This window comes from Pseudochaenichthys georgianus, chromosome 12 (assembly GCF_902827115.2).
Source record: "Pseudochaenichthys georgianus chromosome 12, fPseGeo1.2, whole genome shotgun sequence".
Lineage (NCBI taxonomy): Eukaryota > Metazoa > Chordata > Actinopteri > Perciformes > Channichthyidae > Pseudochaenichthys > Pseudochaenichthys georgianus.
Window position 1 is genome coordinate 10,815,894 of NC_047514.1, and position 144,179 is coordinate 10,960,072.

The 144,179-nt window shown below is 41.4% G+C and overlaps 1 protein-coding gene across 3 annotated transcripts; it reads right to left on the reverse strand.

Moving 5' to 3' along the window:
* Positions 1-8,839: 8,839 nt before the first annotated feature.
* Positions 8,840-63,432, reverse strand: sfswap (splicing factor SWAP). 3 transcript variants are annotated; one of them, XM_034095591.2, is made up of 20 exons: positions 63,074-63,148; positions 61,901-62,044; positions 61,295-61,458; positions 59,314-59,445; positions 54,975-55,051; positions 52,869-53,091; positions 52,670-52,767; positions 51,914-52,076; positions 48,057-48,303; positions 47,617-47,769; positions 47,338-47,431; positions 41,161-41,221; positions 40,378-40,481; positions 40,147-40,276; positions 35,824-36,020; positions 25,117-25,496; positions 23,057-23,191; positions 22,514-22,657; positions 16,248-16,320; positions 8,840-9,503 (listed from the first exon to the last, which is right to left on the reverse strand). In XM_034095591.2, the coding sequence occupies exons 2-20, from the start codon at positions 61,927-61,929 to the stop codon at positions 9,438-9,440; spliced, it is 2,670 nt and encodes an 889-aa protein (XP_033951482.1). In that variant the 5' UTR covers positions 61,930-62,044; positions 63,074-63,148; the 3' UTR covers positions 8,840-9,437. The 3 variants fall into 3 exon arrangements, with proteins under 3 accessions (XP_033951482.1, XP_033951483.1, XP_033951481.1); XM_034095592.2 differs by having other exon boundaries at positions 61,901-61,972; positions 63,074-63,143; XM_034095590.2 differs by lacking the exon at positions 61,901-62,044 and having other exon boundaries at positions 63,074-63,432.
* Between the last annotated feature and the right edge of the window lie 80,747 nt (positions 63,433-144,179).

Consider the following 144,179-nt stretch of genomic DNA (forward strand, 5'->3'; position numbering starts at 1 on the left):
ACACACACACACACACACACACACACACACACACACACACACACACACACACACACACACACACACACACACACACACACACACACACACACACGCACACGCACACGCACGCACACACACACACACACACACCATCTCTGCCAATACGACTTAATGAAATTGCAAATGCCAGGCAGCAATTTGGTCTAGAATCAATCAGGGCAGATGTGATGAGCTTGATTTGATTACATATAAAATGTGTATTTATTGTTTGCTTGGGGCATTGTGGTTATAGAGTACTGACAGGGGGATGGACAGACAAGACAGAAATGGAGATTAACATGAGTTATTCGTTTGTGTTCCTTTTGATTGGTTATTTGCAGCAATATGTATGGTAAAAAGGAATATTAAATGTACACTATTGTCAGTCTAAAGGCTTTTGAAGGTATTTGATGGTCTTCCAAAAATACCTAAGATGGTATATCATGTTTTATCAATTGTTTCAGAACTTTTACGGTGTATTTTTTTCAAATGAACCTTATATTTCTGAATTAATTTAGTTATTTTTCTGCTTTTTTTTTCACGTGTCAGCATCAACTGGATTACAGTAATTGGTTTTGGTTCTTTTTGATGTAGACCAACAGATAAGGTGTTTTGATTGTGGACAACAGGGAGGAAAATCCCTTATTGTTAATGATCAAACACATCTTGAATGCATCATTATTGCTCAATAACTGCAAGGAATAAATGAGACCATGTACCGTTTTTTTACAATTGCTAATGGACTAAAATGGCACAGTTATTGAAACCGACTACAAATCTCTGAACAACAAAAGCCTAGACATTTTAAGGACACCTTTCACATTAAATCCTAGAGGTCAGGATTACCTTGTTTATCCATTGCCTAGATAAATTGCCCACAGTTTCTGCGGTCTATTGCCAGTTTATGACAATTAACCTTGTAGTCCATTACCCCTGATTCATCGCACCAGTTAGAATAATCAGCGGCCATTTGCCAACTGATGCTAAACATGTGAAATTAGTTGGTGAATAATGTATGCTGAGGCAAACACTGGTCTACATCAGTGCTTCTCAAAGTGTGGTCCGCGGACCACTAGTGGTCCGTGAGCGCCCCCTAGTGGTCCGTGAGTATATTGGTAACATTTCACATTTGAAATAAATTAATTAATTTAGGTTTTCCGCACTCTCGCGGGAATATCTCCGCAATGGAGCGAGCTTGGCGTTTCACTTTCGATTGCATGATGTAGCCCAGATAAACACCTTCATCACACAGGTGGCCACTTGTTTGTACCATTTTCAGGCGATTTGTAAAAAACTATGTGTTTTTAGATATTTGTGGAGTTAGGTGGTCCGCGAGTGTTTTTTTATTGGTTAAGTGGTCCTTGGTATGAAAAAGTTTGAGAAACACTGGATGTATCCACGACCTTTCCCTCATCTCCTCTTGACATTTGGGAAGAGCTAAAGGCTACACAAACTTCATACGTGCTCAGAAGGAGTAGGCCTATACGACTATCTGTGTTGCTAATAAGGCTCATCCTGCGGGATGAGCCTTATTAGCAACACTATAAATATTTCTCAATAGACTCTGCTTGACTCTCACTTATCTATTCCTCAGTGGTAGAGAACAATTAACCGTTGAAAAATGCTGCATAAAGCATCACTCGCCTGCCTTATCAAAGCCACTGCAGCTGTAGAGACAGATAAAAGGGCAAACATAATAAGAGAAGTGTCTTTTCACACATGCCGGATTGGCAAGTGCTTGCTGAATGTTTGACCCATGCGTATTAAGGCGAAACACCCACTAATAGGAATAAGGAATGCCAAGAAATGTATTTTTTTATCTGTTCATGAACTTATTTTTGAGGGTCCCTAATCTTGAAAGCAAGAAATGGATTCAGGATGTTAAACAGCTTTGGCTTCACATTTCAAAAGTTTAACTATGTGTAGAATTCAGTCAAGATGCAAATGCTTAATGCATTTGTGTCTGTCTATCTTCCTAAGGCTGTACAGTTGAGGATTGACTCATCTCCTGTAAGACTTGACTATCCTCAGCGAATAAGTAAGGCCTATACAATAATCCAGTGGTGTAAAGTGCATTTACTTAAAGGTAGGGTAGGTAAGAATGGAGAAACCAGCTCGAGTGCGCTAGAATTTGAAAGTACGCAGCCGAAAAAAATCTGCCCCTTCTTTCAGACTTTCTTACAGAGCCCCTCCTCCAACACACACGAACGCGCACATGACCAATGAGGGCAGGAGATAAGTTTGGGCACGAGATAAGTTTTTGCACGAGATGGAAGGCTGACAGGCAGGTAGGCAGATGGACCTTTATTGATCCCCGTAGGGAAATGTGGGTTTCATAGCAGCATCAGAATAATTCAGAAACACAGATAGTACACTTAAATAAGACTTTAGTTACTACTGGATCAAATTCACAATCTACCCTGCAGTATACAAAGTCATTAAAACTAACTGCACCTTTACCAGCTTTGATATCACTTTAATGATCAATAATTATAATCAAAACGCGTTCCAAGAATGCAGGGTTGTTGGTTGTTCCTAGAGTTTTTAAAAGTACAATGGGAGCCAGAGCCTTTTCTTATCAAGTTCCACATTTGTGGAATCAGCTTCCAGTTTGTGTTAGGGTGGCAGACACCCTATCCGTTTTTAAGAGTGCGCTTAAGACCTTCCTTTTTGATAAAGCTTATAGTTAGGGCTGATTAGATTCAGCCCCTAGTTTTGCTGATATAGGCTTAGTTTGTCGGGGGACATCTTTCTTCTTCCTTCTCTCTGTCTGTACCTCTGTACTCTCATGTTCCGAATAACCCAGCTTCCCCAAATTTCTTTTTGGTGTCTATCTATGCTGGGATCCTGAGTCGTGGTTGATCCTGAGTCCTGATCTAAGTCCTGGACTTCGAGTCGTGGCTGAACCTGTCACTGTGGTCCTGCCTGACTCTCATCATACTACTTCCCTGATGGCTCCCACAGGATTGTTGACATCCTTGTGGATTCATCTTCTTACTATACACACACATGCATTTCCAAACATTTGGTCTACCTATGTTGTAAATGTATTATCTTTTCGATTTACACACAGCATCTATTGCACGTCTGTCCGTCTTGGGAGAGGGTTCCCTCCTCTGTTGCTCTCCCTGAGGTTTCTCCCATTTTCCTCTTTAAACTGTGGAGTTTTTCCTTGTACGATATGAGGGTCTAAGGACAGAGGGTGTCGTATTGTCATACTGATATTTTGTACAAACTGTGAAGTCCACTGAGACAAATGTAACATTTGTGATATTGGGCTATATAAATAAACATTGATTGATTGACATCATATATATTATTCAGAAATGAACCATCTGCATAATGACTATTTTTAATCTTGGTACTTTAAGTATATTTTGATGCTAATATTTTTGCACTTTCACTTGAGTAACATTTTGAATGCAGGCATTGTTTACCTTTGTAGAGTTCTTCTCCCACCTCTGAAAGAATCCAATAAAAATGTTGTACCTGCTAGTTTTGACTTTTTTTGATATTCTTAAAGCTCTTTCTCATTAAGCAAAACATATTAAAGATTAGAATGGATGCTTTTTATCTGTTTATTGTACCAAGAACAAAAATAAACTCTGTATAATTCATTATCTTTGGTCAAGTCGGCTAAATTGATCATTTTGTGATAATGCAAGAACAATCTTAAAAAATAAAGTTAACCAAAAGATGTATCTCCTTTAAAAAACTTTCCACAGAAGCTGATGTTCAGAGAACACTTCATTAAGCCTTATAAAGAGTAGAAGAGACGCCACATTAAACCCCACACAGCAGGAAGCTGTTGCTGCATGTTATCTGCTGAAACTCTTGAAAAGGGTTTTGAGAATCTAGCTGGAACAAAATCAGCAACATGTCTTCAAGACATCTGGTGGAAAACACTGGCTTGAATTATAATGATTTAAGGAACTCCAAATCAGTCTTTGATTACAAAAAAAAATCAATGCTCAAATACAATCTCATCTCAATCACATGAAGGGTCCAATTCAAATCTCCACCAGGCATTTAGATAAATGTATTCGGTGCTGTATACTGTAAATGTAATCTCCCATATTAAAGAACATTTTAATTATCCAAAATAATGTGTAGTGTTTATATTTGACATACTATTTTTCATTTTATTTATAATTGTTAACTCTTTTCCTCTTTTTAAGCATTTGTATTTTAATGTTGGTCCTGTAACAAAATAATTTTAATGGAATTCATAAAGTAAATATCCATCTATCTATCTATCTATCTATCTATCCATACTCTTGACCCATCTGCCCAATATTATTTTGCACACATTTATGACAGTATGCTCAATGACTCCTCGCATGGTTGTGTTGACTCACAATTCAACAGAATGACAAACACCTGCACATTTTAGGCCCATCTCCTAGCTACCTTGTTCATCTAAAGCCCTGGAGCAAGTAGTCTACGCCAGCTGCAGTCTTTATTAACCATCCATGGCATCCATGAAAAGTTTCAGTCTGGCTTCAAACCCATGCACAGCACTGAAACAGCCCTTTTAAGAGTTTTTAATGATCTACTCCTAGCCGCTGACTCAGGTAGCCCAGCTGTCCTGGTGCTGTTAGACCTGACAGCTGCCTTTGACACTGTGGACCATAGCATCCTGTTGTCACGGCTTGAACAGTCCGCTGGCATCACAGGCTCTGCCCTTGCATGGTTCAGGTCCTACCTGACAGACCGTAGCTTCTCAGTGCAGCTCGGTGCCTTCTCCTCTGCCAAAGCCCCTCTTACATGTGGGGTTCCCCAAGGCTCGATTCTGGGCCCCATCCTTTTTCTACTGTACATACTGCCCCTAGGTTCAATTCTCACAAAACACAACATCCCCTTCCACTGCTACGCCGACGATGTACAGATCTATCTGCCACTCAATTCAAATGTCAACTCGTAACAGCTATTGATGGACTGCTTAGCAGAGATCACATCCTGGCTGAGCCAACATTTCCTTTGTTGGACCCCAACCTCCAGCCTCCCAGGTTGATATTCTGGGCTCCCTCAAAAATAATATCCTCCCCTCTGTTACGAACCTTGGAGTGACCTTCAATAGCGCTTTTAAATTCGATAAGCAGGTCAGCAGAGTAGTACGACTATTGGCCAAGACCAAGTCGTTTTTATCTTTTAAAGATCTGCAAAGTGTTATTAACGCCTTTCTTACCTCGAGGATGGACTACTGCAACGCTCTGTACGTGGGTATGGACCAGGCGTCAATTACAGTAAACGCCTGCAGCTAGTGCAGAACGCAGCTGCGTACTGACAGGCCACAAAAAGTGTGACCACATCACCCCAATTCTGGCCTCACTGCACTGGCTTCCAATTCGGTTCCGAATTGATTTTAAACTCCTTTTATTTGTTTTTAAAGCACTAAGGTCTGCTGACCAGCTGCTGCTGATAGTGCCCAAGACCAGGCTCAAAACCCGAGGGCACCGAGCCTTTGCAGCAGCTGGCCCTAGGCACTGGAACGCCCCTCCATGTGAGGTCGGCCCAGACCCTAGGGGTTTTTAACTCTACTCTTAAAACACACTTCTTCTCCCTGGCCTTTTAGTCAGAGTGGAGCACGACTCCTGACTTTTCCCTGTGTTTTTATATATCTGTCTTTTATTGTGATTGTAGCAATGTGTTTTTATGTGATTGTAGTATTTATTACATGTAGGCCTACAGCACTTTGGCCCGACCAAAAATCGCTTTTAAATGTGCTTTATAAATAAACTTTGATTTGATTAGATTTAAGAAGCAAATTACTTTTAAGCAAAAATGCATTTTCCAGAAAGCTGTCAGAATAAAAACAAACCTTACCTCATCTGTTGAAGGCCACATGGTGGTCTGCTGTGGCTCAGAAACGGACATCCATCAAAATGTAGTCTCATTTTTTAACAGGAACATCTGTGGATGAATGAATCATCCAATATGTAATGCTTCATTAAAGTAATGCTTGATGAATGAATCCCAGTTTATGCTATCTTTGCCTATATCTTGACTGTAAGGGAGCCCAGGAGGGACAATTCAAGTTTCATTTGTTTGGGAGGGGAGACACACCTGCTTGAGATCTGCACTGTTCTAGGTTTAAGGGTTTGTTTATAAGGTCTGTTATCCAGTGGGGTCACATTAGAAAATCAATTATCTAAATAAAACAAGACTCTTAATCGTTTTTTACTCAGCATGTTTTAGCAATTATGGGACTATCTGTGCTGAAAGGGTCAGTTCAACAATTTAATGGGCAGCTAATTAGCTCACAAGGACACACAGGTTTACAGGCAGGTGCATTATCGTGAGTTGTTTCCACCTCATATATTTTTATTTATTTTGTATTCATTCAATCTGAGACTAACCATCTCTGCATGAATGGTCTCTGACTGGCCAGTTTCAGAATGACTTGATACTTCACTAGTTTCTAGAAAAGATCTGCCATTACGTAAAAACAGCAATCAATTCAATCTTTTCACTTGGCATTAAACAACCCTTGTTCAAAGGGAAAGAGCCGGCAAATATGAAACTACGTATTATTGCTGCACCTTGTTTTGTTATACAAGATGCTCAGTAGAACACAAGAAGTGGTGGAATTTTGTGGCCGAAAGCGGTCATGGTTTACATTTCAAGGATTATGGACTGATTCTTTGCCTTTTTAAATCCTATTCAAATATTAAGAAGTACCAGCTTTTCACATTTTCATTCCACACTTCCATATTATGGCACTGGATGTCTTCAGTTTTGATGTAGGGAATAAGGAGACAATATAGAGACCATATGCAATACTGTAGAAATGGGATTTAAGTCTACCATTTTACCCAATGCAAAAGTACTAATTATTTAAAAACTAATGAATTCAGTTGACTGTTGAATGCACTTAAATAACATAACAATTAAATTCCGACTTACCAAGTAATGATACTAAAACAATTATAATAAATATAGTGGGACAATAATGTGAAGACAAAAGAAAACCAGCTACACTACAAAAACAATAGAAATATTGCAAAGTATTTCTGTCTAATATCTAGTCAGAATATATCTTATATCAGGCCAAATAACGTAATAAGTTACAATGCAGTGAGATGAAATGTATTGTTTTTAGACAATGCATCATTTTAAGACTCTTGAAAACATATATTTGTTTTCATTTTATTGGAAAATCACCAACTTACATCAGAAAACTGAAAACCTTTGAGCATTTGTGGCTTATTTTGCAACACAACATTTCCTGATTCTGGTAAAATATAATTCAAAATAAGTTTCCCCAGCTAATAACAAGATCTGATTCATCTCTATAGGCCTATATCCCATCTTATTTCAAGAATGTCCACTTGTTCTATTGGCAGATCTCTTTACTTATTTACTTGGAGCAGCATGTTTTCCAGTGTAACTGTGTTTGTTTCAGCTGTTTATGTTTGTCAGGAGAGGGTATTCAGCGTTCTCATGTCCCGGGACAGAAGGGGAGAACTGAGTATTGCTGAAGTGAAGAGAGGTTTGAAGTTTACCTTCTGTGGAGCCTAGGGTCAGTGGTGCAGTTGGGAAGCGTTTGATGTTGTTGCTTCAGTACGTGGTGTCGAGTGCAGGATCGCTTGACTTCCCAAGATGAGCAGTTGGTGCACCTTCTTTGCTATTTTTAGCGTCAGTTCGCATTTGAGGGAGAGCGACTCAAAGCTTCTGAAGCGGCGACTGTTGGGAATGAAAGCTTAGTCTCACTCACAATGTCAGTCATTGCTTGTGACAACGATGGTCTTGTCGTCAGCTAATAACATCCCAATCAGAACACAGTTGATCTGAAAGGGTCTCCCACAGTCCTCCGGTACATCTGATGAGCCTCTCGTGTGCAAGTTTAACCTCTTATTTTCTCTAAATGTCTAAAATATGTTTTTAAATACGATGCTATGCTGATGACGAAGCGCTGTACTTTACAGTTAAGCTGTTGCTGCATAAATGTTTGTTTGAATTGTCTGTTATTCAGTTCTTTAACAACTAAACAAAAGCACCTACGAAATACAGTTATCACTGTAATAAACCATATTTAATTTAATCTTACTGCACAATATTTATGTATATCATATTATTTATGTGTATATAGACTTCTTTAACCATTATTTTTATTTATTTATTTTTTGTTTTATTCTTTATGTCTTATATAACTATTGCATTGTTGGATGAGCTCGGGACATATATGCTTATGTGCACAATAAAACCTTTGAATCTAAAAATAGACGTGCCAGAATTGATGTGAGCGTTTCTACAGACCCATGCAAGTACCAACGTGGGATGATGTATTATATTAGGTCTTACTCTGGGTATTAGGCCCAGATCTAGCCTACATCAGAACTTTATCACCACCCTTCTGCTGTAAAAAACTTCAAATGGGTGTATAGTGAGGGCCGTATCTTCCGTGTTTTTCTTTTCATTGATTTTGAAATGTTATGGATTCGTTTTAAGGCTCTACATGGGCCTTTAGAGGGATATCTTTTTGAACATTTAATCCTGTATAAGCATGTACCAGCGCCGATTTAATTTATCTGTACCCTGGTTTAACTGCCGTGGCATCAGCAGACACCTGAAGGATATCAGCCCATCATCAGTGATGCTTGTCTGGGGTTATCAGCAATGCTGCTGTGACATTAAACTCAGTACAGTCAACGAGGTTTGGGGGTGCAGTAAACAATTTCTTTAATCTTATCACAGAATCCACGATGAAGGACGGTGAAGAGGAGGACTCTGGGGGGGGGGGGGGGATAAACTGTTTTTCCACATTCGACTCTGCCCCCAAAGGTCCAAATATAAAGAAAAAAAGGGTCACAGTAAATCATAATTGAAACTTTATTGACAGTTTTGATTAGAAAGTTGTTCTGCATTAGATTCCATTACAGTACAAACCAGGAACAAAAGAAGGCCACGCACTAGAGCTGAAGGACAGAGTAGAAAATGAAAAGGGCTTCTCAAGCAGACGTGTAAAGTGCTGGAGAGCAAAGACAGCTGAGGGGGGGGGCGAAGAAGAGGGAAAACAACTGCAGAGAAAAGAAGGTGATGGAGGACATAATTGAATTATCAAAATAACACAACCCTTCATAGAAGGAAAGGAATTCAGACCTCCAGCAGCTCTTTGTGTTGCTGCAAAGTCACCATGTGGGAGAAAAGAGTGATTTAAAATTGGATGCAATAAATTGAACATTTTCTTAAATCAGGTTGACATCATATATTGTCTCAATGAGTGCCCTAACGTCCATTTTACAATACTGCATAAGACATGCCAAACTGGTGCTCAAACAAAAATAAAATCATAAATCAAAATCAAGGACAGGGAGATAAAACAGATCCCGGCTTTCATGAATCTCCAGGCAATCGGAGAATGCTACTCGCTGATTGGCCGAGGTTGTAGTAGCCAGTGGATAGCCCCGCCTTCTTCAGGAAGTGGGAGGCTGGAAGGTCTTGGAGGTGGCAAGCATGGCGCGCACTTTGGCCATCAGATCCTGAATAAAGAGAGGAGGTTATTGTAATACACATCAGTCATTTGATAACTGGGGTTACATAAGAGAGGTGGGACCAGAATTTTATTATACACCTTTGGGTATAACAATAACACTAAATGGGGTGTAAGTTAACAACAATCCCCAGCTTCATCGCAGCCAAAAGTCCTCCTGAATCAGATTGTGTGCAATACTTTTCAAAAATGTTCCATAATCTGCTGTGGTTCCAATTAAACCCATTTATTGATCGCTCTCAAACTCCAACAAAGGACTGCTGAGAAAAATACAAATTGATCTATGACCATTAAAACTGGGGACTAAAAAGGTATTTGGGGAAAAACAGTAAACAAAAACTATATTACTGTAGAGTAATTAACAGAAAAAGCCATTATGATATTCATTTAAATGACTCCCTGTAGTGCTAGTAGTGCTCACTGAGAATCAAATCCCTGGTGTGCCGCTTTCCGATGCTTTTATCTTATCGCTTTGTTTTACCACCGTGAGCCAGCCACTCATATTAAAGGTTAATATACGGTTGTAAATCAGGACTTTTCTTTGGAGTGTGCTTCCTGCCCTCTGCCTCAGGAAATCCTCTTTAAACATGTGGAATGTTTTAAGCACAGTATAATTCCCCATAAGCACTAAGAAATAGGTGCATCACCTCCTCTTAAACCCTTTAATCTACAGTCAAAAAATAAAGAAAAGGGGAAAAGAGCAACGAGGGCGCTGCCAAAAAATCTAATTCATTTCCTTCCCCTTTCAGGTGGGAATGTTAATGTTGCTGACCAGGGGGCGAATGCTTCCATTGCTGATTAGGAGGTGTTCATTTGCCCCACACACACACACACACACACACACACACACACACACACACACACACACACACACACACACACACACACACACACACACACACACACACACACACACACACACACACACACACACACACACACACACACACACACACACACACACACACACACACACACACACACACACACACACACACACACACACACACACACACACACACACACACACACACACACACACACACACACACACACACACACACACACACACACACACACACACACACACACACACACACACACACACACACACACACACACACACACACACACACACACACACACACACACACACACACACACACACACACACACACACACACACAGATCCAAGTTATTCACATTGGGGTGCAAAGCCTCTCAATACAGTGCCATGTCTTACATTAATAGATCACCACAAGTAACAATACAGCTGTCACTCACAGGGGAAAGCCAATAATAATACTGAAGGATTCATAGGATGTTAACCTAAATCATCCAACACGTTACTAAATGTAAATACAAGATTACATGAGGACTTAGCTTGCCTTTTTGTTTTAAACTATCTACATACATCTTAAATAGTTTGAAAGTTACTTTGCATTATCGGAAGACATTTCACAGATGTTCTTCTAATTAGGTCTGCAAGGTAAAACTATAACACTGAAATATACAGTCAGGAATATCTCAAGGGAGCTATGAAACATATGCGTTTCCTCTTCATCTCACACCTTCCCTTTTTTGTATCTGTTATGAAACTCAAAGACAACTTAGATTATATTTCCGTTATCTTAACTTGTAGAATAATCTAAAATGAGTTCCAAAAAAGAAAAACACACCAGTCCAAGTGCACAAAGCATTCATCAAACACAACACATGTAAAGCTAAGAGAAGTAGAGGCGACAGAAGACGTAGTAACAAAGGCAAACGGGAGGAAAATGCGAGCAGGGGCTGAGGCGAATAGCAGGGAAGAGGAGACCATTAGGCAGATGAGGATGTGCTGAATTATTCAATATGTGTTTGTAAAACATCACAGATGGGCTAGAAGTAGTTCTGTGCATGTCGCAACAGCAGCGAACGGCATGTTTTCATGTGTGCTGCGATGAAGGCAGGAGAAAGGACTTGTGTTTGATTATGTGGAAGGAAGAAAAACAGGGTGTTTTTGTTGAAGAATGAGGAGATTTATAATGTGTGGTTTTGTGTGGGTGGAAAGTAAACAAAGACACTCGCTGCAGACTGTCTCTCTCACACGAACAGTGGAGGGAATGCGTTCCAAATTCTGTGCAAGTTGTACCGACGTTCACAGAAGTTTCCTCTCCATTCACACTATTGACCTCCATTAGCTCCAGTCCAAGGCGCTGCTCAACCTCTCTACATTCTACACCCGTTGTCTTGTATACAACGGTTGCTACACAGGTGTTATACTCCTAGTGCTAAATAATCAAGCGTCCTCTTGAGGCTACAGCCCACATTTTCCTCTCTAAACATCAGGCGCCATCACTCATTACTGATATTTCAGGATTTTTAATCAAAGCTGAAAATGTAAAGACGCATAAATAATTAAAGTGGTGACACGGCTCCGGGAAACGTCTTTCATCTTGGAATAGATGTATGCCTTTGACAAATTAAGCTAACTGAATAGGAATGTGGCTGAAGGGGTGTTTCTCTGTGGTCATATTTAAGTTACAACAGTACACAAAAGTATATTAATATAGCAGTTAAAGAAAAATGTAAACAACAATAAATAATGAAAGTACTGAAGAGAAAACAGTGTGCCAGTATTTGGTAACTGATTCTACTCCAGTTGGACTCAGATGTCACACTTTTCCTTGTTTCTAAGTCGGAACTACGTTTTTTTAAGTTTTTGTGTTTCTCTTATTTTCCTACAATACTGTTATGATTGGCTGTGAATAAGGAAATATGAAGGACAGACCATCCATTTCTATTTTTCCTTTTTAGAGAAAGGGGCAGGTAATATAAGTTATATTATGGTATAATATTATTTTCTTCTCCCTGCTCCTTTTCAGGTATGGTGTGTTTATTGAGACATGTTTTGTAAATAATTGTTATACATTAAGTTGTGCTTACCATGAACGGAACAAATAAAATGGTACAATTGTCTTGTATACACAGCATTTTGGAGCACATTTTAAATGAATGGTGACCTTTACATTCTTCTGTCTTTCCTGTCATCTATTCAGCTGGTAGCTTTATGCTCATCCCTCAACATACTAGTGCGTGTGCATGCATTTCATTAAGCTGCATTTCTGAAAGCAGCTTGACAAACAGGCATCAATTGGACATTGTAATTTGATCAGGGCGTATAGAATGTGTACCGAGGTCATCATTTATTAGCAGTGGCGAACCGTCAGGGCCTTCAAGGTATTCAGAGAATACCCTGGAACACTCAGAGAAAACAAACAAAAAATCGATTTAATTATATAAATAAAATGTATTTAAAATGAATAAATGAGAATCGTATCTGTGTTGTTGGTCTGTAATATTACAGTGTTACGTAGATTTGCTTGTCCTTCTCGGACCATGCTCTACGCATTTCAGTGGTTTTGTGTTAGAAAAGAAAGCAACCAATCAGATCTTGTTCTGGGTCTCTGGGTAGAATATCCTTCAACCAAGGTATTCTACATCCTTGATAGAATGCTCTGGCCGTTGCACTGAATGAGAGCGTACGTTTGGCCAGACAGTTTGATCAACCAATCATATATTGATTTGTAGCCAATGGGCGTATTCTTTCAGAGTTCCCGTCGGTTCCAGGGTACTCTAAAGGCCCGTTAGTTAACTGGCTCGAGACAGAGGATCTATTCTAGATGAATGCGACGAAGCAATTCATGCCGTTTTATTGTTTTTAACGTTGGAATGACAAGTGCAACAGGTGAAGATGAAGTTGGTGCGGAATTGTTGTGAGTACCCTTTTCAAGACGACAATTCAGTGAAAAGACGGACATTATAATGCCGCGGAGGGGGGGGTGGGTGTGTCTACAGAAGGTCCAGTTGTGATGGCCACGGTTCGCCACTGTTTATTAGTGAGGAGGGGCGGTGGTGGCGAAGTCGATAGGGACTTGGCTTGGGAACTGGAAGGTCACCAGTTCAAGTCCCCGAAAGACCAAGTGCTACCGAGGTGTCCCTGAGCAAGGCACCGTTCCCCACATTGCTCCCCGGGCGCCGTTCAAAATGGCAGCCCACTGCTCCTAACACTAGGATGGGTCAAATGCAGAGAAATAATTTCCCCATGAGGGATTAATAAAAGTTCATCTTCATCTTCAGGTGTGTGTTTGAGAGGACATTACATTGTGAGATACGTGTGTGACCACTTATCCAGACATAACATTCCTATTACCGTGTGCTCTAACACCTAAATGAGGGACGCAATGCTCCATGGGTAATGAAAACACAGACACAGCCGAGCACTGTGCTACATGCAATGTGTCATATCCAAGCAGATGGGGCACGTACAATGCCGAAAGCGCTGGCAGCGTGACATTTGGTTGAACGCCGGCTGTGAGAGAGTGGCTGCATGCAGAGCCGCAAGTGTGATTGCTGTAATTGTATGTATGGAAGTGTCTTTGCTATCTTTCACAAGCAACAGGAGTCCGTGGCTTCTGTGAGATGCTGCCAATAGCAATTTAGGTCACTCTGGGGCAGCAGACAACATCTGACCAGTTACAGAGCAGCATTGGCATTTGTTTGGAGTGTTTGAGTCCAGCATTGACTCTCTTTCAGCTCTGTTTTTGGTTTCTACCAATCTGAGAACGTTTCTGGATGTGTAGCTTCTTCAATGCTCCACTATGTTAACTAGCTAGTGGCTAACTGTCTGTTTTCTGATGCTAAGAACAAATGAAAGGTGGTGAATCAAAACAAAGTAGCAAGCCACACAGTTGAATAATACATAGCAATTCTTTGTAGGTTTGAGCAAACCTTTTCACGAGTCATATACTGTAATTTTCGGACTATAAGCCGCGCCTTTTCCCCCATTTTTCGACCCTGCGGTTTATATAACGGTGCGGCTAATCTATGGATTTTTACAGCTAACGGCCACTAGGGGACCTCCTAAATCTATGGATTTTACAGGTTACAGTCCACTACCTTTAACTCTATGGGCTCTATGGCCGGTCCGTGCCCCCCACCTTTAAGCGGCGGGCTCCAGCAGGAAAAGCTGTAGGCCGGAAAAGAGTGAGACAGGTAGCGCGCAAAAGTAAAAGACAGACAGACATTACGAGAGCGAGACAGTTTGTGCAAAGGAAGTTTTCATGCACAAACCCTTCGTTCAGTGGGAGGCGTGGATGACTAGCGGCGATAAATCATTCACGAAAACTGGTCGCATGCGAAAAGCAACTTTCGCTCAAGTTTGCGAGTGGATCCTGACAGCGTGGAGGAGTGTCAAAAGATCCACGATCACCAACGGGTTCCGAAAGGCTGGACTGCTTACATATGGTAATTAAACATTAAAACACCTGCAGCTTATAGTCCAGTGCGGCTTATATATGTACACATCATTCAATTTAGCTGCTGCGGCTTATATTCAGGTGCGCCTTATAGTCCGAAAATTACGGTAGATGTTTTTAGTTAAGTGAAAATATGGATAATAGGCACTTGAAGGCACGATTGGAACAACTGAAAACCGTTACATAGTCTACAGCAAAGAAGGCCAAATTCACATTACAAAAATACTGAACCACAAGTCTCACCGGAGATTTGGCCTCTGAGGTTGATGAATCTTTATTTTGGGAGAAACACCTTCTGGACATGACCTCCAGTGTCTCAGTGGAGTTGGTAACCCTCTCTTTGCTCTGGATTTAGAAGTGCTGAACGATGGCACATTAGCTCTGCCTGCTTCCTCATCCGAATAATTTATTTCTGAACGAGGCAGGTTTGCCAAGGTCTCTGCAATCGAAAAGCCTCTCAACTAGCATCAACCAATATTTAGCCGTGGTCCTCCTATACTTTTGGCAACACTCCCAGAAGGAGTGCAGGAGGTAGAGATCCATCTACAACCAAAACAAGAATCCAGCTGCTTGGACTGTAAGCCTTGAAAAATACTTGCTTATCAAATCAGAAGTTCATGATGAGAATGTTTTGTCAACACACACACAATAGGCTATATAAGAAGTGGACAAAGTCACCTATTGGAATTTTACACTATTGTTTTGAAGCCTCTTGTAGGAAATGTATCCCTGTTCACAAAACGCAATCGAACAAAGACATTTCTTAAGGCAAAATGTTGCAGTTAAATTAACCTACGCAACACAGGAAGCTCCGCCCTAAAGAATATGCTGCTTTTACGCTATTTAAGTCGAGCTAATGGACAAATTAACATCATGCTGTTATTAACAATGTAGACCATAAAGTTGTCAGGATAATCCTAACTGATGTTATAAATCATGTGAGAAGTAGGGTGATTTTCTCATAGACTTCTATACAACCAGAGGACTCGTGCTATTCTACCTAATAGAAAGAAATGCAGTGGCTTTTGAAGATGTATCACCAAAACGTAATATGTGCACGAGCAACTGCACAATGAGAGGGATTCCATGGAAAGCGTTCCTGATATACAGAAAATGGCTTCAGGACAAAGATAAGCTGGTCATAAAGATGCAGGTGCGGCTAGACCAAATCCTTAGTCGAGAGATCAGACAAATGAGTTCTTCAAGGGTCAAACTAATTAGGCTAAATAAAAACATAATGCTTGGATGTGTTTTACAAACATGCAGTAGATAAAGCGGAATATGCGGATAGAATAACAAAATAACTATTTCTATATTTAATAACAAGGGAGCACTTTATTATTCTTCTTCCCCGAGACATAACAGCACTCAGTTTGTGCTCGGACGCAAAGTTCAGTGGAGGACATTTCTGGGATAAAAGCAAAGAACAATACCTGAGTTATTTTGGACTGAACGGAGGATACTAAGGATGAAGTCACGGCCACTGCCTTCTCCAGAGAATCACCCCTGCAGAGAGAAGAGAGGGAGAGACAAAGAAGAGGAAACAAATGATTTTACCAGAAGAGACTATACAATATGTGCAATATGTACTATATATATATATATATATATATATATCTATATGCCGTTAATAACTGTAATATATACCTGGCTGCTAAATCCTTAGAACTCCTACAAGATGTGTATTTTGTAAGTTGTGTAACTTGCTGCTGTTAAATACCATCCAACTATGTGCAATATGTGCAATATATATATATATATATGCCGTTAAAACTGTGCTATATATACACCTGGCTGCTAAATCCTAAGAACTGTTACAAGATGTGTATTTTGAAAATTATGTAACTTTTTATTTTTATTATAGTTTTTATTACATCATAACTTAGTACTTTTTAATACATGTAACATATGTAACATTAAGCTGTCTGTGGCTCTTTTTCTGCTGTAACTACGTACATTTCCCCTCTGTGGGACTAATAAAGGTATTCTGATTCTGATATCTTCTTACAGTTTTTAAAGTTGAACAAACAACAAAAGATGTATTGGAAAGTTATAAACAAGACAACAAAATAAGGAATGGCAATAGACCTGTACAAACTAAGATAGTGACCTAGAAACAAAGCAAACATTTAGCATTATCAAACAAATGGGTACAAAATTGCAGGTGGCAGATTTAAAGGGGCCATATTATGCTAATTTTCAGGTTCAGATTTGTATTTTGGGCCTCTCATGTGACATGTTTACATGTTTTAATTTTCAAAAAAGGACTTTGCCTGGCTGGCTCTGTTGTGATTGGTCAACCACTTGTATATGTTCTGCCCCCTTAGCCTCACATACAATGTGTTCGAGCACTAGCCAATAGAAGTGCAAGTGTTACATATTGATGTGGCTTTATGAGAAAAGTATAAGGTTGGAGAAGTCGTTATTTAATTTAATCTGGCTTCGTATGATTAAAAGTAACACGATCATCGACCAGACGCAGGCCCCCCCATTGTTGTTGTTGTGGTGGTGAGCGCCGTTGGGAAGAAAATCAGCGACGTAAACGGTGACGTCATGACGCAGCAGCGGCAGCACCAGTCGGGCTCTGGGCGGTGTGAACAAAACGGGGGCTGAAAAGAAAAACCGGTTCCGAAGCAGAAGAGCGCAAGCACGGAGCTAGAACGGGAACCGCGTTGGTGTGAAAGGGGCATTTGTTACATAAGTAAACAAAGGAGTCGAATTGAGATGCTTCAATCAGCGGGGAGTGCGTGAGAGAAATTCTCTCTTGAGGAAACTTTGGGAATTAAACCTTTGCAGACCATTAACATGCACAAAAACTTATATTACACACTACAGGAAAGGGACAACCCAAAAAAGACTAATAGGGCCCTTTTAACACCATGTCCACAGTGTTTAACCTTTTCACCGTCTAAACATTTAAAAATGTATCAAGAGATTTTAAAATAGACAGAGTTGCATGCACATCAAGTTGATTGAACACAAAGGGTGACAGGAGATTGCAGAACAGACAGCTTCTGATGCCATGGAGTTTTACAGTTTCTCAGTCCAATGAGAAAGTGGGACAATGGTGGGTCCCTTTGAATAGAGCATTTTAGATTATTATGGCTTGGGGCACTAGTTCAATCTTGTGTAGGAAGTAAAATATAGTTTTCTTTTAGAACTAAAATTGAAAAACAAGCCAATCACATTCTTATGTGGCTGCTCGAATAATTGTGCGCTAAAGAAAAAGACAGAAAATGACAACAATCCAGCGACAAAAATTCAAAAGAAAAACAGAAATAATTTGAGTCTTGCCTTTTCAAAAGGCTTCACCTGGTGATGTTTTTGGACACAAACAAAGCTTCTGAAGAGCATGAAATTAGGGTTCATGAAATACCTTAGTTATAAAGTGTCACTGCACAAAAAAGGAGCCTGTGTGTTGTCCAAGCAAAACATGTTTCCATGGTGTGTCATCACTCATAAATCCTTCAGTTATCTAAAAGTTCTGGGTTCCACAAAGACTCAAACACTTCTGTTGACTACTCGCTAAACATTTGCTCAAATCAGATACGCAAATTCACTTTTAATAATGCATTGGTATTGATTTGCCAACACAATAACATGGCCTCTTCCAAATCTAACAGCTTGTATTGGAAGGCTGGAGGAGCGAATAAAACCAAAGCAGGACATCATTTATCTGCAAAATGCATTTTTCATGACATCTAAAAACCGTGATTGCAGCTTCTTTCACATTGTGTGCTTTTATTTATGATTATTTTGGACTTATAACCCTCTAACAGAGAGTGAGATTTGAAAAACTGATAAGAATGATGACACAAACTGTGGAAACTATGGCAAAGTATAACACTTTGCCAGCATTTTCCTTTTTTATATGTACAATATGGCAGGGTGTGCATTTGGCCTACAGGTGTTTCTGTTGTTGTGGTCACTCAGTGATTTAAAACATGTTTATATAATTACATGATCCGTAAAGATGTGGAGCATAAGGTCTATAGAGCTTTAAATAAGGTGCAGAAACTGATGTTTGCCTATTTATATGACTGGCATAACTAAATAAGAGATTTGCATCAAGACTGCGTACCCTGCACACAGGATTATACTTCCCCACTGACAATGAAATGTTAAAAATAAGACATTTGAAGAAATGTATGTATTTTAGGCCAGTAATAAGAGGCTTGACAGATTTAATGTTTTATTCAAAGGACAAACCTCTTTTGAAAGCACTGACAATACATTATTTACCTCTTTCTTGATGGTGTCTGTCGGGTGGTTATGGAGTGAATTACAACAAGTGGCACACAAAAGGCTGTTGATTACATTATCATATTGTTAAAGAGCAGTTGACTGAGTCTTTCTTTGATTGTTAACACAATTCTGGATTACACCACTTTATTTTAAATATTGCAAACATATTTAAGATACAAATACACGTGTATCCCCCGGTGATCACGCTGGCCTTGAGTTATCAAATCATCCTGACGTACGCCTTGCTGATTCTCCCAAGGATTTCCTGCTGTCCTCGACTGAGATTATTCCATACATGAACTTTTTAAATATTCAAGCTAATTTGTTGATGCAGTGTTGCAACCCAGGACACGGGATGTTCCTTTCCCCCTAATGTTCTATTGGAAATGGATTTATGGGCAGTCTAAAATTGCTTTACTAAAAACATGTATGATTTTCTGTCAGGCTGAGGAGGCATAACGAATCGTTTTTTACAATACTTGAATGAGACAACTGATTATTTGCATTTCACAGATTTCTGAACATCTTAACTTCTTGAATCTCATGATTTCTGACTGAAACCCACCCTACTTACCATTCCACTAAGTTGTGGCTAAAAACACTACTTTTTTCATCTGCTTACCCAGAAGTCTTTTAACTTGTTTTAGCACCTACCGTATTTACAATGTTGTTTTTAAACTAAACTATTCTGTATCTTTTATTATGCATGTTTTTTATGAATCTGTTATTCCATTATGTTTATTTATTGTGTTCCTTTCTGTTGTCCTCTTGTTAAGTGTTAATGATGACGTAAAGCACTTTGAATTGCCTCTGTGTCTGAAAATTTGCTATATAAATAAACGTACATTACTTAAAAAAAGAAGCAACGAAAACACTTTGATCATAATTATTAAAAACATCCATATTGGAGAACTTTCCTGCTATTCTTAAAATGTTGTCCTTTTTATATTTTCTACCTCTGTTTTCGAAATAGGATATTCTTTCCTCTTGCCGGCTTTTATTGGTTGGCTCACTTCTCTAAATCCACTGAATCAAAGGGGTTTGTTTATCGACAAATGAATTAATTTCTCATGACCCATGCTGGATTAATGATGAGCTTTACTTCAGCCCCAGTCCCATCACCTCCTCTCTCTGCTGACAAATTCACATTGTAGCAGAACTCTCTGCACACAGCTGCTTTCGAGCCAAAAGGGAATTTGACTCAAAGAGAATTCATAACACTAAACCTGCTTCTGTGAACTAGACCGTTTTACTTGTCATGTCCAAAAACCACCAGTAATTCAGCTACGATATCATTTTGCAGACCACGTATCCCCTAGATTTTGCCCTCTAATTATCAGAAGTTAATGTATGCAGCTTTAATTGTTTCTTTGTCAGACTATTCTTCAACGGCAGACCAACAACCCCGAGCCCTCAGAAGACACTGTGTCCGTTGCCTTGAATGCCTTTGTGCTTTACGACCTTGGAGCTGAAAAGACGTTGGATATTAGCCATCATATCACTGGCTCGTTAGATTTAATATTTCGAGTCTCTGTTCTGGATTAAGAATTCCTTTGACATCATGGACAAGGACTGGCTTTAGTTCTACCAACCAGAGCGAAGCTATTATGACAGTTGTATTCAGCTCCTCTTTTTGGATGGTACAGCTGTCTGAGGATGGCACACTCCACACGGATGAAAAGGACGCGCCACATACATAAATTGGTGTTCAGTCTGAAGCAGTGTCCCGAAGGGTAGAGCAGTGCATTAGATATCCAGGAGATACATTATTTGACTGGTTGCTAAGCTACATATCCCTTAGTTACTGTTGCAACACCTGGGAAGCTTTACATTTTGGCAAACAGCACGTCTGCAGTTTACAATGTCTGTGACATATTCACCACTCAACAGCAGGTTTTTCAATATGTGATTGATTTCAGATGGAGGAAGGTAATGGAAGGCTTCTCATCCCTAGCAGGCGGGTATCAATGCTGCTGTTGACAAACGATTTTAGCTGCAGCTACCCGTCTAATTAAAGTAATGTTGGCTCCACAAATTGGTTGAATATGCCATCTTCCTTTAAAATGGTCCCAAATACGATGGCTATACACTTATAATAAGAATGACTTAACAGATTGGGTGCTTAGCTTTTTTGTGGTGAAGCATAATAACAGAGGTTAGATTTATTCTTAATTTTTCAAATATGACAGTATGTTAAAATGTTATGCTTTTAGGATAAATAATGTGTTGGATGAATGAAACTATCGCTGGTTGAACGTTTTTCTGGAGAATCTTAAATCTGAATCTAAATCGTAGAAAAAGTGTCCACATCAATACAGTAACAGCATGTTTTTAACCAAGTATAACTGCAGTCGAAGGCCAAGAGATAGGAAATTAATCGGACATCATATTCAGTTTGTCCTTTGGCTGTATCAGCTACGTTTTGACAGGTTGCCAAATATTTAAATACTGAACTACTAGCTTCATTGTGAAAGGATGCTTCGAAGACCTGGAAGCAACAATATGTTGCTCTGAATAAAACTGAGAGGAGTTTAAATTGTATAAATCTTCTCCTCCCAAAACAACCATTTGGTTCTTTAGGGAAGCCCTTCGGTGCGTTTCATTTCTCTTATTTTTCATTTCCTCGCTCCTCGGTCTCGGTCTCACCGGAAGTTGATTTGTCTGCGCCATCTTGAGTAGCGTCCCATGGCGCTTATTTGTGCCGGAGGATCGAGGAGCGATAATGGAGGAGCGATAACCGAGGAACCACCAGACCATCCTCCGGTGAAATCCTCAGACACTCGCCCCGCCCCCTTACTGTGTATCGCTCACTGATTGGACGATGCAGCGCATGCACTGATCTGATGCTTCTTGACATGAGAGCAGTTTCTCAGCGGAGTGAAGAAAATACATGAAACTCACGAGACTCACTCCTCAGTTTATACCGTGTTTTGTTTCAATTAATGTATCATTTAGTTACAGATATGTGATATATCTGAACAACATTTTATTCATTTATTGGAAACATTTTCATGATCGCTTTTTTCGTTTATACATTTTAAGAATGGCGTTTATCTTTTTTGAGAATGAGTTCTTATTTTCTTTAATTTATTTGGGTCTACAACAGATGATACAAATGTATATGTTAGTAAATGTGTACTAACAGAGGGGGGGGGTGTTTGTGAAAACAACGGGGACATAGCTGCTGTCAGACGATCAGCTGTGCGGCGTCATCACAAACGGACGTCGCTTCACGTGACGCTCCGGAGGAAAGGACGTCCCATTGCTCTTAAAACTAATTTCCCTGCTTCCCGTGGTTTCCTTGCGTCTCTCTATGCTTCCCTGGTAGGAGGGACTAGTCGCAGGGAAACGACGCAAGTGAGGGACGCAAGGAATCCATTTATCTGAAGTGAAACGCACCCCTTGGAAAGCAATCTAAAGGATTAGCTGGTTGATTGACAGTGTGGGAGTTTACCTGGAGTGGGCCAGGCTGGAGGCGGGGCTAGCTGATGGGGACAGGACGACTCTGTTGGGGGAGGTGTACGGGGAGAGAGAGGAGCCCACCGTTTGCATCTGCCTCGAGGATGACATGGAACTCTTCCTTTTTTCAGGAGGCGACCTGAAATGAAAAAAAAGGGAGGAGCGGGAACCGAGCGTTTCAGATTCTGTCAGTAACTCTACACAATACACAATTTATCAAGGGGCGGTGAACACTGTCTGAAGGCGATTGCATTCAGCAAAGCCCTACTTTAAATTCATGCAAGTGTCTACTGTCGTTTCCATCAGAGGTCGTTTGGAAATTAAGTGTCTGTCTTGTAGGTATGTAGGCTAAATCTCCCCTTAAAGACACGATCTATAACATTGCTCAATGTATAGTAGGTATACACTTTATTGTGGGAGTGTTGGCGCACCTCTGTCTTGACAGGTTTAGTAAGCTTTGTTTTCGGGGATAGAATAAACACAGCTGTACATGTAGAGCCTTTATTCACCCCCCTCCCTCACTGCTGATAGGCTTTACCTGGATCTGGAATGCCCCCTGGGCATGCTGGAGCTGCTGCTGCTGGGATGATGGCGATCACGCTCCCTGTCCTCACGTCTCCTGTCTGATGAGGCGCCCCTCCTGTCCCTCCTCCCAGGGGAGTGTGAGCGGGATCTGGCCAGACACGAGCACAAAGAAAGCGAAAGATGTGGAGAGGCCATTCAATTACACGAGGCTGAGATTGGTAGATGAGCTGATGCATTTGAAATGAAGAACAAATATAGAGGGCGGTGATAAGGCGACGGTGGAGGTGCAAGAGCAAGACACAAAGAAAGCTATCAGGGTTGTTTTTACAGGGACAATAAGAAAAGCAAACGGTTTGCAGTGAGTCCATTTGGACTGTAGGATATTAATGTGTCACGATTCGCATTAATGCCGTGAAAGAAAGTCTAAATACAATGCAACTGGGCCTGAATCTTTACTGCGTTATATCACATGGACTCTCAGCATCCAAGTGGTGTTTTTCTAAACTAGTCTGAAAAGTAAATAGTATTAAATATTTATGGATACATTAATTCACTTCTAGGGTTTTTCTGCGTTAAAGAGCAAGGCTTTATTCACTGGCTACAAAGCCAGGGTTATTACGCCTTTGCTAAAATACTTAGCCGAGAGGAAAAGGATAGCCAATATAATGTGTGCCTTTGCTGAGGTGTCTTAACAAAGCAGTGTGGTACATATTGGTCTCTTTGACGGATAAACGGCACGAACAAAGCAGCCGGATCTCTATCTTTGATCGCTTCCTCTCCGCCCAGTTCATCTTTCTTCAAATGTTCCTTTCTCCTACATTGTTATTCCACCATTTTTCTTTAGTCGTGCTCTTTACCCCTGCGTGTGTTTCTCTAATTCATTTCACATTTACACTTTTGTTCTCTCTCCGCTTTCAATAGAAGCAGGACATGAGAAATAAAAAGGTTAATAGAAAACAGTAAGACAGAGTAATAGATAACGTTTTTTTTCTTTAATGTTTTTCCTCATATATGAGCGCAGTGTTCTGTGCACTTCAGGTTCAGCTGGAGTGAAATATTAAACAGACGGGGATTAATCATTGTGTTCTCAGCCTGTCATATTAAATGTCTCGTACGTTTAACAGCAGCACTACCAAAAACAGATTGCTTTCCCAACTGAGTATGTATCTATCCAGAGAAACTGTAAAAAAGATTATTGTTTCTTGACTCATCTCTATAATTGATTACTAATTAAAAAAAAAAACTGGGGGTGAGATTTTCATCAAACCTCACCTCAAGTCAGAACGAAACCACGGTCATAGATTTAAAAGTGTGATTTTAAATATCCTCTTTGCTTAAAAGTTGATTTAGCATCATCTAAAGCTTATAACACCGTTACACCTGAACTGTTGTAACAACATCCATAACATCCATCTGCTACTTAGTAATTATTTATCTAATATATCATTCCAATAGCTTGTATATAGACTCTTATTTCGCTACTTCACTTTTTTTAAACTATTGTTCTTTTTGTATTTACTTTTTAATATTTACTTGCACTATATTTTCCAGTTTTTCTGTATTATTGTGTTGCACTGTTGGAGAAGCCTGTGACCTAAGATGTTCATCGACATAACTAGTCTGTAGCTATGTTCGTATGACAAATAAAGAACCTTGAACCTTATTAATGCACCAAAGTCAGAAGAACAACTTTGACCTTGGTCGTGCTCTCAAAATTCCATTCTAGTTTGCACTGCACTAACAACAGTGTGTGTTGGTCTTTGATTCAGTATATTTCAGATATTTACTGTCCCGTTAAAGGAAATTATTTCTGCAGGATAAAATAACAACGACACAAAAGAAGACATTTAAAGTGGTCCTCCCAAATGGCTCTGTCTGTGGCAACTAGCCGCGGCTGCAGTGTGTTGTCCTAAAAGACTCATTTATCTTGCTGAATTTGAAACGTTAACGCGACATTGTCGTACAGTGAGAACTGTGGCCACAGCATCTTGGGATCGAGATCAAATTGAATTGTGGGATACTTAGAGATTCTCCGGCCCTTCCATTCACAGTTGTGGGGCCAAAATGTCTTACCTGTGGGACCTCCTGTAGGCGCTGGGGAGGGAGTATTTACTCTTCGACTTTGATCTCGATCTCGACCTCTTCTTGTGTTTTTTCTTCTTCCTGTCTTTCTCCTTCCCTTTGTTCCTGTCTCTTTCTCTATCTCTCTCCCTGTCTCTTTCTCTCTCTCGTTCTCTGTCCCGATCTTTGTCTCGATCTCTGTCTCGGTCTCTGTCCCGGTCCCTTGCCGATCCTCTAGAGGTGGAGTGGGAGGAAGAGGAGGATGGAGCGTCCCTGCTGTGATACGCTCCTTTGTTCTCCACGGCTGGCCTTTGATCCTGAGCGTACGCAGGGGCACTTGAGGACATCTGAGGAGGCACGGGGCCAGACAGGACAGAGAGGGCTTCCTGTATCTGAAGAGAAAACAAATGGTAGACAAAATATATCAGACACAAGAAAATATCAGCAGTAGAATTATTTTTGACAGACACATCTGGACTGTAGACCTTCTCTTTTTAAATTGGTTTGAAGACAAAACAATGTATTGATTATTTTAACATTCAGTCTCCCTCTTTGACATTAGGGACATTAATGAATTCCCAAACGCTTGATCTCTCGATCTGTGGACAAATCAATATGGGGGCTTGTCTCCTTGCTGAGATGCAGGTGATGCACACGGCTGATTTTGTACGGAGATTAGAGATGTATTTATGCAATACCCCTGTGTCCATCTTTGTCAATGTTACAGGATTATATAACTCCGATGGTAAAGGAAGAATTAGAAGAAAAAAAAGTTTGAGATTCCTCCTTATAAGTGAAAGCTGAAGAATACTTCATTGGTTTTCTTGTAGAAAACTTAACAGCGTTAACTTTTCAGGCCGAATTATACGAATTTGTATTACTTTAAATGCCATATTAACCTGTTAAGCCCGAAGCCTGTTTTTCAGGTCTCAGGCTCGAAAATGACATTCCCAGAACAAATGACCATAACTTCACTTCTAAAAAGGGGTAAATTAATTATCTTTTTTCTCAAAGCAATGATAATGTTGAAAAGTCAGAATAAATATAGATGTTTTTATTTTAAAGTAAATTCAGATTGAACACAGTAAAGAAATATAAATTAGAGTGTCCGTCCAAAAAAAACAAACATTACTTATAAAGTGAAAACCACCCTTGAATGATGGGATCGAAGACTAAAAGCTATAGGAATCCAAAGTACAACATATAATAAGTACCCTGTATCAAGATTGATGCAAAACAAGTGACATTTGACCTTTTTAGAGAGATTTAGCAAAAAAACTAAAAACTTCTGGGGTCATTTGGGTGGATTTTCCATATCAATGGCCCCCCTCGGTCGATTTTGATGATTGACATCTCTTTTGAACCGTTAGAGCCAATAGAATCGAGGGGAAGTTCCTAAATCCATCTAAACATTTCCATTGAGGAGTGAGAGTGATGCGCACACAGTTTGCCCAAAACCGGAAGCTGGGTTGTAGCTCTAATAGCAGCTAATATGAAATCTCCGTTTTTGACAGATTATCTGTAATCATTTCAAAGTGACAGACACATTGGATTAACCTTCAGCAGAGTTTTTCTCGTTTTAATGCCATTGAACACAACTTTTGATCAGAAACAGCAAAAAAGTAAGACATATTTGCCGTTTTTGCTCTGTAAAGCTACGTTGTGTGTTGTCTGGGTTTGCTTCCCCTGTCGCGAGTTCTGATTGCTCAGTGATGATTGCTCAGTGATGATACTTATATTTCTAGAATCTGTGGAATCTCAGCCTGCTAGCTGATATCTTGTTTGTGCAGATCTGATAAGTAATTTAGTATTTATACTGAGTTCTGTGCTAAGTTTTTTCACTCAGGGCTCATTTAGACGCTTGTTGTGAGACTTGTGTTTTGTTCCGGTAAAAATGGTTCATATCGTCAGTTAGCCGAGTTTCTTCCCGTTAGGTGGGTATGACACATTCATAGTTTATTAAATGTTAAGAAGAGACAACGTTTTGTGAAAAAAAAGCAGCAGAAGCTCATTAGCATTTAAAGCTACAGATACAGAATCAGCACTTTTGAAACAGGGCTGAAACAGAGGGGATTATGGGATGCTACAATGCATGATCTCTTTGGTATTTCGAGTATAATATGTATATATCTGAGACCTATATTATATAGTTGAAAAAGAGTATAATAGGGGACCTTTAAAACATCAAGCTGTATAGATGTAGGTACAGGAATTAAATAGGTTGAAAAGTTTTTTAAATAATAATAAAAAAGGTACATACATGCAATAAAAAGGACATGGGGTCGTTAACCAGCTGGCAAAGTCAAAGCCCACACTCTCTTATTACATATTCTTAACTTAAAGTAAATAAGGAAAAAGAAAATCCATACTGGGCAGATTAAAAAGTGTGGGTTACACAACACAGGGCTACACGCTGAGCTACAACTGTCAGCTGCAAAGTGCCTCTAATTGCTCAAATGTGGTTCTGTCTGCTCGTTTTAAATTGGCCTGCTGCCGGATTCATGCTGAAAAGATGGTTTCAGGCCATCGGTGGATTAAAGGAGACACTAAATCTTCGGGGGTTGGATTTTATCTTCCAGGGTTAGGTCTTATATTGCTCATGGGATCACCCCTTTTTACTTATGTATGCACTCACGGTGCTAAAAGAGCATGTAGATAAAGAAAGACATCCGATGGCACACTTTATATGCTCACATTTACATAAATGATGTGACCAGAGTGATGAGTGATGAACAGGGAAGACGGAAAGGAAATGAATGTGGGCCGTGACTTTAATCTCTCCAATTCAATCAGACCCATCTGCTCAAAATTGCACATGGGTGGAGCATGAAAAGAGTGACAGGGAGGGACATAAAGATGTAGAGAGGAAGCTGAGGAAAGAAGATGAAAGTGAGAAGCAAATGAGGTAAGTAAGGGCAGGAAAGAAAGAGAAAGTGCTCAGGACAGAAGACGATCAATAAGTATCTACAAACAGGCAGGGAAGAGAGGAATATTTATTACACCTTTCTGTTTGCACACTATCTGGTGTCTGGGCTGAGGGAGAAATAATGAAAAGATAGGAAGCAGTGTTTGGTTTGAAATTAGGACTGACGTTTGGGAAGCTTCTCCCAACACCAGGATGAGAAAATGTCTGTGCTTCACACCTGCTGGAGCAAGATACGGAAATTCAGACAGCAGGGGTAACAATGAAAAAAAAAAAGTTGCAGTCCGGGGTTATGAGGAGAGGAGAGGGAAAACTGAGGAATAGGGGAGTAACACCCAGGAGAGACATTCTCTTAATATAGAAGATAATATATTATTACATTACATTGCATTTAGCTGACGCTTTTATCCAAAGCGACTTACAATAAGTACATTCGACCAGGAAGACACAACCTTGAAGAAAACAGCATCATATAAGTACATCAGGTTTCATAGAGCCAAGTGCTACTCAACTGGCTATAGATAAGCCAGTCCTTCGTTAGCAGTTCTTTGTTAATAGTTCTATCGCTCGAGGTGGAGTCGAAAGAGATGAGTTTTCAGTCTGCGCCGGAAGGTGTGTAAGCTATCTGCTGTCCTGATGTCAATGGGGAGCTCATTCCACCATTTTGGAGCCAGGATAGCAAACCCACGTGTTTTTGCTGATGGGAACTTGGGTCCCCCTCGCAGCGAGGGTGCAGCGAGTCGTTTGGCTGATGCAGAGCGTAGAGCACGCGCTGGGGTGTAGAGTTTAACCATGTCCTGGATGTAGGAAGGGCCAGATCCATTTGCAGCATGGTACGCAAGTACCAGTGTCTTGAAGTGGATTCTAGCAGTTATATAATATATATATATATATATTGATTAAGAAAAACTACTTATAACTTCAGCCTGAGACACTTTACAGAAAAGTCAGGATAGCAATCTTAAGAGTATCCTATATATATATATATTAGTGCTGTCAAAATTATCGCGTTAACGGCGGTAATTAATTTTTTGAATTAATTGTGTTAAAATATTTAACGCATTTAACGCATGTGCAGAATGGCCCGCCCCATAGGCCCTACGTGCCACCAGTGGCAGCGCCAGGGTATGTCTGGGGTAGGCTACACCCATACCAAGAAATGGCTTAGCCCCACCATGAAAAATGATGTTAAAGTAAGCAAAATAAAGTCTGCCAACTCGCGGAGTAAATTGCACAGACAGCAGTTAGTAAGATTGATTTCAGTAGTCACAGTTTTGAAAACTTTTGTCACGTAGTGATCGTCTTCTCAATAGAACATCTTTGATAACGGCGTGGTGTTGTTGCAGGAAGTCCCGACGGAGAATACTCTTGCTGTAGTACAGGGCAGAGCCATATAATAGTAATAATATGGCTCTGGTACAGGGGTGCACATAACTGGTACGCAGGTTATGTGCGTAATCTGAAATGCGTACCGTCACTTGTGTCACAAAGTGCATTTGCGTACCGACGTACTTGTGAAGCTTTTCCAGAAGGCGGTTCGATCACCGGACGACAGAGTCGGTCTCCGTGTGCACAGACAGGGCTGGTGTTGGCGTCGGTCTGTACAACGGAACTGTGCCAAAACTACGCCAACTGGCTGCGGAGAGAGACTCCCCCCATCACTGGAGAACTGCGCTAAAACAGCTGATCACAACGTTCACACTCTGTGGTCACGAAGTACTCCACTCGCCCCCCCCCCCCCCCTCTGTCGACTTTCCTGAAGTACTCCCCCGTTGATAGAAATCAACACGTAATGAATTAAGACCCCACGGTTTGATGATTGATAGGTGTGTGGGTTGTCTTTCATTTTGACATGCAGAAAAATGTTATAATAAACATAGATACTGTATGTTAAATGGATATATCCGCCTGCTTTCATTTATCTTTCCATTCCCACAACAATATACATAAATAAATGGCATATTTTGGACATAGTTCGAATGGTGATTAATCATGATTAATTAATTTTAAGCTGTGATTAATCTGATTAAAAATTGTAATCGTTTGACAGCCCTAATATATATATATATATATATATATATATATATTGTGTTTGTAGGTCGGTATATTATCGTGTATTCTAACTTATTCTGTTTATTATATATTGTGAAATCTTTAAAAACGTTATAGATATGCATCTTTCTTCTGTTGATATTTATATAGTGACCGTTTATATTTATTTTTAACCGACGTGTAAAGCCGTGTTTAGATAAGGCTATAATGAAACAATTTCCCAATTTTGGTTTAATTAAGTTAATCTAATAAATTGGACTTTTTCCATATCACTTTTAAGACGGCACAAGAATGAATCGAAAGCTGAGAAACTGCATTGATACAGTGCAAACAATTATAAGAGAGACATTAAACGCACGCCTATTTTGATATGAGTAGAATAACAGTATGTGTATGCTTCAATTAATGATCTGCATGCTCCGAGTCAATTAGTTAATTTACTACGAATCACTGCGAATGACATCATTTTACATCGTTGAGAAGATCCTTCTCATGTTAAATACTCTGTATTTTACCGTGGCACATGATCAAATGGTAATCAAAGAAAGCAGGCAGCAGAACATAACTTAATTCATTAATAAGTCAATTGAAGAGAAAATGAAAGAGGAAATTCACTGAGGAGCAGGCCTCCCTTATGATCACAATGGTCATTAATTAAGGCCTTGCCTGCTAAATAAGTTGTGAAATCCATCACTGATGGCGGCCTGTGAGCGGGCGGAGAACATTCTAATTCCTTCATATCATTAATATCCAATTTGTTGCTGTTTTCAGAAGTGCCTCAGCTCCCCTCCTGAGTACTGGGGCTCTTTCCGTAACTGTCCTGTCATAGTGAATGAACACAGAATTGATGTGATAGTCTCCAATGACCGACTGATACAAAAATATATAATCGCTTTATTAAAAGAGATGAAGCCGCAATGTCTGACTGAACATGGTTTGAAATAGTGCTCCATCAATATACAATGGGCAGTTAAACAATTCTAAGAATTGATACAGCAGAAAGGAGGTATCGTCTTCTTTATGAAATCTTTCTTGGTCAAACCAAAGGCTTACATTTCACATAATTAAAAGAGATCAAATTATGTTATCGGCGGTTAAGTTAGCATGGAACCCCTTGCATCAAGAAGAGGTAAGGAGAGGTCTGTAGAACTCACTTAACAAAAACGCCAATGTTTTTTTCCCCTTCTTCAAACTTGTAGGCTTAAGCCCCACCTGAGGTCGAATTAAAAAACATCACTTGAGAACAATATTATTTTAGATTTCACAAAAGTCCCAACGCAAATGTTTTTCTTTACAGTTGCAGTTTTAAAAAAGGACCAATAAACAGCGTTTGATTTCTAAAATAAGTGGATTTCCCTTTAGGACTGAGCCATTGAGACACCCCATTGGTTCGATGAAAACTATCAGTGGGTACACAGTATCTGCGCCCCCTTAAAACAATATGAAAAGCCACAAGTTACCAAGACTATGTCATTGCAAAGTTACAAAATCAGAACTTATTCTCTAGGTTATAATTACCTATCAACACTGGGTAAGATAAGATAAGAGAGAGCTTTATTGTCTCCCTTAGGAGAAATTGTCTTGGGCAACGAGATAATACACATAAAACATTCAGGTCAATCAGTCATAGACACAGAACAGAGATCACATCTCACATGGCAAAGAAACAAACAAGAAACATACAGGGTACAACAAGATGAGCCTACATTTCCAGACCCAAAAGTCGGTACACGTTGATACCGCTACAAAAACATAGCATTCAAGTTGGTCCTCAAACCTACAGAATCTAAAGCCCCAACAACCTTCACTACCTCACCATCCTTTTTTCTGGCCTTAAAAAACACAGTTTTGACGACTGCCAACTAAAAGTCAAATTAATCATCTTCAAGCCTTTCCACTCAGGCATCACCTGTTCTTCAAATGGCTTCTTATTCATAACAAATCATTAGTCTTGCACTATACATTGACTCTGAACAAATTAATTATATCCAACAGAATGACAGAGTTAAAAAAGTAAAGACTACTTAAAGTAACAGCATCATTCTTTGATGTATATTCTCCATGTCCATCAACATAGCACATAACACACTGCCATCTCTGTTTGGATTGTCCAACGTTTTCTAAATACCATACTGTACTTTGTAGACTGATCAGAACACAAGTTGAAAACTGCTTCTAACTTTAACATGGCTACTGCCTGAGATCGAATGCTGTGGTTTTATTAAATGTGCCAACTGCTAGGACTGTCTTAGGGAAGACAGCTTCTAGATGCGCAGCTCCTCTGTCTTGGAATAGTCTGCAAATTAAATGGAAACTGAACAATCTGGTGCCACTAAATGTTTTTAAAGCTCGGTTGGATGCTAGTCAATCAGAAGCTATTGGTACCTGTTTATGTGGATAATTATGTAAATTATGCTGTATGATGTCCTTTTGTTGTTCTATTTATGTTTTTATGTTTCATGTGGAACTACTTGAGCAGGTCTCCCTTGAAAAAGAGATCAATGATCTCAATGGGATTTATCTGTATAAATAAAGGTTTGAAATGAAATGAAACATATCCTTTATTAATTAGTCGGCCAATGACCTGGATGTTGGTAGTTCCTTCAGGGATTGTACACTCTGATGGCCCCGGCAGGTGTCACAGAACATCTGGAGAAGAGTGACAGGAGCCCGCCCACTGCCAGCTGGCCCACCACTGAAACACCAGGTCAGCTGGGCTCATATGAAGAGCTGACATGCAACATCCATCAAATGGACAGGCCATCTACACATCAAATGATCGCACCCAGTCTTATTTACACTATAAAGGGTTCTTTTTTTGTCTTTGTTAAATATGATGGACAAAGGGCTTTTAAAATGTACATTATTGAGGCACACAAAATATAATCAACAAAAGGAACATTTAGAGCACCAAAACAGAGAACATTGAAAATGGTGGGCAGAAGAAAGGCCGCTTTATTTGATACATTTTTATCGTGAATTATTAGGTTGTTTGTAGGGGTGCAACAGAGTTTAGACAAGCAGGATTTGAGAGTCATCTTGCATTGATTTCCCTATACTGTCTGCAGGGTCTCTCTTGAAAAATAGTTTGGGATTCACCTGGTTAAATAAAGGTTTGAAATTAAATGAGGGATCAAGGGTTTAATGTTAATCAGTTAACCACAGCATTTATTTGTACTGGTTACACATGTCAGCCAATAGGATGATTTATGGTCCATTGCTCATATAACATGGAGACAAGGCAAGACGCATCGTGTGTGTGTGTGTGTGTGTGTGTGTGTGTGTGTGTGTGTGTGTGTGTGTGTGTGTGTGTGTGTGTGTGTGTGTGTGTGTGTCCAGGTGAAAAAATATAAATTCAGAGTTATGCATCATCTGATGGGCTTTTATAAAGACCAGCACCCCTATAGAGACGAACTGTTTAGAACAAACCCTTAACGCAATAGACTTATGCTGAGCCAACTGAAAATAAAATTAAAGGCATAAGATTTACAAAACAAAACATTTAAATTAAAGCATCTCTAAAATCGATAGTGTTTCAAAATGCTGTGCCAAAGCTCAACGATGCAATAGAGGGCCAGATTAAATGGTACCTTGAAATGATTTGACCAGTAAAATCTTGGTGTATGATATTTTCTTAATAATAACTGGATAGGATATTTACTGAAACCCTTTCTAATAATATGAAAGAATATTTTAATGACACTTGTTGGTTGGCACTTTGGTTGTTGGTTTAATCACCTTCAAAAACTAATAAAAGTGCAATGTACCAAGTACAATGGTCAACACGAGGAAAGATATTCTTCAACTGCCCATGACTGCATTTTTTGGGATCCTGCATCCTCTGATTTTTAACATGTATGCGTTTTGCAAATAGAAATACAGCATCATGCCATTAAGAAAACTTACATAGTCATTTCTATTCAATAAAATAATAAGAAAAAACCCATACTCGTACCCACAACAAAGACGACAAATAAAGCTATTTAGACCTTAGGAAAGATTCTACCCTCGGCCTTCAAAACAGTGTTTGTTAAAAACATTGCATTGCGGTTCAAGGAAAATATACGAGGCTCCATTATGAGTTGAGTATGGCTGTGGAGTGAAATACTCATTCAGCATACAAGACCACCTCCTTTTACAGAAATTATTGATTGGAATGTCCCAGGCCTGAAGCTGCTCATACAGGAGAACACGTACAAAGCAGAGCCTCGGCACAAATTCCACTCAACAGCAGCTCAATAACAATGTCTGACATACTTCACCCGCTGTATTCATGCGATCTTTAAATGTATTCCGCTACCCAATATTCACGACATATATGTGACTGATGTACATAAAGATATTCCCCCAGCAAGCTGACATTCATCTCTTAATATATTATTGCATGGCAGCATAAACTGGAAACTGCCATCAATATAGCCGCACACAGATGAGATCCAACAGCTGTAGGTTGCTGCGACTTCATTTCAACATAATCAATAATAAAACATCACAGGAAAGAGAACACAATATGCCATCTGGTACATGTTTGAAATTATAGTCAGACATAAAGATTGAGGCTGTTGTAATATATGGGGTTACGGAGCCATCTGTAGTTGATGTGACCTTTGACTGAACTTCTACTAGAACCAAATATTTGCAGCAATTCAACATCGAGACAAACTAAGAAGCTGTATTGAAAAAGCACAGCCAACAAATTAATGTGGCAGGATCCAAGCAATCCTTTTACCGACAGCAATTGTGATCTTTTATCCACTTTCAATGGCGGAATATTGGAAGTCAGTGGGTGGCATTAGTTGCTGTCATTCACCCCAAAAAGCTTCATTGTTAAAATGTTTTGATTGTACCTATACAAGATATGTGACGGGTGGCGCAGTGGTCTGTGCATCCGATCATCAGATCAAGGGGGAGTGCTGGGGAACTCTAGTTCGAAACCCGCTCCTGCCGCCACTGCGTCAGGCCGTTGTGTCCTTGGGCAAGACACTTCACCCGGATTTGCTCCTGTGGGTATTGTCCACAGTACATGTATAATACTAATGTATACTTGTAAAAGCTTGTAAAAGCGCCTCGATGACTTCGAGGCGTGAAGATGGACGGTGTGGCGCAGTGCGCTGTGCAATGATCATCAGATCAAGGGGTGAAACCCGCCGCTGCTGCGTCTGTAAAGCCGGTGTGTCCTTGGGCAAGACACTTCACCTGAACTTGCTCCTGTGGGTATTGTCCACAGTGACCATTGCATGTATACAAAATATGTGTAATGTGTATATGTAAAGCGCTTTGAGCATCTGGAAAAGCGCTATAATAAATATAAGGAATTATTATTATTATTATGTCGACCTTTTTGTGGTAATTAAAAAAGCACAAAATGGAAGGTTATGAGTGCAGGGAGACAAGTCTAAATTCTGTATTCATGTTTGAAAAGTTTGTTTAGACTGTTATTGCTAAAATTGTAAAATGACTTGCTTTCACATATTGTAGAAAATAGTGGGGCTGCCAACCATGTCAAAGAAACCGAAGCTAGTTGAACATCAAGTGGCGGTTTGATTATCAAAAAACAGATTAAAAAAAATGCAAACGTACAATCAACACACACACACACACACACACACACACACACACACACACACACACACACACACACACACACACACACACACACACACACACACACACACACACACACACACACACACACACACACACACACACACACACACACACCCCTTTATTAAGCGCTCGCCTACCTTAAGCTGTGCAGTAGCATCTAGCTCGGCTCTCTTGGCATCAGGCTCCCCAGCGTAGGGGCCGCGGAGGGTCTGGAGGAAGAGTGCTGCCTTCCTCTTCCTCTCCGCCTGTAGCTGTTTCTCCTTGGACTCCTTAGAAGCCTGGGCCAGCTTCTCCCTGGCTGCCGCGGCTAAACGGTCTTCCAGTTTCTGCTTAGCTGAGAGGGCAAAAACAGGAGAGAGACGGTTGGAAGGTGATGAAAACAATTGTAGTCCTTTTTTTTTGTTTCTAATCACAGCTAGAAATACCTCTGCTATAGTGCCATGAGTGAGGAGAATGATTTGAAAGACAGAGAAAAGGAGGGAAAGAGGGGTTATGCTCTGCTTCTCACTACAGGTAAACGGTATTTGGAAGCCAACAATCTAAAGGAAGGCTCAAAGACACAAATAGAGACAGAGAAGGACAATTGAGAGTGTAAGACACAACAAAAACCTCAGAAAAGTATGGACCTACAAGAAGAAACGTGCTGTTGAAGTTCCAAATGAAAAGTATAGGGCCTGACTGAATCTCCAATGGTAGACAATGTCATGCAATCCAAGGTTTACACAGAAAAAAAGTAGGCATCAAAATGTAGGAGGAGAAGAGGAGACATATCCGAGTGAAATTGGGGGTGAAACATATGCACAGTTCTGCGAGGGAAGGAGATGAAGTGACACAGACGAGTTGGGGATAGACAGGTGAGGAGCGATGAGACGGGTCACAGGAAGAGTGAGACAGCGGCAAGAGTGAAGTCTAAAGCAAACGCTGGCGGAGAACAAGTTGTTAAGTGATGCTACAGCAGGGGCTACTGTAATCTGTTCAGGGTTTAAAATAGGCCGGCAGCCGAGGCAAATCATTCTGGAGTACAGTGTGAACGGTATTCAAGTGGAGCAGCATCAATGTGTAACCCAGACAGTGACACGACACAGAGGCTGACTGCTGTATTCATAGACTCATATGACACAATGTATCACCAATACACTCACACCGTTTTACATTTGGGAAAATGTATAACAGCTTCTTTTGAAACAAAACCCTTTCATTGTCTGTGAAGTAGTTATGGATCTAGGAAGGGTGGGTTTCATCACAATTAAAATGATGAGTTAAGAATTGATACACATCTTTGTCTTATGTGCTTCAGTGAAACATTAATAAAGTTTGCTTTGTTTTTTTGGCCCAGAATTGTACAGTAAAATGTATATAATGTCATGAATACTTTCCCTCACCCAATGTTTCTGTAATGAGTGAAAATGAAATTGAATGAATTAAACAGTGATTTAAATAATGGACACTTTGATAATGAAAATATTGGTTAAACCCACAATGACAGTTATGTTAAGTCATGCTAGGGTAGCAGAACACAAGTTGTGAACATACTGTATCATAACCACCAATGGTCATTCCTATTTGTAGCTCCATTTTTGGTCTTAACCAACTCCTGAGGTAAATATCTCTCTCTTTAGCTGCTAAATGCACCAGTAAGCCCAGTAGCTAATTCTGTCCGTCTGCTTTGGTGTTGCACAGGTAGTGTACGTAGTCTATGTTTTTAAAGCTTTTTCACGAAACATAATAGCCTGAAACACATTTTAACAGTTTCCATGTTGCCATTTGATACATTGTTGTACCCCAAGAGTCTCTGCAAGCCCCTCAACAAATGAACTAGGTGTATAAAGTGTATCGACATTTACACTGAATAGCATCTCTACATTGATTTATTACGATATTCTGTTATTTTAAGTCACCACTAGAGACATCCACTGGGAAATGTCTGCAGCGACCTAAACCATTCATGTACTTATCGCTGAAACGGCATTTAGTGTGTGTGCGGCTGTTTCCCAGTCCGTCAATATAGATTAGCGTTCTGCTGTCTGCCTCTGGTTCTCCTGCTATCTGATCGAGTTAGACCTGCTGACTGACGGCCACTTTGCCACACAGCAAAGCCAATACAGCCAGCTATTTATTAGGCAGCCCTCAGAGAGGACATTACGCTCTGTCGGGTCTGGCAGTCGGGTCTGGCAGTCGGACCAAATAATCACTCTGATTGGCTGTTCAGCTAGCGAATCAGTGCATGAGAAGCGAAGCGGAAGTGAGGGACGTAAACAAACGATTTAAGAAGGCACACACAGACTGCTATTCATTTTCATCTCATCATGGCGATCTGGAATGATGCAAACGAAGACCTGCTCATCACCTTGATTCAGGAGAGGCCAGCTCTGTATGATATTACGGAGAAAAGATACTCCTCTTCTTCTCTGTCTTCCGGTTGTTGCCTCTTTTGAATGACGAATACACACTACCGCCGCCTGCTGGTAAGGAGAGTTATTGCCACTCACGCACTGAAGTCGGTGCGGTGTGTTCCCGTGCGACACATGGCCAAAACGCAGGAGAACACGGCCAGGCAACAGCCGACTTCAGCGTCGGCTAGTCCTCTGGTGACTGCTTGGTGTGTCAGCAGGGCATTTCGCTGAAATACTGACTTGAGGAAGACCACTTCAATCATGTGTATTTGCAAGTCAACCTATTTCGATCAGCAGTTTTGTATGACATTTTGTTACCTCAGGCACAAGCTAGTTACTCTATGACGAGAGAAAAACATAAATACAGTGATTTCTCAAGTAGGAAAAAATCCAAACAGTTTAAACTTTGGCGAAAAAAGAAAATTAATTAACTTTTTCAGGGTCTTTAGGTGGCATACTTACCACACAAAGCACGCTATTCAATTCACAGAGATGGTTTTGGGTCTTGTGCAATTCAACCCTAGTCAGATCCATTGACAGTACAGACAAAAAAAATCCAACAGAGGTGTCTGGCAATAACATATTTATAGTCTACGAAAAACTGTTGTAATATTGCCGTCATTTCGTTTTTTACTTTCATCTTTTATGGAGAAGCTTTGAGAGGCAGGCACACCTCGTTCTTCAAGTAGTCCTCATGTAATGGTTGAGTCATTACATCTGATCACGTCAAAAAGAAATGATGGTGATTTTTTAAGATGACAGCACTCTTTGTATTAGAAGGTGTGTGCCTCTGTTTTAAGTAAGCCCCAATGTATTATTGATAATCGAAAAAAGGTATTGGCTCTTGCCGCTCGTTTTCTTTGACAGATTGAAAAAATGTATGCTTAGAATATAAATGTATATTTAAGCTGCTCTGTGATCATTCAAAGAGGCACGCAGACGTAGGCAAAGCTGTCAAAGTTTGTTTGACGTTAAACTACGGCAATTGCATCTTTTTTTTCTTCTTAAAAGTGTAGCAAGAAGCAATGAATCAACTTCAAGTACAATAGCTTCTGGCTTCTAGTAAAAAAAAACGTATTACTTCTGAAATTAATAGCCATACATTACAATACATAAATATTTCAGAGATGGGACTGTAACCTTGAAAATAAAATTGGCAACATGCATATAAGTAAAATGTGTTTTTAGTCCTTTATGCTGGAGCTTTTTGTGAAAAGGGTTAACTGAGCAAGCGGGGGTCTTATTATATCAGCGGAGATAGATTTGTTTCTATATTTAAATGCTATATGTTCTATAAAAACCCTGATAATGGCAACAGAATGTAAACCATGTGCAGAAAAACAATGCTTTTATGCCTTCTGACATAATATGTCAAGTGTTTCTGAGTGCAAAGTCACTGATGCATTACTTTCGGTTAGTAAAGACTGCGGAAAGCCAGTGTGAGATATTCTACAAGCATACGGAACAAAAGAGAGACAAAAATAGAGCAAATGCATCTCCATTAGGGCCTTGGAGAGATATACGACTTGTTTGCTGTACCACACTGCTCGTGTCTTACTGCAGGCTACACCCTGTTGAGAGAATTCATAATTCAGACTCAATGGATTTATTCATCTCCACACTTCCCCTCTTGCTTTTCCTGCAAAATCCAACGCTCCCAGAAAGCAACAGAATGCCAGTGGGTGTAATGAAGATGTCTTGTAAGCACCTGTACTTATATGCTGACGCAGATAATTTAAATCTAGCACACACAAATTCAATAGAGGAAAAGAATGACCTGTGTCATATCCAACTGCAGATGCCTAATCAACATTCTGTCAATCAGACGGGCATAATGAGGCCGACTGAAGGCACAAACTGAGATACAGGGAAATAAGAGTGGAAATGTTGTCGGACTAAATTTGAAACATGTGTTGGCAATTCACAAAGTCAAGCAATTATTATTCATTGATGTTTTATCCTGTGTTGCCTGATAGCCGGGGAATAAACGGTACGGAGGACGAAGCAGTGCAGGATTCGTATATTTTTAACAAGGGTTTTTTATCGTTTTCGCAAACATCTTTTTACCTTGTTTGGCCTCCAGCTCCTCCAAACTGAGGGAGGGTCTCTTCTCTTCTGGTGCACTCATTGAAGCAATCACTTTTTCAAACATTTCCGTCCCACCCATGACATCTTTCAGACCCTGCTCCTCCAGTAACTGTAGGAAAAACAGATCATTTTAATTGATAATGCAGGTTCATACAAAATGTATTTTTTCAAGGTTCCATTTTCTATCCATATTGAAAAGACCAAACTGACCTTGTCCTCATCCGAGTCGTCGTCCAATCGGACTCTGTTCTTCTCCAGCGGCAGCATGTCATTCTCCTTTGCTCTGATGGCAAAACAGATTGGGGCAAAGGAGGCTGGGATGGCACAGAGAGAAACAAGCAGACATCTTAATTAGAGACCAAAGGGGGTTAGAAGAGTACATATTGTTAACAAGTAGACATGCGCACCGTGGCCTTTGACAAAGTCAGATCAAAATGCAAAATGAATTGACCAAAGCAATTAGGCTACTTGACAATGATAAATACAAACACAGGTTCAGGACATGGAAGAAAGGGAGAGTCTGGGAGAAGGATTAAGAGAGGGATGGACAGAGAATATGGAAACATAGGAAAGAGAAGAAGAGGAACCAAAGAAGAGTGTCACAAGACAAGACACACAGACGGAAACCAACCGAACAGGATGAAGGCGGACAGGCGAAATAAAAGTGAGAGTTTAAACTAAGCTAATGAGTCTGCTGTAGGAGAGATGAAAGAGAAGACAATGTGCCTCATTCCATACAGAAATAACCTTAATATAGGACTTAGATACTTATTGTGGGAGGCAGGATAGTTTACTTGTGCACTACTCTGAAGAATACTTTTCTTCGTGACCTGCTGTGTGCCTCACAGGCAGCTGTAGCGTGAACACCCACATATGAGTAAATATGTGCTCAAATGTACACGTATTTACCCCGAGGCTTTGCATCTGTTTACTGAACAAATCAGCAAAGTAAGAGGAAGTAAAAGTGGCACTGTGTTCTTTTTCGTGTTCTACCTTTTGTCAGCTTGGAGTCCTGGGTGTTGGACTTATCATCGTCCTCATCTGCTGCCTCACTCTGGATGAAGAAAGAGAGGAGAAATACAGAAAGATAAGATAATATACACCGTACACCGTATCCATTTAAAGTAAACACTTTTCACAAGTAACATTTCTTCATATCAGAAAACTTGATGGTATGTTTCAAGTTGTTCATGATGCAATAGGAGTTTGACAAGAGACAGATGGTGCTGAAAATTAGATTCCACGGCTGTCCTTCATTTTAACCGTTGGATGTACAGCAGTAAAATGTGCTAAAGAGTTGGAATGGGGAAAGTAAAACAAAAAAGAACATCCAGGATGTCCATCTGCCTGTCGTAACACAAACCCATGGAGTAAAAGATGCTTTATTTTAGAACATCACTGGCAGATGGATTTGAAAAGTTTCCAATCAAACTAAAGCTGTGGCATTCAAGCATTGTAATCACTCCTCTGCCACATTTTAAAGCTAAAGCACTTGCAGTTTACACCTCCAAAGTTGTCTCGCCGCCGCTAAAGTAAGTGTTTCTGTGGAGGAGACAACAGCAACTGTGGAGAAAACAGACATCTGGCTGTGATTAATGGAGGTTTTTCAGTGCTTTTAGCATCTCTATAGTGGAAGCTGTGCAGAATAGAAAAGGTCAGTAGACCATTAATAGCATCAGAAGACACTTTAGAGTCAATCCAAGCTTTTAATGTTACAAATGAGGTGTTACTACTGTCTGGGAAGTAAGAAAAAAAGCAGACAGGGAAATGATCAACTTTTGTTGTACAGCTTTTGTACAGGGCCCACATTTTGTCCTCTTTGAATGGTTGTTTTAGGTTGGCTGTGCAGCACCTGACTGACAATACACATCAATGTGCACTCCTCTCACACCTGACTGGAAAAAACACCCTTTACTTGAATGCCATTTCCATTTAAAGCCAATGTGAGGGAAAGAAATATATATAATTCAACACATTGCCACATTTAGGCAAGATGTGCTGCATACAGACAGGATCTTGTTTGAAAACGATGGGAACAACTAAAATAATGAGCAGTACAAGACTGTAATTTAACAAAATATTAATCTTCTAAAGCAAGTTACGTTATAGTCAGCAGCTGTAGTAACTGTATATGTTTTATTCATGTTTAAAATAAATGGTGTATTTGTACGCATTGCAACAGTACACTTCTTTATTGCAAACTGGATGAAGATTGCTGAAAGACGGAAAGATGTTTGTATGCGTAATGTGACATATGTGATTATTAATGTAAGGGAAACGTCTGTGTAGCAGCAATGCAGTGGGAGTCACCGACTCAGGAAAGAGACACGAGAAGAGCAGGAGCTTTGATGTCAAACACTGATGGTTTATATTTGGAGCTTCGGCCGGAGGATTCACATCACAAGTCCAGGGGCCAGAGGTTCTGACTTCACGGTAGAGTTGCCACGTCAAATCTGGAGCGCCTCTCTCTCGTCAGCCCATTTAACTGGTTTCGCAGAGAGTAATCAACATATTTGAGAAGATAGCCTAAACAGTTGGGAACACTGAGTTACTTGCGTCTGACACTTATGGCCTCGAAGATTTCACACCTTGGAGTCCACAAACACCGAGAAGGAAGTGTCAGTGTACCCACAACAATAAACCATCTGTGACCTAGGGTTGCCCGGTCGTAGAATGGGAACAACAACATTATGGCTGAAGCAGCCTATCTCCTTAAAGGAGATAACAGACGTCAGGGTTGGTCATGCACGTCATATCTAGGAGTCTAGGACAATTATTTCCCTAACAATTAATGTATACAATAGGGCTGCTCAATTAATCGTATTTTAATCACGATTACGATTATGGCTTGCAACGATTACGAAAACAACGTAATCGAAATAAAACGATAATTTTTTTTTCAATTATTATTACTTTTTTGTTTTGGGTTTTTCAGTTGAATTATACTTAAAGTTCAGGGTAATCAACTGTTAAAAACATACTGTTCACATTTTTTTTTATCCAATAAATGGATGTTTTCAAAGTCAATGAATAATCACATTTAATAATCGCAATTACAATTATTGACCCAAATAATCGAGATTATGATTTTTGCCATAATCGAGCAGCCCTAGTATACAAGCCTGCTTCTTTATGGTATCAAAGGTTAAATCATGTAAACATGCTTTAACAGCTACAGGTAGAGGGGTTGAGAGGGTTGCAACAAGTCATGTGACCATAAAAAGAATGCCATTATTTCAGTGAATGGTGCTGTATACATCTGTTCAGGATTCATTTATTGCAGTATTAATATGTTCTTTTTATTCGTTTTTACTCTTTGCTTTTGAATACTATTTAGACGAAGAATAAGTTAGCTTCAACCCGCTCAAATTGGCTCTCTAATATCCCACTGTAGGATCCATCCCTCTTCACAGAGCCTTTATGGAACCTATTGATATAGAAACCCTCTGGAGTAACACCTGTGCTCTCAGCATCCATCCCAAATATAAACCGCTAATGGAATAAAAAGGGAAAAAGTGGTGATGAGGACAATGCCTCATGAGGAATATGTTGCCATGTTTGAAGAACGCTTCAAAGGAAGCTTCCTACTATGCAGCGGTCATTGAAAAGAGCTTTCAACAGTCAAAGCACTTTACCGAGGTCCTGGAGAATATAAATCCTACAAAAACACTGTAAAATCAAAAGGTCACAGGGGAAGACGCAGAAAGAAACTCACTCTAAGCCAATCAGAAAAGACCTCTCCACACCTTTAACTTGGAAGTTATTTACAAAATGGATCAGGAATGAGACTTAAACCCGGAAATGAGTTAGCATTTTAACCCTTTCTGGTTCCTTGATCTCAAAGGCAATGTTTCTTTTTGAATGTATCTTTGGTTAGATGTCTGAAATAAGGTATGTTGTTAATACAAAATAACAAGATTTTATCATTTTCTTCTATATTAAATAAGTCAGTAAACTCCCACACTTAAATAAATGTGAATGTCTGAAACTTCAAGTGTCATAAAAACACAGGTGGTTACAAACAATGAGACTACTAAACGTCTTCGAGTTGTGACGTCATTTTCAGCCTAAAGCTTGCCATTTACTTCTGGTGACTGCATTTATGCTTCAACTATCATAACAAGTGGTGTTAGTGATCCTCCTGAATAAAATGTGTAAGTATCATAAACGTGTTTACGGCATTATTCCAAAATCAAATACAAAAATTTAAAGTTTAAAGTTGAAAGAGTATGTTGATGTGTCTACAATGCAGCAGTTACCCCAAATCCTGCTGAAGTTTGCTTGGACTGATTTCAGTCCTTTCTTGCTTTTCATTAACTACCAAACAATAAATAAAAGCAGTGACGGACAGCAGCGATATCTGCATCCCATTACCCACGGCACAAATCACAAACAGGAGGCAGCTTCCTTGATGGAGAAACCAGGCAGCGGCTTGTTGGAGCAGCCGGAGCTGTTAATGGGCCTCACTCCTCTGACAAGCTAATAGATTTGATCCGTCAGAAGACAAATGTGCTCCTCATAAAACTTTTTTGCTTACTTCTCACTTTCTCCTCCGACTCAACAAACCTTGAATTTAAGCCAGCATACATTGGCATAACAATAAAAGAAACAACTATTCATCTATAACCCACGCACTATTTGGCTGCTCAAATCACATTTATTCCTTATTCTGGGGGATGATGGTGGCGTGGGAGAGCCTGTATAAACTGTTGAACACTCTGAATAAGATTGTCACAAAAGCCGGAACATTCTGGTAAATAAAAGTTTTCTCTCAGTAAGTAAACTTAGAATGAATTCAAATGCATGTATCTACAACCAACAGCCAACTGTGAAGATTAGAGGTAAACCGCCATTCATCTATTCAGTTTCTTAAAAGGATCTACATTATAGGAAATTGTAAAACCCAACTATAACCCAGTTTATTTATCTGAATAAATAACCTTGAGATTGGCTTGAAACTTCAAAATGAACTCCATTTAAACAAATGATAAACAACTCAGATTTCTGGTGAATATGCTTCGATATGCATAGTCCATTCATCTTCTGAGGTGTCATGATATCAGATTCGAAAGGGCCCTTGGCGAACTGTACTGTACTCATCACTAGTATGGAGAAATATGATGTATCTCGTCCTTGCGTCTATACATAAATTAAATGAGTTGCCCTTGGGTAGAGTTGTTTTGAAGCTACCAAAGAGGCTTTGATGTTCGAAAAGTTAAGGAATACGAGGCTTCAGCAGTCACTATAAGTCAAATAAAGTTGGGATCATTCAAAGTTACTGAATTTATGTAAGAAAATAAATCTTATTTGTGTTACTATCCTTCCAATACTGTATTGAAAAACAAGAGGGATTTTTTCAGACAGTAAATTGATTTGACTAAGAGGATACAAAGATAAGAAAGCTGATCATTGTGTGCAAAATCCTCTATCACCATACGCTAAGCCTGTATGGGGCTCTGCTTTAAACATTACAAGTACAACAAGGGACCACTGATGCTGTACGCAACCTAAAAAGGGAGAGAAATACATCTGAAGATTCTGCATCATTGGATTTCAGTTGTTATGGACATTATAGACAGCATGTGTAGTACTTTTGCAGCACTGGCCTTGCTGAATAAGTACAATTGAAAAGTCTGCACATGGGCAGTCAACCGATTAATTTGTTTAAAAAATAAGGTGATGCAGCAATCTGCAATTCGATTCAATAATATTGCAGAATCAACAGAGACAAATTGAAATGGCAGAATGTTGAGCCTCAAAGGTCTTGATAGTTGCAAAGAGGGCTGGATGACAAGTTTAAACTACATTTTTGTTTTAAATACACATCCGGTTAAAATCCTTCTTGTTCTCTGTATCCCTCTCATCCGTCATTTCAATATGTTATTCCTCTAATTTTACCATGACAGGTCCTAGCTTATCAGCAACAAAAAGCAGCTAATTTCAAGGTTGAGTGTAAGTGAGGTGAACGCTGAAACCACATTTTCCCAGGTCTAAACAATGGCTGCAAATGCTGTTCAACATAATTACATACAGGGGTGGGGAAGAGTGAGGTTGATGACAGCGGGCAAATGGGAGAACATTGTTTTTACTACGTGTGAAGGTCATCTGCGAGATTCATCTGCTAATACCGAACATCCACTGAGCAATGCAATTGAGACCATATAGTCAGGGGTGCACATAACTTTCTCAGTGAGGTACTCCGATGAGTACCTGGAGTCAGTGTTTGGTACTCCAACTTCTGGCTCCACTCAAAGTTATGTGATGAAGCCCTCTGTATCGCGAACGTCAACGGGAGGGGAGGGCAGGGGTGCTAGTGGAGTAGGCTACTTCAGGAAAGTCGACCGGGGCTAGTGGAGTACTTCGTGACCACCGCCTTCTGGAAAAGCTTCACAAGTACGTCGGTACGCAAATTCGCTTTGTGACACAAGAGACGGTACGCATTTCAGATTGTTGCCGCGCATGCGTAACAGTTATGTGCACCCCTGCATATAGTAAAGAAATGAGAGTATAGAACATTGCATTAAGATAACATAAATATATGATGATTATTTCCAAAAATGTCTGTCAAATATGTTATGAATTAAGCAAATAACACTACAAATCCTTCAATTTGGTTTATATGGTTGTCAGTGGCAGTTTCTTGTTCTTTATTTCTCTTATAGAAGACTATTTAGGGATGCTAATTAAATGTTGGATGTCAATTGTTTAAATTGTTACAGCTGTTTATTTTTTGCCATTCTATTTCAAGTCTGTTTGTTATTTAATGTGAAACTCTTCATGCTGGTTTCTCTGCCAAGACTCTCATGTAACAGATATTTTGCATCTAAATATTATAATGAAAACATTTAAATATAATTACCCTGACATTTCTTACTGAACATTTACTTAGCCCACTTTTAAAAACTCCTCTTCAACAATATCCATGACACTAATGTTGTTACTAATGTGATACTTGGCAAGCTTTAACAAGCTATTAAGGGTTTAACGTAGGAGGTTTTGATCACTCATATGAGCTGTGATAAAGCATTGGCAGGATGCTCACCAAGTGTAAAACAGTTTCTACTTATGGTGTCAAGATGGGGACAGGAATAGTAAGTAAAGTTGGAGGGGGGCCACACACACACACACACACACACACACACACACACACACACACACACACAGTTATACCTCTGGAGCGCTTCTTCCTTCCCTATGCATGAAGTAATTCTTCTTAAACTCGTAATAGGGGTTGTACTGATTCCAAGGCTGCAGAAAGTCAAACCTACAGTAGACAGAGGGAAGAACACATACTTTATCAAATGATTGGTGAGCACTTACTGTATAGAAGATAAGCCAATGGACGATGAAGAGCTTTCTACAATATCTAAAGTAAAGTTACTGATAAGAGTTTCAAAAAACTGAGATGTGACCTGAGCAACAGATTTATTTCTGGTGAGAAACACTTACCGTGGATCATTCTTGGCACGGACACCGGCCTCGAACTTAACACCGTTCCTAGCCACGTATTCGGCCAGCTTGTCTATGACTGGCTGGGAGTCGGGTGGTGGGGGGATGATGGCTTGTGGCGCTGGTGTGGAAACTTGAGCTTCAGGTTTAGAACTGTTTATGGGCAAATTAAAGATGTTGAAAGAAAAAAAGTCATTTCAATGTCATTTAAGTAACTGATTAATCATACCCTATGCATAGAACAAACACTAAATAAAGCTTTTTAGTTAAAAATGTAAATTAGCTCATTAGAAATCAGTTTCTGTCTTGATCAGGAGCTCCAAATAAATTAATGTATTAATACATGATCGGGACTAATTTCAAAAGCACTAACTATTCCATTTGAATGTCACTAAAACGAAAGAAACTGGTATTCCTCAGGGATGTGTATTAGTTCCTACCTGATTTCTGGTACAACAGCAGCAGCAGAGCTGGGGACCTGAGAGGGGGCTGTAGCAGGTGGTGCCATTGCGACACTTACAGGAGGCGTGGGGGTAGTTCCCAGATTAGGCAAAGCCTCCGAAGACGTAGGGGGAGCCATGACAGCTGAGGGTATACTGTTATAGTAGGAGCTGGCATCTATCCCCGGGGGAGGCGGGGCCAGACAGAACGTTCCGTCAGGGAGCATGTAGTACCCATAGTACATTGCTGCAGTTTTGAATGTAAAGAAAAAGAGAAGTATCATGTAGAGTGACCTTTCGAAAATTGAAATTGTGCGTAATCCATGTGGACACAAACTGCATTATATAGTGCTACAGCTAGGGGTGTAACGGTATCCGTATTCGTCCCGTACCGTCGCGGTTCGGACGTCACGGTTCAGCACATGCAGTCACACGGCGAATACGCCTTTTTTTTTACGAGTGGGAAAAAAGTCTGTCACTCAGGGCAGTATTACACTATTTATAATCCAGGGGGCGGTATTGCGCCTAAAAGCCAGCCGCCCGTAAATAACAAAATGAAGAACAAGAACAAAACACAACAAAACGAACACAATACATGAAGAAGAAAAGTTAGTAGCTACGGCGAGTTCACACAACACACAGGAGCTAGAAGACCCACCTGCTTCTTTTAAATCAGGTGTGTGGGAACATTTCGGGTTCCCTGTGGACTACAACAATGATGGGGTGCGAGTTGTGGATCGGACGAGGACGGTGTATCGGCGTTGTTCGACAGCGGTGCGGTATGCTAGTGGTAACACGTCAAACATGCTCAATCACATCCGAGTCAGTCTCAGTCCCCAGCGAGAGGGTTTTCTCGACGGCAGGTGACATAGTTACCGCCAACAGATCTGCCCTCACGACTGACAACGTAGACAAACTCGTCTTTTTGAAGAAAAAGCTTGAGTAAAGCTTGAGTACCTTTATTTAGGCATAATGGCCTCACACACTCACAAGTTAATTACACATGTTAGACATTGCTTCTAAAAAGGTACAGATTTTATTTTTGTTTTATATTTATCATTGTATTTATTTTATATTTTGACATCAGGAGATGTTATACAGTTCTGTATTGCCTTTTATTGATTGTGATTGAAACACTTTCTTATTATTTATTTTAATATTTTCAAGACATTCTTTTTAGTTGTACAGCTTATTTAACCTTTTAGTTTGACATCAGCCATTATCAATAATATGGCCATCTGAGTGTGTGTGTTACTGTTTGTGGTTTGTTTTTAACTGTGTAATACAGTTAATGATTACAAATGTTAGAGTTCCTTATTTTCATACCAAAACTTGCACTACTGTTAAAAATAAATAACAGCAAAAAAAATTATGCATTTGGCACTTTTTTTTTACTTTTCCTTGTTGTACCGAACCCGTACCGAACCGTGACCCCCAAACCGAGGTATGAACCGAACCGTGACTTCTGTGAACCGTTACACCCCTAGCTACAGTCATTCAATACATACAAGATTTGAAAGGATCATATGTTTTGTTTTTGTTGAGAGTGTCACAGTTGTCTTTAAACTCTACGGTGATCTCAACACTAATAGTTTTGGTGAGGTGTAATGCTCTATTGTGTAGGATGTTTCTCTGTATGGTTGAAAACTGCAGGGCAACTGTTATTTGTGTTCACAAAGAGTAAAAGGGTGATTTACTGATTCATTTCAGAGGCTTTCCATTATTGCCATCTATTTCAACCTTGGAGAAAAACATCCACCGGTCAGGGAAAAGACATCGGCAATTGGAAATAGAAACTGTCAAAACTGTCTCGTTTAGTAAGCCCATAAATAACCAAATGCCACATTTGGGCTCAGTCATGGTGATGAAATAATATTTTCATGGCAAGAAAAGTTGGAAATAGATCATAGCCTTTTAGGAACGCGGAGACATTTCCCTTATGAGGTGGACCCCCAAACCCTTGAATGATCTCTTTGTTTTTCTCAATATACATGCACACTATTTGTAAATCTAATGTGGTTGTTGTGATCAAACATCAAGAGATTAGAGGTGTGGAAGTGTTTATTATATGGTTGTGAAGTGCCTTCAGTTGTTCTTGTGTGTGTTGTATCTGTTTTACATACGCTGTCCTGTTCGCTGTCGAAGTAGGTTTCTATGTTAAGTTGAATATGTGTGTTGCAGGAATGTATTTAAATCAGCGGAGGTGAGAGAATATAAATCAAGGTGTGACCTGTGTGTGAAAGGGTCATGTCTCATATCAGTTAGCATTACAGAGACTCTTTATTGAAAAGAGACAGGGCATGAGGAAGGGGGGCAATACAGGGACAGGGACACCATGAATCGTCAGTGTCAAAGTGGGAACAGTGTGATATTAACACATTAGTCACTGAGCTGGTTGACATTAATGACACATGCAATTTCCGCCGGTCAGGAAAAATAAAACGACAGCAGAAGCTTTCATTTACAAACTTGACGGGTGTTACAGTTGGGATGAAGACGTAAGATGTGGAAGGTTAAAAAATAAATATAGTTTAATGGTCGGTCAGATAAATAGATGGTCAGATCGATGGATGATCTGCGGATAAGACATATTTCATAGATTGACTTTAATGTGAAAGTTGGAGACGCTGTTATTGTGAGGTCTTTAGCATGCTTATATCCATCAGTGTCCGTGGGAGAGATGTAATACACTAAATGAAGGCAGGCAATCCAATACAAAAGAGGTAATGGAGCAGCTTATTATCCACGCCCTGTATTACCATCATGATAAAAAATGTTTCGAAAGGACAAGAGGAGGCTTTCTCATTGCATCAAGTGCGGCATAGCTACATGCATGGGCAGATTAGCAGCCCCCGTATTGAGCAATAATGCATATTAACGACACTAAGCAACGAGGTCATTCACAAGCAATTTGTTAACAGTCTTATTTCTTTAGCAAAGATCAGATCAAAGGAGGCCCTACACAAATATCTCAGGGGTGAATAAATGGCATTAATGGAGAAGTTAACACTTTAGAAGGGGCCGATGATCGTGGGTTTATTCAAGCAGCCGTTTCAGGGGAGGATGGAGTCATACATAAATGTGTTGAAGTGGAAGCCTGATAAATAACGTGAAGAGGGGCTGGATATGACTCATCATGGATGGGTTCACATATGGCCTTGCAAACAGAACGTAGTACATTTCGCATTTGATGGTTATGTCTTTCATTCTAGAAATGATAACGTGGCATACAGGGACTTTTCTGTGTGGGAAGAATAAAAGGCATTCCATTGGCCTGTTATTCATATTGATACGAGTTTTGCCTCATGATAATGCAATTACTAGTTCTGTGTTTAAGGGTCTTACTATTACAATTCAGTTCAGGATCTTGGGTTTATATCTTTCATGTAATATGAATACATTTAAATTAAAAAGAAAACAAAAACACTGTTGAATACTTAATTCACTATGTTTAGATCCCCTTTTAGCCGGTTATGAAACCTTTCTCATGCTGTGGCAAAATGATAATCTGGCACACACCAAAACAAGTCCTTCCCTGTTCACCTCTATGCTCGATAGAACTTCGCTGCCAGATGTTGAAAATGCCTTGGCATCGATTAAAGACTGTGGTCAGCATTTAGTAGTGGGGAGCTGTATTGATCAACCAGCAGTGGCAGAACACGAGCATCAATAAATGTTCAAATAGGGAAAGCCAAATGCCGTTTTCTGTAGTCAAAAGTACGCTCAGCCAAAATGCAGCTTTAATTTGCACAAACAAGAGCAAAACAACAAAAAAGGATCAAAGAAAGTATACCAGGCCCAACGTGATCACAATTAGATCATTTAAAGACTAAAACAAAGAAAACCTATGTACTCACGGTCAGCAGTGTACTGCGCTGGTGCGCTGGGAGCAACTGGTTCTGGCACTTCCTCTGGTTTGGTCTCAACCACCGGTACCACCGGTTCTGTGCCATTCCTTTCCAGTCGGGTTTTTCTGACAAGTTCTGCCAGAGGATGGTCTGGGTCCATTACATGTAGAGGCTGGAAGAAGAAGAGTAAGGGAAGATTCAAACAGTCTATCTCACGTTATGTTAAGAGTCACTTCACACAACATGAGATAAGATCAGTAATCATTTAAATGTCTCTAAACTCATAACATATTAACTGCAGTGCAGTATATACAGAATGTAGCAGTTAACCCAGTAATATATGAACTGTGAATCCTTAGTAGAAAATGAGAAGCTGATTTGAAAATAGAAAGCCTTCTTGATGGGAGGCAACTATCAGACAGCTTGCTATTAAAAAGGAGCTCATTATGTTTCTTTCAAAAGACATACTTCCATTCTTGCTGCTCTGGTGAAGACTAATGGCTGTGCTGGCAAGGCACATGAAAGAACTAACAAAAACACTTAACAGCATGAAGACAGGGAAACAGAATAGTTATTAGAGAATGTAGTAATGGGCATGTGAAGTACTAAAAGCATGTTCATGTAATTGAAATGGCAGGCAGGCAGTGGTGGCCTTCCAGTTAAGAAAGCCTACATTAAGAGGAGAAAAAAGATAAATATGATGATTTAAACTTTATCCAACAGGTAAAGCTCCACACTGGGTGGCCTACATTCTATTTATATTACCTTCACAAGCTCCTCCAGGCGAGAGCACCTTTTAGGGGCGAACAGGCTGGGATGGAGGTAACTGCCATCCCCATCATCATCTGAATCAGAGTTGGAATCTACAGTGAGGAATGCAAGAGAGAAAGTAATGAGCACACGGGGTGTAGGCACTTTTTCTGACACCTCCAGATGGTTTCAGTGACTGCGTTGTGTAACTCGCCCTGCGACTGCTCCTGCTTCTTGGAGGGGAAGTTGTATCGGCCTTCCTTCATGGCTCGCAGGATGTGTCTGTAATACGGGTTGAGGTAATGGTCGAAGCGGAGAAAGTCAAACTGGGAGTTACCAGACTGCTTGGCCTTCAGGACTATTTCAAACTGAGCCCCCTGCTGAGATACAAAGTTAGCAGTCCTCTCGATGATGTTATGGGTCTTGATGGTTGCAGGCTAGGAAGAAAAAGGCAGAGAATTAGCACAAGTGTTAAACTGACATCTATATATGTCAGTTTATATGATCATTTTTCATCTGTAGAAGCTCATTACCAAAAGTGAAAAATAAGCAAGCGTACCACACATAAGCGTGAGAGAACCAGACAACTGCATATAACATTAGGATGCATGGCACAGTGTATAAATGGCTTCTTTAAACCAAGGACACAAGCCATTTTGGCTCTGAGGCATTTCCATGCCAGGCACTCTTATGTTCATCGTGCCGACATTCATTCTTAAAATACATAAGAGGTGGAAATCAGCGGAACAAGAAATAGTCCATTATTCATTCATTATTGTCCCCCTTCTGTGCTTTTAATGATTAATCATTGTCATTACCTAGAGAGTGCAGAGAAGTGCCGCAATTTTAAAACAAGAACACACATATCTCATGATGAAAGTCACAATAAATACTACCTTTCAGGAAAGCAGCCAAAAAGGTGCCAGAGTTTAACAGTAACTGCACATTATTGTGTTCTATGCTGCCAAGGACTTCCTGACATACAAGGGCCTTTCGCTTTATGGACATAGCAATTAGGTAAAAAGGGGGCGTTTAATACGTGTTTTATGTTGTGATATGCCCAAGAAAAGCATCTTCTGACACGCCTGTATAACTGAGCTTGTGTTGCTGCGCTAAAGCAAGACATAACTAACGTGTAACATCATAAGATTGCCCGTATTTGCCTTGTGTTATCTCATGTAAGCACAGAATCTCATCTTGGCTTAATCTGATCTAGGACCGTTGTTGCATTCAATTTCTCTTTTGTGACAAATTGTATTTTCTGCAGTGGGCACTGCAACCTTGAGTTTAATAGAGAAAACAATCAGTATAAACAGTGTATGCAATGTGTACTGCATTCAACTTGTTTATATGAATATCCTTTTTAATTAGTTGTCCAAGATGCATCACAATGTACAGGTTAGATTTGGGCCAAAGACCTTTGACATGCAATTCCCTTGTTCTAATAACCAAAGACACATTGGATAGAAATGTATTCAGAGAAGGATGTCTCCTGACAATCTGGGGAGTAGACAGTAATAGTATATGCATATCATGTGCAGCATCTTTGTTATGCAGTGTATGAATGCATACATGTGTTATGACTATTCTGGAACCAGCTTGCTATATTCTGAAAGTGTACACATGCCATAACGTTACAGCTCGTCTCTCTCCTCATGCATAACAAAGTGGCAGCATAAGGGGGTCACTGGGGTCACTGGGGGCGGGCCTGAGGGAAGATTGTCTGATAAAAAAAAAAACACCAGAATAAAAGCAACAGCTATGAATTTAAATGTTTTGATCTTGTTAGTAACATTGTATGTTATATGATTGTAAAGCCTGTATGTGGAGGGATATATGTATACATAGAGTGAATATGTGGCGTTTTGTAGCAGAGGTGTGGTAATTCATTCAAAGTAATACACTTTAATAACATAGGCTTTTCAGTTGAAGGGGGAAAAGAACAGGTGCTATTTCACATAGCAAATGCTTGAATGGCTACTGATTGGACTGTCATCTAATGATGAGATGTATGTTGTGTTTATATACACATACTGAATGTATACATGATGTTCATAGGCTAAGTAATGTTCATGTTGTTCAGTCAAAAACATGCCTAAATCAATCCGCTCCTAAATCAGGGGAAAGCCAGGCATTTCCCATCATGCCCTTGTGAACATCCAAAAAGTTGATTTGGAAGTGTTCACGAGTTGCCTAAATGTTCTTGTTATTGTGCAAAACCACTGAACATATGCACTTTTATATGTTGAGTATTTTTACTGTGTATAAGAGCACAACAGAACCTAAACAACAATAAGCCATCTGGATATTTAAGACTCACCAGCTCTACATCGGGGGGGATAGTGAGCCCTGGGGGAGCGACGAACGGCTCCTCACTCTCCTCAGCCTCCGCCTCTTCTGAGCATGTGAAGAGATTTAAGACACAAAGAAGAGGATTAACTCTTTTGTAATAACATGTAAATATACCCTGCTGGATATATTTCCCAGTGGAGCAGTGACTTCAGATAAAGCATGCCTAAAACAGTATTTAAGAGTGGCGGAACCCCATGATCGTCAACATTTCATCCATTATACAAAATGTACCACAGATAGATATCTTCACCCTCTTTCATTTACCTTTATCTGCACAGATGGAAACTGAATTACCATTTTAAATGTTGTAGTACAGGGAGTTTGCACGTCCACGCCGCAGTGTGCGTTGAAGCTTGCCGGTGGGCGTGTCTGGCGCGCGACCAACAACCAATCACATTTATCTGCCACCCTGAACACACGATTCGATTGGCTAGCGCTTGTACTGGCATATGATTTGATTGGCTGACGCTTCCGTCGAATCTTGAAAAGTTGAACTTTTCTCAACTTTTGAAGCGAGCAACGGAGGCAAAGCGACGCGACCACAATGCAGTTCGGCAAAGCCTGACGTCACCCCATTCAAAGTGAATGGGAAGCGTCTCCGTTGAAGCAACGCACGCTGCCGTGTGGACGGGCCGTAAGGAAGGATAGGAATTAAACACATAACGTCTACAGGGGGGAAAAAAGACAGCCTTCCCACAATTCCTAAAAATGTAATTTGGCTTGTAGTGTATGGTATGCCATGGGTACAGTTTCGATACCAGATGTTTTAGACGTGGCCTAAAAGCTTCACGATACCCATGTGTTCACTAGATCTAATGTCCCCTTCTCAACTTCAATTAAGTGATTGGATAATGTACTTCCAAACTGTGCCCCAATTTCAAAAGGAGCTCTCTTTAAATAACCTCCTCACTTATATAACAGGATCATTATCATGGTCGACTAGCTTGTGTTTGGCTGCTAATTGTAAAGTGGCATATTATGTAAATCTCAATGGTGATCACACTTTAGTACATGGATGTACTCTCACTTTTAAATAAAAGCACATTTTCCATTTAACCTTTGGCTGAATCACAAACTGTTAAAAAGCTACAGTATGGCCACACATGCACTCAGAAGCTCCTTACAGGTAAACAAAACACTCAACAGTCCCACATAGGTCAAATGATGTGGAATTCAGATATTTCAGTGAAGGTGGAGTATGTAAATTAAGAATAAATTCAGCTAATTGCTTCATCTTTTTTTAAACAGGATATGAAATTATCTGTCTGTATTGTAAAATGATGGTAACGATCAGTGTTGGGTTTTACACAAAATGTTACAATAATTGTCATGAACAGAGTGACAACTGATAATAAATTCGACTGCAATTAACCTTCTGGCTTTTTTGGCTTTCACTCAGGATATAATTGGAGACAATTTGGATAAATATTGTGATCAATTGTCGTCATATCTGTCAGCCCGAACACGTTCTTTTAGGTTTGCATTGCAGTGGGGGACTGACTGTTCAGGCTTGTAAATGTGTGATCATGTCAAAGACTTAAAAGACCAAGGACAAAAATCTGCAAACAAAAGTGGTAGCAGACTCGCAAACTCTCACTGACAAATCGGCCATTCTCAACTGCTTTAATGAACATTTTATTTCATCTGGTTCTTTGTTTGAGTCCCTACATTCGGACCCTGGACAGAACGTTGATTCCTCACCACCTCCATCCCATCCCGCAGCCATTCAATTTCACTTTTATCGAGGCGATAGAGGTCCATAAAGCATTGCAGAATCTGGATCCACACAAATCGGCAGGTCCGGACAAACTTCCTTCTCATTTTCTTAAATTAGCAGCAGACTTTATAGCTGAGCCACTTACTTATCTTTTTAATTTAACTCTTTCCAACAATGAGATTCCTAACATATGGAAATCTGCATATGTTCTTCCTTTACTGAAAGGAGGGGATCCCTCATCTGTTAATAATTATAGGCCAATTTCAAAATGATGTATTGTAGCGAAGGTCCTTGAAAAGCTTCTCAGTGAACAACTTAAATTATTCTTGGACACAAATGATATTTTGTTAGAGCACCAATCCGGTTTTAGAAAACAACACAGCACAACTACTGCTGCTATTAAAGTGGTGAACAACATAATTGAGGCATTGGACGGTAAAAACTGTATTTATTGATTTAAGACGTTTGACACAGTTGATCATATCATCCTGGCGGAAAGACTTCACAGTATCAGCTTATCTAGGCATACTGTAGGTCGGTTTTTAAATTATTTATCATTGAGAACCCAATGCGTCCAATTTTCTGGGTCCTCTTCTTCCTTCCTCCTGAGAGCAAAGGGTGTGCCACAAGGTTCCATATTAGGACCGATTATTTTTACCATATATGTAAATAATCTATGTAATAATTTAGCAAATGCTTCTTACGATTTTTATGCAGATGATACTGTTATTTATTGTTCCTCCGCTTCTATAGAGCAAAGTCTAGATTTCCTCCAGTCTGCCTTTGATGTCATACAAACCCACTTATATCAACTAAAGTTGGTATTAAATGCTGAAAAATCCAAAGTGAAAAAGTTACCATCTATTCTACCCAAGATTTGTACTGCACAAGGGACTGACATTGAGAGGGTCACTACTTACAAATATAGGATTTCTTATTGAACAGAACTTGTCTTTTAAGTTACACACGGAAAATGTTGTTTCAAAGCTAAAAATAAAATTAGGTTTCTTTTACAGAATTAAATCCTGTTTCTCTTTTCAGACAAGGAAACATTTGATATCTGCAACGTTTTACCTGTATTAGATTATTGTGACCTGCCTCTGACCAGTGCCTAAAGAGCTTGGATACTGTGTACCATTGTGCCTTACGATTTATTACTGGTATCGAGTACACCATTGCACTTTATATGCTGCTGCTAATTGGCCATCTTTGTCTGCTCGCATACTTTCCCATTGGTTGGGTTTTATTTATAAATCTCTGCTTGGGTTGGTTCCCTCCTACATTTGCACATATATGTGTCAAAGAGAAAGTCTATATGGCCTGCGCTCCCAAGATTTTATTCAGATGCTGGTTCCTACAGTGAGAACAAAACTGGGTAAAACAGCTTTTAAATATGCTGCCCCCACAGCTTGGAGCAATGTACAGAAGGAGCTGAAACTCTCAGATGTAATCACTATGGGGGAATTCAGGTCCATCTTAAAAAGGACAGAGAACACGACACAATTGGTAGATGCGAGTGCTCGTATATCCTAAAATCGTTTTAAATGCTGCCAGTTTTGAATGATTTTTAATAGTTTGTTTTACTTCGCATATTGACTGGCTAATGTGCCATTTTATTTGTGTTTTACAGCTGTATTTATCTGCCTGTCGTGTCTGTGTTTTATCTGTTGTAACTTCGTACATGCTGCCCCTCTTGGAAAAGAGATTTTAATCTCAATGAGTCTTTTACCTGGTTATATAAAGGATATATAGCAGGGGCTCAACTTTAAACTTCAGCGTTAAAATGTTAATGACCAGTGTGAAACGGTATCTCTGGTATCTGGAGCTTTGGCAGGTGTATTCACACTCTGCATTCAGCTCTGCATTCTCCCCAGAGAGAGGAATCTAGTCTGCTTAGCTGTCAGGCCACAGGACAAAGTGCTTCCAGCTATTTTATATCATGTATGTGTATGTGTATGTGTATGTGTATGTGTATGTGTGTGTGTGTGTGTGTGTGTGTGTGTGTGTCAAGTCAGTAATCGATGGATGACAACCAAAACAGAAATGTGCCAAAATCCAGTGTTCACAGATCAAATCGTTGTCTGCTACCTCAGCTCGATAGATGGTTGTTACAAATAGCTATAATAAACCTTTATGGTCACTCATGTTGGGTAATATTAAATTAAACATATGTTTCACACGTTCACTGTGTGCTCTGTAGCCAGAAATTCAAAACCAGCCTCCCCCTGGAGAACGTGTATGCGCAGATGGCCGCATGGATTAGAATAGTTTAAAGAAATAAAGAAATAAAGAAATGAAAAAAAAGGATTAGACTTTCTCATATCCGGCTGAAAATTAAAAAAAGTGAAGCAGCTAGAAATGTAGACAGGGTACAGATCACACCCCAATCGTGTCAAGGATAGAATCACAGAGATGTCTGGGTTCTTAATGATTCTTTTTTATGTATACAGTGATGTGATTACTTTGTATAACCAATAACTTGGTTTAATAAAAAAAATCCCTTGATATTTGCAGTACTAGATCTACCAGTAAAAAGCAGTTTTTTGTATCCGAATGCTTAGGCCAGTTTGAGAGTGTTTTGTGTTCTCACCGGCTTCTCTGTTAGCCTCCTCCTCCTCGGTGGGCTGAGAGGGGTCGTAGTAGTCAGCGCTGTATTTGAAGGCCACTGCTGTGTAGGTGCCTTCATCTGCCAGAGCCTCACTCAGACGTTTGTACTCCTCCTCTGTGGAAAGCAAGCAACAAACAGATCTCACTACGATGTTGGTCACCCTTTTTTAATCAGATAGCAGGAACACACCGTGATTTTCTATTTAATGCAATGACGGTTAATTTAATCTTGTAAAAACATGGTGATAATAAGAGAGGACAGAGAGAGAAAAATATACATATACATGGCCCCAGAGACTACCCCTTTTCTATTAAAATTCATAGCAAACTATATCTTTATTAAAAGGAGCAAGGGCAAAATTGTCACAAAAAATATCAATATTTCCAATGCTTTTCCTGCTGTCCCTTCCATGGACAGATGGCTAATGGCCTAAGTGAATGGGGTCAGGTCTCCAAATTCAAGGGCAAACCAGCCTGGGGGATTAACCTTCTGCAGTGAGTGTGTGTGTGTGTGACAAAAATCATTAATGGAATCATTCTGTCCTGTCAGTTTGGGCACAAGACGCCATATTTCACATAAAACGTATGGCTTATAAATTCAATTACAGTCATTAAGTGTGTCTTTTAGAAGGGTGCTTTGTCATCAAAACAGCCCGTTTCATTATAATGTAAAACGTGAGATGCAAGCATCCAAGAGTTGAAAGTGATTTCCATAGAAATGGCAGCAGTGCAGCTCTGAGTCAAAGTCAGTCCTTTTTAAAGAGATGGAAAGCTGAAAGGGCCACTAAAGGGGATGTTGAAAATTCCTCCTGGAAAAGAGATTTAGTTAGGAAGCCTAGATTTAAGTATGTAGCAATTGCTTTTCTGGCTGTACAGACGAGTCGTAGGTTTATTGTGATGTGTTAGTCTGGGGGAAAAGTCCTAAATAAGGACACTGAGTTTAAATATGTTCAGCACACTTATTTGTTTGTAGCCTTTATTTAACCAGGTGAAAGCCCTTTGAGATCAAAAGATCTCTTTTTCAAGGGTGACCTGCAGGACATTAGTTACACATGTAACATAAAAACAACAGAACAACAATAAGGATGACATACAACATAATGTACAGGGTACAGTTTACAAAACTCTATTTACAGTGACAGGTACCATGAGTATCAAACAGCATGTCACCCAGCCGAGTTTTAAAATGAACACTGACTTCCCGAGAAGACACTGATAATGTGAACTTTAAAAGTAGAGCCATACATGGATGATAAAAAAAGATTTGGAGGAGGGATGTAAGACAGGAACATATTTTTGCAAAGTTTACTATCATATGGCAATCAAACAAGAGAGGGATATGTTGAAGCTCATTTCTTGTGGGCCATGTTTTAAGCAGATACAGTTCCCTCTGTATGTTTGATAGGTTCATGATTAGTATGAATACACATAGAATATAAAGTATATGTACACAGAAAATACTAACAGCAATGGTGGATTTGCAATGACCGATGATTGATGGGCACTGGGTAATTCCTTTTGTTAAGTGTCAAAAACCATGACTACTTCAGAAAGAAAAAAACTGATATAAACCTAATAACCATACAGTTTATGTTGTAAAATATTCGTAAATAAGGCAGCAGTGCCAGTGTATTGTTTGCATGCTTTATTTATTTTAATGACTATTGCAAGTTGTCTAATGCATCCTTCTTGTCTTCAAAGATTTTTCTCTTAAAAGACCCATTCAGGAACTAAATGGAAATGTGTTACTACTGAAATGAAAGACTGAAACATTTGAATGAAACAGTTGCTGTGTCATTGGAGTGGAATCCAGTTAAAAAGGTCCAGTAGATGTTTCAAGTCCCTTTTCAAGAGGGGAAACTGCACCAAACACGGAGAAGACTTGACAGTGACCTATTAAGAGAAGCTTAAGACTGAGATGTGCCATAACTGTGTGTGAAATGTCAAAACAACAGTGTGCCCACCTTGTCTGGCCTCCTCCTCCAGCAGGTCTGTGTGCAGGGCCAGGTACCTCTCCTCATCGCACAGCGCCTCGATCCTGGCCTCCTCCTCCGACAGCTGGTAGGACGTGTTCCATGACCCGCTGTCATACTCTGAAAGGTCGTGTAAATGACCACGCCCATCGTATCTGTTGGGTGATAAATGGGATTAGAGAGGGAAGTCGACAAACCCTTTTTGTACACAATATGGACCTACTTACCAAGAAAAACAGACCTATAACCCACAATTTACATCAAAAATACTCTAAATACCTCTGTAAGTCTGTAATGAGAGTATACTTAATATTTAAAGGAAAAAATTACAGACAACACAATAATGCACCAATTAAGTCCTTGGGCTTAATTGTCGATAGTGCTCTTAAGATACCTAGCAAGCTTTTTGCTGCTATTTCCTTCTTGGACAAGTCTTACAAACCAACATCCCTACTTGAAAAGGAAAAACAAAAAGAGAAACAAACAAAGCAACTCGAGTCTTACCTCACAGGGTTCAATTCCCCCCTGTAACACTCATCATTACTTCTACATCTGCAAAGAGAGTTACATTCACACAAACCCGAGGCACATAAATACCTATCCGTAAGAACCCAAATGGACGACATTTTCCAGGGTTCGTCCCTCTACGCCACTTCTCAGTTGCAGTTTCTTCATGAAGACAAAGAAATGGGGTGCTGAAGTTGGCTTTCGGGGTTTGGCAGGACCCCTTAGCTTAGCTTGCTGGGGAAAAAACTGGGTTATGTGATAAATACACACATACAAAGGCTGTACAAATGAAACACAAGTTGGGCCACTGCAGATCGAGGTGATTCAAAGAATAAATGCACTAATGTAATACTTGTGCTGCATGGAGGTGGCAATAAAACATTGGTACATTGCCTGAAGCAACACTTGGTAGGCTGTAAGCACTTTTAAACCTTGTGTTGGATAGTTAAACCCCAATGTTTCACATAGGCATTGTGATATTTTGAATCACCTTGACTGCTGCAACTTTAGTCTTGGTTAGAATTTGCTCTGGCCTTGAGGATATAAGCAATGCATAATAAAGACCCAGGTTGTGTGTTTTGTGTACAGATAGACATTTTCTGCTAAACTAAATTGTAAAAAGGACAGAACAAAAGTAACATCCTTTGTTTTATACTCCATATTGATAAATATTATGTATGCCTGAAGTTAAAGTTTCCAAAGGAAATTCTCCCAAACATGTCAAAATGCAAAGTCCTGCTAAAAGCTAACAATTGTGTCTCTTTGGGTTATGAGATTTAAATATCTCTTTTTTTTTAATCAAAAATACACACTATTGCTGGTTTAGGAGCTACACAGCCCAAACTAATGCAAGTAAATAGCTCTGCAGAAACTTTATTAAGTGTACAATGTTATCTTTATGTTCAGACTGTTTTACTGTACTGGTAGCTAAGCCTTGTTTGTATACATTTTATATTAAACTGCATTAGTTTTAGCTGGTATGACTGGTTGTGTATTATTAGTTCAGCATCACAGCTAATTTTAGCAAAGTATGGCAGGGATTTGCATCTTCACATGTTATTGTAGTAACTTCAGATATCATTTGTATCAGTACATGACATCCTATAACAAAGTAGCAAGCCGGAAGTAAAACATTAGTCGCCAGTTGCAGGTATTTCCAGCTTCTGCAAGGCAAACTCCAAGAGGTCCCTTGAATTGTGAAACAGGCTAACGGACAGCATAGATGGTTAGCATAATGTTTCGGTCTAAGTTTGTTCAACCGACCTATCAATCATGATGTTCTTGTCCCCCATCCATGGAATAAGATGTTTTCCATGTTCGTGGTAAAGAGCCCTTTCGTCGTCTGGAAACAGTTTGCAGGCATAGCCGAACACCAAGAGGTCGGCGTATTTATCACTGTCAGTCACGTCCTTCTTCTTCACTGGTTTGTTGTTGTGGTCCTTCTTTACCGCTCCGCGACGATGCATCTCCCGGTTTCTCGTGAAAACGAATTAACTAGGTGGGTAAAACAACAAGAACAGTAAAGTGCTGAATTTAAGTGAACCAAATAGCTTTCACGTAGTCCAAATGCTACTATAATCCGTGATGTTATATCCCAAAACAAATTCTACGTGCCGACATCCGCCATGTTGGAAACAAGTACATGCAGCTGCGTATCCTGTCCGCACTTACGACAATTTTACCATGATAAATAATATTACAATTTACAAAAACCTTTATCTGTTACATTTCTTTCAGTCTACAGTTTTTATTTAAAAGTAAAAATCATACATATGAGTGGACATTTAGGCCAGTACCAGTGTTTGGTTTCTGTCGAATGTGCTGATACACATGCTCCTATACACTGCTGCTTCAGGGGAACTCTACTATGAACTGAACTAATGAAGTAACTAAATTAGTGTTATGTCAAATTAAACATATTATCTGTTGTGTTACATAAATATAAAGCATCAGGTTTGATATAAATATGTCTAGCCAGTTGGTTGTGGAGGCAACTAATATAATGGATTTATATAAACCTTGACAGATAATACTTTATGGAAAAGTTGGTAAATGTTGGAACTGCAGGGCTTGTGACCCCTAAAGTTGGCACAGAGATACATCTTAAAAGATAAGATTCAAGGAATAATATATTGGATTTTTAAATATAAAAAAGGCAGTAAAGAAATGTCAGTTCTGCATTTAATACAGATTGTGGCATAGCATATGCCTGTCACCTATATTTGTGGGAAACCCAATAGGTCATACTTGTAATAGGCAAGTAGTGTTCTGGGCTCAATAAGACTCAACTTAAGTGGCGGTCTTGAACATGTTGATGCCTGTGCTTCGAAGCCATGAATTTAGGTTATTTAGGTTCGATCATAAAGGGTACCCAGGTTGTTTCAGACTTTGGGAGGTGACATATGGATGCTAGAGAGGTGACGGTGCAGTAAAGAAGAGCTAATCAGTGAGTTCAATTGACTGGTACCTTTTCTGATTATTAAAGAGCAGAGGAAAACTTGGGAAGAAATGCAAAATGTAATTATCTAGACGAGAGAAGCCGAGTGCATTGAAAATTACTTACCATAAAAGCAGATGGCAAGTAAACATTTATATATTTTTTAATTTCGTAACAGACATCTGAACAAAGTTTTGGTCTTTATGGATTGTAATTCATCTATGTCCCTACATTTGAATAAACTATTAACTTTACTTTCCAGTTGTATTTTTAGACAGGTACACTATGATCAATGGTGCAAAACATTTCAAGCCTTGCCAGTTCTATGTCCCTTTTAAGCATGCAACAGTACCAATAATCTCCAACACAAAAATCTGGCAGGACAGATGGTGGAATTGAAGCAGTCATTGTCTATTGTTATCTCTGATGAATGCAATGTAGCCAAAATATTTTTGGAATGATTAGCACTTTGGAGAAAGCTTGTCCAAACCTGTTCTCAATTTGAAAATGATTTCAAATGATAAACTTGAGTTGTTCCCTATTTCGAAAAATATAATCTGCCAATAATGCAATATTTTCATTTGAGTCTTTTTATCTGTCATTAAGAGTATGGGGAAAACGACTGTCCACATTTTCTTGAAATTGAAGAATGTATTCGCCAAGAAAGAACCTACTTGTTGGAGTATTCCCAGTCACTGGGCGAATATAATGTTGCATTCATGGTGGTGTCAGAATATTCTGATAAATTCCCAGACAGGGCAATTCCTGTTCACTGAAATACTAACTAAAAACTATACTATACCAGATATAAAGGTGTTGTTTAAATGCTCAGATAGGTAAAATACAGCACATCTTCTTTTTAGGGTAAATTTGTTTCCACATTACAAGTTGAAGCTCATAGACAGTTAGAAACATCGCTTCCAACTAGCGAAGTAGGACCATCAGAGGGAGCTTGTGAATGCACCAAATAGGGCTTGGTGCCATTTCAGTTGATTCTAAAAGCTCCTGACCTACACAGCCAAAGGAGTGGAGGGAGGAGAGGTTTGAATAAGTGCTCACATTAATAACAATCACACTTAATAGAGGTAGAGTGTAGGAAAGTACTGCATGCATATTACATACATTTCCCAAACACTCAAGAAAAATTGTCATTGAGTGAGAGTCGAGTAAATTATTATCATAATAAAAATGTAAATTCAATAATATGATTCTTAAATCCTGTCACTGCAAACACAAGCACGAAAAAAAACTTTAATTGACTATTGATTTGTCTCACTCTCCAACACACTCTTCATTCTGCTCTGTTGTCTAAGCGACTGTGAGGCTTACTTATACTCAAGGTGAACTCAAATCAGTTGTCTTGACTGAGTGGAAATTCCGCTTACCTTGTAGTCTGTTGTGAGTATGCAGCAGCATGCTAAGCACAACACATGTTAAAGTTAAGCAATGGCAGCTCCTTTGAGAGTGTAATTTGTTTTTGTTACACTTCAAAAAGCATTTCAGACACAAGGAAGATACTCGTTCTACTAGATTGTGCACTTTCCTTGTCTAGGTCATCACCCCGCATCACATTTACACAGTCGGTGTGTGTATGAACAAAGAAAACGGCGGGAGAGAGAGCAGTTTTCTGTATTTTTCTCATGTTTAGAGAACCACTTTAGTACAGAAAGTGGTGATATCAATGACAGCATCGCAACATTACCGACATTACAGCAGTTCAAAAACTATTTTAGGTGTCAGCTACTGTCGAGGTGAAATAGATAATTACACCTTCTATTTCAATAGACAGATCTCAAGAAGACCTTAGATTTGACCTGTGTGAAATTAGTTTTAATACAAGCATTAAAGACATCCAAAGCAAATGATGTTAAATTCAAGGTTCAAGGCTTTTATTAGTCATACGTACATAGCTACAGTGTAGTTATGACGATGAAAATCTTAGGTCACAGGCTCCTCGAAGAGTGCAACACAATACAATTATAAAAGGTCAAAGTTTCCAAACATTTGGTTGCCTTCATGTGGTCTCAAACCGGTGGATGAATAATGACTTCATAAAATAGAGCATTGTATGTGTGTGTGTGTGTGTGTGTGTGTGTGTGTGTGTGTGTGTGTGTGTGTGTGTGTGTGTGTGTGTGTGTGTGTGTGTGTGTGTGTGTGTGTGTGTGTGTGTGTGTGTGTGTGTGTGTGTGTGTGTGTGTGTGTGTGTGAGAGTGAGAGATTAATATACTATAATTAGTGTTTGTATGCATGCACATAAACAATAGTTCTATTTAATGTCAGAATATTCATCACATAAAAACTGACTAAGCCTAATAAAGTAGCCTGTTCAGCTGAGCTGGTACTGCACAAAGGAGATAGAGAAGATTGGCTTTGTATCCCTTGCCACACAGCTTTTATCTCTGCTCTGTATTATTTACAACACCACACAGTGTTATGTTATAATTAGTCCATGGGTTCAGAGTAACACACTCCTAAAAGCAGAGGGTGAAACAAGTAGGACAAAGAGCAAGAGTGACACAGAACAACAAAGTATTCAGAGAATGGTTTGTGCTTCAGTGGAAAGAGTTGTTTTGTATGTTGGAAGTATTCCTGTATAACTACAACATATGGCATGCAATTAAAGATGACCAACATGAGTGAATGGCTTGAGAATGGCATGAAGGAGATGAAGGGAGATTTGGACGACAGCGTGGCAACAGAGGAAGCAGAGAGAATGAGTTGGCAAGCAGGCAGGCATGTGAATAGGATTTCTGGAGCACAAATAAACTAACATGCATTACATTAGGTGATAAATATTGGAGTCACTGAAATACAGACCTGAGCATAGCTATAAGACTGGAACGATGGGGCTCCCCAGTAGATTCCTTAGTAACTGCCTGACTTCAACCTGTGGCCCTGCTTCCCAGCTCTTGCTATCTCCCACTACTGTATCTTCTGCTGTACTATCCAATAGATGCAACAATATATATATTTATTTTTAAAGGGAGAGGGAATGGTACAAAATATGGCAATGAGTGCCTTAATAAAAGCCTTAGCTGATATACTGTGCGTTGATTAGCTAATTGTAGACAGGTGTGTGGTGGTGAGCCAGGACCGGTTGTGAGCTGATTGCAAGCATGTGTGTTAGTAGGCGGCCCCAGGTTAGCGGCAAGACAGGAATAAGACACACACACACACACACACACACAGACGGGGACATGAAAATACGCAAATGTATTGGGGAACAAAGGGAAACAGGCTTTTCTAGACTCCTCTCTTTACCCATTTTTGTCTGGTGGGAGTCCTCGATAAAGGACTGATCAAAGATGAGCTGATGAAAAATCCACTTACCAGACAGATGGAGACAGGTTTTCTTCACCTAAATAAAAAAAACACAGTTGTTTGATTAAAGGACCTCTGCAGTGGATGTGGACATGTAGTTTTTAATGATTTATGACATTGTTTGCCTTCCACACCCATTAGGAACTTTTTTAATTTAGTGATCTATTTGGCAAGAACAGTGCACATTAATGCAGTAAATGCACCAGAGCCAAAAAAAACATTTGTATATCTGTAATAAAAACGTTTGTAAAAAGAAAAGACATGGGTGAAAAAAGCAGATCCATTGCTCTGACTATTAATATAATTGCTCAGATGGGTCTATACAGTATATGAACTGAGTGAAGGATTTAGAGAAAATGTCCTTACTTCTTAAAGAATATATCCAAACAATATTATTGATGTCTAATTTTACAACCTGAGAACCCAGTAATCAGCTTTTAGAATTAGGGCCTGAGACTGCAGCAACAACATGACATATCTTTATTTTTAAATGCTTTAAGTCTATGCTTTAATCTTGCTGAGTAGTGCTCCACTGGGAGGATTTAGTGTCATGTTAAATAGATTTGTGTCTGCGGAGAATAATGTAAATCTTCTTATTCTCCACAATGAAATCTATAACCGACTGTGTGACAGTGTGAATGAAAAATGCAAATCCCTCCACATTTAGACACTTTGTTTTTTCTGGTTATGCTTGGCTCATCATGTCAGAATTCACTAGGGTGATGGGAAAGACAAATCTCCAGCAAAGCGCATCCAGCGGCATATTGAACAAACCGACTGAGCATACATTGTTTAACTATGGTTCTAGCCGACTGCTTAGAAGCTCGGTCTGCTCATCTCTGTCTTTAACAACCAGATGTTAGACAAAGCTGTTAGAAATGACCCTTTGACTCCTGAAAACCTGCCTAATGCAGTATCACTTCCAGTAGACACCAAACATGCCTCTTCGATTCAGCAGTTGTGCGATCAATCCATGCGGTACCTTTCTATGAGTGACAGCTTTCACAAGACATGAGGCAACAAATACAATTGTCTTGGTGCTGCACCTGTCAGTTTTATTTAGGATCAAGACCAATTGGATTGGAAATTTGAAGCTGAAAGGCATCCCCCTTGTTAGACAAATGACCAAAATGTAAGCCCCATGGTAACCTGCCATCCCCCTCTCCACCCACTATCAGCAGGATGATTGCAGGGGCGTAAATGTTGCTAAGATTAATATGTTAGTCATGTCTGCCTGGCTCTTTGATCCTTTAACCGACTGAGATTTGTTTGACTGAGGCTCAGAAACACCAAACCAACATCAAACCAACATCAAATAACTCGGTTCAACTAAGCCCAAATCAATCAATCAATCAATCAATCAATCAATCAATCAATCAATCAATCAATCAATCAATCAATGTTTATTTATATAGCCCAATATCACAAATGTTACATTTGTCTCAGTGGTCTTCACAGTGTGTACAGAATATCAGTATGACAATACGACACCCTCTGTCCTTAGACCCTCACATCGTACAAGGAAAAACTTCCAAAGAAAACCCAGTTTAAAGGGAAAAATGGGAGAAACCTCAGGGAGAGCAACAGAGGAGGGATCCAAAGGGGTGTTTCAACTCATGTCGCTTGCTGCAGGGGACACATGTCGCTTGCTGCGGGGGACATACATCATTGTTTTCATACATATATGAAACAAAGCAGATCGCCTCTGCTTGGTCCACTTATCTTATCTTTTTGACCAACAAGGTCCAACGAGTACCAAAATTGCGTAACACTCCTCAAAAAGAGGTGCTAACCAAAAGCTGAAACTTACGGGGGTGTCATGGCTTTTACAGTGACGTGTTTTTATAAATCTAGGGCTCTTCTTGTTGTGCTAAAAAGCAGACAGATGTTTAATTGCAACCTTTTATGTGAGTCACACCCTTCAGTCAGTTTCATCTTGGATCTAGGAACAGTGGTTCTCTAGTTGTTGGTAAACAAACCGAACCATGTCTATTCTCCCTGTTCTAAAACACATTGCATAACGATTGTACGGTTCAGAAAAGTGCCTTTTTTATTGTTCAGAGGCTTAATGGGGCCCATGGGCTCTTATCAGTGTTTCACACAGAACCATCCCATCCAAGCAGGGTTAAACAAAGTATGAAATTAATTTGTGAATATGTATGTCCCTCTCAAATGAGGCTTCTGATAATCCATGAAGACCTGCCAATAGTGCAGAGAGACATGTTGGCATCTACAGTGGTGTTATCTGCTTACCTCACAATATCTGGGTGATTAATGTTGTGATTAAGTCTTGCCTAAAACAGATTTGAGCTTTTATTATCCACTGAGGTATGACATAAAGGTGTTTGTGATTTGTCTTCAAGTGATAAACGAAATTCCAGCGATGGTACGAGTGCGCAGACACAAACTCTCACATAATGAGAAGATGAAAAACGAGAAAGATGAGAAGCTTGTGGAGAGGATGAATCAATATCTAGTTCTGTGATTTAGTTTTGTGTGTTCATACATCCAATACATTCCTCGTATACACAAACCATGCTTTTCTTATACACATGTATTTAGCAAATCAGCAGAATGACATGCAGTCTGGATGCAGCAAAGGAAAATGGTACGGGATGAGTAATGGGAAGATATTCAGCATGTTCCATGTGTGATCTCTGTTGTGATTAGTTAATGTACCATGAAGGGAAAATGCTACATATTGAAGGACGGACTCACATCCAGTCAACCGAGTAATTGTCAGACAGGGAATGTGTTTATTTGAATAATGTAGCTGAGATAACATTGTGAAATTATATGTTTCTGTTGGCGTAGGTTTTTAAAAAATGTTTTTCTTATGTATGTTTTACATTCAATAAATCATTTTTCCTGTAGTTTTCTGTCTTCTAAAAGTTTGTGTATTTTATTTTAATGTGTTCAAGAGTTTGAAAAAACGGTTAATACAGTTTTATGGAAACGTCCATTTTCTAATTGGGTTCTAAGTGCTGCTCCCCCTTAGAGAGAATCTTGTAATTGTTAAAACATTAAAGGCTCAGTCATCCAGTTGTTTTAATTCTAACAACCACTATTTGCACTTTAATTAACTTATAGAAGAATGTAGCAATTGGTTGCAGCAAGCACTCTTAAGTAATGCTAAGAATGTTTGTCAAAAGACTGAAATAACCCACTGGTTTATGGTCAGGCATCATCCAGTCTCCACAGTCAAAATCTATTAGCTAACTGTTCAAAAATGTACTTCTACCGTAATCATAAAAGACGGCAGATCTTGAACTCAAACTTTAAAGTTTTGTTTTGCGACTGATTGGCATCTCAAAACGTATTATTTACAGGTAATATTTAAATAATCAATGGCAGTTTTCTTACACTAAATTGACCTTTCCCTGTGGCATTTTCTCTTGAATAATTGAAATTCTATGTGACAGCGGCTCTTGGCAGGATTAAATTAGTTTGGAGAAAAAGCCCATTTTATCCTGACCACTGTCTCAGAATACATAGAGGCCTCCATGAAGCCCAGGCTTGGCATTTCACTCGCTAAGCTGAAAGTCCAAATAAATGTAATCACAGGATGTGGCTGTTCAAGTCATTTTATCCAAGATGACAGTGTCAGTCAATAGATTGGTTGGTGTGTCAATCTACTACTTTGGTCTAGATTGACATTTCTCAACAACTATTGGATGGATTATCATGACATTTTGTGCAATAATTCATAGTCTCCACAGAGTAAAGCCTACAGACTTTGATTATGCAGCAGGCTTAAGATTCCACTTATCCTTTATAACATCTCAACATCTACCGGATGGATTTGGCACCATCTTCTACAGATATGCATTATTCCCTAAGAATTAAGCGTTATTATTTCGGGGATTATCTGACATTTCAATTTATTTTTCCAATGTATTGGTTTTGCCAGAATACTAGCAAAACTAATGTTATTCCATCAGCCTCAGCTGTACTTAGTACTCCGTTAGCGTTTAAGGAGCTATGCTTGTCACTTTATTTTAGTTTTTCATCAAACTGATTTGTTGGACATTTGGATATTATAGGATGATTATGCTTTTTTAGAGATTTGGCTGGAGTCTATCTTTAGCTATTTGATATTATGTCAATTATGTTGCTGCATCTAAGACTTCACATTTTAAAGTAAAATACATAAATCCCAAGTAAGCTGTTTAACAGCATCGTATCTCTTGGCAGTCAGCTCTTGAGTAATCTTTCCTAATATAATTAATCATGGGAAAATATTAGTTTCCATCCGGAAACATAGATTTATTATAAATGAATGATAGCAAGAATTTAAATGAAACGTTCTGCCTCTGCTGATTCTGCTAAAAAAAAAAAAATAATAATAATAATAGCTTTGATTTATATAGCGCCTTTCAAGGGACCCAAGGTCGCTTTACAAGTAGTATGGCAAAAAAACAAACATAACAAAACAAAAGTCAGACAGACAAAACAACATATTTTGTAAATAGAAAATGGATGAGAAAGAAATAAGGAGACAGACAGAGAACTCAAAGGTGATCACCAGACTGGGACAGCCAGTAGACAGATATTGGCAGAAACTGTGAGTTCGCTGGGCAAATGACAAATAGGACAATTTGGTAGCTCTGACTGTGCTGTGGTCAGTGCACTGCAGAGAGCTCATTCTTCATCGGCCTGGGTGGAGTCTAATGGCAGCCTCACAGTCTCCAACAGAGAGAGCACTGGAGGGCAGAGTGGTGGCATATTTCAAATACTGGACATGATTCAATCATTCAGTTCATATCTCAATCAACATATGTAAGTAGTGGTGATGCTAGAAATTACAGCCTGATGACGTACTTGCGGTGTTCTTGCTGGTAGACACAAAGTGGGAACCTTAATGCTGAGTAGAAAAGCAAGGGCCTTACCAGCTTAGAATGTAGATCCTTTATTATTTCTGACATAATATACATTATTGAATGGTGGAAATGAGCTTGATCTGTTGAGCAGTTATGTGCTTTATTTTTATAGTAACATATGTACAGGACATATGGATTATCAAAATGTAGTTTCTCTTACATTATAAGACACTGTATTGGTAATATATAATGTAATAAAACAGAATAAGAGTTGACTTTTTCCGAGTAATACAGTCCTACAAGAGCCATCATCTGCCAAAGTTAGGACAAAACAGATGTTTTGAATTCATTTCTGTATTTCTGTATTTTATATTTTGTTTGTTCTCTTATGAATGGTTTAAAATTAGTGAGACCCATTGTGGAAGAAGGTAATGTTATGCATTTGTACCAATTGTTTCTCGATTTAACATTAGGTACAGTTCTTACTCTCTTATGATAAAGATAATTATTACACTGAACTGCCATTTGTTTTACTTCACTCATAAAGCTTTAATTTGTGTTCATTTTAGGTGAGCTCTTTTTTTTATTTTGCCATGGATAATTAGTCTGGAGTGATACATCCATTGTGACAACATTTTCAGTTGACACAAAGCACTGGTATGTCATGTTTGGAAGAGCTAATGTTAAGTGTTTTTTCAAAAGCAACTTTTTTGCAGTAAACACAAAAAAGTCCCATCCCTCATGAATGCTAGAAGATTTTGAGTACGGCCACACACGGTAAAGGCAGATGGACCCTATTTAAAAGAGCACTCCACATCCACTGAGAGCACAGAGAGAGTGGAGCAGCGTCCTCAACTCTAGATACCTGTTCAAAGTGCCATGGAAAATGATGAATTGTCTTACACTGTTTGTATAGAGCAGTCAGTGGATGGAGTCTCTGTAGCTGTGGCTGTAGGGAATATTTTGGGGAAGAAATAATTCACCACTTTGGTTTGATTTCCTGTGACAGGCTTGAGAGCTTGTATTACACCTGAGTGTGGAATGAAACTGGTGAATGGCTTCATTGTATCTTTGAAAATCATGAATAAGATGTAATGAGGTCCCTGTTCAGAGACGATCAATTGGAAGCCAATTGTTCTGTGTCCAGTGTGTTTTTCATTTCCCTCCACTTCTATTGTTCTCATAATACAAAGGGTTAACCCAAATACAAGCTTGGTGTCTTGATAATTTATGATACAATACATCTTATTCAAGCCCGTCTGTTTGGCAGACATACTTTTTTTACATGATCCTGTCTTAAATTGATCGATGCCATTTGTTTTCCCCCAGATGCATCTAGAATGGGAATATGGATTGATCATTCTTCATTCATTCTTTATTCAGTTGTCCATTAATCACATGCATTAAAAAGATATCACAGATTATACTTTGATGAATTTAATCGATTTGGCTAGCCCTTTCATCATTACACTGATTGACCAAGGACTGATGAGTACTTAAAAAACCTGAAAAAGTTCAATGTACACTTAAAAAGACACATCGAATGCATTTCCTTATCCATTTGCTGAATAACTTGCTAACCCTTTTCTGCACCTTTTGTTGGTGCATTGCTGCATTTGTTAACACCTGCCAAATGTACATCAGTGGAATATTGTGATACCTTTGGCAGGAATGTGTTTTGTTTCACCCATATGCCTTTGCAAAGATCTTCTTATCTAAAGATCTACTGCTGGATGTCAAAACTTCAGAGGGTATTTTTGAATGTACCAAGTGGATATTATGAAAACTTCAGCTCACTGCATTGCACATAATGGCTGTCAACTCAACAGTAATGACTCGTGAAATATTTTTATCTGCCAATAAAAGGAGACAAATACAACTGCAAGCTGATGTAAACAAGGCCTGGTTGAAGAAAACAACAAAACAAGCCATTACAAGTGTTTTATGAGGTAAGTCATGCATTAAACATCATCAAGCCTCAATGATACACACTGGGTTTTGGTATGAACTGTTGACTGATAACAAAGCTGCAATCAAAATTCTACACCTTTAAAAGTGCCTAAGAAGTAAATCCTTGAACATTTGTTAAATAATAACATGCACTACTCTTGGACCACGTTTGACGGTTGCATGTTTGTTTGTTTTGCTGCTCTGTGAAAGTAGTTTGCATAATAATGTTATGCTGCTGTTCTACCAGCTCTGATGGGCATGATGTTACATTCACTCAATTCTCCTTGCCTTTTTTCCTGTCTTTCTTTTCCTAGCAGTTTAATGAGAAATTATCAGTTGTTTGGATTGGTGAAGAATGCTACAAGGCGTTGATTAGACAATGAGGATATGACTTGACCACAGTACGCTATACTGGGTTGGAGGGAGGATACGAGAGGAGAACAAAAAACATTGCTTGTGGGATTTTTCTTCCCCCAGTCCCTCAGGCACCGTCTGGACCCACAGGCAACCAAAGCAGTATCTTCTTGGTCTACTAGACGAAGGGTGCAGACTGTGGAGGAAACTTCTGTGTAGCAATGCAGTGGGAGTCAGCGACTCATGAAGGAGACACGGGACGAGCGGGAGTTCTGATGTCAAACACTGATATTTAATACAAGCATCGGCCGGAGAAATTCACATCACAAGTCACACAGTCAAAGGTTCTGACTGCATGGGTGGTTTGCCATGTCAAATCTGATCAGCCTCGCATCTTGGTAGACCTTTTAACTAGTTTACAGAGAGTAAAATCCACATATTGGGGATGGGCGTAAAAACATCTGCAGACACAGGAGATGTCTCTCACATCTGTGGAGCTTAGAAGCTAGCGTTCTCACACTCGCAAAACCTCCCTATGCCCTGCAAGTCAGGCCATAAAACCTAGTATCAACATACGACTGCATTAACACATTCCTTACGGGAGATTAGAAGCAGGGATGGTCGTAAATGTCAACACACAGAATAAGGTTAAATGTCTAGGAGTAAAAACAAAATTAATCCCTAACACAGACATATCTCCCTACACCGTCTAGTCTATTTCCTACAGTAGGTATTATGAGATGTACACATACCATTTTCTGGAAGGGAAAAAAGTACCTCACCAAGCACTGAATTGGCCTTTTGGAAAGTCCAATGACGGAGGAAATATCAAAAGTATCTTCGTCTACACGCACTTATACCTTTGATTAAGTGTCCCAACCTGTATTAAGGTAAGGTATGCACATGTGAGCAAGCAGTGTTAATACTGTAATCACAGCTTCCTACAGGGCGTCAATCATTCAGCAAAAGCTGAGCCGAGCATGAGCAGCTATGGCGAAATTAATCACCTGGAATAAAGTAAGGTCTGCATTTTCCGTTTTTTCATTTGTCAAGACAACACAGAGAAAACAAGACCTGCGAAGACGATCAAGCACACAGTAGTCGACACATAATACATTTGAGATCGAATAGATGGTACGGGCAGAACGGGAAAAAGTCACCTGCTGATATAAGATATGAAGTTTTCCAGAAAGCAGAATGTTGTATGTAGATTAAGTTTAAGACTAGAGTTACTCTGTCTCAAACTCTGGACGGCTGTGAAGATATTTTAATACTGTTTTCCTGATGAGTATCACTCTCAATTGTCTGGCATCATGATATACTGCTAGTTAATAGATATGAAAACATGGGTCTCTTTCTTTCTTTTCCTGCCCCCATAGCTGTTGTGTTTTTATCTATAGCCCGCAGCTTGACATGGCAGCATCCCCAACAGAAGCTGATTTATGAGCTAATTTGCTCCTTTTCTTGTCAATAAAGCATATTTGTAAGGCACACCTCCAATTACTTATGGAGAGCAGAATTTTTTTATTTGTTTTGATCGTGTAATTAAGACTTGTAAACAGCTCAATCACATCATGCAATATGTAAATGTGATATACAGCTACCTTGTTCTTTTTTCGAAGAGGGAGGACATTCAAAAGATACAACACAGTTTAACGATGAGTTTAATGACTTTCTCTCTTCTCAATAAGAGTAGGAGTTTTCATTACCTTTTATCTACGAACTTTGTTGTAATCATGAAACATTTATGAACCAAGCATAAGCCCACACAAACAAACTCCTCATTACCAAGTTTTCCATCTGTATTTCCCCTTGTATTTTCTCTTCCTCTCTATTGTCTTTCCATGATTTTGCGTGCTATGTATCCAAGCAGCAAACAAATATTTTACATTAGAAACCATGGCATGGTTAAGCAAGGTGAGCAAGACATATTTCTCTGGAGAACTGCTCTGACAATATTGATTTGCTTCAAGGAAATGTACAATGCAATCTTAGTGTGTGCTGTATCCTTGGCATGAGTTCTCCCATCTCTACTGTGTGTCTAATGTTTGCTCATTTGTTATTTACAGTAACAATACTGGCATACATGCATTATTTATTAACCTGTATGTTCTGTTCCACTTTTACATGTGCCTTTTACAGTGGTATGGTGCTATGTATGCTATACGTGTTTGTTCAGGAGTGCAGCAAACCCAGCGGAATTGACAGTGTGTTTATTGTTCTATTGTGAAAAAGTGTTTACAAAAGGGTTGTTGCTTTTCTCACACTGCCTGCGGTGTCCAATCCCAGGATATCTGGTGTCGGAAGTGTTAGGTTTCCCGAGAAGTGACTGGAGATGAGAAGCCGCTATTCAAGCACTACAACTAAGACTGTGGTGAAGTGTCAAAAAGGCTTTATTTTGTCCACGACACTGACAAGGAGTTGACAAAGCACACTCGGCCTCGCTCGGTTTGGTTAGGCCTTATTAGGCCCGGCTCACTTTAATGCTGCGCTTCCATTACAGTTTAGGAACTGGGGCAGTTACTATAGTAACGCAGTGTAGGCGGAGCCGTGACGTCATCTTCAATGAGAGCCCCAGAAAAACAACACAGCCGTTAGCTCTTAGCACTCAGAGCTCCTCATATCTGTTCAGAAACTAGACAAAAGTTAAACAAGTACAAACCACAGACTGCCTGTGTCATGGAGAATACAGTCGCTGGTTTATTTATGTCTGTATAGGCCGTTGTTGTGAGTGTGGACGGTCGGAGCATATATAACGTTAGCTTAGCCAAGCTACATTTAGAAAACACGCATTTTAAAAGAGGGTTTTTCGCCTGCCGTCTGTCTGCAGACTTGTCAAAGCATTAATTCATGCTTTTTACTAACCGGTATCAGTATGTTGTTACTTCGGCATCATTTTGAAACGTGTATTACAATTAAATCACGGTCAAATATGTTCATCTTGTTGTAGTTGTAGCCCCCTTGCCAGCGATTCTCTCTCTAGTTTAGCATACTCAGCCCGACTCAGCCTGGTTGTTCCTGGCCCTAGAACCACGATTTAGTCGGGCCAGAAAAAAGGTGAAAAAGTAGCCCCGGGCCAAAACTAGGCCAAGTGGAAACGCAACCAAAAATGGGCCCTGCACGGCTCGGCACGCTTAAAGCGAGCTACCCGCTGCAGTGGAAACGCGCCAATAGAGGGAAGACGTGGAGCTGGGCTGCTCAGGAGGGGAGGCTGGACGTGGCAGGCAGAGCGGCTGGAGTATGTGGATCTGGAACAGGAAAAACAAGCAGGATTAGGAAATGATCTCCCTTCACTACGAGCATCAAAAAGTCACTAGGAAAAAACACTAGTAGGCCTGGACGATAGTTTACCACTGAAGAATAAACGAAGAACTGGCGAAGTCTGAAGATGGGAACCAGGGTTTTAAGCAGGTGCAGGTGAGTCGTGGCAATCAGTGAGATGAGCAGCAGCTGAGGAGGTGAGTTGGCGGGAATCGGAATGTAGGTAGCCACGCCCAGCCAGGGAGACAGACACATAGACAAACAGACAAAACAAACACAGAAAGGGGAAAAAGAAGGAGGAAGTACTGCAGATCCTCACAGGAAGTGTTGTGTGCAGTAAGGGCAAAGACATCTGGCTCCTCCAGAGAAAGGGAATTGAAGCCTCTTTGTGGGTAATCACGGAACTGGCCCCAGGTATAGGTGCATGTCTGAATACATTTGAACATTTGGAGAGGATCTAACCTTTAGTCGCTGGGCCTAACCTGAACCATGTTGCCGTAACTGGTGCTGAACATCTTTTAAATTAATGGTTGACCATGTTACTACTTCTATTCTGCAATTGGAATCCAAAGATGTTAAAAGACACAAATGTGATCTTGAAGTGGTAGCCATTATGCTATGCTAAGCAATGGTGTGTTGATTGTCTGTTGCTACTTGTATACAAATAACTGTATTTCAAAAATGCTCATAGCTTACATCCCAACTGCTTGGCTTAGGAAAACACATGACAATGTTTGTGGATGGGAAGCTGGAAGCCTAACCCTAACCCTCTCCCAAGTAAGATCCCAAAAATGAAGCGGATAAATACAAATTTAGAAAAAAACAAGATTTTTTTTTGTAGTTAGACATTGCTGAATAGAGCACTGCTTAAGGTGATGTACATAAGAGTTGGAGAGCCAGGTGTTGAATGTCTTGAAAGATATGCCCAAACCAAAATGTAGGAACCAAATGTGTGTGGTATGAGTGCCACTTAAAACTTATATGAAACAGCCTCACTGAAGTTTCTGACATTTAAATTCTGCCACTTTTAATCTTGAAAGGTTTAAAGAGTTGACATGCGTAATGCATTATGGATACACTCCAGTTTAGGTTTTGCACACACACATTCATATACACAACAATCAGAAATATTTCTCTCATGTTCTTCTCTGCCATGACACTAACAATAAACATTCTGATGCTCAGATGATGTTTCAAGACATGATTTGTGGTGGTGTGGAAAAGACACCCTGCTGCCCTTCTGACCATAAATATAATATGCGGATACTTATCTTTCAATTGCAGCAGCTAGGGATACATTTTGTCAATTGATGAAGACTTCATAGGGAATTGCCAATTTCTATTGGTTATCATCCTCAGGTCCCCTTGGCTGCACACAGTAACTCACTAGTTCCTATGAATGAGCAGAAAGCTAGCTGAAGGCAGTCTGAGAAAATGATGGTGGTCAGCTGATAAAAAGGGCTGACTTCAAGCCAAGGGTATTACTCCCAGGGTCTCAAATACTGACGCTTGGGGCAGTGGGTGTTGGTTTATTAATACTGACGTAAAAGGCATGCTTCGGTTTCTGTATCGGCCAACTCAGGCTTTGTCCCACATGAAACCAACTGACGCCACTTGACGTTATGTCCATGGCTTGTTTTAACCAAAACAAAAACAACCTTTTTCTATTTTATTAAACCAAGTACTTTATATCCCTTGAAGTAACCAAGGGGTTTTGTTGCCTAAACCTAATTGCAATGTCATATTACGTGCTAGTTATTTTCAAAGACGATCAACCCCTCATAAACGATCTGTATCATGATACAATGAAAAAGGCTGCCTTTCATGTCATAAGAGTTAAAACCAGGGAACATTTATCCAGCAGCAAAATATGAGCAGGGCTGAGATCACATTGTCAAGCCAAAGTACAAAACATTGACAACCTCCATAAAACACACTCACATGTTGCTAAATGCTCCACAATACTCCACAATACCTCAATCAATCAAAACAAATCAAACACCAGCCCCATGAAAACAATCAAAAACAACTGCTCTCTTTTATACCCGTCCAGCATCTATTTAATAAGCTTCTGTAAAGGACAAAGTTGCAAAAAGCAGCAATAGATCTACATCAGTAATTTACTACTACATTACAAGCTTCGGATGGATGTTAAAGGTAACCGTGAGTGCAGAATATGTGGTGTGGTTTTTAATCTAAGGGTTCTAGATACCTCATGAATACAAGAATGGAGAGATGACTTTGTCCTCCAATTGTGCAAAAATGAAGCTTATGAAGGAAGCTGAAAGCATTTATTGATTGTGTGCGCTCGTCTGTGCTAAAAGAAAAACAAAGAAATGGACGCCCAGGGAACTTGGTGAAACAAGGGTTGTCTGTTTTAGTGAGAGAGAGAGAGAGAGAGAGAGAGAGAGAGAGAGAGAGAGAGAGAGAGAGAGAGAGAGAGAGAGAGAGAGAGAGAGAGAGAGAGAGAGAGAGAGAGAGTATTAAGCTGTGATGATTTGCTGTTTTGTAGTTTCCAGCTGTTCTTTCCTCCTTGTTACTCCATATTATTATACCTGCTTGTCAGTAGTGGAACATGTCTTTACATATCCCGACAGTACCAGAACAATGCACATTTTCTGCTGGCATCATCAAACGGATCTATCAAAATGGATGCCTATCGTTCATAAACTGGGTCAGGCTCACTCTCGGAGAAAAGAATGGATGCTCTATCATATCACAGTGGGTTACTTGTTTCTGACAGATCAAATCAAATCAAGTTTTATTTATATAAACGATTTTTTGTTGAGCCAAAGTGCTGTACATATAATAAAAATAGCCTACAGTAGAGACACTTTACAGCAAATACAACAGCACAGATTGTTCAGAATATCAGTATGAGAAAAACGACACCCTCTATCCTTAGACCCTCACATCATACAAGGAAAGACTTCCAGAGAAAAACCCACAGTTTAAAGGGGAAAGAAAAGATGTCAGTCTAAAGTAAATATCAGAACAACTTTAAACATAGTTCCACAAAAAAACAGCCTACACATCTCTTTATGGGACGAGATACTTCTGCAGCACTAAAGCTTCCAGTTTTGAACTTAAAGTTTAATCAACAAGTCCCTTACAGTGGGGCAAAAAGGTATTTAGTCAGCCACCAATTGTGCAAGTTCTCCCACTTAAAAAGATGAGAGAGGCCTGTACATTTCATCCTAGGTACACTTCAACTATGAGAGACAGAATGAGAAAAAAAAAAATCGAGAAAAACACATTGTCTGATTTTTAAAGAATCTATTTGCAAATTATGGTGGAAACAAAGTATTTGGTCAATAACAAAAGTTCATCTCAATACTTTGTTATATACCCTTTGTTGGCAATGACAGAGGTCAAACGTTTTCTGTAAGTCTTCACAAGGTTTTCACACACTGTTGCTGGTATTTTGGCCCATTCCTCCATGCAGATCTCCTCTAGAGCAGTGATGTTTTGGGGCTGTCGCTGGGCAACACGGACTTTCAACTCCCTCCAAAGATTTTCTATGGGGTTGAGATCTGGAGACTGGCTAGGCCACTCCAGGATCTTGAAATGCTTCTTACGAAAAGCCACTCCTTCGTTGCCCGGGCGGTGTGTTTGGGATCATTGTCATGCTGAAAGAGACAGCCACGTTTCATCTTCAATGCCCTTGCTGATGGAAGGAGGTTGTCACTCAAAATCTCACGATACATGGCCCCATTCATTCTTTCCTTTACACGGATCAGTCGTCCTGGTCCCTTTGCAGAAAATCAGCCCCAAAGCATGATGTTTCCACCCCCATGTTTCACAGTAGGTATGGTGTTATTTGGATGCAACTCAGCATTCTTTCTCCTCCAAACACGTCTAGTTGAGTTTTTACCAAAAAGTTCTATTTTGGTTTCATCTGACCATATGACATTCTCCCAATCCTCTTCTGGATCATCTAAATGCTCTCTAGCAAACTTCAGACGGGCCTGGACATGTACTGGCTTAAGCAGGGGGACACGTCTGGCACTGCAGGATTTGAGTCCCTGGCGGCGTAGTGTGTTACTGATGGTAGCCTTTGTTACTTTGGTCCCAGCTCTCTGCAGGTCATTGACTAGGTCCCCCCGTGTGGTTCTGGGATTTCTGCTCACCGTTCTTGTGATCATTTTGACCCCACGGGGTGAGATCTTGCATGGAGCCCCAGATCGTGGGAGATTATCAGTGGTCTTGTATGTCTTCCATTTTCTAATAATTGCTCCCACAGTTGATTTATTCACACCAAGCTGCTTACCTATTGCAGATGCAGTCTTCCCAGCCTGGTGCAGGTCTACAATTTTGTTTCTGGTGTCCCTTTGACAGCTCTTTGGTCTTGGCCATAGTGGAGTTTGGAGTGTGACTGTTTGAGGGTGTGGACAGGTGTCTTTTATACTGATAACGAGTTCAAACAGGTGCCATTAATACAGTTAACAAGTGGAGGACAGAGGAGGCTCTTAAAGAAGAAGTTACAGGTCTCTGAGAGCCAGACATCTTGTTTGTTTGTAGGTGACCAAATACTTATTTTACCGAGGAATTTACCAATGAATTCATTAAACATCCTACAATGTGATTTCCTGGATTCTTTCCCCCCATTCTGTCTCTCATAGTTGAAGTGTACCTAGGATGAAAATTACAGGCCTCTCTCATCTTTTTAAGTGGGAGAACTTGCACAATTGGTGGCTGACTAAATACTTTTTTGCCCCACTGTATGTCAATAAAAGCTAAGCATTACGGGCTTCACAAAGATATTGCAGGGTTATTGCAATACATCTTATTGGGTTGTATCAGGTGTATCTAATAAACAGAGAACTCTGTAAGAATGTGAGGTAAGCTATACTTTATACACAGAGTTAGAGAAAGAAAGCAATTGATATTTTACAAATATGGAGTGTCTTGAAATACAAATATTTCTTCTGTTTCAAAAGGATACATTGTGAAAAGGAATCCAGGTATCATTTCAAAGTCCAAATGAAAGTTACATGATTACAAAATAGAAGAAGAACAGAATGGCATCATGAGTTCTCCTTTCTTATTTCATAGCTAGACTTGCAGCATTGCCTTTGGTTTCCTTGCATTTCTCAACAGCCACACACAGCCTTGCTCTGTTTCACAGGAAAAGCCCCTTCATTAGGATACAGATTCACCCACCCATGCCTTTTCCAAATGGATTTTTATTTATTTATTTAATTTTGAATTGTGAATTTTGAATGTCCATGTTTGTACTAGTGTTTTCCTTCTTAAAATGTTTTTTAAATATTTTTGAGATTTGGTTGAGCAGGGTATACTTGTACTTTTACAAGTCCTTTATTAAATATGTGTCTGTTGTTTGTGTTTGTTTTTAGTGTCAGGATGGAACCCTTGTATTTTTCTCTGCAAACAGAATCTACCTACGGGTACAAATAAATAACCTGAACCTGAACCTGAACCTGGATGCTCACAGACACAGCTTTACATATTCATGTGACATACAGCCTCATATAAATAAACTGCAAACGCTATGCTCTGTGCGACATCTTAACCTGTTAACCCCCTTTGGACAACTTCTAAATCCCATGACCCCCCACAATCTTTACTTGATGGTAAAATGAACAGCTACACCCCCATCGCTGTGATAGTGAAAAAGAGGGGCTTAAATGAGAGGCGCAGCTCGAGAGCATCTCCCACTAGTCTCAACGCCCTAGAAAAACAAAAATAAGAATTGTATTTAATAGTACATGGTATTAATGCAATGCCTGTGGTTGCCCCTAGTGAGATAGCTCAAAGAGTCAGAGAGCAGCAATTACAGTTATACAGTTTTGGAATAAAATGTTTTAGACTTGATAGCGGTCAAATGTTAATATGTCTTTGACTGCGATTTAAGGAACATCAAGGAGTGGTACTTATATATAAATATATATATATATACACACACAGATATCAAATACTGCCACCTCATAGAATTTATGTTTCTCATTCAGCACCTATTTGACTCCAATCACTTCCATGATGGTGAACAGCACAGCCATCTCTACATCTCTATCTCGCTGCTGCTCTATAAGTGCTTCTTATTGTTGATATTGCTTCTTTTTAAGAGTATGAGTCCCAGCATTATTCTTGCATACACATTTGCTGTAAATTGTACTTCTTGATTTCCGTGACTGCACAATATGTGAGACTTTGGGAAATGCTGATGGTATTGTTATCACTTTTGTCAGTTCACTTGTAACAATGACATTCTCCCCAAAAAGCTCTGATACTGTCTGGTTGGCATGGTTATCTACCAACACCAACATGGGCAGATTATAAAAATAATAGGCTCTTGGGCAAAAGGTCCCACGACTCCCACCGGCTCTCAGAGCTGTAGTTGTTTAGCATCTTTATGTGGTTGTTTTGTGTGTCTTAGTGCAGCTATTTTGCATCTCCTTCTAGCAGTATTGGTGTCTTTGCAGTTTTGTGTGTCATTCTTTGTTTTTGCTTTTTTGTTGTTCGCATTTTGAGTCTCTTTCTGTTTGGTATGCAAATAGGGCGACACCTGGGCCTGCACTTGATAGGACTGTTCAGTAATCCATATATGACCACCAGTAAGGGTTTAATAGAGCAGGAGAAGCCTTTGCCAGCACTTTTTCTTTTTTTTCAAGCCACGCTTGTTGTGCTGAACAAGCTGTTTCATATTGCTTAAACAGCAGGGTCTTTGTTGGGTTGTCATAAGCTTTTTCATGTGTTAAAGGGTGTTTGTATGCAGCTAGGTATATGCAATACAGGATGTTTGTTGGCACATAAAAGGCTTTGAAAAAAAGAGATTCATGGCAAGTACTCCAATTATGGTGTCATCATTATCCTTTTTAATATGTTTTTTTCCTTTTTCTTCTGCAGCACATTTTAATGTTACGGTGTTAAATGTTTACAAGGCAGATGTCACATGCCTTTATTCTTCGTCATTTTGTAACATACTTATCTAAGATAATAAGAGCACTTTGATTTAATTAACTGCATTTGTATACAATGTCATCTTGTTGGGCTGATTTGTACTTCTTGTTCTGTAAGTTGTACATTGATGCTTGCTAAAAATACAGGCATTCGAGCCGTCATCAGTCAATAGGCTGCAAAACATTGATGTCCTTTCCTCCCACAGAGGATGTAAAAAAAAAACTGCCAGAGCATCAACATTCAAACATTGTTTCCTTGCTTCCCGAAGATTTCAAAAAAGGCTCTAAATGGCCACTATGGGCACTGAATGTCAATACTTGTACAAGCAGGAACCACAACAGTTTCAAGTTAAAGTTGTAAAATGAGACAGAAATCTCATTACAAATTCAGACCACCAACCTTCTCTAGGTGAAGAAATCTGGGTGTCTTGCCTTCTAAATGTGAAGTATCGTTTACACAGCATAAAGCACAGTTTCTACTCTGGTTTCAGTGATGTTTTTTTTTATGAATTCTTGTCAGCCTTTCAGCCACATGCTATAATTTACCTTTTCTATAGCCGATGTTAATATCCATAACTTTCCTGTATATACAGTAAGGCTAGAAAAACCTGCTATAATGTGCTTTTTGTTCAATAAAATCACTGTTGGTTATTTAAAAGGGACAACAAAAACGTACCTATATGAAAAAGCCTGTCGGAAACTGAGGTTAAGGATAGAAGGACAACCTCTTTAAAAGCATCCAACAAACAATCCTCCTTGTGAGGCAGATACCTGTCAGAAAATAGCTATTTAAAGGCAGTGCACAGGAAGTGGAGCTAGCCTTTACACAGGAGAGTATTTAATTACCACCTAGGCTTGACATTACCTTAAACTGTTGGTGAGTGATCGAACCACCTTTTGTTGGATGACTGACAAAGCGTTTGAGTCAGAAACCTGCATGTAAAAAAAAAGTATTATTCTAACTGTCTAATTTATTACTTTTATTACACTGGCAGGTATCCATATCTACAGTAAATAGTTTGTGCATGACATCGCCAGTTTAATGTAAGGAAAACCCCCAAAAAGAACACAAATTGTGTATAAAGTAAAGGCATGTGGCACCTCCATCAATCATAACGGGCAAAAATGAGAGGATGGGAAGCTGCTGAGGGATCATGTCCTTGTCACAGCATTATGGCTACTCCCACTGGTTAGTTACAGAACTATGCTGAGATCTGTTGGCGAAAGCGTGACTGCTACTACTCAGATATGAAATGATTAATGGACTTGCTCTCGCTTATATTCCAGTCCACACTGCAGAATGTTTTCCTCAGGGTGTTCCGGCAAAAGGTGGAAAAGGCATTTGAAAGTGAAAGCTGCTGTGTGTATCCGAGGACATAAACAACAGTCTACACCCTCCCCGGACCAACAGAGGGGATATAGCAACACAAAGTACAGTGGTAAAGGCACTCGCCATCTAAAAGAGGACGTAAAAGGGTAATAATAGAAACAGATCTTGGCAGCGTTAAGTGTGTCAGGGGGTTATATCCAAACCAAGGCTCGGGTAATTTTAATTTCATTACCTTGGGAAGAGCACTTAAATGTACAACAATGCAAATGAAACAACGAATGACTATATTATTGCGTTCTTAGTTAATTTAGTACTAAATCAGAAGGCATGCCATATCAATTATCCGTCATGAGCCAAAATGATCTTGACGGATAATCCAGTAGGAACAACAGCCTGTAATATTTCTGAAGATCCCTGTCACAACTGTGGTCGTCAGTGGCGTAACAAGGTTGTGATTGGCCCCGGTGCAAATATTGTTTTAATGCTGCCGAACTAGCTGCTGCTACAGTACAGCACAGGTTGATTAAATGGTTCGCTCTTCACGCAAGGTATCACATGAAATGAAAGGGAGCAAGGTCATTGGAGAGACAAATGAATTTAGGTTGCTTGGTTACTTTGAAGACTGCGTGAACCGGTTAATGCCATTGCGGCCCCACAAAAAAAAAAAAAAAAATACAAATATTTTTCTTTTTTCCCCCCTGTTTTTTGCATGGGCCCCTGGCCGGCTCTGGTGGTCATTGTGTGCACTTTCTAATAGCACAAAAAAGAGGTACACTTTTGCGTAGTGCAATTGGACAAGAAAGTCTGGGTGGTCTCTTCATATTATCCATGAAGAAAGATCAAGACAACGTTTTTACCATAAGGGACTTGTTGAAGAAATAGCAGAGGACAATTAAGGCTCACATAATGCTATTTAAATTGGTGAGTAGCTATTGATGGGTAACTGAAGACTATAACAACCCAAATAGTAAAGTAAAAACATTGGGTTTCATAGCAACGGAATGGTTGCCTTTGTGCACATTGTTGTCACCAAACAACGTGTGGATACTTTGCCTTATTATGTCTGTTTGTGCTGCAGCCACTTGGGTTTTTAGACTACGTATGCTTCCCTGCCTTAGCAATGAACTTTTTTGCTGTTTGATTTATGCATAAATCCATGATACACCCTCAACGGTGCTTATTTTTTAGGCGTTTTGGGATCACTCAAGATGATTTTATATGGGCTTATAGTTATACAGTAGGTGGTTGCATTTTATGTTTGGTAGCTTGTTGAATGCATAGGCAAAGTGCCCCTTTGTAAAAAGGACATAACATGGTTCCGGTTATGGGCCCAATGGAGCAGTTTACACCTGGCATGGTCTTGCTGCAATCGTTATTCTTGCTACAAGATGGCAAAACACAACACTGCCACTGTGAATAACAACAGTTAGTGACTAAGTATCATGGTGGCATGCAGAGAAGTAAACCTTTGTACTCTGAGCCCCCGCTGTAGGTTTTTACTGTCTCCAGTCTTAGTACGACACAACACAGGGTATCCAGCATAGCCTCATTCTGCCCATCACAGGGTCCTGTTGGTTTACAAGTAGACCTCAACTGTTAGACAGACTGCTAAAAAACAATGGCCCAAAAACATATGCTTGGACAAGGACAGCCAGGGAGATCACCTGCAAGGAAATAATTAGCTTAAGCTACTTTTTAAATTACCTTTGGCTGGCATGTAACTATTCGGCCTACCATCAAGTAAAACTATAAAAGTGTTAAAATCCCTTCTACAAATCACTTATCACTTCAGAGGAGCAATCTTGGAATGGTTAATGCATGGTGGTATTTTGTGACAACAAAAGTCTGGCACGGCTTTGCTGGTTGTTTCTGATAAGAGGGACATGAAGCAACAGTTAATTCCCAAGGTATGTTTTAATTGTGGAACAAGCAATAGCGCTTAGTACTCTTAACAAACAGGTTACCTCTAATCATGCCCTAGCTATTCTGCTTCCGCCTTACAGTATGAAACCATCTGGACCATTGGGGAATTCAATATAAAAATAATTGTACTATAACAAATTAAGAAGAGCAAGGACAAAGACATACAAATACATTAATCATAATGCATCTATGAAAAATTTGAAATATTACAAGAGGTTTACAGCAAAGTATGTGAGGAGCTTTGAGCAAACCACAGCAAATCACATACCGGCATTGTAATACACGGTTCGGCTGCATTAAATATTACATATCTGCCGTAGTTCTGTATTTATAGAGCCCTGATGAGAAGACTTCTAGACAAACACAAGGAACTGAAAACGTGACGTGGATCATAAATATATCAGCCATTAAACAACATCTTACATTTCTTTTCACACAATACGTCTCCTTGCAGTATCAACACTAATTCGGCTGACTTTTATATTTGATCCAATTGGTAGATAGGCTGTATTTACACCATAAAGGTGCACAGATGATATAAAGGGACACCTAGTGGTTAAAGCATGTTATTGAATTTCATTATGTTTATTATTAGATATTAATAGAATCCCTATAAGGTATGTTCATTACTCGTTATTCTCTACTAATAGTTAATTAAAGACTGTATATAATGACTATTTTGCACATCCCTTTCAAGATTTCAAGATTTTCTAAGGTTTATTGACATATCATATAGTCCTACACAACTATGGTGTAGTTATGCATTGAATGAAAAACTTGGGTCGCAGGTTCCTCAATAGTGCATTACAAGACATCTATCAATATTTGTGCATACCTCCAGCAATGTTAACTATGCTGAAGCACTTATTTTAACTGATATTATACATAATGTATTATACTCTTATAAGATGTATGTAGATATTTCATCTCCGGCCTTGTCAGGTATTGAACAATCAATAAATAAAGAACACAGAATTGTTAAATATAAAACACAGAATTTGTGTGATTATACTAAATGATTTACAAATAAACACCACTGCATATTTACAACATGCTGATGTAATGCAAATGTTCCAACTTGGGATCAATAAAGTATATGTTATCTTAAGCTGATCGATGGCTACTGCCATATTTGCAAAATTTGCCTCTGAACCTTGACAAGTGCATGTTTCAGGCTTATCAATTAATGTAATGTAATGTTATCAATTAACAACAGGGGTCACAAACATAAGACCAGCTGTTAAATAAAGCTCTTCTGACCTTAGCTGGCATGTGTGTATATATATTAATGCTGCCCATTATGGGCACAAGCAATTTTCACCCATTTATTAATTATATGTTTTAAATTTGAGTGTTTCCTATGCCCTATACCTCCAGGGATGTACATAGTTTAATACTGGCAACTTCTTATTATGGGAAATATGAAAACGTCTTTTAAAACTACAACTCCCAGTAGAGACGTGCCATAGATAGAGAACATGTTGCGAAACACAATAGCCAGCATGTGTAGTTCTGGGGACGGGGTGGGGGAGGGGGGACGCGGTGGACCCGTTCAAATCCAGTTTTGGACAGTCTGCCGTGGTTCCATCCCATTTCAAGTGCTGTTCGCGGCTCGGTGTACCCCTCGGAGCACACTCTCCAATCACAGAGCTTGAGGACTATCATGGGGTTTGTCAAACAGAGCACATGGTGTAGTCCTAAACGATAGCTGGGGATTCTGGGTAGTGTAGTGTCTTCTGCCATCCTTTACTCCGAAAAAATATTTGTTTCTCCAAATCGAAGGGGAAAAATACAAAAGCATTGCACACAATTTAAACCAATCAATGTTGTGTAATTAACAAGGATAATCTGGTGTTTTTTAGTCGATGAGTAGTGCAGATATCACTGTAAAATCAATCGACAGTAAGGGGAATACTTACTTCCGGTTGTACAATTATCCGTTATCCAATGAGAATGGACGCTCACATTGCCTTTAAGGGCAGCCGACACAAACGAATGCCGTGCTTCCATGAGCGTCAAATCCCGCCGCAGATGGGAATACATTGCAATCAGTTGAAAGCTATTTGCGTCCCTTTATGAAGCTGAAGGAGCCTAGGAGCGTCACAACTGCACGCCACGGATACTGACCAAACGTCGCTCTTGGACGTTTATGGAGTGAGAGTGTGTTGGCAGATGAGGCACACCTGTCCCCACTCACATGATCAACCTGCTCTTTAAGAGCCTGGCCCTCACCTCATTTCTCTGCCAGAGAATTACATGCTGTTCCACGGTCCGGAGTGCCTTTCTGCAGCCTGGAGTCTGTTTTGTTCACTTCGCAGTTTTTTGAGGAGATTTTTGAGTTTTTGTCGGGAACGTTTTCCCTCAGCTTTGTTTTTGGACTTACTGCAGCCAGCCCTGTCGTCAGTACTTGCCTTGACTATACCTTCCTTTATTAAACACATTGAAACTTTATTTTTGTCAGTCTCTGCCTTGGGCTCCAAGTAGTATCCAAACGTCACAGCAACCTTGTTTAATGTCAATGTCAGGTCATTGCATCTTGTAAAGTACTTTGTGGAGGATTTTCTTTGCAGCTTGATGCATGACTTGAGTATAACCTTGTGCCAATCGAGGTAAAAGAAACGCCAGCAAGAAAACTGAAAAAACATGTCCATCCTTGAGAGTTCTATTCAAAATGATTGTATATGTTGTATTCTCTATGTGAAAGAGCCCTAAGCATGCGCTGAACATTTCTGAATGTGAGACCCACTTAATCTGTTTTTCCCAAGGACTTTGGTATCAACATCTGGGCAAGCTGGTCATTTTTCATTCTGGCTGTTATCTTTTTTATTTCTCACCCTCTCTCTTTCCGTCTCGGTTCTTTCAATCTCCACATGCGATGCTATCTTGGACCTCTTAATCAGGTTACCAGTCACAGACGTTTTTGCCCCCGAGGGAAAGGAGTCTTGTCGACTGTCAGGACGCATTGTTCCACCGGTGAGGAGGAGATGAAGAGATAAGAGGCTGCACTCGCTGTGGAACTGTGAACTCTGAAAATACGGAGATAAAAGAGGGAAAGTTGAGATGGACAGAGTGTGAATGAGGAAATGTTTGTCAAAGCCCTTTTGGTTAGCTTTGCTTTTTGAAAAGAAGTCGGCATAAAATGTGACTCTAAAATCAATCTTATTATGGGAAATACGAAAACGTCTTTTAAAACTACATTTCCCAGTAGAGACGTGCCATAGAACATATTGCGAAACACACAATAGCCAGCAAGTGTAATTCTGGGGGGGAGGGCCGGGCTGGACCCGTCCAAGTCCAGTTTTGGATAGTCTGGCGTGGTTCCATTCCATTTCAAAGAGCTGTTTGACAGCGTAACCTTGTCGCACTGCCACTCCAATATCCAATCACAGAGCTTGAGGGCTAATCACGGGGTTTGTAAAGCAAGGCGGATGTTGTAGTCCCAAACGATAGCTGGGGATTCTGGGTAGTGTAGTGTCTTCGGAAACTCTGTCGTGTCTAAACTCCGAAAAAACAATTTGTTTCTCCGAATCGAAGGTTAAAAACACAAAAGCATTTAAACACAATTTAAACCAATCAATATTGTGTAATTAACAAGGATAAACTGATGTTTTTTAGTGGATGAGTAATGGAGATATCACTGTGTAATCATTTGACAGTGTGGGGAATACTTCTGGTATTATTATGAAAACTTCGAGACCGGAAATACTGTTTTCACCCACGCTAACTTTACATGGAAGTTGCCCCATATACAGTACACGTTCTCCTGGCGAGACCTCAAATCATCTTCGTATATCTGTCAAACTGTAGATCCTACACATCCACTGGACGTAGATTATAAAAGTACAATATACACTTCTCGCTAGAAATCTAATAAAAAAGCATTTTAATGGCCAAACTATTCCACAATTTAGGATTTTCCAGAGAGGGTTATTTGTGAATAAACGACCCTCCGGAGCGTTTGCAATCGACAGGAGCATGTTGTTTCTTACACGACCATTAGAGGTGCTACACTTTAAAACGTGACTCTGGGTCGTATTTAGCTGCTGAACAATCGACCTATATGGTCGTTTTTTGTAGGAGGACAGGCTGTAATATTGGTATGCCAGTAAAATGGAACAAACTGTTTGCAATCTTTCTCATCCAACCAACCCCTTATTTTGTTCCAGCACCCAAACATAGGAATTTTACATCAATTGTAGAGGATTTCAGGATTCAGAATAATTGTGGGTTTGCTGTCCGACAGTCTGTAGTTATTAATAATAATAATAATCTTTCAACGCTGTGGGAACTTGTACTGCAGAGATTGTTGGTGATATTTTATCTCTGCCTCTGTGTTTGTGTCACTTGTCATAACACCTGGAGCTTGTCTTATTTTTGCAATATCTCGTGGCTTCACAAAACAAAACAGCTTCAATCATGGTAAACTGGTCTCATGAGGGGCGTTATCAATGTGTGTCAACTCTGGCTTTTCCAATCCAGCTCTGAGCACAATGTGACACTGTCACATGCCAAATAGACGGATCCACAGCTCAAATTGTTGATCCAGAGTTCTCTTGCAAGGTAAGATTATGTAGTTATGAATTATATGTTCTCTTGTTAGACAATGGAAGGGTTATAAAAAAAATGATTTCATAGAAACAAAAATCCCTTAAAGGTGGGGTAGGTATTTGGAGAAACTGCAACTGAAAAAATCTGCCACTTCCTTACAGAGCCCCTCCTCCAACACACACGAATGCGCACATGACCAATGAGGGCACGAGATAAGTTTGTGCACAGATGGAAGGCTGACAGGCAGGTAGGCCATCCAGTTGTTTTAGCCAGGCCAGCTAAAATGATTGGTCGTGCTTTTTACAGCGCTACGGCTTCCACAGATGACATTTTTTAATGGATTTGTCAAAACACTTAAGATATTCATTGCTATCGGGATGTTAAGAGCATTCCATGGAATATAACAAAAAGTGTATATCGAGCCGGTTTCTCAAACTTACCCCACCTTTAACTGCTTCTTTGAGATCATCATTATATTATTGTTTTTTGTCTTATTAATGTCCTATTTCATTCTTTAAAATTCTCTTAACATGGCTTATAACATGCAGTTTTATATTGGCTATATTCGTTTTTAACATAGATAACTATGAGCTTATTATTGCACATAAGTGTTGGTCTTTGGATTGATAATTGAAGAATTTGTGGATACAGGGTTCAAGGAAGTTCCAAGTTATTTTGAGCACCATGCATGCAGTTCATTTGAAACTTAGCTGTTCTTCTGAAAAGTAAGAGGCAGATATTCATCATAATTTAATTGTATTCTATTACAGATTACGATTTGTATAGGTAATGCACCTGCGCAGATTATGGAGGAAACTATAGGTTATTTACGTAACCCCAAGTTTAAGAGTGACTGCGAATAAAACAGGCACATTTAAATGCAATACAGCCATGAAATTATCGTTTGCTTTAAGATATTTTCAGTAGGCAACATTGTATTGCCTCCAAGGTAATTACTCTACCATTGTTTGGTGGAATCTGTCTGAAAAAACACACGTTTAAGAATAAGTTTATCTTCAAATCTATCCAACTTTCAGTGTCTATAGGTCTGCGATTCCAAGTCAGGAAATGTTATTTTGCTTCAGTGAAGGTAAAAGCCATTTGTTCTTACAAAATAAAGTTATATCAAACTCTACCTGTGGAACAAAACTATAGGTTATTTACGTAACCCCAGTCCTGAGAGTAACATGAAGTGAGATGTCTCACTATGGGATGCGCCTCAACGCGTATGCAAACAGAAGCATCAATCTCATTACGCCAATCCTGATTGGCTGGTGATCTTGACGTCTACGTCAGGTAATCCACCCACCCTTTAAGTAGCTTGCGCTACGTCGCAGCGTCATTCAAAATAAGCACCTCTTCTCGCTTCGCCTTAGCAAGAAGGGCCGTCTGGTGAGACATCTCACTTCATGTTACTCTGAGACTGGGGTTACGTAAGTAACCTATAGTTCTCATTCATAACACTCCGTTCGATGTCTCACTATGGGATATTGAATCAGCCCTGGAATCTCAGCCAGCCCAGCCCACACAAATTGGTAGAGCACGCTCCTGAACTGTCAACGGGGGGGGGAGCCTCGCTGCGTGGAAACGGCCCGCTGAACGGACCTCTGTCGCCTCTCAGCGCAACTTAAATGATGCCATTTAAAAACATAAAAAATAAAGGGTGGTGCCGGCCGTCAGCGAACGGAGCCGGCCCGCTGACGACTGGCCGTTCTGTGATTCTCCAGAACACACAGATGGCCAGTCCGCCCCTGCCCGTATTGCTAGACATGCTTATCTCGAAAATCACCAAAAACAACCAGAACTTAACAGGCAGAACTCTGTCTCAACACGGGACCCAGCACTGCGCGGGCCACACTTGGAGCAGAGACATCTAGCCTGTAAAAGCGGACAAAAGTGAGCGGCGAGGACCAGCTCGCTGCTGCACAGATGTCTTGGATGGAAACACCCTTGAACAAAGCCCAGGATGTAGCCAGTCCACGAGTAGAATGAGCACGCAGGCCCGTTGGTGCCTGCAAACCCTGACTCGTATAAGCCAGAGCAATCGCTTCCACAATCCAGTGGGAGAGCCGTTGCCTGGTAATGGGCTTGCCCTTCTGAGGGTTAGCCCAGGATATAAAGAGTTGGTCATTACAACGAAACTCTTTTGACCTGTCCATATAGATGCGTAAAGCACAAACTGGACACAGAAAATTCGGCTGCTGTTCCTCAGAGGAACACAGCGGCGGAGGAAATGCCACAATGTCAATTGGGGTACATGAGCCAACCACCTTAGGTATAAAGGCAGGGTTGGGCTTCAGCAGCACTCTCGTTTGCCCCGGGGCAAACTGAGTGCACGAAGGATGTACAGAGAGCGCATGAATGTCACTGACTCGCTTGGCAGATGCCAGAGCCAGTAGCAGCACTGTCTTCAGTGACAGGTGTTTCATGAGCTTCCTCCAGGGGTTCAAATGGAGGTCGAGTGAGCCCATCTAAAACCACTGCCAAGTCCCATAAGGGCACCAGTGACCTGGAAACAGGGAGGAGCCTGCGAGCCCCTTTCATAAAACGACAGACCAAGGGATGTTGGCTAGCCCTCTTTCCCTCAAAGCCCACATGGCATGCAGCAATAGCAGCCAGGTACACTTTGATCGTAGAGAAAGCTCTGTGTTTATTAATCAGGTCCTGTAGAAATGATAGAATCACCCCGACAGGACATTGAAAAGAGATGTGTCCTTTTTGAAGGCACCACTCCTCAAACACCCTCCACTTACAGTCATAGAGGGACCTGGTGGAGGAAGCTCTTGCACTCTAAATAGTGTTTATCACCTTCTGAGGGAGTCCCACTGTATTCAGGTTATACCACTCACGGGCCAGGCCCATAGTGCCAAGCGCTCTGTGTGTGAGTGAAAAATCGCCCCCCCCCAGCCTGAGACAGTATGTCCCTGCGTAGCGAGAGCTGCCACGGCTGCCCGCATAGCAGCTGATATATCTCCGCCAGCCAGTACATTGCAGGCCAGTGTGGAGCTATTAGGATCAGTGTGTGGCATTGTTCTCTCACTCTGGCCAGAGTTTGGGGTATCAGAGCCAGGGGTGGGAATGCGTACAGAAGGACCGGAGGCCGAACGTGCGCGAGCGCGTCCACGCCTAACGGTGCATTTAAATCGCGCATTGAAAAGAACAGCTGACATTGAGTTTTCTTTTGATGCGGACAGATCTACCGCGGCTCGGCCGTAACGCACCCACAGCTGACTCACAATTATTGGATGTAGAGTCCAGTCTGCATATAGTGGTGCACCTCTGGACAGCAGATCTGCCCCGAGGTTCATCACTCCTGGTACGTGCGTCGCTCTCAGAGAGAGGAGACGTCCGCAGCTCCATAAGATCAGTTTGCGTGTCAGCATGTGTAACTGGAGAGAACGCAAACCCCCTTGACGGTTTATATACGATATTGTGGTCGTGTTGTCTGTCCTCACGAGGACATGATGTCCTCTGAGAAAAGGCAGAAAGCGTTTCAGGGTGAGGAACACCGCTAAAAGCTCCAGATAATTGATGTGTGACCATTGGAGGTCTCTGCTCCAGAGACCCCTCACAGGTCGACCTTCATATATACCCCTCCAGCCCATCAGACATGCGTCAGCACCCATAGGTATGCCCCGTACTAGAAAAGTCGGGTGTAGCCAGTGGCGCAGAGCCATTACGCATTTCATAGTGACCATCACTCTGGCGCCATGGCGCACGGGGGTCCAATCTGAGGGCAGCTACCCAGCGCTGAAACTACATCATGTGTAAGCGTCCCAGTCGTACCACCAGAATGGCTGATGCCATGAGCCCCAGCAACCGCAGACATGATCTGAAGAGAACATATTTGCGTGGCTGGAAATGAGCGAGGCAAGCCCTGAAGGCTTTCACTCTCTCTGCTGACAAGCAGGCTGTAAAGGGCACCGAATTCAGGCGTAGGCCCAGGAAGAGTACAGTCTGGGCTGGAGACAACATGCTCTTTTCTGTGTTTATTACAAAAGCCAGGTCGAGCAGGTGTTTTACGAGGACATTCGTCTGCGTAATAGCCTCTTGCTCCGACTGTGCGAGAAGGAGCCAATCGTCCAGATAAGTTGCCAGGCGAATACCCTATTGTCTTAAGGGGCTATCGTGGCTTCCGTACACCGTACAAACACTCGCGGGCTGAGAGACAGACCGAAGGGAAGTACTCTGTACTCGTAACAGACACCCTGAAAGGCGAACCTCAGATATTTCCTGTGTGGGTAATATACTGGGATGTGGAAATACGGATCTTTCAGGTCGACTGATGTGAACCAGTCGTTTTGGCGCACAAGACGCAACAGAGATGTTTGAGTGAGCATTCTGAATTTGTATCTTTTGAGATATTTGTTCAGAGCTCTCAAATCTAGTATAGGCCGAATTCCGTTCCCTCCCCGTTTGGGAACGAGGAAATACTTGGAATAAAAGCCGCTCTGACTCTGTTCGGCGGGTATTATCGATATAGCCTTCTTTTCTAGCAGCGAGAAAATCTCTTGCTCTAGAATATGGGCCGACTCTCCCCGGGCATGTGAATACAGAATGCCCGAGAAGTGACGGGGGGTGACAGCGAATTGGAGCCTGTAGCCCCGTGTTACTGTCTTGAAAACCCAAGCAGAATCTGTGAGCATCCTCCACTTGTCGCTTCTCAAAGCGAGCGGAGATGTCACAGCTCTGTCGTCTACCCTCAGTGTCTTTATTTGTTGTGTTATGGGGCCCTCTCGTGTCTGAACACAGTGGTACCCCAGGTTGACAACCCCGGCCGACACTGCGCATGCGCGTGGCGGTGGTGCCTTCACAATCCCGTCTATTGTCTGCCTTTTGAGAGAGTCCGTAGCCGCTCTCAAAAGAGGGGGAGACGACAGACTGTTTATTGTTTTTATTGTTTTTCTTTTCATTTTTATTGACTGCGCCCTTGGCTTCAAGCCTGGAAACGACAGTGGAAAATGATTTATTTTGAAACAACAATGATGACATGTGTTTGTGTGACTTAAACAGGCAGCGGAACTTGCTGACTTTGATGTTAAGTCCATTTCCCTGATGGCGCGAACTTGAGGATGACGTTTTGGCATCACTCGAGGCGGCAGGAAGATGGGGGCATGGCGGCACCCCGAAAACACATGAGCATCCAACACTGGAACGTGCTCAGGAGCTGGGGAACAATCCAATCCAATCCACTTTATTTGTATAGCACAGTTTAAAAACAGAGGGTTTGCCAAAGTGCTTCACAATGAACATAACATTATAATAAAATATAATATTACACGAATAGATACAAAAAAGCACACATAAGAATAAAAACCAGGCACATAAAGGCTATGGACAGACAGTGAAAGCATACAAATAGGTATGACATAGCTCAGCTCAGACTGACTGGTAAGCGAGGGAAAATAGGTGGGTTTTTAGGCGGGACTTAAAAGCTTCAAGAGTGGGCGACAATTTAACATGAGGGGGCAGGTCGTTCCAGAGCCTGGGGGCTACCGATGAGAACGCTCGGTCTCCCCTGGTCTTTTTCTTTGTTTTTGGGACTACAAGCAGCAGCTGATCAGCCGACCTCAAAGCCCTTGAGGGGGTGTACACCTGTAAGAGGTCGGAGATGTATTCTGGGGCCAGCCCATTAAGAGATTTAAAAACAAACAATAAAATCTTAAAATGGACTCTAAAATGGACAGGAAGCCAGTGGAGCGAAGCCAGAACTGGTGTGATATGGTCAAACTTGCGGGTTCCTGTGAGCAGCCGCGCCGCAGCGTTTTGTACCAGCTGCAGGCGGGCTAGCGAAGTCTTATTTAGGCCGGCATAAAGTGCATTACAATAATCTAAAAGAGTTGAAACAAAGGCATGAATTACACGCTCAAAGTTTAAAAAGGATAAAACCGGTTTGATTTTGGACAGGAGCCTCAAGTGATAAAAACTGGACTTAACCATAGAGTTTATCTGTTTATCTAATTTAAAAGCACTGTCGATTTTGACACCCAGATTTGTGACCATGGGTTTTGCATACTGTTGCAGGGAACCCAGGTCAATGGAAGGGACATCACCATTTGGTCCAAACACAATTACCTCAGTTTTGCTCTCATTTATATTTAAAAAGTTTAGCGCCATCCAGGCCTTTATGTCATTAAGACAGTCAACCAGGGGCATCAGAGAGCTAGTGTTTTTTCTTAGGGGTAGATATAATTGGGAGTCGTCCGCATAAAGGTGGTAGGAGACGCCATATTTTCTAAAAATCAGTCCAAGGGGGAGAAGGTATAAGGAAAATAAAATAGGCCCCAAAATAGAACCTTGGGGAACTCCACAGGATAAGGGGGCAGAAGAGGATGTAAAGTCACCAAGCGTAACAGAGAAAGATCTCTTGGACAGATAGGACCTGAACCACTCTAAGGCAGTGCCCCTGATACCCACACAGTGCTCTAGACGAGAGATAAGGATGGAGTGGTCAATCGTATCAAAAGCAGCTGTGAGGTCTAAGAGCATAAGGATGTCAGAGTCACCAGAGTCTGTTGTGACCAGGAGGTCATTGAACACTCTTAGAAGGGCAGACTCAGTACTGTGAAGCGCTTTAAAACCGGATTGAAAAATATCGAAAATATTGTGTGCATGTATAAAAGACTGCAGCTGTAAGAGTACGGGGAACTTCCAGCTCCTTCATCGAGGAGAGAAGAGGAGGCTGTCAGGCTGCCCGCTTCTTCTTCCTCGCCTGGTGGCTGAAAATCTGGGTCGGCTGTGCCTGAGCGGCCGCTGCCGGGACCGGAGATTTTCTTGGCCAGCTCCCTCTTACCTCGTACCTGGGCTGGGGACCCGGGACGGGCTGCGGTCTCTGCTGCTTCGGTATTTTGAACCGGGCAGGACGTGAGACAGCTTGGGTGAAGGCCTGCCGCGGGACCATTGGAGGTGGCGTCTGGACCCTTCGGGGGAGACAGAGCTGGAGAGCCTCGTCTCCCTTCCTTTTTGACTCGCACCTCAGCTGCATTGAAGCTAGAGCAGAGCCAAATATGCCCTGGGGAACAATAGGCATGTCCAGAACATCCTCTTTTTCCCGGTCTGGAAGGTTGGTCAGGTTGAGCCACCTGGCTCTCTCCTGTACCACCATCATTCCCAGTGCTTTGCCCGTGGCTTGGACTGCACAGCGTTGCACACGGAGGCAAATGTCCGTGATCGCTGCAATCTCGTCCCATACGGCAGGCTCAGGTCTGCTCGACATGTCCTCGCAAAGCTCCGCCTGGCAGCGAGGAGACGTTGAGAGCCCTGGCGGACAAAGCTGCGGCTTTATAGGCCTGTTCGGTCATTGCTGACTGGAACCGGTCTGCCTTTGTCGGTAGCATGGGGTTCCTGCTTGGTGTCGAAGCCAGCCTCGGTTGGAGGTGGGCTGCCACCAGCGGTTCCATGGGCGGCATGCGGAGCAGGCCGAGCTTCTCCATACCGTCACCGTCCAGGGAGGAGGCACCCTGGATTGGGGCCTTGTTGCTGAAGGGACGGTCTCTCCACGAGACCGACACCTCGTCCAGCATCTCCGGAAAGACTGGAAGGAGCTGCCTCTTCGTTCTCGCTGCTTGGGGCAAATTCTTTCCCTCCTAGCGTGATCTGGAGGTCTCCTTGGCCACTTCAGGCCATGGGATGACCAGCCTGGACGCAGCGCGGTGACACCGCCTGCAAGTCCATGCTTAGGACGGGCGAAGCTGGTGTGCTCTCGCCCGGGGGAGCGGACATCACTCCCGGCTTAGCAGCCTGAGCCGATGAAACGAAGATGTCATCCCCATCTGAGTCAGACAGGAGGAACTCAGAGGTATCCTCTTCGTCCTCCATGTAGTCCAACTCCAGGACATCCTCCGTGGGTGGAACCATGGTGAGGTCCAATTGGGAGCCCCAGCTTGACACAGCGCGGGGCTCCGCTCTCGCGGCTCTTGCCGCCACCGGGTCCCAGCCTGAAACGGCGTGGGGCTCCGGTTCAGCGGCTGTCGCTGTTGTTGAGCCCCAGTCTGACACAGCGCGGGGCTCAATCTCTGCGGCGGACGCCACCATGTCTTGATTGCCGGATGGCGAATCAGCGGACATGGGGGTCCTGTCCCGACAAGCTAGCTTGGCGTGCTAACCGTCGACGGAGGCTCTTCATGGTGAAGCGGGTACAATGCCCGCACGAGCCGGGGTTATCGATAGGCTCCCGGGCGTGTTCCAGCCCGATGCAGGACGAGCAGACCTGGTGTGAGTCTCTGCCTGAAATTTTAAACCCGCAGCCACATAGCCGAGCCTCTGAGTCCCTGACTCCTCTGGTGTGAGGGAGAGAAGGGTCCATCTTCGATCGCCGGGGTGTCGGCGTGGAGTGGACACGCTAGTAACAGATACGTTACTGAGAAAAAATCTAACCTTGCCGTTAGTCCGAAAGGAAAAAAGGCGACGGTGTAGATTTTATTCTTTAAAGAATATGAACTGGTGTGTTAATACCTTTTTTTTATCTCTGTCTCCTCTGGTGTGAGCGAGAAAAGAGAACGTCCTCTTTACCGTGGTGTCGGTGTGGAGGGAAGAACAAACTAGCAACAGGTATGTTACTAGCTTGAAGAAAAAAATCAAACCTTACCGTTATTTCGACAGAAAGAACGGCGAGGCAGATTCCAATATTAACTGGTGTGTTAATATTGCTCAATCTTCTTGCAAAGCAAAAAAGTAACCGGCAAGCGCCCGTCGACCGAATGTTAGCTTGGGTTCAGTCTGTGGACCGTTAAGCTAGCCCGGTTACTGATAAATCGAGATGTGCTCTGAAGCGAGAAGAGGTGTTTGAATTACGCTGCGTCGTAGCGCAAGCTACTTAAAGGGTGGGTGGATTCCCTGGCGTTGACGTCAAGATCACCAGCCAATCAGGATTGGCGTAATGAGATTGATGCTTCTGTTTGTATACGCGTTGAGGTGCATCCCATAGTGAGACATCGAACGGAGTGTTATGAATGAGAACTTTAATCAGGCCTCATACCTCCTCATATGACAGTGTAATGACAGTCGGGTGTGTATTTAATAACCTTCATCATGAGAATATGGGCTAAAGGAGGTTTGAGATTACATTTAATTTAGATGCATGACTCCTGCTGAGTTAGAATTGTATTTTGTAATGCTGATTCTGTATTGGCTTTGATAATGGGTTTTATTTTCATTTCATCTTGGTGATAGTGCTTATTATAATGTTAATTGGAAACAATTGTTGACATCTTCTGTTATGTAGATTCGAGATGCTCTGGTATTTGATCCTGCTCTGCGTGACAGAAATATTAACACCAGTAAATCTTAAACGCGCCGAGTGTGTATTATACTTCCGTGGCCTGGAGGCTCTACTGAATACAATTATAACGGGGTCCCAGGGTGTGCATGATTTGATGAAATGCAAACATTTTAAATAGATGTTGGTTTTTCTTTTTCTCCCCTAAGAAAAGAGTCATTGGAGATGTAATTGAAACCAGGGTTGGATGTCACCCATTAATTTGTGAATTATTTATTAACAACGAACTGAACAGAGTGCTAATGAGAGTTTGATTACATATACAGTGTGCAGGGGAGGAGGGTTTGTAGTGGAGAGGTTACACAGTGACAGAGGAAACAAAGAGAATACATATGAAGAAATAAACACCAGGGAGAGCAAGTGGGTATAAAAAGAACAGTAAGAGTAAGGAGAGCTGAGATGGGGTTTCAATAATATATAAAACAAATCTGTGTAAACCTTGATTATATTGCTTTTCTGTTTGCACAGGGGGAAACAACTGAATAATTGATACAAATCTCAACGTAAGTGGTCGCTTGATAGATATTCCCTCTGATTCTATAGATATATCATTGCCGTGTAAAAAGTGTGTGGCAATATCATCACAGCGCTAACTGAACATCCTACACCTTTCTAAAGGGACTACAATGACCAGTTTTTCTTAACAAAGAATAATGATTCATTTCTTCTTTCTGAGGGAGGCTGGTGAAATATCTCACATGATAGATCAAACAAGTCCAATACACAAATTCTGCAGAAGAGTGGGTGTGTGTGTGTGTGTCTCATCTATTTGCTCGCAAGTGTTTGTGTGTGGTAAATGTGTCTGGGGTTCAGCGTCTCACTGTAGAATTGGCCATTTTTCAGTTTTTCTGTTTCTTCATTCACAGAGTGACTGAGGGACATGACTGTCTGGGAACCAGTGGCATTGTGTGTGATAAATGATTTGTAATAGGCTATTACAGCACAAGACCTTCTCATCAGCAGTCTGCCGCTAGGATCTGCCGCTGGAGGGAATACAAAATAAGGCAGTGAAATAAATAAGTGAAAGAACAGTAAGTAGAAGTGGGCAAGTTTATGAAAAGAGAGATTTACTGGATATCTATCAGCTGCAGCTGTGAAGACGCCTTAACAAGGACGTAAATATCATAGACCTCGGATAAGTGGCGGTGAGAGGGGGTTTGTTGGGCCAATAAGACTGCATTAGGGTTCTGTTTTTGATGATATGTTTTTACAAAGGTAGGTTGTAACTTTGCTCACAGTAAATGTCTTTGAGCGGCCTGCTGCTTATTATATGTGGCTCTCATTTGTCCAGCTTGGTGAGGAAGCCTGCTACCATAAATATTCATTTCAATTCTCCTTATGAAGGATAGAACCTATAAAATATTAGTCTGTTTTATTTTAAAGATGTTTACTGTCATTCTGAATCAAGGTTGCTCACATCTCACACAGGTGGCAAAGATCAAGCAGTGTATGAAAGAAAATATTACCCTGTACAGACTTCTATAGAATCCATCAAAAGGTACATGATGTAATAAAAAGGTTTATGATCAATCAATCAATGTTTATTTATATAGCCCAATATCACAAATGTTACATTTGTCTCAGTGGACTTCACAGTTTGTACAGAATATCAGTATGACAATACGACACCCTCTGTCCTTTGACCCTCACATCGTACAAGGAAAGACTTCCAGAGAAAACCCCACAGTTTAAAGGGGGAAATGGGAGAAACCTCAGGGAGAGCAACAGAGGAGGGATCCCTCTCCCAGGACCAGGCCCGGTTCCAGAACAAAATGACTCAGGGTGCATCTGAGATTAGAGAGGGTGCAGGGGTAAAGTGCTATTTTTATAAGTGGGAGGTGGGCCTAACACCTTCTAGGGGGGTCCTCACCTCCTCTACGGGTCCAGGGGCATGCTCCCCCGGGAAGATTTTCTTTAAATATTGAAGTTAAAAGCATCAATCTGGTGCACTTTGAGAGCAACATGAAGAGATCTATGGATACATCTCAACAACCATATGAAACAGAACTGTACACAGATTTACTTTTTCTTTATGGATATTTTACAAATCACTCCCCTTTTAAACTGTATTCTTGTTTTACTGTCATTAGAGAGGCTTCTCAATACTCAAATTTCCCCTCCTCAACTCCTCGACTCCTCGGTCCTCCAGTAGTGACCCGGAAATGAATTTCAGCGCGCCATTTTGAAGGACGTCTCATTTCTCTAAATGCACACCGAGGACCGAGGATCGAGCGTCGAGGAGGCTCTCTGGAGGAGCTATAACCGAGGATACACTGATGGTTCCTCCACGGCTCCTCCGCGGATGCATTTCCGGGAACGGTGGAGGCGTGACGCACGGCCGGACTTATCTCAGCCAATGACAGCTCTGCATGCATCCCCTGGATATTATTTTAGAAACTGCTCTCATCGCAACGCGATGTTTACAGTGAGAACAGCTGTGAGGCCCGTGCAGAAAGCAGAGCAGTGTGTAAAATATATATCACTCAGTATAATAGACCTACTCTCTTTATTTGCTTTAGTTTAGTAGATATCTACCATATGGTTGACATATCTACCATATATGGTAGATATGCGCGGATGCGGCGGACAGACAGGTCTCAGTTGGTTTGGTGTCCTAGCCAAGTTTTACATATTGATGTCATTATGATATGGAAGTAAACAAATCAGTCCTATGGAGATGTAACAGACAGAGGGGGGGGGGGGAGCAGGGGGTGATAAACTTCACTTGAAAAACTTGGAGCTTCTCATAAATGAATATTGTAGCGCCAGGAAAAGGGAGTCGGAGGCGGTGTATTCAGAACGGAGTTCCAATCTTTATTATCCATTAATTATAGAGAAGTCAACACATCGTCTGCACTGCTTAACGAGCTAGCAGGAATGGGGGCTAACTCTCCAGGTGTTCCCACTAAAGGGTCCGTGTGGCAACACAATAAGAGAGGTGAATTATGTCCAATAACGTGTCACCACACAAGCCCCCCCAGAATTCACGTGTAAATAAAATCCGTATGGCGGGGAGGAACAATCCGCCTGCCCCCACGAGACCTGCGCACCGGAGTCGATACAGCGACCTCCGCCCGTGCGGCCCCTGACAGAGGAGGGACCGGAACAACAGGTCCACACTCCCTGACAGGAATCAAAGCCGGGGGTCGGCCCCGTCTCGGCGGCCGAGCCAGCACCACCGGCCGGTCCACGTCCAAGTGAGCAGCCTTCACCCGGTCAACCGAGACGTGCTCAGCCTTACCGCCCATGTCGACCACCAGGTGTTTTTCACCGTGTTCCAAAACCCGGAAAGGTCCGTCGTAAGGGGGCTGCAGGGGGCCTCTGTGTGCGTCGTGACGGATGAAGACGTGCCCAGCTGAGCGTAGCTCCGCGGGAACTTGAGACCCTGGCGCACCGTGCTGAGTAGTCGGGACTGGAGCGAAAGCCTCCGCCGCGTCACGCAGAAAAACTCGCTGGGCCGTGGCAGACCAGGGAGCTGATGCATTTGGGAGGAAATCCCCCGGAACTCTCAGCGGCTGACCGTAGACCATCTCCGCTGTAGAACACTGCAGATCTTCCTTGGGTGCAGTCCTCAGGCCCAGCATCACCCAGGGCAGCTTGTCGACCCAGTTACCGTCCGTAAGGCCGGCCTTGAGGGACGCCTTGAGGGACGCCTTGAGGGACGCCTTCATGGAGCGATGAAAGCACCGTACTAGAAAAGTCGGGTGTAGCCAGTGGCGCAGAGCCATTACGCATTTCATAGTGACCATCACTCTGGCGCCATGGCGCACGGGGGTCCAATCTGAGGGCAGCTACCCAGCGCTGAAACTACATCATGTGTAAGCGTCCCAGTCGTACCACCAGAATGGCTGATGCCATGAGCCCCAGCAACCGCAGACATGATCTGAAGAGAACATATTTGCGTGGCTGGAAATGAGCGAGGCAAGCCCTGAAGGCTTTCACTCTCTCTGCTGACAAGCAGGCTGTAAAGGGCACCGAATTCAGGCGTAGGCCCAGGAAGAGTACAGTCTGGGCTGGAGACAACATGCTCTTTTCTGTGTTTATTACAAAAGCCAGGTCGAGCAGGTGTTTTACGAGGACATTCGTCTGCGTAATAGCCTCTTGCTCCGACTGTGCGAGAAGGAGCCAATCGTCCAGATAAGTTGCCAGGCGAATACCCTATTGTCTTAAGGGGCTATCGTGGCTTCCGTACACCGTACAAACACTCGCGGGCTGAGAGACAGACCGAAGGGAAGTACTCTGTACTCGTAACAGACACCCTGAAAGGCGAACCTCAGATATTTCCTGTGTGGGTAATATACTGGGATGTGGAAATACGGATCTTTCAGGTCGACTGATGTGAACCAGTCGTTTTGGCGCACAAGACGCAACAGAGATGTTTGAGTGAGCATTCTGAATTTGTATCTTTTGAGATATTTGTTCAGAGCTCTCAAATCTAGTATAGGCCGAATTCCGTTCCCTCCCCGTTTGGGAACGAGGAAATACTTGGAATAAAAGCCGCTCTGACTCTGTTCGGCGGGTATTATCGATATAGCCTTCTTTTCTAGCAGCGAGAAAATCTCTTGCTCTAGAATATGGGCCGACTCTCCCCGGGCATGTGAATACAGAATGCCCGAGAAGTGACGGGGGGTGACAGCGAATTGGAGCCTGTAGCCCCGTGTTACTGTCTTGAAAACCCAAGCAGAATCTGTGAGCATCCTCCACTTGTCGCTTCTCAAAGCGAGCGGAGATGTCACAGCTCTGTCGTCTACCCTCAGTGTCTTTATTTGTTGTGTTATGGGGCCCTCTCGTGTCTGAACACAGTGGTACCCCAGGTTGACAACCCCGGCCGACACTGCGCATGCGCGTGGCGGTGGTGCCTTCACAATCCCGTCTATTGTCTGCCTTTTGAGAGAGTCCGTAGCCGCTCTCAAAAGAGGGGGAGACGACAGACTGTTTATTGTTTTTATTGTTTTTCTTTTCATTTTTATTGACTGCGCCCTTGGCTTCAAGCCTGGAAACGACAGTGGAAAATGATTTATTTTGAAACAACAATGATGACATGTGTTTGTGTGACTTAAACAGGCAGCGGAACTTGCTGACTTTGATGTTAAGTCCATTTCCCTGATGGCGCGAACTTGAGGATGACGTTTTGGCATCACTCGAGGCGGCAGGAAGATGGGGGCATGGCGGCACCCCGAAAACACATGAGCATCCAACACTGGAACGTGCTCAGGAGCTGGGGAACAATCCAATCCAATCCACTTTATTTGTATAGCACAGTTTAAAAACAGAGGGTTTGCCAAAGTGCTTCACAATGAACATAACATTATAATAAAATATAATATTACACGAATAGATACAAAAAAGCACACATAAGAATAAAAACCAGGCACATAAAGGCTATGGACAGACAGTGAAAGCATACAAATAGGTATGACATAGCTCAGCTCAGACTGACTGGTAAGCGAGGGAAAATAGGTGGGTTTTTAGGCAGGACTTAAAAGCTTCAAGAGTGGGCGACAATTTAACATGAGGGGGCAGGTCGTTCCAGAGCCTGGGGGCTACCGATGAGAACGCTCGGTCTCCCCTGGTCTTTTTCTTTGTTTTTGGGACTACAAGCAGCAGCTGATCAGCCGACCTCAAAGCCCTTGAGGGGGTGTACACCTGTAAGAGGTCGGAGATGTATTCTGGGGCCAGCCCATTAAGAGATTTAAAAACAAACAATAAAATCTTAAAATGGACTCTAAAATGGACAGGAAGCCAGTGGAGCGAAGCCAGAACTGGTGTGATATGGTCAAACTTGCGGGTTCCTGTGAGCAGCCGCGCCGCAGCGTTTTGTACCAGCTGCAGGCGGGCTAGCGAAGTCTTATTTAGGCCGGCATAAAGTGCATTACAATAATCTAAAAGAGTTGAAACAAAGGCATGAATTACACGCTCAAAGTTTAAAAAGGATAAAACCGGTTTGATTTTGGACAGGAGCCTCAAGTGATAAAAACTGGACTTAACCATAGAGTTTATCTGTTTATCTAATTTAAAAGCACTGTCGATTTTGACACCCAGATTTGTGACCATGGGTTTTGCATACTGTTGCAGGGAACCCAGGTCAATGGAAGGGACATCACCATTTGGTCCAAACACAATTACCTCAGTTTTGCTCTCATTTATATTTAAAAAGTTTAGCGCCATCCAGGCCTTTATGTCATTAAGACAGTCAACCAGGGGCATCAGAGAGCTAGTGTTTTTTCTTAGGGGTAGATATAATTGGGAGTCGTCCGCATAAAGGTGGTAGGAGACGCCATATTTTCTAAAAATCAGTCCAAGGGGGAGAAGGTATAAGGAAAATAAAATAGGCCCCAAAATAGAACCTTGGGGAACTCCACAGGATAAGGGGGCAGAAGAGGATGTAAAGTCACCAAGCGTAACAGAGAAAGATCTCTTGGACAGATAGGACCTGAACCACTCTAAGGCAGTGCCCCTGATACCCACACAGTGCTCTAGACGAGAGATAAGGATGGAGTGGTCAATCGTATCAAAAGCAGCTGTGAGGTCTAAGAGCATAAGGATGTCAGAGTCACCAGAGTCTGTTGTGACCAGGAGGTCATTGAACACTCTTAGAAGGGCAGACTCAGTACTGTGAAGCGCTTTAAAACCGGATTGAAAAATATCGAAAATATTGTGTGCATGTATAAAAGACTGCAGCTGTAAGAGTACGGGGAACTTCCAGCTCCTTCATCGAGGAGAGAAGAGGAGGCTGTCAGGCTGCCCGCTTCTTCTTCCTCGCCTGGTGGCTGAAAATCTGGGTCGGCTGTGCCTGAGCGGCCGCTGCCGGGACCGGAGATTTTCTTGGCCAGCTCCCTCTTACCTCGTACCTGGGCTGGGGACCCGGGACGGGCTGCGGTCTCTGCTGCTTCGGTATTTTGAACCGGGCAGGACGTGAGACAGCTTGGGTGAAGGCCTGCCGCGGGACCATTGGAGGTGGCGTCTGGACCCTTCGGGGGAGACAGAGCTGGAGAGCCTCGTCTCCCTTCCTTTTTGACTCGCACCTCAGCTGCATTGAAGCTAGAGCAGAGCCAAATATGCCCTGGGGAACAATAGGCATGTCCAGAACATCCTCTTTTTCCCGGTCTGGAAGGTTGGTCAGGTTGAGCCACCTGGCTCTCTCCTGTACCACCATCATTCCCAGTGCTTTGCCCGTGGCTTGGACTGCACAGCGTTGCACACGGAGGCAAATGTCCGTGATCGCTGCAATCTCGTCCCATACGGCAGGCTCAGGTCTGCTCGACATGTCCTCGCAAAGCTCCGCCTGGCAGCGAGGAGACGTTGAGAGCCCTGGCGGACAAAGCTGCGGCTTTATAGGCCTGTTCGGTCATTGCTGACTGGAACCGGTCTGCCTTTGTCGGTAGCATGGGGTTCCTGCTTGGTGTCGAAGCCAGCCTCGGTTGGAGGTGGGCTGCCACCAGCGGTTCCATGGGCGGCATGCGGAGCAGGCCGAGCTTCTCCATACCGTCACCGTCCAGGGAGGAGGCACCCTGGATTGGGGCCTTGTTGCTGAAGGGACGGTCTCTCCACGAGACCGACACCTCGTCCAGCATCTCCGGAAAGACTGGAAGGAGCTGCCTCTTCGTTCTCGCTGCTTGGGGCAAATTCTTTCCCTCCTAGCGTGATCTGGAGGTCTCCTTGGCCACTTCAGGCCATGGGATGACCAGCCTGGACGCAGCGCGGTGACACCGCCTGCAAGTCCATGCTTAGGACGGGCGAAGCTGGTGTGCTCTCGCCCGGGGGAGCGGACATCACTCCCGGCTTAGCAGCCTGAGCCGATGAAACGAAGATGTCATCCCCATCTGAGTCAGACAGGAGGAACTCAGAGGTATCCTCTTCGTCCTCCATGTAGTCCAACTCCAGGACATCCTCCGTGGGTGGAACCATGGTGAGGTCCAATTGGGAGCCCCAGCTTGACACAGCGCGGGGCTCCGCTCTCGCGGCTCTTGCCGCCACCGGGTCCCAGCCTGAAACGGCGTGGGGCTCCGGTTCAGCGGCTGTCGCTGTTGTTGAGCCCCAGTCTGACACAGCGCGGGGCTCAATCTCTGCGGCGGACGCCACCATGTCTTGATTGCCGGATGGCGAATCAGCGGACATGGGGGTCCTGTCCCGACAAGCTAGCTTGGCGTGCTAACCGTCGACGGAGGCTCTTCATGGTGAAGCGGGTACAATGCCCGCACGAGCCGGGGTTATCGATAGGCTCCCGGGCGTGTTCCAGCCCGATGCAGGACGAGCAGACCTGGTGTGAGTCTCTGCCTGAAATTTTAAACCCGCAGCCACATAGCCGAGCCTCTGAGTCCCTGACTCCTCTGGTGTGAGGGAGAGAAGGGTCCATCTTCGATCGCCGGGGTGTCGGCGTGGAGTGGACACGCTAGTAACAGATACGTTACTGAGAAAAAATCTAACCTTGCCGTTAGTCCGAAAGGAAAAAAGGCGACGGTGTAGATTTTATTCTTTAAAGAATATGAACTGGTGTGTTAATACCTTTTTTTTATCTCTGTCTCCTCTGGTGTGAGCGAGAAAAGAGAACGTCCTCTTTACCGTGGTGTCGGTGTGGAGGGAAGAACAAACTAGCAACAGGTATGTTACTAGCTTGAAGAAAAAAATCAAACCTTACCGTTATTTCGACAGAAAGAACGGCGAGGCAGATTCCAATATTAACTGGTGTGTTAATATTGCTCAATCTTCTTGCAAAGCAAAAAAGTAACCGGCAAGCGCCCGTCGACCGAATGTTAGCTTGGGTTCAGTCTGTGGACCGTTAAGCTAGCCCGGTTACTGATAAATCGAGATGTGCTCTGAAGCGAGAAGAGGTGTTTGAATTACGCTGCGTCGTAGCGCAAGCTACTTAAAGGGTGGGTGGATTCCCTGGCGTTGACGTCAAGATCACCAGCCAATCAGGATTGGCGTAATGAGATTGATGCTTCTGTTTGTATACGCGTTGAGGTGCATCCCATAGTGAGACATCGAACGGAGTGTTATGAATGAGAACTTTAATCAGGCCTCATACCTCCTCATATGACAGTGTAATGACAGTCGGGTGTGTATTTAATAACCTTCATCATGAGAATATGGGCTAAAGGAGGTTTGAGATTACATTTAATTTAGATGCATGACTCCTGCTGAGTTAGAATTGTATTTTGTAATGCTGATTCTGTATTGGCTTTGATAATGGGTTTTATTTTCATTTCATCTTGGTGATAGTGCTTATTATAATGTTAATTGGAAACAATTGTTGACATCTTCTGTTATGTAGATTCGAGATGCTCTGGTATTTGATCCTGCTCTGCGTGACAGAAATATTAACACCAGTAAATCTTAAACGCGCCGAGTGTGTATTATACTTCCGTGGCCTGGAGGCTCTACTGAATACAATTATAACGGGGTCCCAGGGTGTGCATGATTTGATGAAATGCAAACATTTTAAATAGATGTTGGTTTTTCTTTTTCTCCCCTAAGAAAAGAGTCATTGGAGATGTAATTGAAACCAGGGTTGGATGTCACCCATTAATTTGTGAATTATTTATTAACAACGAACTGAACAGAGTGCTAATGAGAGTTTGATTACATATACAGTGTGCAGGGGAGGAGGGTTTGTAGTGGAGAGGTTACACAGTGACAGAGGAAACAAAGAGAATACATATGAAGAAATAAACACCAGGGAGAGCAAGTGGGTATAAAAAGAACAGTAAGAGTAAGGAGAGCTGAGATGGGGTTTCAATAATATATAAAACAAATCTGTGTAAACCTTGATTATATTGCTTTTCTGTTTGCACAGGGGGAAACAACTGAATAATTGATACAAATCTCAACGTAAGTGGTCGCTTGATAGATATTCCCTCTGATTCTATAGATATATCATTGCCGTGTAAAAAGTGTGTGGCAATATCATCACAGCGCTAACTGAACATCCTACACCTTTCTAAAGGGACTACAATGACCAGTTTTTCTTAACAAAGAATAATGATTCATTTCTTCTTTCTGAGGGAGGCTGGTGAAATATCTCACATGATAGATCAAACAAGTCCAATACACAAATTCTGCAGAAGAGTGGGTGTGTGTGTGTGTGTCTCATCTATTTGCTCGCAAGTGTTTGTGTGTGGTAAATGTGTCTGGGGTTCAGCGTCTCACTGTAGAATTGGCCATTTTTCAGTTTTTCTGTTTCTTCATTCACAGAGTGACTGAGGGACATGACTGTCTGGGAACCAGTGGCATTGTGTGTGATAAATGATTTGTAATAGGCTATTACAGCACAAGACCTTCTCATCAGCAGTCTGCCGCTAGGATCTGCCGCTGGAGGGAATACAAAATAAGGCAGTGAAATAAATAAGTGAAAGAACAGTAAGTAGAAGTGGGCAAGTTTATGAAAAGAGAGATTTACTGGATATCTATCAGCTGCAGCTGTGAAGACGCCTTAACAAGGACGTAAATATCATAGACCTCGGATAAGTGGCGGTGAGAGGGGGTTTGTTGGGCCAATAAGACTGCATTAGGGTTCTGTTTTTGATGATATGTTTTTACAAAGGTAGGTTGTAACTTTGCTCACAGTAAATGTCTTTGAGCGGCCTGCTGCTTATTATATGTGGCTCTCATTTGTCCAGCTTGGTGAGGAAGCCTGCTACCATAAATATTCATTTCAATTCTCCTTATGAAGGATAGAACCTATAAAATATTAGTCTGTTTTATTTTAAAGATGTTTACTGTCATTCTGAATCAAGGTTGCTCACATCTCACACAGGTGGCAAAGATCAAGCAGTGTATGAAAGAAAATATTACCCTGTACAGACTTCTATAGAATCCATCAAAAGGTACATGATGTAATAAAAAGGTTTATGATCAATCAATCAATGTTTATTTATATAGCCCAATATCACAAATGTTACATTTGTCTCAGTGGACTTCACAGTTTGTACAGAATATCAGTATGACAATACGACACCCTCTGTCCTTTGACCCTCACATCGTACAAGGAAAGACTTCCAGAGAAAACCCCACAGTTTAAAGGGGGAAATGGGAGAAACCTCAGGGAGAGCAACAGAGGAGGGATCCCTCTCCCAGGACCAGGCCCGGTTCCAGAACAAAATGACTCAGGGTGCATCTGAGATTAGAGAGGGTGCAGGGGTAAAGTGCTATTTTTATAAGTGGGAGGTGGGCCTAACACCTTCTAGGGGGGTCCTCACCTCCTCTACGGGTCCAGGGGCATGCTCCCCCGGGAAGATTTTCTTTAAATATTGAAGTTAAAAGCATCAATCTGGTGCACTTTGAGAGCAACATGAAGAGATCTATGGATACATCTCAACAACCATATGAAACAGAACTGTACACAGATTTACTTTTTCTTTATGGATATTTTACAAATCACTCCCCTTTTAAACTGTATTCTTGTTTTACTGTCATTAGAGAGGCTTCTCAATACTCAAATTTCCCCTCCTCAACTCCTCGACTCCTCGGTCCTCCAGTAGTGACCCGGAAATGAATTTCAGCGCGCCATTTTGAAGGACGTCTCATTTCTCTAAATGCACACCGAGGACCGAGGATCGAGCGTCGAGGAGGCTCTCTGGAGGAGCTATAACCGAGGATACACTGATGGTTCCTCCACGGCTCCTCCGCGGATGCATTTCCGGGAACGGTGGAGGCGTGACGCACGGCCGGACTTATCTCAGCCAATGACAGCTCTGCATGCATCCCCTGGATATTATTTTAGAAACTGCTCTCATCGCAACGCGATGTTTACAGTGAGAACAGCTGTGAGGCCCGTGCAGAAAGCAGAGCAGTGTGTAAAATATATATCACTCAGTATAATAGACCTACTCTCTTTATTTGCTTTAGTTTAGTAGATATCTACCATATGGTTGACATATCTACCATATATGGTAGATATGCGCGGATGCGGCGGACAGACAGGTCTCAGTTGGTTTGGTGTCCTAGCCAAGTTTTACATATTGATGTCATTATGATATGGAAGTAAACAAATCAGTCCTATGGAGATGTAACAGACAGAGGGGGGGGGGGGGAGCAGGGGGTGATAAACTTCACTTGAAAAACTTGGAGCTTCTCATAAATGAATATTGTAGCGCCAGGAAAAGGGAGTCGGAGGCGGTGTATTCAGAACGGAGTTCCAATCTTTATTATCCATTAATTATAGAGAAGTCAACACATCGTCTGCACTGCTTAACGAGCTAGCAGGAATGGGGGCTAACTCTCCAGGTGTTCCCACTAAAGGGTCCGTGTGGCAACACAATAAGAGAGGTGAATTATGTCCAATAACGTGTCACCACACAAGCCCCCCCAGAATTCACGTGTAAATAAAATCCGTATGGCGGGGAGGAACAATCCGCCTGCCCCCACGAGACCTGCGCACCGGAGTCGATACAGCGACCTCCGCCCGTGCGGCCCCTGACAGAGGAGGGACCGGAACAACAGGTCCACACTCCCTGACAGGAATCAAAGCCGGGGGTCGGCCCCGTCTCGGCGGCCGAGCCAGCACCACCGGCCGGTCCACGTCCAAGTGAGCAGCCTTCACCCGGTCAACCGAGACGTGCTCAGCCTTACCGCCCATGTCGACCACCAGGTGTTTTTCACCGTGTTCCAAAACCCGGAAAGGTCCGTCGTAAGGGGGCTGCAGGGGGCCTCTGTGTGCGTCGTGACGGATGAAGACGTGCCCAGCTGAGCGTAGCTCCGCGGGAACTTGAGACCCTGGCGCACCGTGCTGAGTAGTCGGGACTGGAGCGAAAGCCTCCGCCGCGTCACGCAGAAAAACTCGCTGGGCCGTGGCAGACCAGGGAGCTGATGCATTTGGGAGGAAATCCCCCGGAACTCTCAGCGGCTGACCGTAGACCATCTCCGCTGTAGAACACTGCAGATCTTCCTTGGGTGCAGTCCTCAGGCCCAGCATCACCCAGGGCAGCTTGTCGACCCAGTTACCGTCCGTAAGGCCGGCCTTGAGGGACGCCTTGAGGGACGCCTTCATGGAGCGATGAAAGCGCTCGCAGAGGCCGTTAGCCTGAGGGTGGTAAGCGGTAGTCCTGTGCAGCTTGACCCCCAAACCGCTTGCCACAGCGTTCCAGAGCTCGGACGTGAACTGAGAGCCCCTGTCTGAGGAAATGTCTGACGGGGTGCCAAAACGACAAACCCACGTTGCAATGAAGGCCCGGGCAACGTCTGCGGCTGATGTCGAAATGAGCGGAACTGCCTCCGGCCAACGGGTCGTTCTGTCCACCATGGTGAGGAGGTAGGAAAACCCCTGAGAGGAAGGCAACGGACCAACCAGGTCAATGTTGACATGATCAAACCTCCTCTCAGGCACCAGGAAACGCTCCAACGGGGCCTTCGTGTGGCGGTGCACCTTAGCGCGTTGACAAGCCACGCACTCCCTGGCCCAAGTCCTCACATCCTTTTTCAGCCCATGCCAGACGAACTTCGCGGCCACCAAGCGCACCGAAGGTTTAACGCCGGGGTGTGATAGGCCGTGCACCACTTCGAACACAGACCGCCTCCAGCTGGCAGGGACGACAGGCCGCGCCAGGCCCGTGGAAACGTCACACAGGAGGGTAATGCCCGCGTCGCCGAACACTACGTCCTCCAAGCGCAGCCCCGCGCCCTCCACCTTCAGAGCCTGGACGCCGGGATCTGTGACCTGGTCCGCCGCCATGCGAGTATAGTCCAGGCCCAACTGGACGGCACCGATGACGACTCTGGAGAGGCAATCAGCAACCAGGTTCGACTTGCCAGCCACGTGCTTAATGTCCGTAGTGAACTCTGATATGTAGGAAAGCTGCCGCTGCTGACGTGCCGACCAAGGCTCCGCCACTTTTGACATGGCGAAGGTGAGCGGCTTGTGGTCGAAAAACGCCGTAAATTCACGGCCTTCCAGCATGAAACGGAAGTGCCGCACGGCCAAATAAAGTCCAAGGAGCTCTAGGTCAAAGGCGCTGTACCTGCGTTCTCTGGGCGTCAGCTGAAAAAGGCGAGCGGCTGCCAAGCGCCCTCCACCCACTGCTCGTGCACTGCGCCGACCGCGTAGTCCGACGCGTCCGTGGTGATGGAAATGGGAGCCGTAGATGATGGGTGTGCCAGCAAAGCCGCCTGAGCCAACGCGGTCTTGACCTCAGCAAAAGCGACGTCCGCCTCTGCTGTCCAGTCGATCGCCTGGACGGGGGTCTTGCCTTTCAACGCTTCATACAGCGGCCGCATGATGTGTGCGGCCCGGGCGATGAAACGGTGGTAGAAGGTCACCATCCCCAGAAACTCACGGAGCGACCGGGCTGTGAGCGGGCGAGGAAAAGCCGCAACAGCCTCCACCTTCGCTGGCAGAGGTGTCGCACCGCCCTTGGTGACGCGGTGCCCCAGGAAATCAATGTCAGACACCCCGAACTGGCACTTTGCCGGATTGATGATTAATCCGTGTTCGTTGAGCCGTGTGAAAAGGGCTCGGAGGTGGGACAGGTGCTCCTGCACTGAAGCGCTGGCGACGAGTATGTCGTCGAGGTAGACAAACACAAACGGCAGGTCCCGCAGTACGGAATCCATCAGGCGCTGGAACGTCTGAGCGGCATTCTTGAGTCCAAAAGGCATCCGCAGGAACTCAAAAAGTCCAAAAGGTGTTATCACTGCCGTCTTGGGAATGTCCAGGGGGTGCATGGGCACCTGGTGGTATCCACGCACCAGGTCCACCTTGGAAAACACCCCCGTACTGGCCAGATGCGCCGAAAAGTCCTGAATGTGCGGCACTGGATAGCGGTCAGGCGTAGTGGCGTCGTTGAGTCGGCGGTAATCCCCGCACGGGCGGAACCCGCCGTTCGGTTTGGGGACGACGTGCAGGGGGGAAGCCCAAGGACTGTCAGAGCGGCGGACAATGCCCAGGCGCTCCATGGTTGCAAACTCCGCCCTCGCCACAGCCAGCTTAGAAGGGTTCAACCGCCGGGCCCTGGCGTAGACAGGAGGCCCCTCGGTAGTGACGTGGTGCTCCACGCCATGCTTAGTGGTAAGCGCAGAGAAGGTGGGCAGCGACAGGTCTGGAAACTCGGCCAACAGTCTGAGAAACGTGTCTGCCCCTGACAGCGAGCCCGACAGCCCGTCGTACGCTGCGCTGCTAAGTGTGCACACGAGGGAAGAAAACGTCAAGGCATCAATCAAACGCCTATTCTTAACGTCCACTAAGAGTCCATGAGCACACAAAAAATCCGCTCCGAGGAGGGGAAAAGAAATGTCCGCTGTCACGAAATCCCAGCTGAAACGCTGTCCTCCGATGCACAAACACATAGGCCTCACGCCGTACGTGCGAATGGGACCGCCGTTAGCCGTCGTCAATCGCGGTCCGTGCCCTCCCCGGGTGACGTCTTCACTCGACGCGGGAACTACGCTCCGTTGAGCGCCCGTGTCACACAGAAACAGGCTCCCCGAAACGCTGTCGCTGACGAAGAGGAGCCTGCACGTGACGCCGACACTCAGGGCCACTACCGAGCGCCGGCCCCTCCGTTTCCCGGGGGTTTGTAGCTGCACGGAGCGATGCATCTCTTCGCCCTTGTCCCGAAACGTGCGTGGTAAGAGCACTCTCCGGTGTCTCCACGCCGGCTCGCCACAGCCGTGTCCGGCCCCCGCCATGCTGTCTTGACTGCAGATGGGCTGCTGCGCGTCGCGGCTAACGTCTCTGCACCGGGCTGTTGTGTAGCCAGGAAAAAACGATCCGCTTCCTCAGCCAAGGCACGCGGCTCCGTGGCAGGCGTGTTGGCCAGCGCCGTCTGGACCCGGGGAGGCAAGTGACGCAGGAAAATCTCCGTGAATAAAATCCGGTGATCTTCCCCCCCTAGCAGATTTAGCATGTTCTCCATTAGCTGAGATGGCTTGCTGTCTCCCAGGCCTTGAATGTCAAGTAACTGGCGGGCCCTCTCCTTAGCAGATAAGCTAAATGTCTTAAGGAGAAGGGCCTTAATCGCCTCATATTTGCCATGATGTAGGGGGGCTGCGATGAATCCCACCAACCTGGACGACGTAGAGCTGCCCAGCGCTGCTACCACATGGTAGTATTTCAGGTCCCCGTCACGGACCTGTCGGCAGGCGAAGTGCGCCTCCACATGTGCGAACCATGCCTCCGCGGCGTGCTCCCAAAATTCCGGCAGCTTTACGAACACATCGCGTTCAGCCATGCTCGTTAATTTTCCGGAAACTTTCTCGGAAACGTCAGGGTCACCAGTGTAGCGCCAGGAAAAGGGAGTCGGAGGCGGTGTATTCAGAACGGAGTTCCAATCTTTATTATCCATTTTTATAGAGAAGTCGAGCTAGCAGGAATGGGGGCTAACTCTCCAGGTGTTCCCACTAAAGGGTCCGTGTGGCAACACAATAAGAGAGGTGAATTATGTCCAATAACGTGTCACCACAATATGCAACTTTAAGTTATGATCAAATATTGTTAAAGATAACAATAATACATCTATACACATGGCTGTGTATCAATAGAAACAAATTGTCCCTTAAACTCCACATTCTGTAGGAAATGTCAACAAATATTGTTAAAACCCCAAGAGAGAGAAATCAGAACATTGGCTCTGAAATGTCGATATTTTTCTAAGACCATTTAGTGCTTCGCATAATAAAATACACAACGGCTGTAGCCTGATTATGCGTTAGGAGCTGTAGGTGTGTGTGGTACAGTGTCGGTGCGTGTTGTACAGTATGTAGGTGTGTGTTGTACAGTGTGTAGGTGTGTGTTGTACAGTGCGCAGATGCGGCGGACAGACAGGTCTCAGTTGGTTTGGTGTCCTCTGCTTACTTTTAATCCTTGCAAATACAACTTTTGGCCGGTAATTTCAATTCCCCATTTCAGCGACCAGAGAGAGGGGGGGATATATTCAGTCTCTGATTGTGTTACGTTATTATGAGAGTGCTCTCATACTTTAAATTGCATATATTTATATAAATATATTTGTGTGTGTGTGTCCGCATCTGTAGCCTGTTATTGTCTCATTATACCGCACTCTCAATGAATTAAAAGTAAATATGTGGGGGAACAATGTTCAGCTGATCTAACAGAGATTATAAAATATGACAAAACACTCGACAGCTGATGCAGCTGTTGCCACGTAATAATGAACGGACGTCGCTTTAATATGACCGCTCAGAGGAGAGGAGTTCTCATTTCTTTAAACGTCTGCTGCTTCCCCTCCTCTCTCCTCGGTTCCCCTCCTCGGTCCTCCGCTCGCATCTCCTGTGGGCGGGTCTAAGTATCGAGAAGGGGAGTCGAGGAGGGGAGTCGAGGAGGGGAAATTTGAGTATTGAGAAGCCTCTATAGTATTTCATTTTTAGTGAGTGAGTTACTCAGATGAGTACCAGGAGACAGCGGTCGGTACTCTGGTACAGTTGTGGTGAAGGCATCTGACTTACTTGAACCGAAATGTCTACATGCAGAAGATGGCATCTGCAGATGCATGCAGAAGATGGCATCTTTTTTACATGAATATTCCAGCCAATCTCTGTTTTGAAACCATGAGCTGCAAAATGAGCGCCTCACCCCACTGTACAGGCGAGTTGCGGGTACTTTTTTAAATATACCTGTGCAGGCTCTGTTTTGCTGAGGTCCTCTGGCACTTGCGGGCCGCCAACGGGTGGCGGTGTTTGGGACAACGAAGACGGCTGCGGCTGCTCCGCCTCCGTGGGCGAGGCGGGCAAAGCCGGCGAGTCGGGCGGGAGGACGTTAGTGTCCACGACAGCGGCCGCGGGTAACGTAATGTCCCCATGATCTGAACTGTTATTACCTGCAGTAGATACTGCTGGCAATAAGAGCTGGTTGTTATAACCATTTTCTGATGTCCATCATTGACTATATTCTTCTTCTTATTGTTATTATTACTACAATTATTATTATTGTTATTATATATGTAATATTTAGAGCCGGGACTCGATTAAAAAAATTAATCTAATTAATTAGAGGCTTTGTAATTAATTAATCGAAATTAATCGCATTTTGTATCAAATATACATATTTGACCTGAGAACAGTGAGAAGCAATTTTCACATGGATTTTACTCCAAGTGGTCTACAGTCCAAGTGCATGACATTAAGGATTTTGGGAGCTAATTTACAGATGGCCCTGAGCCCAATAGAGATTGCCCTGAAAAATGCACGCGGACGAAATGGCAGGAAGGGTTTGGGGGGCCTCCGTCCCCCTAGAAAATTTAGATTTTTGCAGGTCTTAGATGCTGTCTGGTGCATTCTCTAGACTGAATTATAAGATGAACCACCACAATATTATATTGTACAATTTCAATTTTATTCTTCATTTCACTTGTTTGTTTGTTCTTGTTTGTGTTTGCTCGCTTGCATGCCCTGCATAGCTATAAGAAATACTTAAGTTGTTGGTCAAAACACTTTCCATCTGATGAAGGCAAATGCCTTCCCAGATGGAAAAAAGTAGAAAAAATTTCATTCAGTTATAACTGCCAAAACAAACTTTATTTACACTATTATGGCCCCTGTTAAAAATGTTTGTAATGTTAACTACTGTAAGTTGGTCGAACGAATGCCTCCTCATCCGGAAGCTGACCGAGCAGACCCGAGCAGCAGTCGAGAGGAGCCGAGCGCATCCGCGAAGCACACGTCAGAGTTCCCGTTAGCCGGCAAATCTAAATATCTTCGGTCAAAATAATTTCCCTTTAGAGCAATACCGCTTCAGTTGCGCCACTTATGTGACAGACAAGAAGAGTATGTGACAGACAAGAATAGTCAATTCTAATGTCTAACACTTAATGTGGAGAAAGAGATGTCCTGTGTGGGTTGATTGTGCGTTGATCTGTTGGTAATGCCTCGGGGTTCCGGTGGGCATGTAAACAAATGCATAATGCTGCGCTATACTTTGTGGCCTCATCCAGTTGCATAGCGACACTTATTGTGTAGTTGTCTTTTAATAAGCAGGTAGTCATATCATTAGCTAGAACTAGCTGGATCTGATCGATATGGACATAAACGCGAGTGAAGTCTAATCTGACGGGAGAGAGAGATCAGCTGCTGCTGACGAGTCGAGACTCGACACGCAGCTCTGCATAACCACATGCAGCGGTGAGCGGAACAAAACACACACTTCAGGTTAGAATATCACACGTAGCTATTTTAATTACCTCTCAAACTACCTAAACTAGTTATAGATATGTTTAGTTTTACTGTCGGGTCACTCATTACTGGATCCGCGAGCTGCATGATACTGGCATAATAGATTGCCCGATCGGGCAACCAGCAGGTGAGGCTTCATTGCCCGAGCTAAATACTAGATGGCCCCGGGCCATCGGGCAGTCCTTAATGTCGAGCCCTGAATCCAGTGAGCCAGGTAGTTGGTTATTTTCTCAGACGTGGACTTACTTATCCTGGCCCTGAAACCAGTCATCTGGTTGAGTGTGGGTTGGGTCAGGGTGTGGTTCCTTGCACTCGGAGTCGGGCTAACGTCCACGCTAGCTGCTACATGCTTTGCATTTAGGTGATACTTTAGGCTTGATGTGCTGCGGTGATATGCAAATTCTTTTTTGCATAATTTGCACACAACCGTGCTCTTGTCGACGCTTCCATCCGTCCGTTTTTTAAAACAAAATTTCCCATCCACGGGGCCGACCAAAGCGGTCTCATCAGCTTGTTCGTTCATGTTTGACTATTGTTCACCGTGGTTTGTTGTTGTTTGAAGTCCCATGCTGAAGTCATGAACGTTAGTTGGTGCTCCAGTATAATCGGTACGCCTGAAACTCATCCAGTGAGAAACGTTCCGCTGTGCAAAAATAAGTGCGATTAAAATGCGTTAATTTTTTTAACGCGTTAATTTTTGTGTAATTAATTAATCTTAATTAACGCGTTAAAGTCCCGGCCCTAGTAATATTTTTCACTTTAGATTTTTTTACACCCTTATGCACCCCCGTAGAACCGGGCCTCCAAATGTTTGGAAATGCATGTGTCTATAATAAGAAGATGAATCCATGAGGATGTCAGCAATCTTGTGGGAGCCATCAGGGAATTAGTATGATGTGAGTCAGGTAGAACCACAGTGACAGGTTCAGCCACGACTCGAAGTCCAGGACTCAGGCTGCGGCCCCACGAGGACGAAAACGGCTAAACGCATAGGATTAATGCAAACGCAATCGCAAACGGCTTCCGTCCACATGCAATAATTATCCGGATAGTGTCTGCCCACACGAGACCGCTCCGTTTAGCTCCAACCACTGGAGAAGCTGCAGTACATATGCAGGAGCCTCTACGTGGCGCTGTAACTTCCTCCACAAAAACAGCGAAGAAGCATGGTTGTCATGGTTGCCCTTCTGTTTATTCTCCGCGGTGGGGGCCGAGGGAACCGGGCAGAGTTTTTCGCCAGTCAACGTGTATTAAAGTTGAAATCTTCCGGACAAAATTATAAAAGTGCCGGTCAAAGGTCTTCTTTGTTATTTATTGAGCTTTAAACAAATGAATAACGACTCTATATAATATAATGATAAAATACACGGAGCCTCTCTTTTTCCTCCCTCTCTTCAGACAGCGTCAGTGTCTGTCTCATGCAGCAGCTCATCCAGTAATCAGTAGGGTTGGGTATCGTTTGAATTTCCACGATTCCGATTCCGATTCCGATTCTACTTTTCGATTCCGGTTCTTAACGGTTCTCGATTCCGATTCTTTGAGGGGCAGGGTACAAAAATGATACATGCTTCTTCCACCAAAAAAATTACATTTATTTGAGAAACTTTTACACAGGTTAGTTTAAAGTAATATTCACATTAATCAGTCTGTTTATATTCACTGCTATGTAACTTTAACCTGAGAACCACTGAAGCTGCAACAGTCCAACTTTTAAAAACAGTTCTTGTTGAGAAAAACAAGCATATCTGCCTCTCAGGCATACCGGGAAGAAATGTTTGAACATTTTGAAGTAAAATGCTTCAATCTGGTGCACACGCAGAATTACTAGAGACTAGATCTAGGGGGTACAACTCTAAACACCCATATGAAAAAGATCAGTTTACATTTTAATAATTAAATAACAAATAGCCTACATGTAATGCATTTTATTTTTGTTGTTCATTCATATCTTATTTTACTATTTTATTTATGCATATTTTTTTATCTCTCCAGTTTAAAACGATATGTCTGGTTTACTGTCCTATAGTATACATTGGAATGATTTCAAACCTGTTTTATCTCAATAATTATAAAGGAGAGCCTTGGAAATATGTGTTTACATAAATTGTGATCAAAACGTTTGAGACCCACTGAGATAACTTAGACTAAAGTGAACTATCTAAACACTCAGAGTCCTTTACCTCACTGAGCTGTAGTTATCAGCCTCTCAGTCAGACTGGAGAGGACTCTCCTCCACATCATTGAAGAAACATCTTCTTCTTCCGTAAGAGCAGCTAGCACCAGATGCTAATAACAACAGCGCCGGTTCCAGTGCACCCTCCCTTTCTCCCTCGCTCACGCGCACTTTGGCTGTGAGCTGCGGTTGCCAGATAAGCCAACATCCCCCATTTTCATCCCTTGCAGCGCCCATCGTACAGGGCAAATGAAAAGTGTAACCGGGGTGAAAAGGGTGTTACATTTACTTAATTATGAATGTTGTTACATCAAGGTCGAAAATTAGGATGAGCCCCAACGGTCAAAACATTTATTTTTTCTCCCAGAGCTGTCAGCGCAGCGCCTCCACAGATCTGGCGCCCTAGGCGAACATTTATAATGCCAGTGCGACGGGCCGGCCCTGGTCTCAGGTTACACTGTAGGAAATGTAGATACAACGCTACATTTCCCGCCCCGCCGCAGTCATGCAGCAGGCTACGGAGAGCTGCGAGAAACAGTTCCTCAGGAATCGAAAAGCGGAACCGAAATTCACATTTCTAAATGATACCGTTGGAATCGAAATGTTGGAACCGGTTCCGAACCGGAACCGGTTCTCGGTACCCAACCCTAGTAATCAGTGACCCGGCCGACTGTAAAAATAAACATATTTATAACTAGTTTAGGGAGTTTGAGAGGTAATTAAAATAGCTAAGGGTGATGATCTGACTTGAAGTGTGTGTTTTGCTGCAGCGGGAGGAGCTGCAGGTGAGCGGAGCTGCGTGTCTCCGTCCTGTCAGATTAGACTTCACTCGCGAGAGAAAGATAAATAATCTGAATTCAGGGTGCAGTTTACTTTGACGTGGGGGTGAGCAGCAGAGGTGGGGAGAGGCGGGGCTATTGCCTCATCATTATTGCTGTAGATGTTGCACAAACAACTGTAGCATGGTCAATAGCGTCCGGAGCACGATAGCAACTCTGCGATCCGCCATTGTTGTTGTTGTTGGTGGCGAAACACTTCAGCACTGGCGCGGGGTAAGCGGAGGTGAGCAGAAGAGGTGGGGAGAGGCGGGGCTATTGCGCAATCACTATCAGTGATCTGAAAATGTCCGTATAGGGCGCATACACGGAGCCGTTTGACCCCCCAGAGAGTGGCGTATGCATTTCTATCCACCTTGGGACCCGTTGTCGTTTCCTCAGTCGTTTAGTGCCATATTCGGTCGTCCTCGTGTGGCCGAACGGTCTATATGACACTAAACAGTAACGCAAACGACCGAATTCGTCCTCGTGGGGCCGCAGCCTCAGATCCAGTACTCAGGATAGAGGATCCAGGACCAGTTTTGGGACAAACGCGTTACAAGTAACGCGTTACTGTAACGCCGTTATTTTTGGCAGTAACTAGTACTCTAACGCATTACTTTTTAAATTCAGTAACTCAGTTACCGTTACTACATGGTGCGTTACTCCGTTACTGCGTTAGTTTTTTTATATAGTCAACAGCCAGGTGAACAGAGATGAGAACTGTACTTAAGTACAGTACTTGAGTAAATGTACTTAAATACTTCCTGTGTCACATGCGGAGACGGGCTGTGGGCATGTTTGTGTTGTTTACTAACAAGACTATCATGGCGGCGGCGGAGCTCAAGTCTAGTTTCTCCACCTGGAGATATTCTCACTATTTCAATTTTGTCGAGCACAAAGAAAAGAACGTTTTAGTTAAATGTAAGTTGTGTCCTGGCGGGTCAAAGAGCCTATCTACTGCCCAAACCAGTCATTCAAATCTCTTAAAACATCTGCAAAAACAACATGCTGGGACGAAGCTAGTAGCTAAGACCACAGAGACTCAGCCGACGCCACTCCACCTCCACCTGCACCTAAGCAACAGCGGCTGGATTTTAACCAAGGGACTGCTAGCCAGGGAAAAGTCGATAAAGCCATTGCATGGTATGTTGTAGAACACATGCAGGCTATTGCTACAGTGGAGTCACCCGCTTTCAGGGAGCTAGTTAGCATGATAGCATGTCCGGGCGGCACACGGCATATGAAACGGAACACTTTTTCCAACTACCTGGAGAAAGAATATACAAAAATGTAAAGCCAGCTAATATCGATGCTATCCAGATTGCATATAATGCATGTCAAGTTGATCAACAGATTGTATTATTCTCCAATGCAATAACAGTACTGAAATGAAGGCCATAAGGGCATTAATATAATGGGAGCCCTTTTTTTAAGTAACTAAAACGTTACTTTTCACAGTAACGCATTACTTTTTGGTGTAAGTAATCAGTAAAGTAACTGAGTTACTTTTGAAATGAAGTAACTAGTAATGGTAAATAGTTACTGGTTTTCAGTAACTAGCACAACACTGTCCAGGACACACGAACACAGCAACAGGATTAGCCTCGACTCAGGATCCCGGCGTATATATGGACACAAAAAAGAGATTTGGGGGAAGCTGGGTTAATCGGAACATGAGAGTACACGGGTACAGCCAGAAAGACGGAGTAAGGTGCCCCCCCCCAACAGTCCAAGCCTATAGCAGCTAAACTAACGTGTCTACATACATGCACTCCCTTAGGATAGGTTGAGGGAAAAGGGTAGCAAGTAAGAAGTAGGAAACAGAGGTGGAGAGGCACACGCAGGGAGAGAGGTCCTCACTGGAACCTGAATTGGTTAGAGGTAAGGAGTAGGTCTGTGGCTACGTTCCACACTCCCGGGCTGGGCTAGGCCTTCTCTGCAACCTGTTACCCTCTATTAGAACCTTGAAAGGTCAGAGAGGGGAAAGGTTTTGGATAAAGTTTTAAATATAAGATCTAACTTTTTAGGATTTAAGTGAAAGAGTAAGAACTAAAATGTATAGGTGAAGAGGCACAACGTATCTACGTCAATGTACTCTTATTAGATTATTTTATTTTATCACTATAAGCTTTATCAAAAAGGAAGGTCTTAAGCGTACTCTTAAAAACGGATAGGATGTCTGCCGCCCGAACACAAACTGGGAGCTGATTCCACAAATGTGGAGCTTGATAAGAAAAGGCTCTGGCTCCCATTGTACTTTTAGAGACTCTAGGAACAACCAACAACCCTGCATTCTTGGAACACAATACCCTAGTAGGACAGTATATAATGAGTTCAGCACTTACCGGCATGTGGAATTTGAGAGCTGTGAAATGAAACAGGAAAGGGGAGACCATGAGGTTGTCTGCCTGTTTAAGTCAAGTGAAGACTAAAGAATGGAGGGCAGTTTAAATTGCATCCATTGACGTGTCTATCGCTGCTGGCATGAAACCAGAGGAGAACAACAATGTCTAACTAGAAAATGGAGACATTGAGCAACTTCTACTTTTAAGGGCCAACACCAAAGCTGTCAGCCAAATAAAGGGAACGGTAAAAGACTTCAGGGAACAGCAAAAGACTGAAAGGTCAAAAAGGTTTTACACCAAATTACTAACTAGCAACTTGACCTCATGGTAATTCCTGATGTGTGCTATGTGCACAAGGGAACCTCTGACAATGTGCAGATCTGATACTACAGATAATATTGGGAGTCCATACATAAGCATTGAACTCTAAGAACTCCTGTGCATATTAAGTATACTAAAAGTATGATCTTATGATGGTTTCGATCACATGTGTCAAACTCAAGGCCCGGGGGCCAAATCAGGCCATTGGTGGATTTAATTTCGGCCTGCAGGATAATGTTTAATTACTATTAGATCTGGCCTGCTGGCATATTGCACGTACACCTTCACTCAATCCTGAGGATCTCCTCAGCTCAGAGCCTGACCCCAAACATTGATGACCTTGCACCCAAGATGAGATGCCAAGTATCTGGCTTGAACTATCACAGAGCAGCAAACTGAGTTTACATGGATGTTTCCTTCTGCACTTTTTTTCTTGAGACAACAGGGCATGGTTGGTTTTTTCTTTGAGGGGAATTGTTTTTTTGAAGCTGTGGCCTGTGGAAAAATGTAATCATAACAAATGACTCAGGAAAAGCTGCAGATAGAGCTGTTGCAACGAGCCATAAGAAATGACTCTGGAAAAGCTGCAGATAGAGCTGTTGCAACGAGCCATAAGAAATGACTCTGGAAAAGCTGCAGATAGAGCCATAAGAAATGAATGCAACTGATTATTTAATGTTGTTTTTATAGGCAATCATTTAAGCTTTGTTCGTTCCAGGTTTAATATGTGCAATAAGTTAATTTCAATAAGTTCTGCAATAAACATTGAACATGCAGTCCGGCCCTCGACTAGTACCGATTTTTTTATTTTGGCTCTGTGTGTATTTGAGTTTGACACCCCTGGTTTAGATGATCACCAACAATAATAAAATGTATTCAGAAAAGACACAAATGTCTGTATCAAATTCAATGGAGATACATTGAATTTGAATACATGGATGTATCTCCATTGAATTTGATACAGACATTTGTGTCTTTTCTGAATACATTTTATTATTGTTGGTGATCATCTAAACCAGGGGTGTCAAACTCAAATACAGGTGTAATTTAAAGGAGACCTATCATGAAAAATGCACTTTGTTAGGTATTTTATACATAAATGGGCCATTCTACCGAATTGGTGCAAAGTCAGGTTGGAACAGTTTTGAAATGTTGTATGTTTTTTTCCCCAAAACTTTGTCCATATATATTTTTGTACCATATCTAAATTACACATATCTAGTAAAAGAACCGTACATTTTTATATCGTATTTTCAGACTGCATTGGAATGTTCTTCCTCTACCAAAAATGGTCACTACCGAAACATAGTAAATACACTCTAGTAAAAAAGCATTACATTAACCTGTTAAGATTGTTTTACCTTCCCTTCTCTAAATAGTATTTTAACAAATATTTCTTGAGGGTTTTCACAATTAAATCAATATATAATTTTTAATCAAATTTCAATGTTCAATTTATACAATTCATAATGCAAACTTTCTTTTTTAAATGCATAATACTGATCATATTGATTCCAGAGTTGATGATTGTTGAAATTGAACATACATTAAACCAATTAGTATCATATCATTATAGTTGATAAGTCAATATACTTAATTTTTTATAAAACATCCAGTGTTTCGGTAGTGACCACATTATTTTGTTCTCAAGGTTGTATCATATTCCCTCAACCTTATTTCTTAATCTTAACTCATAACATGCCTTATGTTGAAGTGTGAATGTTTGAAGCTACTGACCCAGAATCAGCACTTTAGTAACAGGCTGAAATAGAGGGAAATGAGGCTAGAATGGGTGATCCGTTTGGTATTTTGAGCAAAACACTTCATAGACATGTTTTTTATATATCTGAGACCTATAATATATGCCTAAAAATAGTATAATAAGAGACCTTTAAAGTAACACACTGATTTTCAGACTTTAAAAACACATTGCAACACGACTGTTTCTGTAGTGACGATTCTAGCTAAGTTTGAGCATAACTAAAGAATGCTTGCAAGTACATGGCTAGCATACACATATTTCAAGAGGTTTACACACATAAAAACATAATACTTTGCATAAAACCTCGAAAAAGTTTACTTAATTTAAGATAATATGTGTTTGGTAGTGACAATTCTTAAGGTTACACGCTGATTTTCAGATTTTGGAACAGATTTATATCAAAAGTATGGGATACCCTCCTGGGACCCAGCCCATTGAAAATGTCCACTGTAGTCTACATTTTGTTAACATGCATCTCCTTTTACTCTTTTGAGCCAGTCTATCAATCCCTGATGTACTGTACAGAGGACATCCTGGTCTTTCCAGTGATATGTCATTGGTTAAAATTGCATGCTGGGAAGTTCCTCTTTCTTTTCATCCAAAATGGCTGGCATACCAAAAACAAAATGTTATAGAAGCAGGAGAAGTCAAATATTGTTGAATAATGGTAATTTTTACCATGAAAATCATATATGTTCTTGTTTATTAACATGTGAGGAACTATATAATAATTAGTTCTGAAAGCAATTAAATAAGTCAAGTTTTCAAATAACAGCCCTTTTATAAATGTCCATTCTAGTGGACGTCAGGACCATCTTCATGGACTTGGATTCAATATTGTTACAGGAGACGGAACTGAAGCAGACATTTTCAGTACCAGATAGTTAAGGGAGATTCAGATTTTGAGCTCTCAGATGATGAGGAGATTGAGGATTTCACACCTGGGATAGAAGAGGGTCAAGAAGAAGAGGGGGGGGGGGGGAAGATGCAGGAGGCTCCATGAGCGCAGAGATAGATACATAGAGACATATAGGGACGATCTGGAAAGACATGGCCCTCTGTGGGCCAAGAGTAGCACGTATGTCTTATTGTTGTTTTTATTTTAAGTGGAGCCATGAAAAATGAGAATTGCCTCAGGAATGCAAGCTTTGTTTCTATGAGCATGGTGAAATGGAGACCACACATGGAGACAGGGTTGCAGTGTCACTGCCTAGTCAAAAATGCAGGGGTGTGGCTAAGAACCAGGCTCAGCCATTGGACTAAAACCCCTTGTGTTTCTGTAGTGACATGAAAACTGGGGATATGATTTTTTTAGTAGTTTTTTAATTAAAAAATTAAACCCACAATAAAATCTAAATGTTCCAATTGCTGTTTGAATGTAATCATAAAGATCTTCTAAATACACCATTCAAAAAAATAAAATAAAATGTTTTAAGTGTTATTTACAGAAATCGAAATTTAGATGTCAGGGTTGGGGACAGCTACTTCCCAATAGAAAGTACCCTATAAATGATGTTTTGGTATATATTAAGCTTATCACTATCTAATTGAATGCCTTATGTTTAAATAGACCATAACATATTCTTAGTAAATATCCATGTCTGAATACTTAATTGTTTTGATAAATAGTTGTTCTTGTTGTGGGACCGCACTTTGTACTAATTTGGTAGAATGCCCCCAAATGTGTCCCCGGTGTGTCAGGGAAAATAAAACCCTCTCTCTTTTCCTCCGTACCCAAATCTCTAAAAACGGGGCTACAACGGAGCTGATCCAGATTTGCATCCGATATGACGTAATATCGGAAATGTAGGCTTGCTTTACACCCACAGCCCAATCAGAAACGTTGCTATCAGAAACAATGCCCGACTGTTTTGGACATAATATGGTCGGTGCATGTTTACGTTAGCATCACTAACACTCAGAGCTAGTACTGCTCAGAGCATGTGGGTGAAGAAGCAGGAAATAAAAAGGAACCCACCTTGTGGTATAACCGGCAAGAAAGAAAGCCTTTGATCTCCATACTGTTTAAGAAATAATCCTTGATAATCCATGATATGGCGTTTCATCACTGCAGCATTTAGTTTAGACAGTAGCTGCCGGGTCTCGCATGAGCTCAGCCCCCTCCTATTTTTTTTAATCAATTTCCTTTTTTAAAAAAAAGCTTTATACCCCAAATCAGTACTATTGAAACAGGAAGTGAAATAGATGGATATGAGGCATGGCTAAAATGGGTGATCTGTTTGGTATTTTGAGCAAAACACTTCATAGACATGTTTTTTATATATTTTTAATATATCTAAGACCTATGCTATTGCCTAAAAATAGCATGATAGGTCCACTTTAAGGTATTTTAGTCTGGATCAAAATCTGACATTGCAGTCCATATGCCAACATGGCTGAACATCAAATTATAGTTTTAATTCAAACAAGCTAATAGGTTTGAATTTACCTGGCACTGGGAGTAGATCTGGCTGGACCCAAATGAAGAAAACTGGAACAGAAAATACATTTACTTTAGGCTTGGTTCAGACAAGGCAAGAAAATAATTTCCTAGAACACGACAAACAAGAATCCAAGAATGATGGAAGACAGAGCCAGTACCCAAATATAAACTGAACTAATGAGGGGGTGAAGTGCAGGTGGTGGAGGAGAGGAAGGAGGGTCAATGCAGGGCTAATGGGGAACAGGTACAAATAATAAGGCCCAGGTCACACAATCAGAACGAGCTGGGAAAACACACAATGACAGTTTGAGAAAACTTCAAAATAAAACAGGAAAGGTAAACTAAAAACAAACTATTTTAAAATTCCTGGAGGAAAAGTGTTAATATGACATTTTCTTCTTGGGTGCCTCACTTTGGGCGGGTAATATTGGTCACAGTGGAAAGTAGATTTAGAAAACTGCAATAACGAACTGTGATGACTGAAATGACTAGCTGCATTAGTATACTTCAGGCGTCATGCTTTAAACATGGAGAACAGTTTTCTTCGGTGCTACTGGAATTTGATGTTTGTTTTCCAGAAATGGTTGCATGAGCAAGACAGATGCAATAGTATGAGTTTTAAATAACATGTAAATGGTTTAAGGAAAGGGATGACTGACAGAGCTGATTGAAAGTTACATCAGTGTTTCATAGCTTGTCAACAGCAAGGGAAGTTAAGATGCTGAATGACATACTGCAACCTTTAAACCTTGGTTTGGATGCATGTACTGTAATACCAACGTCTCATCTTCCTAGGCCCAAAAACGGAGAATATATATATTACACGGTATTCCTTTCATCCTCAAGTTTAAGATGGAGAGTAAACACTGACACATTGATGTATGAGGCTGTCTTACATCAGTTACTCATCTGACATTTTACCATTAAGACTCCCATAACATCAGTGTCAGACTATGACCTGGATATTTCTTTGCCACTCCATCATAGTATATAATATTTAATTGGAATAATGGTATGTGTGCTTGCATGTGTGACAGCAGGAGAGAGCAAACTAATTAGGATCTTTTAGGGTAATACAGAGTTATTCCTGATGTTATTTCTTCAATGAATCATCGACACTGGGTCTTCAAGTGATCCTGACTCCAGTGCTAAACCAACCTTCTAAGTTTGCCTCTAATTGACTTGGTTAGACATTTGCAGTGGAAATCATCAAGGATGACTCTACAGGAAGAGGGAAGAGGAGGAGGTGATGAAGATGAAAGGGGAAAAGGAAGAGGCAGCACCTGGGTATGAAAGAAGGCATCGGTTTAACAACAAGCAAACGGAATACCTCGATATAGTGAATTAATATTTTGTGATATGCAATAAGACCGAAAGACCTGTAAGAAGACCTCATATTATTAAAAGGATAATGTCAGCCTCCTGGAATATATTAGTCGTTTTCAGTTCACCCGAAATGAGCAGTAATGATGCTAATTTTGGCCGACTTGACTAAAGTGTCTTTGAGCATCCGCCAGTCCTTAGATAAGACAAGTATCAAGTAAGGAGCACAGCAACAAGGAGGAATAGGGAGGAGGCTTATATTAGGGAGACTTTGAGATTTATTTTTGGTTTGAGTGAATTTTCCAATAAATTGTCAGTCGTGACACCGATTTCCATATGATGAGAACAGCCAGAGCATAGCAATGAGTTTTCTCAGAGAGTTTACTTTCCTCCACAAAGTCTAAGCCCTTTGCGTTTTCATCAAATTGCCATCTCTAGTTTGCCATATTTTGTATTCACAACTTTGTTTAAATCAATGATATTACAAATCCACTGATTATCTTTTTCAAGCATTTATTTGTCAATTACAAATAGTATGTATATTTAATTTCATTTACCAATAGTGTAACTTTCTGCACCATAATAAATAAATCTGACAACTTCATCAACAATTTTGGGTTAAAGCCTCTGATTGCTAAATAAACAGTATTACAGCTCAAGGCAATTATTAAATGGCAGCTTATATTTTCTTCCCGTTGTCTATGCTACACAGTTCGAAGATGGCCAAGGGACAATTTAGTTATACATTTAATTTTGGCCCTTAATACAGTACTTGTTCTATTATTACATTTTAAACAATGATACAAGGCTGTATATAGCAGCACAACCCCTAACCTGAGGGAAATGAATTAAGCAAAGGTTCCATTTAATTTGCATATTAATTAAACGTTTCATTTGTGAGAGGAGCAACATGTGATTTTGACTTTTAAAAGTAAAATGCTGCTGTTTTAAACGTGTCCTACAGGCATATTGGACAAACCCAGCAAAGTGTTCAATATGAAAACAACAATCAATTAAAAGGAAAAAAACAACGGAGACTGACATTTGAAAAAAAAATGGCTTTCTGACGCAATCTGTGGATGCTATTGGACAGTTGACATAAACAAGATGACCTTTTTGTAGCAGGATGAATACAAATGTCTTATTTTGAGATGTATCCTAGATATTTTTCAGCTTTCACAGCTATGTCAGCAAGGTAAATGGTGTCTGGCACACAAACACTCTTAATGGATGTTATGCATGTGTATCTTGTGAGAGCAACTGTAGTACAAAACTTTGCTTTCTATTAATGCTTTTTTTTTTAAATGGGAGCATATTGACTTGAAGAATGCTCCGAGAAAGGTGAGAAAAAGCAGACTTAAGACAGAAATAAGCAAAAGGAAGACGCGCCTGTCTGTATTTTAACTCAACCTTGTTCAAAAAGAGGAGAACATGGTAATAACATACAATAGTAATGACTAATATATTTAGAAATCCTACAGGGTATTGCTTTTGAATATTAAATATTGATATGAACTGAGAAAAAAACTCTAGAGAATATACATATTCTATCACTGCTCCTAATTCGAACACATATCAAATTCATTTTTGAAGAGTTGCATTAAATTTGCACACATTTTCAAGGCAGTGACATGGATATTTTTCAGAAATCCCTCGATGTGAATGTGGTATAAAAGAAAATGATTTCAATCTTTGTTGATCTGCCACAATTAAGTTTGTGATAGATCAGAGAAAGGCTCACGGCGTAATGCGTAACCTGTGAGTGAGAAACAATTGGCACGCAGGAAGAAATAGTACTTTACTCTTCAATAAGCCTATTGCTCTGCCAAGACATCTGGGAATGGAGTCAATGTGCACTCCAGGGCAAGTCTTCAGAGATAGGCAGTTATTCTATTCAATCATTCTGTATCTAAAGAGAAAAGCTTTGAATTAACTTTAAGAGAAAAATAGACACATTTGGCAGGCTGATGTCTGCTGGACTGGAAGATGTAATCTATTTTACTGCTGCCCACTCTTCTAGCATTTATTTGATGATGATGATGATGATGATGATGATGATGATGATGATGATGATGATGATGATGATGATGATGATGATGATGATGATGATGATGATGATGATGATGATGATGGTGATGGTGATGATGATGTGGACACCATGATTGGAAAACAAAGTCAAACTGAGTTATCAGCACTGCAGTATTGATAACATCTCGTGCCCATATTCTTTAAATGTTTCAATCAAGCTACAACAGCTCATAATGTACATTAATAGCAGGGATACAGAAAACATGGAGGGAGTTATACCTTACTGTGATGATTCAATTGTGTAGGTGATAACTTCCATTACTCAATTGTGAACAGTCAGCCATGTTTGTCTCCTAAAAACCTATAATTAATTGTCAGTGTTTGGAACATGTCCAATTAATCAAAAATGATTAATAACAAACAACTCCTCAACAGGGGCGGTTCTGGGGGGGGGGGGGGGGGCAGTGCCCCTGTAACACTGACGTTGGAACCCCCTGTGGCCCCCCTGAAAATGAAAAGTTTATGATTAAACCATTTCTTGGCTGACGGAATAGGCGGAACTTATTTGTCATTCTAGTGGGACCCATTAGAGCGTAAAAACTGTAACTATAAGTATCTGAAATAAATATGTGTACCAATAACTGTATTGCATTGTTTTCTTATGCACATTTACTTCATACTGTCTTTGTCTTTTTCGTCCTGCATTTATTGTGCCCCTCTCAGAAAATAACTGACCCCAGCCTGGCCCCCCCCCCCCCCCCCCAGTCAAATTTGTCTAGAATTACCACTGCTCATCAACATACTCTCTACTAAGTTTTGGCATAGTGGCTGATGTTATCCTATTTCAAAATGGTCTTTTTTTGGCAGCCATGCTTTTCCATTCTCTCTCAGACATGTTTTCACAACCAAATATTTACACTGATCACACACACAGACTTGCCAAGCTTTGTTAATTTGGCCCCTAGGAAAGCAAAGAGACAGGATAACACATCCCACAAAATGTTGAGTGCTTTTCTTTGATTAATGTGAAGAATTTATTCCCAAGTGATATACTATCTTCCAAATGTAATATTGATGTAGTGAGAAGAATTTTTTTGCAATCTTAGCTGCATAATGAGTTGAAAGTTGTTACTCGAGTGGTGAAAAACACTGAATTAATTACATTCCACTCTTCTGTGGTCCAAATATTTAATTTGGTAATTTATATAATCTGTGTGCCAGACCATTAACTCAAACAGTGGAACTGAAAACGAGAGACATCACTTGATACAATGAGTGAATGAAAGTGTTGCTTGAACTAAGTGGTTAAAATTCCGCTGAGCATACTCTAAATTAATTCAACAGTTTGAAGAACAGGGCAAATAGCATCCAAAAACTCCATTAATTTGCTCTGAGAGTACTCAAAATGGATCTGTACTGAATTCAAAAGTAGGTAAATACTGATCACACTTGAGAAGACAACTTTTCAATTGGAAGGTACAAGTACAACATCATTTTTTAGGGAGAGAAAGTTACCTTGACAGTAAGAGAGTACATAGTATTGTCCCTTTTTTTTCTGAGGTGTGCATTCTGACACTGATGCTATGTAATACTACGGGATGAATGAACGCACAGGTACAACTCCAATATAAAATATCTGAACAAGTGTAAAACATTAGAGAGTGGAATGACAAACCAAAAGGGCAGAAAAGCCAAAAGATTGAGTCATTACATTTACAATTCTCATTACATTACACGTTAAGGAAATAATGTTTAAGAGTCAAACTAAGCAAACAGATGATCTCCCACCCCACCTGAAATGCCTCCATTGGACTGCTATGTTTACTTCTGTAACATAGTGACATCACTACATAACACTCGCACTATTGGCTAGCGCTCCAAATCATTATATGTGATAGGCTAAGAGGCGGAACATCTTTAAGCGATCGACCAATCTAACAAAGCCGGCAATCTAACCAATCAGAGCAGACTGGGCTCTTGTTTCAAAGAGAGGCACAAAACACAATTATGAATCCTAAGAATGAGCATATGAGGGCCCCTTTAAACATTTTCTTAGAACAAGAACATTTTTCTATATATTTGTCATAAATAAAGTCAGTTAAATAAAGTATTTCAAATCCTGCACTCTTATTTTGACGGCCACATGGGCTTTTGCACAAGTTTTGTTTAATCTGTAACTCAGAGGTGACAGTAGCGAGGCATACTGCCTACCATTTATTTCTATTTTCAACCACTCTATTGAAAATGTCCTGATAAAAGGGCGGCTGGGAGGATATCAGCTATGCGTTCCAGTGATTTTCAGGAGGGAAAAAGGACATAACATGAGAATAAAAGAACCAGAGGAAAGTGGAGATGACTGACAACAGTGTATGAAAGGAGGGTGCACTGGGGTCTTTAATGGTGCTCATACAGAAATACAGCTCCGGCAGATTCATGTAGTGCTGTATTTTAGGGCGACAGATCTTCTCTGATCCTGTGGGAATTATGTGAGGGGAAAACTGGGCTACTATAAGTCCTGTTCAGAGTGCTAATATTTCATTTGTAGGACTTTGGAGGACTATCAATGAATAGAAAGCAGCCTTTTTCCTCAAGATCCTGTGGTAGTAGATCATTTATTTACTTGCACTGAACAAAAATATAAATGCAACACTTTTGTTTTTGCTCCCATTTTTCACGAGATCAATCAATCAATGTTTATTTATATAGCCCAATATCACAAATGTTACATTTGTCTCAGTGGACTTCACAGTTTGTAAAAAATATCAGTATGACAATACGACACCCTCTGTCCTTAGACCCTCACATCATACAAGGAAAAACTTCCGAAGAAAACCCACAGTTTAAAGGGAAAAATGGGAGAAACCTCAGGGAGAGCAACAGAGGAGGGATCCCTCTCCCAGGACGGACAGACGTGCAATAGATGCCGTGTGTAAATTGAAAAGATAATACATTTGCAACATAGGTAGTCCAAATGTTTGGAAATGCATGTGTGTATAATAGGAAGATGAATCCACGAGGATATCCATCCAGGACCGATGATCCAGGACCACAGCCACGACTCAAGATCCAGGGCTCGCGATGCAGGAGACAGGACCGCAGGATCATCCATGACTCCGGATTCCAGCGTAAATAGACACCAAAAAGAAAGAAATTTGGGGAAGCTGGGTTAATCGGAACATGAGAGTACACAGGTATAGACAGAGAGAAGGAAGAAGTAAGATGTCCCCCGACAAACTAAGCCTATATCAACAAAACTAGAGGCTGAATCTGATCTTATAGTTAGGGCTGAATCTAATCAGCCCTAACTATAAGCTTTATCAAAAAGGAAGGTCTTAAGTGCACTCTTAAAAACGGAGATGAACTCAAAGATCTAAAACACATTTTAGAGTGGTCTTTTATTGTGGCCAGCCTAAGGCACACCTGTGCAATAATCATGCTGTCTAATCAGCATCTTGATATGCCACACCTGTGAGGTGGGATGGATTATCTCGGCAAAGGAGAAGTGCTCACTATCACAGATTTTTTCAGATTTGTGAACCATATTTGAGAGAAATGGTTATTTTGTGTATATAGAAAATGTTTTAGATCTTTGAGTTCAAAAAAAATGGGAGCAAAAACAAAAGTGTTGCATTTATATTTTTGTTCAGTGTAACTAAGTATAATGTATAGTGAGATTGAATTGGGATTGTAGTGATTAAATAAAACACAGGCCTATATTTCTGGATTTCCAAAGTAATACTCAACCATTTAATTTGGAATGCTTTTTTTCAAGGTGCATGCTAGCAAGTTAATGCTAAAGGAAGAGGTCAAACAATGCATTCCCTCCTGTTAGACATAATTATGAATACAACAATTTGACAGACATTTTGATAGACAATTCTCATACATACTGCACGAATGCACACATTTTAAAAAGCCAAGCTAACATCATAAGCTTAGGCAATTTTTAATCAGATGAAAATCACACCAAATAGAAGGGGTAAGATCTGCAATGGAAATCCTAATTGAGAAAAATACCAGATACTAAAAGCAAATCAAATCCAGCTGTGCCAATGTCACCATGCAGTGGAAACTTGACATATTAAATCAGTACAAGGAACATGGTCAGCTTAGTCCAAGAATGCATCAAACTTTAATTTCCCATGGCATACATTTGCATTTGGATTTAAACATTGCACCCACAACTCCAATGTCCTTTCTTGTTATGACCAACATACTGTACACTACTGTCTCCTGCTTGTTTTATTCATCTCTCTTTAGATGTAGGCCTCTATGATGTGTGTGTGTGTGTGTGTGTGTGTGTGTGTGTGTGTGTGTGTGTGTGTGTGTGTGTGTGTGTGTGTGTGTATGTGTGTGTGTGTGTGTGTGTGTGTGTGTGTGTGTGTGTGTGTGTGTGTGTGTGTGTGTGTGTGTGTGTGTGTGTGTGTGTGTGTGTGTGTGTGTGTGTGTGTGTGTGTGTGTGGGGGGGGGCTCTTGGGAAAAAAGGTTGGGAACCCCTGGTCTATGGTAGACATGGCAGTTGTGATGGGCCTGATGCATGTTTTTTTTAATAAAAATATGTACTGCTGGCATGTGCTTTTTTTAAAAACAGGTCCCAAAATAAAGTAGACAAATCAACTATTACTATGTTAATGTTAAAGGGGACCTATCATGCAAAATGCACTTGTGTACGTCTTTTATACATGAATATGTGTCCCCGGTGTGTCAGGGAACTCACCAAGTGTCAGAAAACACAACCCTCTCTCTTTTCCTCCATACCCAAATCTCTTTTCTGACGTCAGAAAAGGGGTGCTCCGCCTATATGGGCAACTCTCCACCTATCAGGGGAATGAGAGATCGCTCGAAAGCGCTGGAGACGCTGTAGTACATATGCCAGGCCTGTAAGTGGCGCTGTAGTCTGCCACAAAAGCAGAATCAGCCCTTGCAAAAACAGGGCTGGAAAAGAGCAAATAGAGCGAAATGAGGCATGGCTAAAATGCATGATCTGTTTGGTATTTTGAAAAAAAAACTTCACAGACATGTTTTATATAGGTATGGCCCTACAATATATGTTTCAAATATAGCATGATAGGTCCACTTTAAGTGAGTTGAATGTGTTGTGTCTCCTCAGAGCCACACACAGATGCAGGATTTTAAACCACACAACGATTCTCGTAAACAACAAAGCCCCTCAAGAGAGCAGTCGCTCACAATCGAGCTTGGTATTGTTTACTGAATCCTCACCAATTTCCCTTGTGTCTGCATCCCAAGCTGTGATCCTCCTGGTGGGAATAACTGTCATTCCATTGATTCTCTCCTGTGCCACATGTCGTTTTTTGATTTTTCTTGATTGGGACTGTTGTTGGAACTTGGTGAGAGGTGTTCATTTTCCCAGCTTCAGACCGCTGTCAGAACTCCCGGGGGGAAATTCTTCTGAAGTAAATTTCCAAACCATAATCACTCACTGAACTCAGTTACTTTGTCAAACTTTCTGACGTTTCTTATAAATGTATGGAATTGATCAACTCACTACGGATCAAAAGAGTGAGAGTAGTGTTTGTAAGCCTTCTGAACTCGATAGATTGTCCTCAGTATTTTCCACCACACACACACACACACACACACACACACACACACACACACACACACACACACACACACACACACACACACACACACACACACACACACACACACACACACACACACACACACACACACACACACACACACACACACACACACACACACACACACACACACACACACACACACACACACACAGGGGGGGGGGGGTCACAACAGCGGTAATTCAAGTTTAACAGTCTCAAAATGCTACAACTACTCTCACAAACTGGATGAATGTGAAGTATTGTGTTAAAGGAGGATGAAAGCGTAATTAAGGAGCACTATTGGAGTGACTTTGATGGTTATTGGACTCAGGATTCATTCATTTGGATTCCCGCTGAATGAAGAAATTAAAGGACGGCGGAAGTGGAAACAATTCACAAAGGGATTAAACTGTTTAAAACACATGCTCAAAGTAAGCCGATGTGTTTATGTGGATTCAAAAGTCGTAATTAATCTACAAAATGGAGGAGACCGATCTGATCGGAGCAACTGTGACAAATAATCTGAAACCGGCATGGACAATGACTATGTTTTAAAAATGCGCTTATCCAGAAAAGCCTGGTTTGGACACTTTACGGGCAGAAGAAACATTTCTATTAAAGAAAGAATTATACATTTCTGTCTTTTTATGCCTATAATAGCTACTAACTTGAATTTTTATTCAAATTAATTAATCAATTACTTTTTATATTTTATTGTAATGTGGAGACAAGGCTTTTAGTGACAATCATGTATTGCGTTACAATTATATGTTATAAAAAAAAGTCTAAATATGATATTTGGCCTCAAATCATCTGAGGCCTGGCGCCCCCCTGCGATCTTTGGCACGCGCGTCCCCCAAGTTGGGAACCACTGCCATAGACTTTATATATAAAGGTCTGTACCCTCTTTTACTTTGCTATTTTATCTTTAATATGTTCTTATGCATTCTTTTTAGGTAACATTAAGCTGTCTTTGGCCCTTTTCTGCTGTAACAATGTAAGTGTCCCCTCTGTGGGACTAATAAAGGTATTCTGATTCTGATTATATGTTTATTGTTGCATTTGATGTATTGATGCTCTTTATATTGAGTTTCATTGTATCGCTATCCACCTTATATTGCAACTATATGGCGCGAAAAAAAACTTAAACTTTAAGCTTAAAAGAGGTACGACGGCTGTCCTCTTCCTCCCCAGAAGTATAATATCATTCCGATTTGTCACAACATTGCCAATCAATTGGGTCCTTCTGAATTCATTATTGCAAGTTGTAAGTTTAAAATGCATAGGACACTCCAGTCAAAAGCATGTCATTGCAGCATTTGCAGAGCAGATACAATAGATACATACATCAAAAATACAATATGCAAATCAACTTTAACTTTCCTAAAAGTATTTTTTCTTCAAATGACATTGATTAGATGACTAAAAGGTTTTGAAAAGACAAGTCAGATTGTAGCTTTCTGGTTTATTTTATTGGACGAATGAGATGGTCAGCCTTAAATACATTGATTGGAGAGGGGTTAATAAATCTAGAGTAGCAAGTATTTTACACAGAAGTAAAATCTGTTTTTCTCTGCCAGCCACCACTCATTACTACACATATTTGAGACTTTTCCTCCAATTACATTTCACTCCTTTCTTGGCCACTAATTGGACAGGCGACAGATACCCACATTTAGAGCTAGCCCAGGCAGATAATTGGTAAGAGGTCTGCAGCCTGTGGCCAATATGCGCTTATGAAAAACACATATAAATGAAAGTTAAAGCAATGGCACAAAAGTGAAAAATCTGAAAACAAAGAGGACAGCGTGAGATTCTGGTTGTGTTGTCAGAAAGTATTTTGCAATAGAAGTGCGATGTAGAGCGAAAAGCTTCTTTCATGAAGCCAATAAATGAGTCTGTTCTCTGATTGCGATTTTAACAAACGTGAACAGAGAGATAGAGTTTGATCAGAGCCAAGTGATACATCCAGACCAAAGAAAGACATCATCTTCAGCCATCAATAGTGCCCATCCTTTCTAATACCATATGTCCTCCCATTCAACGACGTGCCTGGCCCAACGCCTCCTCTTGGCACAGCTTTGTCCTGTTACTGCCTGCCAGGTACACAATTGGACAACAAGAGCTTGCAAAGAGCCACTGACAAATGATGGTCTCTAACATATGTGAGATGGGTGGCTTTTAGTCCCTGGAATTGATACCATGGACAAACAAGTTATTTCCCTACAAATCCTGACGGTTTAACTTTGTTTTAAAAGTAGAAATCTTTTAAAATAACACTACTGTAGCAACACAGAGCTTGTTTTGTTTTACCTGCAAGCCCTCACAGTTTGCATTAATTAGACAGATGTGGGTGGATTTCCTGTCAGAAAAACTGTTTATTCTTCAGCTAATTACTGTCAAGGACAACACATGTCTTTGCTGATGTGTGGGCTGCTACACTGCTAACATGTTGGTGATGTATTTGTCCTATCATCTACTCAGCACTCAGTCTATCTCTAATTCCTACTACATGTACTTTTGTAGGAAAATCACATTTTCAGAATGTTTTTTTATGTCTTTGTCCTTGAATAATAAATTCAGACCCCAAACTCCTTTTCTAGATAGCTAAAGCAAGGATATAAATGACATTCAAGTGATTGCCATTGAGATTGAATTTCAGAAGATCCAAATTATTTTTCTCAGTGGCCCCCGACCGTTTTCTGTTGAGAATGACAGTTAAAGTCAGCAGGAGTGACAACCTCAAACGTCAATGTGAGGAAGGGAGAAAATGAGCCCATTAGAGACAACCTACCCAAAGGTCCATGACCTCCAGATCAGATGGTAGTTTAAAGGTTGTCAAAAGTTCGGAAGAACATGCCCCTTGAGTTAAAAACGGCTGACAAGCCATTGGTCTCTGGTGCCCTGTGCTTGCTAGCTATAAGGGGTGAAAAAGCTTTTGAGACTGATATGGATTCTGATTTTCAGCCGGCTTTACATTTGAGATGGGAACTGTGGAACTGACACCAGCTCAGGCTCACCCTCCGTGTTCATTATCCAGTCAGCACTGCTTTCCAATGGGTCAGGTCACATGCATAAATAGATTTACGGTTTAATGGGAGAGAGATGAATGCAATTGAATTCAAGCATTTGAAGACAGAAAGCTTCGGTTCTTTCTTCTTTACTTCTTTGATTTTGATTCACTTACAGGCACTGCAACACTCTTTGTTTTGACTATAACAATTATTTGGCATTTACAAAATGGTGACACTAAAGTTAACACTAACAAGACAGAAACATTTGGTTCAACAGATTCGCTTTTGATTTTGCTTCACTTACAGACATTGCATTCATTGGTCCAACAAGGACTTTACAAAGTAGATTTGTGGTGGACATTCTTGAAATGAACTAGTCAAAGAGTTGTCCTTCTGAGTCTTTACAGATGTTACAATGATTATTTGGCACTTCAATCAATTATAGTAGCACTATTATCAAAAACACATGTCCTGCTGCGTGGTTTCTGAATATCTTCCCATGTGGTTTAAATTAAATAATACATTTATGAATATGGCACTTGATGTTGGCAGTATCCATTGGCTATGTGGATTATTTATTATTCTAATTAACATTTTGTTGAACACAAACAAAGTAGTGTCTTTCTGTGATGCTGTATGATTGAAGAGTTAAGGATATGGTTTTGGGAAGTGTGAAAGGCAAGATGTAAAAAAAAGAAAAACACTATGTGTTTGGTCTGAGAGGCCTTACATTTGCTCAAAGTGCTTCCGAAACGATTTACATTCAGCAAAGATGAGGAAATAAGACTGCGGGGAGAAACATGTATTAATTGGGTATGAATGAGATCGACAGCAGGAGTACAAATGAAATCAGATGTTCACTTGAATTGTATAGCGCAACAGTGCTGTCCAATCCAAGCCATTATGCATACTGTGAGTAAAACTGTGCAAACTCATTTCTACCCAGCATGTAGAAATGCAGGTTTTAAAGCAATTGTCAATTTACTTCAGATAAATTGCTTCCAGTTCGAGTCTGAACAAATTGCACCAAAGACCCGCTGTTGGCTAACGTCAGAACATGAATTGTAGCCTATACTGTAATTATTTGGTCAATTTATTTTAGTTCTGTTTGGATGAGTTTCATTGTAAGGTCTGTTCCTATTTGCCTACGGTAATTTCCCTGAAATTAAGCATGTTGGTGTTTTGAAATTACTTTTTACAATTATATCAAAAAGAAGTTACATTTTTTTGAACCGTATCAAATGTCAATGCTGCTCTGGTCCAGTAAATAGTTAATGTATCATAAAAAACA

What these genes read in the sequence shown, in the direction of transcription:
- sfswap (XM_034095590.2), bottom strand. Translation starts at nt 63,276, where the DNA reads ATGCATCGTCGCGGAGCGGTAAAGAAGGACCACAACAACAAACCAGTG. An exon ending in ACGACTCGGATGAGGACAAG is followed by an intron (nt 40,277 to 40,377) that starts GTCAGTTTGGTC and finishes TTTTTCCTACAG; the next exon opens with TTACTGGAGGAGCAGGGTCT. An exon ending in AGGGGGCATTCCAGATCCAG is followed by an intron (nt 22,658 to 23,056) that starts GTAAAGCCTATC and finishes TTTTCATTTCAG; the next exon opens with GTCGCCTCCTGAAAAAAGGA.